Here is a 144179-nt window from a genome sequence, read left to right as displayed (position 1 = left end):
GGAAGTTAAAAACTTGCTTTTGTCCACATTGTTCTTGTGCAACAGAATCTGCTTAGCTGCTTGTCATTAACCACAAATTAAATTATAAAATATAAGTGAACTCCTATGGTATTTTTGGTTATTACAATTGTCATGGAAATTTTAATGGCAATAATTGTTTGGAGAAAATGTTGAGGCAAATAGGATTTTAAGTTTTTCTAGCTATCAGCCATGGCTGGAGAAATAATACACTAAATGGTTTAATACATCTTTGCCAGTCAGTGAATAAGCCATGACAAGGTAAGAGAACAAGTTATTTGAGTTGTTGGAAGGTCTTTCCTCTGATCAAACCCAGCTACATCTCTGTCAGAGGCAATATTTTTTCCAGCAGCTCCTGCACCTGTGCACATAATTTAATCTAGAGTCTCCCTTTCAAGGCAGTTCCTCTTCAATAACCTCCCGACAACTGTGGCTTCATCTCATGTTTGGTACGACCAGCAGAGAGCAAGCACCGGAGGTTCAGTGGGAACACCATCCCTGCAAAGACACAAGCTGCCGAAGAGCTTCCCCAGCCACCACAGCAGCGTGTTTTGCCTCCGGTCAGGGAGATGTGGCCCCAGGCATAAAGCCAGTGAACTGCGTGGAGCGGTGACTAATAGCAAGCTGAACTCAAGCTAGAAAATATTTCGCATGACTAAGTACTACTTCAATAGGAAAATAAACCTTTATCCAGAACCACCCGAAAATGTTTGTCTCTGGTATAATACGGCTCCCATTGCACAACACAAGAGCTCTGCAGTATGAAGTGGGAAAAGAATATTGTCCCCATTTTGGACCCAGTTGAGACATTACTTGACAAGGTCCCATTTGCCAATGAACCTGCATGCACTGCCTTCACCTGTCACACGTGGAAAATAATACAGACCTAAAGCCTGACTTTTTTAATTGAAGATGATACTTTGAACCTCTTGCAAGTGTGAAGTAAAAACATGCATGCACTTGACTTGACAGATGGTAACCTCAGGAAGCAGCAGTTCAGCTGGACATCTAAGCCAGCAGTCAGGGAGCCAAGCTGCACAGAGACAGATCACAGGTCACGTAGAAAATCCACAGGCAAGCAGAGAACCCAGCATAAATTTCTCACATCTTCAGTCATTATTCTAACTACGTGGTCTCACCTTCAAGTTTAAAGGCACCTTTTAAACAATTACGACGCCGACAGTTTTTATTTTGTTGTTTATTACTCCAAGGGGTTTGTGTTGCACATTTTACTGAATCAGTGTTTCCAATATTGTTCTTCTGGAGAGCAGCTTATGTTTTCATAGCCAACAATAGCTCTCAAGGTCTCTTAAAAGCCTAAGTATTTATTGATACATAAAGTTATAGTTGCCTAGTACTTTTTAAGTCATCTTTCATGATCTAAATATTCCATATGCTTTTTCTTATTTGTCAAAATACAGCATCATAATATAAACATCAGATATATTTGGAGAATTTTGGGAATGAAGACCATTTCATTACTTTTATGTCATTTAATTTCAGTGCATTTGTTTTAGATTTAATCCTACTGTAAGCATAAGTGGTATGTGTTTGTCCCCTGCTATAGGTTATGTTTAGGACTTGGAACAGTCTAGCGCTGCAACTTCTGACAAAACATTTGCCACTTTATCACAAGTTCCACTCAAACCTCCCTTCTTAAATTTTCAACACTTTGAGGCAAAGAAGTTCATAGACATGGGAAAAAATATCCTGGATGATTTCCTGCCCTGAAATATTGAAGTGAACTCAGATAGCACAGAAAGTGTTCAATGTTGCACAATAAACCACACAAAGTAGGGTCAGGAACCCAGATGCCGCATACTAAAACCATGGGCACTTGTGTATATGGACAGGAAGGACATATTGATAAGCAGTTTGAGATGGACCATCTATTACTGGCTATATAAAAACTTATAACCCATATACGTATAGGTAACAATTTTCCACTCAGCAAAACTACTTGGGCATTTTCACTGTTCCACCTCTTTCCCCTTTAAGCTTTAACCCATGCCCCTGAATATTCAGCCCAATGATCTACCATAGGAGAAATCCCAACTTGCACAAGGGCTAAACAGGCATTTAAGAGAGTACGTCAGGCATTTTCAGAAACGCTCACAGCCACCCTAGGTATCTTTTTGTTATTAAAGTCACTATGTAACCCCACACTGACAGTCTCCTCTCTGCTGTTTTTAGACCTGGAGCTCTTCAGGCGGGAACAGAGACTGCCTAAGGGCCAGCAAAAGGGGATTCCTGGCTCAGTTTAAATCGCAATGTAGATTTCTTTGCAAATGCCAAGATTAAATCTGACCTGTCACACTCTGCAGTTTCCCTGCTGTCATAATCCAGGCTGCAATTTCTGCAGGTAACAATACATCAGAGGAACAGTCAAAAGCAACATGCTGCTGTGTTCCAGACATGCACATTGTCCCAAGTCTTTGGATCATTGAACCAAAGAGCACAAGTTCGGTGAGAAGATGGCTAAAGGCAAGAAAGGGAAATTTGTGAATATTACAGCCCTCTTAAACACCTTTGAAGTATGTAAATTCCAGAATTAGGCACTGGTGCAATCCAAATACTAATGCATCTTCACGTTCTATTCTAATGAAAGACATTAAGCACACAGAGAAAACAGATGATTGGATTTAAGCCACAGCTTCAGCATGAGATGGGTTTATCTTACTGGCCTGGTCTTCAGGTGCATGCCTTTGCCACATCCTACCCATAAGTCAGGAGGAGAAATGTTGTGATCACCTCTTCTTGCAATTGCTGCAGTTCCTTCTGAGACGAGACTCAGGTGCATGGGGAGGGAAGGAGTTGCCTTACAGTCCAGCCTGGCCCTGGGGCTCAGGAAGGAGAGCAGTCCTGCCCACACACCAACCCATCACAATTGCAAACCCCATCTTGACTGATCAAACGCAAGGCAACCTGATCCACTGTGGCACTGAAACAAGTCCTGTTCAGAGTGACACTCCAGTCACTCATTAAAGAAGCAGTTGTTTTGCGGTGAGATTACACAGGGGTGTTCAACCCAAACAGGCTCCAGTTAAAGCTTGCTTTTAATTAGGCTACAAAGACTTTAGTAGCACAGTATTTATGACTGTTAATGTCTTGTTCCACAATCAGATCTCAACAAATTTGTGAAACAAAGTTCCCTGATAAAGAAAGAAAAAAAGATTAATAAGAAAGCTTTGAAGAATTCCATAAGGAAGACTCAAAAAAGATTCACACCTTGAAAAAATCCTGTGTCAGAGAACTAACTGCAAGGTGAATAATAACTATATTATGTTCAGAAACTAAAGGTTGGATGTGACTCCAGGGCTGTATTTAAGAAGTTCAGACAGAAAGCAAGTGCTGAAAGTAAGGAGGTATAACTCAGATGAGATGGTTTCAAATGGGCCATCTGGACAGCAGAGGAACAGACGTGGCAATTGGAAAACCTGAAGACACTTCATTATAGCACATCACAACTGAGACTGTGACTGTTTCCAGCTCTCCTTGAGCAAGCCTGCCCATACACACAGAGCCCAGGCAACAGCTACTCTGATTCAGTGCCGACCCAAGAAGGCTCAGGTTTTGGCTGCCTGCACCATCTCTCAGCAGTGTGGGAACTTGCAAAATAAAGGCAGCAGCTGTCTTTGTGAGGGAGACCTATCGGGGCTCTGCATGCTGCCACCACGGTGACCCCATGCAGTTTTGAGCTGAAGCAGGGCTCCAGGCACCAGCACTGCACTGCTGGAGAAAATATCTGCCGCAGGTGCTAGGAGGAAGATAGGCATTTCTATAGGCAGAAGCTGTTTAATCCTTCCTAGCTGAACTCAGTGCTTACAGATAGCTATCAATGCTTTGGTTCACAGCTAACATTATTATTCTCTTGCTTCTTCCCCCTCTACATCCCTTTTCATGCTACAGAGATACCAACAAGGAGGTTAGAAGGAAAACATTCAGTGACCTCAAGGCCATCTTGTACAGAATTTACTCTATTATTTACACTGGAAAGGCATTAAAACATAGTTACCTAAAGTCTTAAAGCACACATGGTCTGCTACACTGAAAGATTCCTTAACATCAGACACATTCATGGTCTTCAATAATATAATATGGATTTTTTTTTTCTGTTTCTTTCCAGCTCTAATGCCTGACAATCAAACTTAAATCTCTATTGTAAGCACTGCAAATAAGTTAAAGTTAACAAACTTTTGCAAGGCAAAAGTTTCTTCTAAAACCTGTGAAGCACTATGTATAGCATGTACTTAGGTTTTATCTGTTTGTTGGGGATGCTGTTTTGTTTAACTGCAAGAGAAAAGGTTGTTTCATTCCTTTTCTTGGCAGGGGGGGAAATGAGGAGGAGGGAGGAAAGAGGGGAAGGAATGAAGAAATTAGAGCCCAAGGTTTTCTGTTGTGGAGTCACACAATAAACCACAAAGCACTACACACACTCATACAACATTTAAAGGAGCCTAGAGAAGTGAAATTACACTGTTCCTGATACTAAATCTCAAAGAAGAGGTAGAGAAAGTCCTTTTTGTTCAGCACTAAGAACCAGTTTGTACCAACAGCAAGAGGTTGTTTCTAACACCATTTGTTTCCCATGTTTAATGAATACATCAGATCTCTGCTCCAGCCCTCATTGTAGTATAAATAAGCTTTTTAAGAAGGCAGGTCAGCATGCATTTTAATAGCTGCTCCTCCTACATCCTCTCACATTGGGAACAGGGAAGATGGGAAAGCTGTCTCCGCTGGGATGCAGGGCAGACTGTAGCTTGTACTTCCAGAAGCGCAGCCTCCTCCACAGCAGGCGATCCTGTGCAGAGGATATTAGCATTCACACTCCACTTCAGGAGCCATGTTATATACCTTGCTGTTTATCAATAACAACATGGACTGGAATTACCAAGCTACTGACTCTGTTTCTGGCTTCCTGCAAGTCAATGATTTACCTTTCACCTTGCAGATTAACTTTAACTAGTGGGAAAAGTGCATCCTAAATATCCTTGAGTAATCTTGTGATGAAATTCCTAGATGTTCTTTTTTGTAAAGTTTCCTTTGTTTTTACTGTTCTTTCTTTACACAATTCTATCTCCTTGGATGCTTTTCATATTTTATTTTTAAAATCCAAGCATTTCTACTCCTCTATCAATTTTTATTATATGTAGGATTTACACTTTTTTTTTGTCCAATTCAGATGCATAATGCATTAGCTTGGTTGAAGACTTCTGCAAGTTCTCCAACACCGCACAACGTTTAAAATAAACTGATTTCCCACACTAGTCAGCCCAGCAAATTTAATGCCTCAAGCACTGTAATAACATGGTTTTAAATAGACTGCTGAAATATTAATCTTAGCGTTCATTATTCTTTCACTCTGCCTCTATTGTTTGATGTTTCTTCTCATACCATCCGACGTTCTCCCTGTCTATGTTTCAATATCCTCTGGACATCATTGCAACCACACAATGACTCAGATGTTGGGGCAGCTGTGTGTTTTAATCCTTGCTGTATTCCAAACAAACACATTCCTTATTCTTCACATGGAGCCAGTTTTCTTTGAAATATCTGACCTGTCTTTCAAAAATCTCTTCTTCATGTTTAAAGATCTATTTATAAAATTTGTAATACCTTAGGTGATCAGACCGTAGTGTTATCTTTTCTCCTTGGGCTTAGTATTCTTCTAGTCGTTCTGCCAAGTCACAAAAAAGTAAATGAGCCCCTCAGCAATTCCCTTGTTGCAGGCAAGGCATCAAACCAAAGGACATTGTGAAATGGGATAGCAAGCATAAGCAGTAATACTGGACAATGGTTTTGGAAATTGAGAAAGATACTGTTTAAATAAGGACTCTGTTCAGGCAATCTTTTACAGAAGTTTTACATTATATCCCAAGAGTGGATTGACATTCAGACTGATCTTTAATTTGGTTATTTATTTATGATATACAATTATTAAATGTATAGAATTTTGTTACATATGTGGTATAAAAACATTTTTCTAACTAGCTTTTTTTGTCATCTACCTGATTTAGTCAAAGGGTCATAAACCACCCATGAATATAAGGCTAGAAATGAGAAGCCTTCAAAACACCCAAGGAGACAGGTTCTGGAACAAGTTCACAGTTGAGGAAGTGGGAGGAAAAATTTTCAGTACCTAAATTCAAAGCAAGAGGAATGGCAGTTGCCTCCAGCAACAGGACCCCAGCTTTGGTGAGGAGAAAAGCCCTCCTGCTCCTGGTAGCCCTGTTCCTACCTTCAGCAAGAATGTACTTAGTACAGCAGAGCCAGCAGATGCAACACTGCGTCCCTTTGGATGCACTACATACCTATCACCCTGTGTACCTATTACAGACTTCAGGAGTTTCCTTCCTCAAGAAGAATGTTCCTTGGCTTAGCAATTCTTTCAGGAAACTCATCTTTTGCTCCTTAAATCTTCAACTAGACCACACATACACACACAAAAATAAAATCACAAACAACCCAAACTGTGCTTTGGAGAAAGCAGCTTGTAGGCCTAGGGGAGTTTTAGGCTTCACCCTGCTGTTAGCAAAGGTCAAGACTTAACTCCTGTGTGCTGCTGGCAAGTGCCCTTTGGCTCACACGTTGAGCCTCCCACAATTCATCCAGCACAAGCTCTATGCCCTGCTGCAGGCATCATTTCCTGAGTATAAGCACACAGTGGTCATCCTGGTCTTCTCTGAAAGACTGGATTTCATCCAAGCTTAGTGTGCAAGACCTGACCTTGACCTGCGAATTTGATCCCCAGAACAAATAAGAGATTCAGTGTTCACTGCTTAGCCAGATGTTTCTCCCTTGTAAGAACAGTCTGTTTGATGATTGCTAGTTGAAAAAACATTTTTAGCTACTGAAAGTGATCCTTAAGATTCCACCATGCCTTGGTGAGATGCATGAAAATATTTCCTTTTTTCCTTGAGAGGAGGGAGGGAGAAGATGAACACAGAGATTAATAGAGTAGAACTTCACTTTTTCCTCAATTACTTACACTCCACACTGCAGTCAGATGCCTGGGAACAGAAAATAAAGATACCAACCTAGAACAAAAGTATCTTCTTCTGAATTCAGCCACCCACCTTCTGGCATGTCCAGACCATGCAGGGACAATGAAGCCAACTCAGCCAAAGATATTCTCTTTGACATTTTCTAAAGAAAATGGAATAAAGTGACTGCACTGAATTATTTCGGTCAAAGTGATTGACATTCATATCTTCCTCAAAGTAATTTTATTACCTCTGCATACAGGTTGCATAATAACCAGCAGAGAATAAGTGAAAGGGACCAGAAAAGTTCCAGCTCTACAGAATTCGATTCACAACTGGTAGCCTGATGGAAAGCAATAAGGGTTCTTTATATCATTTATAGGGTAGGCTAATGGGTGGAAGGAAAAAAGTATACAGACCTTAAAAAAAAAAAAAAAAAAAGAGAGAAGATAAAAAGTTGCACTTGACATTTCCAGCCACAAGCAGTCCAGTTCAGTTTTACTTTCAGTCTTCAATTATCTAAGACCTTATCTCATTTATATGGTAATAACTCGTCTCATGTCAACTCAACAAGCAGAGATAGCAGCTAGGAAGTGCTGGCTCCTTGAACGCTCTGGCTGGCTGAAGCCTCCCAGCGTGGGCAGAGGGACCTCGCTGGGCTCAGATCGCCAATTAGACTTGCCAATGAGCCAGGCCTAGCAATGCTGCGAGTAGCGTAACAAAGGCAGGGAATTTCTTGTCGCTATAGATTTAACTTAACTCTTTGTAGTTTTGTGCACACTTTGCATGAAAACATTTTGAGAGATATCTATTTTCCCAGGCAAGAAGAGACTGCAGCAGTTTGGAAAGAACTGCTGCTCGATAAGGAGCAGCAAAATCTCATGGCAAGGTTCAGAAATTATTCCAGGACGATTACTATAGCTGCAAAGCTGTATTTTCTCTAAAATTCTAGTTAAATACAGATAAAGTGAGAAAAGAGGCCAAAACAGATCTGGCCATTAATGACAGATAAAGACTTTGGTCTTTTGCAATTTCAGAGGTAATTACTAAGGGATGTCTTATCCCCTTACCGAAGCAGATGAGGTGCACAGACACCTCTGGGTTCCATCCAACCCTACGGCTCTCAGATGCATTTAAAAAAGAAATTAAAAAAATTAAAGTTAGCCAGGTAGCAAATATCAAGACAGAGCAAGGATCTGGGATACAAGTACCCCATACAGATAAGAAACCTCATATCACTGTCCTTATTGAAAGGTCTGCTACTCTAATGAGCTCCTTCTCAAAAAAATTAACTGTGATTTTGCCCCTAACCCATTATCCATCTGGAGGCATAAGAGAACATTTCATTTCAACAAGTAATTTCCCACCACAACCTAGATAGTGAGGTGCAGTGATTGTACCAGAACTCCAATTGCTGTGGAGTAGGTTGTGGTTTAATGACTGTAATCATCAAGTACACATTTCCAGCCCATCCAGAATGGAAAAGTTTAAGTGAAAGGGGGAGTGGGGGGGTCAAAGTGGATCTTTAATGAAAACCAGGCAGGATATGGTGTACAGTCTATGCTTTCTAAAAGAGTTCTGTGCCTCCTGCTAGAGGGAAATGTGTTTTGTAGGTAATTCAGGAACAATCAGACAACTGATGTTATTTGGGGGGGTGGGGAGGGGAAGAAGCAGAAGGGAAGACCAGGGTTTGGCTTATGCCCCTGTAATGCTAGTACACATTGTGCTGCTTTTTTCTCTTCCAGAAGAGACAGGCAGATTTGAGAAGGATCAGGTCTGTGCTCACTCCCTTGTCCCTTTGCAGGGTATAGGAAGGGGAAGCTTGTTCAGATCATGCTGCTGATGCAGCACTGGGAGTCGGGTGTTTTAGGAACACCGATTTAAAATGCTTTAAATTCAGAAGATTGAGTTTTGTATGGGATTTGCTCATTGTATTTAAATACAACACAGCAATTTGTATTGAAATATTATCATATATATAGGATAGCTAATGGTAAAATAAAAGATTTAAAGTCAATATGTTTGAGGACTGCATTATTCTTTAACACAGAGGATGTTACACATGAATGCCTTAATCCCTACCACATCACAGTAAGCCCTGAGCCACACAGTCCAGAGAAAGAGTCCTTCAGGTGCCACTTAGAGTTTCTAACCATCAGCAAGGGTTGAGTTTGCATCACTTCATCTCTAAAGCCATCCCTGTAGCTGCACGTGCTTCAGGTGCTTGTTAAGAACGTGAAATTAAGGTTAGCAGTTCAGAAGAGCTCTGAAAGGGATCTAGAAGTTTTCCTGTAAGTACCACTCTGCCCACCACCCCAGCAATAACAAAAACCATCTATTTCCACCCCAGCATAACCATAATACCCCAATCTCAGTCATATCACAGACTCATGGAAGTGCTGGATCATGGACTGTTGTACCAGGACAGAGCGAAGTCAATGTCAGGGCAGAAGGGATGGAAACACTTTTGTGAAGTGTTGGTAAAATGATGTTTGCCACCAAAAGATAAGTCAGCTTTGGACAATCTGAAGTAGCCTTGGGACAAATGTGTGAAGAGCAGACAACATAAACAAGAAACTGTTTTGCCTTAGTTGATAGGAGCAGAGCTCAGTTTATAGGCACAGGTCAAGGGGTTCAGCTTTTAAGCCTGAACACAAAAGGTTCAGTCTCCTGCCAGCCCAGAAGCCAGGGAAGGATTTTTAATAGTGAGCGGCTGCAATCTATACCATCTTGGAAAAAAAGTAAAAATAAAACATGAGCAGGCATAAAACTGCTTATCAGTTGAGAACAACAGCATCAATAATGAATTTTCACTATTAATAAATCCTGCCTCCAGAGTTTTCCCAGAAAGCTTAATAAATATTTCATTGTCTTTCATTCTGAGAAGTAATCTAAAAGAAGACTCTGAAAATCTTGAGGAAAGGCAAAGGAACTGTTTAAATTGTAAGTTTTTGAAATGCTGACAGCTATGGGGAAGCATTAGTACAGTTTAGCTTGGATTGCATCAGGAGTGGAATAGCTACAACAGAGATTTAATGAGCAAGACATCCAGTGTGGTGCTACTAAGTGCTTCTCAAGCATAATAGGCTAATATTCCAAAAACGCTTCAACCACCACACTGTTGTCTTCAGCAGAAAGAGCACTGCCTCAGTGGGATTTCCCTTCCCCTCCCCCTCCTCAGCATGGGTAAATTAGAACTCAAAATACCACACGCACACCATGTTCATGTAAGGCAACCTTGTACCATGGAAAAAGTCTCACTTATGATTCCTTGAGCACAAAACAAAAGGCCACACACCCCAGGCAGAACAAAAAGCCAAGAAAAGCATCTTACAGTCTACAAAGTTTAAAAAGTGAGGGTCAACCTCATTTGAAGTTGTAATGAAAAGCACAGTCTCTAAAGGCTTTAAATGAATAAGCTAACACACACTAGTAAACATTTTAAATATGTATTCAAAGTCCTGTTAGATTCTAATGCTCCTCTGATGATTAAAACCAATTCTCCTCCTCAGTAAATAATTCAGTAGCAAAGAATTGCTTGGCCTGGAAAAGAGCTGAACAATGGGCCAAGACTTTAGATGGTTGCTCTTTTCGGAGAGATTTTGTCCTAAATTTTGACTTTGTGAGGAGAGGTTTCTGCAAAAGAGGAAGTCCTGCAAAAAAGCTGAAGTGTTTGTATTCACAACTGCAATTTAGGATCAGCGTTTTCTGACCTTTATTCTGTTAGTGGAAGAAGAAATAGCTGATGGCATGAAAAGAGAACCCAGCAACATAATTTATATAAGCTACTGCCACAGGAGAGCTATTTTCTTATTCAAGGGCAAAGTACTGTTTTGTTCTAATTGTGGTCAGAGAGGTTAATCCTCTAATGCGGCACACTGCTATTACATACTTGGGAGTGCAAATACCTAGGAACCTTGTCTAGAGTAGACTCCAGAAAGCAAAATGCAGCTCGGGGTGGGGTGGGGGGTGGTTTTTTTTTATTTAATGTTAGCACAAAGATGCATCTCTCTAAGCACCAAAAAGCAATCTGCTAACACTACTCCTGAAAAAACAGGCAACTCAAGTTTCCTCCCCCCTAGAAGCAAACATTTTTAAACCAGAAACTTTAAAGCTGTGTAAAACCTTTGCCAAGTTAATTCCATTAAGCCTGATGGGTCAGAACATGGTTTGGCCTAACACGCCACTAGGCCTGATCCAAACCCCATAGGAACCTTTTAAATCAGACCCCAATAAGGGACATACTGGACAAACAAATACACACAAAAGATACTGGTTCTTTACATTACAAAAAAAAAATGCAGAAACTTGAGCCACGCGTGTTTTCAATATTGCTTTTGTCAGATGAGTATATAGATCAAGGAAAGACACCACTGAGCCTGAAACAAAAGTCACAAAGCAGAAACCTCTTAGAATGCACCTGAGCCGTGCTTTCCAGACAGCAAAACCCCAACCCAGCTTCTCTGAAGAAAGGAGCTATTCCCAGGCATTTGCAAACTATTAGCACACGATACTGCAAAATACTCAGCCACCCTGAGAGACATACACGCACAGACCAAAAGAAAATTGCTCTAACAGAACTGGGATGCGCAGAGGCACGTTGAAACAGACATAACCACGAGTAGCCACTTTGGAACTACACTTTAAATCTTCCCCAAAAAAGAAAGCTTTGGGTACCTCTAAAGTTAGGAGGAAAACAGAGACAAGATATCCCAGAGTCTCACCTCATTCATGTTTGTCGTGGTTTAGCCCCAGCCAGCAACTCAGCACCACGCAGCCGCTCGCTCACTCCCCCTACCCCGATGGGATGGGGGAGAGAATTGGAGGAGTAAGAGTGAGAAACACTCCTGGGCTGAGATAAGAACAGTTTAATAATTGAAATAAAGTAAAATAGTAATGCTAATAGTAACAGTATAATAATGATAATAATAATAATGATACACGAAGCAAGTGATGCACAATGCAATTGCTCACCACCCGCCGACCGATACCCAGACAGTTCCCGAGCAGCGATCGATGCTCCCCGGCCAACCCCCCCCAGTTTATATACTGAGCATGACGTGACATGGTATGGAATAGCCCTTTGGTCAGTTTGGATCAACTATTCTGGCTGTGCCCCCTCCCAGTTTCTTGTGCGCCTGGCAGAGCATGGGAAGCTGAAAAAGTCCTTGACTAGCATAAGCAGTACTCAGCAACAACTACAAACATCAGCCTGTTATCAACATTCTTCTCCTACTAAATCCAAAACACAGCACTATGCCTGCTGTTAGGAAGAAAATTAACTCTATCCCAGCCGAAACCAGGACAATGTTCTATTTTTTTCAAGCTTAAGAGTATTTGGATCCAGCTTGTTCTTAGCCAACTTTAGGAAAAAAACTAATTTCTAGACAGCATTTTCCACAAATAACTCTTAAAAAGACAAACAAAAAAATTAACTTTGTATTATTTCACAAAGAATTTACCTCCTACTCAGGAAAGCAAAACTACATATGTATATAACTGGCCTGTTTCATTTAGAGCTTTCTCCACAATTGGTTTGCTTAGCTACACAGACAAATCTTCATTGCTGACTCCCTTTTGACTGTGATCTTGGCACTAGAAACAAGGATTGACACAACAAAATACTTCAATCTGGAGGCATAATACTCAAGAATTAAAGTCTAAAACAGATCAGTTCAAGAACTTTGAGTGCAAAAAAGAATAAATGAAAAGCAGGGGTTGCTACAGAGTACTTTCTAATGAAAAATTTTTGCACAAGGGAAGACTGCACACAGTTACTCACAGCTGTTGCATTTTGTAAATAGAAGCCATCATCAGATAAATCCCAGAAATATCAGCCATATCTAAACCCCCCATTTGACAACTTTTGTCCCTAACATTTTCCCTTTATCCCAGCTCCACATCACATCAAGAACAAGTTGGGCCATACTTGTCTCCCAGGAACTAGAGAAAATCTTGCTTGTTCCAGACCAGAACTTCTATAGGCTGCCCCATCAGTTGCATTTAAATGTGTCACCTGTGGTTTCCTGGATGACATAGCACCATCACTCAGCAGAAATAACTCAGTACAGCCACCTTGAGCCCTGCAGAAGGGCAGCACACCACCTGAAGCTCCATGCTGGCTCCTCTTTGGCAGCAGCAACCTCCTTTCATGTTTTTGCCCTTGTGACTGCCAGGATGCCATGAAGGGGTGCTCCCACCAGCCTCAGGGCCCCAGGCTGGGCTAATTTTGCCTCTACCAGGTGCTCTTCTCGCAGCCAGCAGCTGTGAGAGTGCAGAGCATGGGCAGGTGGACAGGGGCAGAGGGGCTGGAGATCCAGGGGAGAGTAACACTGTCAGGGTGCCCCATGCCCAACCCACAAAGTGGTCTCAAGCATTTTGTTGCTTAACATTCTTATTAAAACATAGCTATACAGCAACTCTTTTTTTTTTGTTGTTTTTTTTGCATTGCCATATTGTTTGATTTTGGATTTTACTCAGACAGGTTTTCCTGCAGGAAATGCTGACTTTTCAGCTGGACCTTCCTTGTATGTTAGGGGTTGGAGGACAGAGTGACAGACATGGTCTTGGGATGCCACAAGTATACGTCTCTTTGTCTGGTGCATTTTTATGAATGAATGGGCTCCGAAAGATTCCTTTATTTTTGAGGGGACAAGCATTTCTACAAAATTTCTTGCTGGAACTTTGTATACAAAACACTAGAGAAATCCAATCTGGATACTGCATGCAAGAACTCACATCAAAACAGATGCATGGACGGGCTTATGGAGGTGATCAGAGGAGCATTTTTTTCATGGCAGAAGGCTAGAAAACTTGTCTTGCACAGTAAAACACAGACCGAGAGAGGAGAGAGTTGCAGTCTGTAAGGTATCCAAGAACTAAGTGCCAGGAGATAAAAAGAACTATTTAATTTAATAGAGATATCGACATAAAGATATTGGATGCAAACTTACCACAAACACATCCATCCTGGAAACTAGAAGAAGGATTCCAGTTATTAGAAGGATGAAGTTTGGGAACTCCCTTCCCAAAAGTCATCTTGTACAAAGAGGTAAATAAGGCACAAAGAATTAAGCCCTCTATTCAAGATCATATGTAAAGTTTGTGTCAGAGATGGGAATTTGATACCAGAGACTTAAATGCCAGGCCAGGGCCTTTAAAACAAAATCAATATTCTTATCAGTGAGGGTCAAATGTGTTGAAAAGATGTTTTGCTGAGCCAAATTTTGCAATCCAATACAGGTGAAGTGAGAAAAAGAAACTAATATGAGAAAACAGATTAGATTTTTATAATATTAATGAACTGTTAATAATTAATAAATAAATTGTTAGTGGTAAATCAGTACCACTAATCTTTGGAGTGATTAAAAAGAGATTTTCATTTAAAGAAAAGATTTGCATTTCTGACACAGGGCTTTACCTCAGGATGCTACAGAATTAATCAAGATGCTTATGGGCAGTCTTTTCCTTCTTTTGCATGGCAGAGCAAATAATTTATTGATACCTCAGTGTAACCTGTTCTTCTTGGTTGGTTTTTTTTTAATTTTAAATTTTATTGTTGGAATTATCAATACAGTTGTGGTGTCCTCAGGGAATAACATCCATGCTTGTAAAGTTCAGTTACAAACAAACAAGCTTAGACACTTCTCTTTCTTCTGAACTCCTTTTCATTTGTGATTATTGCCTGACTGCAATTTACTTTTTTCCCCTCACACAGTGCTTGTCAATCTCTTGACCTGGCTTTTTCTTTCTCAGTGTCAGAAGAAATCAATGAGGATTTCCACTCGGGGATTCCCAAGGGTGTCTTCCTTAGTATCAATTTCATTCTCATGCCTATTTTATCTCAAGCCCTATACACAACATGCTTCATCAGATTTCTCTAAATCCTAATTCCAGTACCAAAATCACACATTTGTTATTTCTTAGTTAATCCTCAGATGCTCACATGCTCACTTTATGCACAGAGAGAGATGCGTTTGCTGTTCAGGAGTGAAGATTTTTAAAAGTGGTGTTTGTTTGGTTCCTCAGGTCCCTGTTGCCTCTCCCCGCCCCAGGAACAGGGACCGTGTTCCAGCTATAAACATGTTGTCACCATCTCCAGGAGGGAAATGTTGACACAAGGTCACGCACTCTCCCCAGTGCTCCTCATGCTCACAAGGATGTACATCGCCTGTCTTGGGGCCCTGGATTCCCAAACAATATTAAAAATGCAGTCCCAACCTTCTTTTCCCCTCAGTCTTACATGAGGCAGAATTTTTCACATTTTTGAGTAGCCCTAACTTTGTGAAATGCTGCCATTCTTCTTAGCTTCTGATTCACACTTCAGTTAGAAAGTTACCTTCGGTAAGAGCAAGCGACTCTGCACTCTCAGTCTGACCTCCCAAAACTGGAACCAGAGGGTGTACTTGCTTCATCCAGTCATCAGCGCACTGGACAATATTTGAAAGAGAAGTGAGAGGACGTGTAGGCAGCTTTTACAGGAAAGGCTGGTCATCGATGGCCACAACACCGCCATTTACATTCCTACCTTCTCTGCAGCCATTTCTGTCCTCTGGCAGCTCCCACCAGCAACGTTTCCAGCCTCCCACGAGAGTGTGGCCAGAATGATTCAGTCTTACTGATTTTTCTCTGTTTTTTCATACAGCACCAAGACCCTTCATTTTCCCCTTTTCCAGCAAAATTGAAAGATCAGCTTCTTACATTCAGTCACTGGGATTGGCGTGGCAATTCCTCAACATAACACAGTCTTAAGGCAAGTTGTGCAAGGATGCAGAGGTGGCAGTTATTCCTTTCTTCAGACAGTTGCAGAGTTGGTGAGCTCCCCTATCTCCTTAGAAATATGTTTACAGCTTCTTTCTCTCCCTGCTTGTCTATCAAAGTGCTGCTGTTGACACTCAAATGCCCTGCCTCGGCACCTCATGAACTCCAATGAATTAATAACTGCGGCAGCTTTGCAGAGAAAAATACTTGAGTAGAAATACGTCAGTAAAACTTAAAGGCTCAGGCTTTCAAGAGGTGTTTAAGTGGCCTGAGCCATGGAAAGATGCCAGCCTGACTTTCACATCACCCACCTGCATCACTATAAACCTACATAGCTTGCATATGTTTCTGCCTAAATATCTTTACAAAGCTGGAGCAGAGAGGATTTAGGTGTGCCTTGCGTTAAGTTGGGGCCTTTCTCCAGTACAGCAATGCTGAACTTGGAGTTTCCAAGTTAACACATGGAACTGTCAGAGCATCCTTGCGTGCTGCGCAGCTTTGTCCCAGTGCAGGGCACAAGGTCCCGGGGACTGCTTAGGACCTCCAGCGCAGGAGCTGCCAGCATCTTCCAGAGAGGCAGACTGCACTGGGAGGTACAGGACTCGTGTGTACGTGATGACAGGAGGGACAAGAGGAGCAGCTTGCCCTAGGCATGGAGGTGAGGCGGCGGTCCCACATCTGGTCCCTGGTCCCTGCAAGCTGTGAAGGCACCAGCACGTTGTTCTCACAAGTGTGTTGTGCAAGTGTGGAGGCAAATTTTGCATCGCTGCCTGAAAAACCTGGCGTCACGTTAGTGCAGTACCACAGAGGTAGAGCTCCGCTGCTCAGCTTGCACTGAGAATTAAACACCGTGCTGGGAGCTGCCACTGGGCATACTGAGCTGTCGCTCTTCAAAGGGCTTCGGTTGTGTAAGCGGACCAAGGGAATCGCTAAACCACAGACAATGAAAACAGCTTTAAATGAGAGACTAAATGAAAGGAAAAAAGTTGTCAAAATGTCAAGGTTAATGTTTTCATAAAACTAACCAGGGAATGGCTAGACGGTATGAGTGTAAACTTTAAACTTAATTAAAACTTTTAAAGTGTGAATGCAAAACTAACTTCAGTCTAGACAGTCAATAAATCTATCCTCCTTAATGAAATACTGGTCCTTTTGGTATTTCTGGTCAATTTTTTTCCTCATCCTTGCAGCTATGTGTAACTTTGAAACTCGCATTCCTGTCTGTCAAAACCAGAGGAGCCGTGCAGAGCGGCACCACAGCCTCCTGCAGCTCCTGCTCCGTGTCCTCCTGCACCCCTGGCTGGACCAGTGGCTCTGCCCCCAGCCCAGCTACAGCTCTGGGATGGGCAGCAGCTTCTGAAAGCACACACCAAGCCAGGGCGTGACAAATCTCTGCCCCCACCCCCAAGCTGGACCATGATGGTTTCTGCAGAGGATCTCAGAGGTGGTTTCCTCCATCTGCAAAGTGCCACAGCTCTGCTCAGGCTCTAGAGGCAGCCCAAAGGAAAGGGACCTCCTTGCCTTAACAGCCTGGCAGTGGCTCTGCTATTTGGACAGCCAGAGACAGCAGAAATGGAGTCTACAGTGCCTCTGAGAAAGCCTGGCCCCAACAGGTCTCCGGCAGGTTTTAAGAGATCAGTTTAAAGAGCTCTGGGATCTTGTTTTCTAGCATTTTGTTGTTAGTCTGCATCACCATCCAGAGTTAAAGTTATCTATAAATTATCTATTTAGGCATTTTCCTGATCTTTCAGGCAATTTTGTTCTTGAAATAAAACTTCTTTTTGATTGATTTTAAGAAAGAAAAGGACAATGGTAGGAACCCCCCATGATCTCAAATTGTTTGCTTATTACTGGCTCAGTGCATACCATACTTTTATATACTACCCCTCCTGGTGAATGCTAGAAGGAATGTATGTGTGCTCTGAAAACACACAGGGCAGTTGTTCTTCCTTCCTTCTTTCTTTCCAAATGTTGCTCATACTTACTTGTGTGCACAAGCAGAGTTTGGTTAAATTGTCAAGAATTTAGTGGCATCACCACACTTTTTTGCTTAGACAGTCAAATTCCCTAGACAGCCCCTTTTTCTTCACCTTTCTAACCTTTGGCATGTCTATTGTTTTCCTTAAACAAAAATTCCAGTTTTGTGACCAACGGGTACTCTTTTTTTCCCCTCTTTTTTAAAATATGCCTTTTTCAGGCACGCTGCTTGCAGCCTGTGCTGCCAGCACAGTGCAGCTTTCCCCAGGGCAGGATCTGGGCTTGCACTGTGCTTAAAAACAATGGAGTGTGAAAGGTCCCACAAAGGTGTGGGGATGATCAACATGTTCATAATCAAGATTGAAACCACTGGCTCTGCCATCTGCTCCAACTTATAGTCTTAAACTTGGATTGATATTTGCCTTCATCTGTCTGATTCTACCTCAGCATGAACTCCACACCTGTACTCCTAATAAGTCCATCAATATCAGCTGAGGGTTGTGAATAACAGAACGCTAAACTAGTCTTATGGCTCCGTAACAAAATAAGGATATTGGAATCTTACATCAAAGCCATTTCATTAGGGAGACAGAACATTAATTTAGCATTCTGTTGTTCATGGTGCTGAAACAATGCCATTTCATGTGGTTTGATCCACAGAGAGCAAACAGACACAACCAGCACTTCAGCTGCACATGAGCAAATATAATTCCAGATATTCAGTAAGAAAAATTATAACCAGGAAGAGTACAGCACTGAAAGTTTTCTTCAGAAAGGTCACTAACCAAACAGATTAGGTTGGAAGCTCGTGTTTTTTCTATACAGAAGAGACAAACTGAAGTTTAATTTCATTTTCATAAAACAAAACAAAAAAGTTAACACAGCATATAAAGCCAGGAGCATATTGCAAATATTCCAAAGGAAGAAAAGCACAAGTTAAGAGTCAGGATACTTCAGATGAATGTCAAGATGTTTTGACTTACATATAGTTTTTAAGTTACCAAAGTTACGTTAAAACAATGTTAAGATCTTTCTTTCTTCCTGAAGAGACTTCAACACAAGCCATTAATTTTTTCCTCCAGTACATAAAATAATGGACTTATGCGAGTAAATCCTATCCACTTTTTCTCAGTTACTGGTGAGGAATCTCAGACATGCCACAATGTGTGACAGAGCAGTAAAGAAAAATAATAATCTAACTCTACAGGAGATACATCCTGGCATAGCAAATCAGCACTGGATGTTCCCAGGTCTACTGCCTGCATTCATAGTTTTCTTTTATTTTACAGAGTTTTGTTAAATTGAAACCTGATGATATTTTATAATTAAGATCTTTGCTGAAAAAGATCTTTTTTTTTTCCTTTTTTTATAAAAAGATAAAGATATGCTTTTCCTAGCTCTGATGGCAATTCTGCATCATATAACCTGCCTGGATCTGTAGGGTTGAAAATTTTACCCCTGCCACTGAGACATATTTCTGAAGAAAGGGGTGCAGAGGTGGCTGTGAAGGTGACCTCCTCCAGCCCAAGCACATTGGTTAAAAGGAGAGCACAGTCTCAGAACTAAGGAATTAGCAATAGCTCCTAGAAATTAAGGAAACAGGATGGGGAATAGAATAGAATAGGAATAGAATTGTTTAGGTTGGAAAAGACCTTTAAGATCATCCAGTCCAACCATTAACCTACACTACCAAGTCCACTCTAAACCAATCAAGGGTAGACTAGACTAAACCATGTCCCGAAGTGCCACATCTACCCGTTTTTTTAACACTTCCAGGGATGAGGACTCCACCACTTCTCTGGGCAGCCTGTTCCAATTCTTGACTACTCTTTCCGTGAAGAAATCTTTCCTAATTTCCAACCTAAACCTCCCCTGGTGCAGCTTAAGCCCATTTCCTCTCATCCTATCACTAACTACTTGGGAGAAGAGACCAACACCCACCTCACTACAACCTCCTGTACTCCAGTGAGGGATACCCAGCAAAACTCTTAGGCACATGCAGAGCTTTGGCAGGAGGCACCCTGAGGGGACACGGTCACTGTTTTGGTGCCTTTGGCATGGGGTTGGAACTCATCCTGGAGAGGAGATTAGAGCACTGATACAGATGATCATGGCCCCAAGCCTCCACACCGCAGGAGATCCCCAGTGCCTGACAGTGCTATCACAGCGGGTCTACCGCCATGTGCAGCAGGACAGGTTTGAGAGCCCTGCCCTCTGACCCCAGCATCCCCATCCCCTAGGCTGACTGTCAGCTTAACAACGGAGTTGAACCATTAAAAGCAACTGCAGCTTCTGCAGGAACTGCTGCTGCAGTAAGAAAATATCAGAAAGCAGCACTTTGGACCCAACTTAGTGTGAGCTCAGCTTCTTTACCAGAAAAGCCAGCAGCACAGCAGTAAAAGAGCATGCACATCTGAGAGACTGGAAGCTCTTGACTCCCCATTGTCGGCCCCAGCAGGACCTGGCCACAGAGGTGGCTGTCAGCTCAGCTTCTGGGGCTCACACATACACAAAGCCATCTCCAGACCAGCCTGGGCTGTAGGCAAGACTCACTGTTACCCTCCTGATGGAGAAGGACCAGGCAGAGAAAGGGAGGTGGTGGCAAGCCAGCAAGAGAGGCAGAGCCCTGGAGACCTGCCCCTGGTGCAGCTGGAGGCAAGGGAGAAAATGCCTGCAAGACATGCCCCAGCCCGTCTCTGCCTCCTGGCAGAGGGGAGGCAAATCAGGGCTGTTTCACCACCTTCAGCATCCTGCCATCCAAAAATTGCCTGTGCTGAGAGCTGACCTGGGATACATGATCACTTTGCTGGACCGAGTTTTGCATTTTGTTTTACTAAGAATTGCTCGACTTGGGAGAATTTATACTTGGATATTAGAGAGACATAAACAGCCATAAAAATTCCAGCTCTGCTTCTACAAATGATCCGCTGATGTGTGTTAAATGCACTCTATTGCTGCACTAAAGTCAATTTGCAATTGATCATATTGCATTTCTAGTGTCAGCAGATATGAAAACATGTCACTTACCAATGCTTAATGAACCTCTATGCTGACAAGACATAAATATCAATAAGCAGCTCTCCAGTTAAGGAGGTTAACCAGCAAAGTACTCAGTGAAAACATTAAAGAGGTAATCATCTGGCAATTGCTGTATAGATGGAGCAGCTGCCCTCAAGGATGACTAAACCTATGCAAAGGACCATTACAGGAAAAAAGGAGAAAAAAAAGAGGCAATTAAGTCCATGTTATAAGCTGAAAAATTCTATGTGAATGAAAAAAGTAATTGCCTTTCTGGATTGCACTTGTGCTTTTTTCCATGAGTACTTGAGGTAATCTACTTAGCAGGGCTCTTTGACCATGCTGGATATTTGGAAAAGAAAAAGCAAAGCAGCAAGTTGCTCCAGTGTTGTTCCTCTTAATTCTTCCTGGAAATGCTGATCCTTCCTTCTCTCTTTTTTGAATCTTTGCATTGCTTTCATGGGTATTTTAATCCTAAAGTCTTCCCTTTTTTTAGGACAAAGCTTTCAGTTTCCTGTAAAGTTAAAGGAATGCAACAAAGGGAACATTACTAGTTGTTGTGGTTTAACCTCAGCCAGTAACTAAGCACCGCGCAGCCACTCGCTCGCTCCCCCTACCCCGATGGGATGGGGGAGAGAATCGGAAGAGTAAGAGTGAGAAAAACTCCTGGGTTGGGATAAGAACAGTTTAATAATTGAAATAAAGTAAAATAGTAGTAGTAGTAGTAACAGTAGTAATAGTAATAATAGTAGTAATAGTAACAACAATATAATGATAATAATAATAATAATATACAAAGCAAGTGATGCACAATGCAATTGCTCACCACCCACCAACTGATACCCAGACAGATCCTGAGCAGCGATCGCTGCTCCCCAGCCACCGCCCCCCCCCCCCCCCCAGTTTCTATACTGAGCATGACGTCACATGGTATGGAATAGCCCTTTGGGCAGTTTGGATCAACTCTTCTGGCTGTGCCCCCTCCCAGTTTCTTGTGCACCTGGCAGAGCATGGGAAGCTGAAAAGTCCTTGACTAGCATAAATAGTACTTAGCAACAACTAAAAAATCAGTGTGTTATCAGCATTCTTCTCCTACTAAGTCCCAAACACAGCACTATGCCAGCTACCAGGAAGAAAATTAATTCTATCCCAGCCAAAACCAGGACACTAGTGCTTAGAAGCACTTCATGAAAGTAAAACACAGCAGATTAAAATTTGCTTTATAGTTAATGGAACAATTTAAGAGCAGCTACATTCACCACTGGACCGAACATAAATTTCAAGTTCAATTCCGATTTTAAGCAGATGTAAATGGTGTTTATATTTAATATATGAAGCCAAGGCAGCGAGAGTTTTCTGAGCAACCACAGGAGTCCAAAAGAGTTTAACCTCTCACAGCTCAGATATACCTGCTACTCGCAGGACAGAGTATGCGCGATGCCCCTTTTGCAGTCAGCTCTGACCATGAAATGGGCCTGTTCTGTGCGATCAAGGAAAAGGACAGTACAATTGAGGGTGATGCTACAGAGTGCTGTTGGCAGAAGTCACATCTCCTGCGTGAGATCCACTGACCCGGGCATCCCTTCCCCATTTTACAAGCATTTCCCACCCCAGGCAGATACCAACTATGCTCTGCCTGCAGCAACCACTGACCTGTAGCCCAGCCACTCCGGGGACAGGGGTCCCCCTCCTTGCAAGCCGCTTTCCCTTGCCCAGATGACCCCAGCAGCCACCTCGCCACAGCCTTGCGTGCTCTGCCCCCCCTCCACTCTGCCCAAGTAGCATCTCACCTCCCAGATCAGGCTCTGAGCTGATATCCCAGCCATGAAACCTCTTTCTGTAAAAGTCAGAGGGCCACATCAAGCCCACAAATGGCCAGACTGACCCTCCTTCTGTAGGGAGGAAAGGCTGACACCTCTCAGAGGCCAAAAGCTTCTGGTTTTGCCAGTGCCCAATGCCTGATGTATGTGAATTAAGCATCTTAAAAAAAAGAAAAGAAAAAAACAAACAGAAAAAAGCGGTTATATATATTGCCATTAAATAGTAGCAGGCCAGAGGGCTTCAGCAGCGTGTCATCCTGAATCAGCACCTCACAACCTGCAGCTGCTTTGGAAAAGCATTGAGTGGTCACATTATAAACAGTGAGGATAACTGTATTAAAGCTGGAGGAAAATAGGGAATCTTCCCTTTCTGCAGAAGAAACATAGAAATGTTCAGAGACAGCAGGCATTTAAGGAAGTTGCTGCCTTTTGTATATTCAGTAACAGCTGACTATTGTAGTGACAAAAACTCATTGATATTTTAATGTATTGCAATACTAGCTGTGCAAAATCACCACATGTATGAGACAGGAAAAGAGATTTGTACGTCAGAAGAAAGGCAATTAGCAGGAAATTGTCTATGCTGTGGTATAGCCTTTGCCATACACTCTGGCAGGGTACCACATAAATCCTTCTCATTTCAGGCATGCTCTCCAGCAAAAAACTCATCACGCAGACCCAATCCTCCTTTCTCCTGTATACATCCTATCCTATTTCAGTGCAAATATATTGCCCCTTGATAATAACAATCACCCACAGCTATCATATCACATTTTTCATCAGTAGATGTAAAAGCAAATATCAGACCAACAGAGGTCAGTTCATTAACCCAATTTTGCAGCTTCAGAAAGTGAGGAATGGGAGACGTCCCTCCTTGCAGGATGAAACAGAAGCAGGGTTTCAGTTCCCAGGGATGCTTCTCTGGGATCCTCAGCCTCTGTGCTTGCAGCCCGGGCTGGACACAAGGTCAAATTCAAGTGGCATAGCTGTATTGCGCATGTTCTGGGGGATGCGCCTCAAGGCGCTCAGCATGGTTTCCCCGTTTAGGCACTAGTATTCCCAAGTGCTCTCGGAGGAGTTTGTCTGGTTTTCCCTCTGTTTACTGTCAGTGTCCACACAAAGTTGCACTGATTTGCCTTTACTTGCACTCCTCAACATGCAAATGCCAGTTTTCCATACACAATTAAAGTGAAAATCTTCAAAAATGGAGTAAAACTGCAAATAATTTGCATGGATACTTTTAAACTATGATTTATATTTTTTTAAGTATTCTGATAACTTTGCGATGGCCAAGCTCCAAACCTCAAGTACCAAACATAAGATGTAAGGGAAATGAGATAGAGGTTTCCAACACCCCTATTACTGTACGCATTAACTGTTGGTGATGAAATTCAGTAGGTATAATCGTAGAAACACTTCACAAAGGGTTTCAAAATGTGCTGAAGAATGCAGTATACAATAAAACAAGACATCACAGAAGCCTTGATTTCCATTGCTAACAGATAATTGGATCTCAGCTAATGTTTGGTCAACTACAATTTGAACCAAACATGAAGAACGACAGAATTGCAATCAGTAGCACAATCTTAATATTGAATTAAATACATCTTCCACATCAACCATGGTTATGCACAGATAACTCGGGAGCATTCCATGTCACACAGCAGTACTCTAAAAATACATTTGCTTTCAGATAGGATTATAGATGGCTGAGCAGTTTCTTCTTAACTCACACCTGAACTTCAGGGTCTTTGCCCACTACAGCAAGCTTTAAGCACATTAAAAATTTGCTCCCAGGTATGATTATATCTCAACCTTATAGAGATATCTTCTTATTATTGCTGCTTTGTGTAGAGGAAAAAAAAAAGGCTTTATGTAACTCCGTGCTTGATTTTTCATAAATGAAATAAAGAGGAGGTTTCGTTTGCACTGAAGGATGAGATTTCCCTCTGGATTTGCTGCCCTCTAGATATCTTTCAGTATAAAACTGCTGTGCTTTTTAAATGGATTTGCAATAATCTGCTTTAGCTGAGGATGCAATGGGGAGGGGATAAATGAGTACAAAGGCAGGGAAGAGACAGTGTTTGAATAGTTTGTTGAGATGTTTTTTACAAAGATAAGGTGTCTTCAGACGGTGCCAGTTGTCCAAAGGAAGGGGGGCGGTTATATGTGTCTATGGGGGAGACAAATCAGTGCTAAAGAAGTGCTGGGTGGTTGCTGTTATGGGACAGCATGCTCCATTTGCTCTACAAAAGGAGCAGTGAGATTATCAGCGCATCATTCCCACATAGTGCTCTGCCAATGGGCATTAGTGCTAATGTGAGAAAACTGATGTGAAGAGGCGTATTTCTCCCCCAAAACTCCCTCGCTATGTGTCTCTTGGATAATACAGCTCTGCAAAGCTTTTCTCAGTGATGCCAAGCTCTGGGTTGGTAGTGCCACTCCAGACATTCCAGATTTGTTTGGTTTTCTCTGCAGCAGAGAATGAAAATGTTTCAGAGACTTTAACAGAACCCTATTTGCTAAATTCTCCATTTCCAGCCCCATGGTGGTTCTGATCTTTCTAGTAGGGATTTCAACAGAAAATTTTTGAGTAGAGGGATGTGCACGAGTGTACAGGTACATAGTGCAATGGGAGCTTAAGAGAAAAATGTCATACAAAACAAGAGCAGTACTGGTGATTCATTATAAGATAAAAGTAATAAGATAAGGATTAGGTAAGCAGGGCAGCCTATAAGTAAAAGGTAACCATAACTGAATTCTTCTGTTTGTTCAGAGCCAATCAGGAAAAAGATCTTGTTCAGACTACCTAGTGCAAAAAGACCTCTAAAGGTCCCTCCAAATGAGGTGAGACAAATAAATTGTTTCAATTATCTCTCTATTTTGTGTCTTAACCAGGTTGTTTACTTCAGGAAAGACTTGGGGGAAAAAAAGAACCACTTTATTATTAGATGGAGAAAATAAATAAGGCCCAGCTTTTGGAGCCCCAAATCTTTACAGATTTATCCTGCCCAGGATAGGGTTTCAAGTAATTTGACTCATACACAAACATTTGTGTAGACTTCCCCCCAGACCAAATCCTGTAAAAAAAGTACTTTTTTCCTGAGCCTAGACATACATAGTCCTATTGATCCCAAAGAAACAGCCATTGCAGCAAGTATTGTTTGCATTTCAGTGTCTGCAGGATCAGTCCCTGAGATTTGACAGCTTGACAAAATTACAAGTTGGCATGTAGAAAACACCGTTCGTCAAGGGAAACTAAGGGAAAAACCAGTTATTAACTCTCAAGGTCAATGTAGGGTGATCAATATTATTAATTACTTGTGGATAAGTTGAGACAGTGGTTCAGAACTTTAGCAATTATCTGAGATTCAATACAAGTATTAAATACTAACAGTATTCAATCAAGGGTGGTTAAGAAAAGAAGCTCCTAATTCTGCTCACCTTTTGCAGGTGAAAGAAGAGTTCCTTCAGACTAAAGTATTGCTGGATACCCTCAGCCCTGTGCTCAGACCAAGTGTGTACGGGAGTCAGAAAGGTAACCTTTTGTCTGTCTTGTCTTTTTGGACACTGGAAACAGAAAACTCCAACTAGCACAAAATGTCCTGCCTTGGTGACATTTCCAGCCTTACCAGAAGCTGAAAATTCCCAAATCTACCCAGACAACCTGTTGCCAAGAGATTACAGCATGTCTTTATCTGTGTTGGAACAGGAATTGGCAAATACACAAGAAAACATGCACGCAGGGAAGAGCAGACTGAAAGGACATTCTTGCTTACACGGTACATGGTACTGCAGGCACTTCTAAACAGGGTCCTACCAGTTAGTCAGAAAAAAATTCCCTCTGAGGTTCCTAACTTTATCATGTATCCAGTCCCACATCCATCCTTTCTTTTGTCTGTTCAATGTCAGTTCTAAATCCTACAAAGTTTTTCTACTCAGGTGGTAAGAAAACATAAATTCCTAGTTTTTAAATGCATGAGCCTTTTCTCACAATTTTATCACACCTGAAGTGTTATTCCTGTCCTACTGTCATGCCTTCAGCTGTTTTCAGATTCTAATTTATCTGATTTAATCACTCCATTCCTGGGCACCAGCTTCTATGGCTAAACACTTTGTTATGGACTCTCCCTCACTCCGCTGCTTTGGGGAATAGAAAGGATGCTGAACCCACGCCCCATATTTGGTTAACTGGGACCAGCCAAGAGCAGGCAAATTCCCAAACCAAGATAATTTGTACTAAATTTTGAAAGTGTCCTCACAAATATCAAACACCTTTTTAAGTCCTTAGCCTGAATGGCCAGATCTTGGCTGTTCTCAACAAAACTGCTGGGAAGAAAGAATAAGCACTACATGGTGGTTAGTCATGCCACTTGTTGCTTGCCTGAAAAGCTCTCATTTGCTATGGTGATAAGCAGAGATGAGGAACGTGAACAGAATAAAAGTCTTGCTCTTGCTTTGGACCAGAATCTCAGGTGGATATTAGTATTTATAAATTCAAAGACTGCCACTGGTTCAGAGCTAAATTTCAGGCACTCATCCAAATTGAACCCAAAGCTTAAACCTTTAGACAGGAGCCTCCGTCTCCACCAAGCATTTGTGTAATTAATACATTTTTTCTAAACCCTAAAAAAAAAAAACAAACCCACCACACAAAACTGTATCAAATGAGCTGGAAAAGTACAGAGAAAAGGAGGTGTTCTGTGAGAGTCCAGAAACCTCTGACTTACATAAGTGAAGGACAAGCAATGTCTTCTATATAGGAGAGTTTATTTTCCTGTCATGATCCAAACTAATAGTGCAGGGGGGTTCACTTGTCAGATGTATTATTCCAAAAGAGGGATGATGTCTTCTAGTGACAGTTAGCCACCCCCAATGTGCATGGGGCCACGATTTTCCTCCGTTTCCACTGCCAACGTCAACTGTTCTTCCCACCAGCCTAACCTGAGTGAAATCTCTCCATCCAGCAAACAATGCCTGCAAAGGCACCTGCTGCCCTGGGGCAGGAGGACGGATTGATGAGGTTGCCTAAGCTTTGTGCTGACCTATGAAAGCTGTGACAGCATCTGGAGGAGTGAAGGGCTTGTAAAATCAACTCAAAGAATTACAAGTGGTAAAAGGGGTTGTGAAGGCAGAGGTGCTTTATTTCTGGTCTATTTTAATCCAATTCTGCTTGTGGAAATTTGCAAGTAATAGATTTTAGTGCTGGCTTAAAGAAGGTTGTATGGAGGGCTGAGCTGAGGGAGGCACAGATGTGGAGGGAGAAGGGAAAGACTGGTACAGATTCATTAGAAGTATCACACTTTCATCTACACTGCACAACACGGTTATGTTATCTCCCACTTCAGGATGCTAAAAGTATCCCTGTCGCCTTATCCCTGTGCACTTACCTTCCACGGCTTCCGTAGGGCAGGACATCCTCCATGGGGACACTGGGAGCTATTCAGCCAGCACAAAATCCTCTGCCCTATTCCAACCTCCAGCCCATGACAATAAGTTAGAGCCAGGGAACACAGCTGAGCCCATCACCGCATGTGGCTGACCACTGGGTGACAGGGTACCTCCCAACAGCATATGGCATCCGACAGGAGAATACTCCTCAGCTGGACACGAGCTCAGTAGCTCGGTGGCGCCAGATGAGAGGAGTTCAGTTATGGGCTCATGCTGCAATCATACCCTGTTAACCTAGCAGATCTCCAGACCATCAAGTAGTGATGGCATCACAGTTTATTTGCACAAAGCAAACCTTGATAATAGCTTTAGTAGACAGCACTCTTGACTACAACGACTGGCACGTGAAGAGGGAAACCTGGACTGCCTAGGTGACTGCTACAGAAAGCCTTGTCTTTGCGGTGTAGAGCTGAGACCCAGGAATCTCAACTCTGTTCTTGCTTTTGCCAGAGAGCTCTTGCGCAAATCCCCTGCCAGTGCTGGACTTCAGCAGCCTGGCACTGTTCCTGGCATTGCATTTGTTTTGACCCTCTTTTCATTACACCTTGTAAGATCATTCAGGTTTTTTATAAACAAGGCACCACAGGAATACAGATTGTCAGTGTCATGTTGTTGCTTGGTTTACTTAGAAGTCCATACAAATACATATGCCCCTCTGCATGGATCTAAGCACAGAATAGTGACCATGAGGAAACTGCTGGCTGCCAGGATCTGCTTGGCTCTTTCAGCCCAATAGCTCTGTGCACTCTACTTGATAAATGAATGTATATTTTCTTATGTATATGTAAATCAAGAATAAGTACGTGGCATCCATTTAGAGTGCCAGTCACTCTCACTATCTATATACAGATAAAAAGATAAACTAATCAAAGCACCTGCAGAAAGTTACATTCTGGACAATTATGGAGGCAAAATAATACTTTTTAATGATATATCAAGCCGACACTATCACCTTCTCACCCGAGCCATCAGCTGACACTGGTGAGAGTTGGATTCTTGTTGGTATAAGTGAAATTAATCCCACTGGAGTTAACTCAGTTTGCACCCATTGAAGATTTACCTTTTACTTTGCTGCAATGACTTCCACTTCCCCATGTCCCCAGGGTGATCAGTGAATTGTGGATTTATACAGCCCCTATGGCACTTCCCAGACATTCATTGTTGCTGCATTTTTTCAGTTGTCCCAGTTTTTCCCTTCCCACCTCCTTTTAAAACTTTGACCATATAATTCACTTAAGCCTCTAAATGAGATATGTCTATAAAGAGGATCTGGGTCACACAGCCTTAATTTGAAAATGTCATTACTCCCACACTAAATTTCCCCCATCAATCCCACCGCAGCTATCACAGTTTGTATGTCTCCCAGACCAACCTGAGTGCAGTTGTGGTCTTTTCATCTTTCAAAAAGGAGGAAAATAGGAGGAGAAGATAAGAAACCACCACCCGGAGCAGTGAAAGCTGGAATTTTCCAGGAAAATAGAGCAAAGAAGTATTCTCATTTCTACAGATTTTTTGGGTTACAAAGGTGTAAAGCTTTATCTGGAGAAGGGAAAACAGTAAGCTTTTAGCTTATGTTTAGCTCAATTCCAACTACCTTTAAGTCAATTTCATTTTGCAAAGTTCAGAAATACTCAAGATGCTGCTGAGGTTCAGAATATCATTACCAGGTCTCCCACACGGCCTTTCCTGTGGGTAACTGAAGAAAAATATTTCTGGGTCAGTGGAGTTAAAAGGATTACATCTGAACTAAAGGTGGGGTGCTTTCCACTTTCTTAACCTGAAAGTTAAACAGCTAATATGCTTATTCCCTCTCTCTAGTCAGTTTGATGAAAGGGACTTTCAGAGGGCAATTCATTTTGTCTTATAATAGGTTGTCGTGGTTTAGCCCCAGCCAGCAACTCAGCACCACGCAGCCGCTCGCTCACTCCCCCTGCCCCACTGGGATGGGGGAGAGAATCGGAGGAGTAAGAGTGAGAAACACTCCTGGGTTGAGATAAGAACGGTTTAATAATTGAAATAAAATAAAGTAAAATAGTAATAATAATAATAACAAAATAATAATAATAATAATAATAATAATAATAATAATAATAATAATAATATACAAAGCAAGTGATGCACAATGCAATTGCTCACCACCCACCAACTGATACCCAGACAGTCCCTGAGCAGCGATCGCTGCTCCCCGGCCAACCCCCCCCAGTTTCTATACTGAGCATGACGTCATATGGTATGGAATAGCCCTTTGGTCAGTTTGGATCAACTCTTCTGGCTGTGCCCCCTCCCAGTTTCTTGTGCACCTGGCAGAGCATGGGAAGCTGAAAGTCCTTGACTAGCATAAGCAGTACTTAGCAACAACTAAAACATCAGCGTGTTATCAGCATTCTTCTCCTACTAAGTCCCAAACAAAGCACTATGCCTGCTACTAGGAAGAAAATTAACTCTATCCCAGCCGAAACCAGGACATAGGTATTAAAAATAGGCTGCATATATTGCCCCCTGGAGCTGCTTACATGATATTTAAATGTCTCCAGGAGCTGGATCTGTATCTTTAGCCATAAGGGACTGGATTCAATTGGAGTTGAAGATGCCTCCATCCAGGTGTCTACATGCAAGTGATGTGTCCAGGTTGCCATCACTGGGAGATTTTGCCAACACAGTAAGCAGACCCTTGAGAGCAATTCAGCTCACCCTGAAGCAGACAGATATGTTTGGTTGTGTAAATTGACAGCTGGAAGCGTCCCGTGTGGCCTACAGCTGCCATTCCAGAACAGCAAAAGTCCTGTGCCAAATTTTCAGATCTCTGTGGATGTCCCGCTTGCACCAGGGCATCTCAAATGGCACCAGACACCTAGGTTTAAGCAATTGCACTGAGCCCCTAGTGTTTGCACACCTCTCTGGATGCTTCTGGCAGTACTGACTGACCATCACTGGCAATGATTAGGGCACAGACAGCCACTTCACATGTAGACACCTCCATGCAGGTGCCAATGTTTGCCTAACTCTTATGTTAAAACCTACCCAGGTTTTACACACCAGTTGTGACACAGCAGCACCACAGCAATGTGCTGTTTAGCCTGCGTATCCCACCACATACAGTCCATTTTCCCAGGGAAGACACAGAGACAGCACAAACCAACCTAGCTTCACTGGTGACTTGTCTCTGGCACTGCAGAAATAGGCTCAAGGACAAACCCTACTCAGTGGGTCAATCAATGTTAGTTCATTTGTTAAAAAAATTAGGTTAAGTCATTGATGTAATGGGAAACAGAACCTGAGCCCTAGAGGAAGTGTCTCCAGCAGAGTCAGTAACGAAGCCTAAAGAGTCTCACATTCCTGCTCTGGCATCATGACCACAGCCCCCACACAAACTGCTGGAAGAGGTCAGGGTATTCTCCTGAACTATTTTCTCTGGCCTATACAAGCAGAAGAGAACGCAAGTGCCTCTTTGAATTTCATCACAAAGTGTATAGGCTTGTATTACCATGATAATAAAAGTAATACATATGTTGAGCTCCAGTGGGGCATATCAACAAAAGCAGCAGTATGTTTTGAAAAACAGTAAATCACTTTCTAAACAGCTACACCAAACTTTGGATGCTTTCAGCTACACTTCAATGTGGTAAAGAAAATAGGTACTTTGGGTTCAAACTTATTATCATTCAACTGCCTGTTTATAAAGGAATGGTAGGAGATGTTTAAAATATGAGTGCAAGCAAGGGCTCTTCAATCTCACGAGCCAATCTGAAGTTAAGTGAGTGAATCACTCATCTGCTGTGAACTAATAGAAGGAGAAAATCAACTCTGAGAAACCAATTACAGTTCTATACCTCCATCCTCCAGGATGTGATCTCAAAGTCAAGTAAGTCACCAGAAACCAGGAATGTTCTGCATGCCAGAATAGGGTAAACTTGTTTTCAGAAGATCTAAATGGAGTTATCCAGACTGAAAAAGCAAGATGGCAACAGCGTGGTCAACTGCAAGCAGAATTGTAAAAACCAGAAGGTAAAACTACAGGTATCAGATTGGCTTTAGCATTTGAAATTCCAAACAAAGCAGGACAGTGAACAGAATGAAGTATTAACCCAACTGCTGATACAATTAAACAAGCATTTGCCTACCTGATAACATTCAAACTGATAGGTTCCTGTTATCCTCTCAGGATACCAGCTCCCAGTACTCTTTAGGGGAGATGTTGTAGAGCTCCATCATGCACTTTTTATGATCTCCACAAGAAAAATGAAGTGTCAAATAATAGCCTAGAGGGGGCTTAGATGCAGTGTCCTGTTTGGAGCTCCACCATTTTGTGCTGAACTTGAGCATTGCACTTCCTTGTGGAATTCAGCTTATCTCAAATTGGAAAGGACTTTAAACAGCAAGGTTTCAGTACTTATAATCCCTAAATTCCTTGAAGTAGGAGGGTCCCTCTGAAAAGGGGAGCCTCTATTACATCCTCAGTGCCAGAATTACTACATAAACCATCATGGCCCTTTGCTTGGATTTTGAAAGCCTGGGCATGATTTTCAAAGTGACCAAGCACCTAAAGTTCCAGCTGAACTCAGCAGTTCTGGAAAACAAATTCACAATAACTGACCAGACAAAATAATCCTTTTCTTCTGAGAAAAAATTTGCTTTAATTTTCCTTTAACTTTGGCTTCTCCAAGTAGAAAACTAGACAGCAATCTCTCCTAGACACAAGATCTGAAGTTTCACTCTCCCACTCCATTTTTTTGGGAGACAAAAAAATGAAAAACAACTTGTCCACCAACTCAAACACCCTATCTTAAATCATGAAGCTGGGGGAAGGGGAGGGGGGGAGGAAAAATAAATCACAAACTGTGTAGTTACTATTTGCCTTGTTCTGGCAGGATGATCAGAAAACTTATCTATGTTTTTCTGCTAGCTGGAGCCAAACCAAACATTCTCAACTTGAACATCTTAGAAGAGTTCACAAGATGTTATTGATAATTAACACAAAGCTTTTCCCCAATACTGTGCTATAATCTCTATTTCTCACTCCATAGTTCTGCTACTGAGGAGGAACATTTTCTTTGTCTTAATGATGAATAAAGTGGTTTTGAGAATTGCCCTAGGCAACCATTACCAACATCTTATTGTGTTATCTAGCCCAAAGTAGTTTTGGGTATTGGAAGAGATGTCAGAGCTGCCTGCTATTCTGCTGGTGTACAAGTAACAAGATCACTGCATGTTGGTCTGAGACTCAGACATGGCCAGCTCTAAAGAAACATTTGACGATGGCATTGATGTAAAAGTGGTTTAAGTTTTTTGTAGGGTCTTATTTCTCTTGAGCTTTTACAGTTCTGGGTGTTGTCATAAATGGAAAGAAGGACCCAAACCTACTGACCCTGAAGTGTTAGCGATTCAACTCTACTGTGGATCTTGCATCTGGAAAAACCCACAAGCCTGCATATCATCAAACTGTCACATCAAGCAGCTGAATTACTGTGTGACGACATGAGCCACAGCGTCCCATGGCATTAGAGAGGGGAGACTTTTCTCGTAGAAGAGCACTGAAAAAGCTGAGCAGCAGGACCCTTGGGACTGTTGGGGAGCTGGGCGATTCAACTATGCTGCTCTGCTCTATGCTGCCATGGCTAAACTGATTTTTGCATTTAAATTAGCTAATTTAAAGGTGTCCTGGGCACCTCTGCACTATCCTTTCCTCCCTTTTGTGACTGCATACAAAATTTAAAGGAAAAGGTGAAACACAGTCTTTCTAAAATCTACAGGCTAGTTTATCACCCATAAATACAGAGCTTCTCCAGGCATCTTGTGGCTGACACTGCTGCAAATACCCAGTGAAACACTAGAAATGCTGTATACTGGAGCTTACTGATATGGAAATAATTGCACAGAACAGAGAAGAGAGAAAACCAGCAGGGTTATTCCAGAAGCCTGTAAATCTTTTTTTTTTTTTTTTTTTTTTTTTTTACATTTGCATCATTTAATATTACTATAAATCAGTATTTTCTAATCAGCAGAGCACACTGCGATGTTCAGATGTACAGATCTCAAGAATGAGGCATAGCATCCTATGACTTCTAATTAGCTGTGCTGGCATAATAGACTCTGGCTGGGCACCAGACTCAGTACAGCTGTGAGCTGACAATGCTATGAGGAGGCAGCAGCAGGTATAAAAGAAGATGAGCAACAGCAGCATCACACACCTGGGAAAGGGAGGCAAGGGAGGGGAGATCCTAGGAATGAGGGAAGAATACATGGAAGCAGAGATCAGAGGAAATGGAGGAGGACTGGCAGGCAAAACCAAAGGACAAATAAGTGGAAACAAGGATGTAGTAGTTCTGATGTCTGTCTAAAAGAGTGAAGAACCACTGGTTGAAGTTAACAAAAACTGCTGATTTCTACTAACAAAGGGTCTGGGCATGAAATATTTGTTAATGCTTTTTTTCTTAAAACTATTCCACAGAATCCTACTGAGATTTTTTTTTTTTTTCCAGGTAACATGGGCAGTTTGTCAGCCTTTGCTGGCAGCATGGAAGCAGGTGAGTACCTTTGCAGCAGCACATGGGAACAAAGAACACAATGAGGTGGCCACAAATCATCCCAATTTGCATAAAATTAAGATAGAAAAAAGACACATTTTTAAGGGTAAAGGTACGGATACCGATGACATTTTCCTCTCAGCTCATCTAGAGTATTCACTATAAACATACAAGGATATTGTTAAATTATGTTGACGTTGAAACTGATCTAATTAATTCATGCATGGCATTTGTGGAGGGAATTAATACATTCCTTCTTCTTTCTTCTTCCAGAATTAGATTCTTTACCATGCTCATTTTCTCTTTCCCTTGTACCAAACTCCTCCTGCTACATAGCTAATTCAAGATATCTTTTTTTTAAAAAATAGCACTATACATACCTCTAGTAAGTGACACTGACAGTCGTAAAAAGGATTCAGCTAGCCAGCCTCTGGCTTTACGTAAAAAGTTGGAGGGTCTTAACCTTTTTGTTAATATTTTTCTTTCCCCATGTATGCATCCACCACAAAGCTGCTATCTTGGTGCTACCTGCAGGCAGGTCTGCCCACCACAGCTGCCACTGATGCTTCTCAACTCCAGTTTCTGCCTTCCTGCTGTTCCCCGGAACAGCCTTTACATCCTCCATAGGACTTAAAATTTAAAACCAGCATGTTGGCTTTCTCAACAATATTCACCTATCTGTAAACCTAACAGACATACAGGAACAACCTGAAGCTGCCCTCTCTCAGAAGCTGGAAACAGATCACTCATCCCCTTGGTTTCTCACCTCCCAGGGCAGCTGAAAGCGGGGCTGGGTGTCACTTGGGAAGGACGACACCGTCACAAAGTGGGAACAAGTCTTGGGACTGATGCAGCATGGAGATGCCAAGGATGGTCAGGGCTTTTTGGACATGCAGACTGTCACGGTCACATCAGCCAAGAAATATGCCATAAGCTCCCCTCTCTTTGATTAACAGTATCCTACATAGGCCAAAGGTTCTCTGAGGTTTGTCTAAGTTACAGGGGTTTCTTCTTCTTTCTCCATGACAAGACTGGCCCAGCTGGAGTTATAATGGGTTAATGATGAGGCATGGTTTTTCTTTGCAGGAACGTTGCTCTTTAGAGCCTATCATGACACCACCTTCCCTTTTTTTGTTTGTTTTCCTACTTTACATTCTGTTTTCAGCCAGTTTATAAAACAGAAATATATGTCTGGGTAAATAGAGTGTGTGCTTCCTCAAATTATCTCAATCCCGCTTTTAACTTTGGGTATAATTGTTACCCTCCACTTCTCCAACGAAATAGTTGGTTTTAATTAGGAAAAGCATGTTTTTGCTGTAGATCAGCTATTTCAAACTAAGCTCCTTCAGAACTTTTCAATGTACCATCTGGAGCTGATGATTTGCTGCTTTTTAAATCATTGATTTGTTCCAGCTTTTCTTCTGACACATCTTGATTACCAGAAAAGAGCAAGTCCCAGTAGGTATTGTTCTGATATTCTCTGTGCCGAAGAGTGATGCAAAGAAATAATTTAGATTCTCAGCAATGTCTTTATCTTCTTTAATTTCTACCTGTAATCTTCAGTGATCCTGTTTCTGAACTACCAATTAATTATTCCTATTCTTCTGACTCATAAACCTGAAGCTTTCTCATTCTATACCTTTAGCTGTTTACAGTCCACTGTATTTCCTTTTAATTTCCCTTTCATGTAGTCTTTATGCAAATTAATAAGCCAATGTATTGGTAAGCCAAAGTTAGATTTTTCAAATCTGGAAAGATTCCCATTTGACTCAAAAAAAAAAAAAAAAAAAAAAAAAAAAAAAAAGCTCGCCAGCCCTGACATTCAGTTGTACCGGTTTACTCGTTGCCTGCCTAGTATTATTTTTGTTAGCAGCATACATGCCCTCTGGACACTATTATTGTTCTTAAGTGGAATTCACAGCACCTTTAAGGATTTTTCTTCCTGTACACCTCCCTCAGAAGCTTTCTTGACTAACCCTTTTAACATGAGCAAAACCCAGATGTTCTGAAGTTCAAATTTCAGTCACTTTTACAGAAAAGTATTTTATTTTATTAGAAAATACTTTATTTCCCACTAAGCTACTGGACCGTATTGCATTAATATGTCTGTCAGCAGCTTCAGATGCAATCTTGTCTTGAATTCTTTCCTGCATGTTGTTTAAGATTAGGAACCAAAAATCAGGATATCAGGATTTAGGCACCTAAAAAAGGGGAATTTTGATCTGAAATTCCATACCTACTTATGTCTCTGGCCCAGGCTGAAAAAAAGGGACCTGTTTTAGACCTGCCAAATGCAGAAACCAGGCAGTAGCTGGCAAACCTGGAGTGTGTAATCCATACCAGCAACAACCTCGTGGTGGAAGCTGCCTTTCTGCAACAGCATGGTGATTATAGTACGTGCTTTTGGACACGGAAAGGCTGCACGTGAAGGAGGTCAAGCCAGCATCGCCCATCTCAAACGAAGCAGCTGACCACCAGGCAGAGCACCAGACGCTGGGAGAGAAAGGAGTGCATGCTCTCCCATTTGTGGGGCAGAGTTCCTGGTTCAGAAAGAATGGCAAAGTTTCTGGGGTGAAAGGAAGCCTGATGCTATAGCTTGGCAGTTTGGGGTCTCAAAAGAGAGAGGTCTCCTAGGTTTCAGTCATTGTGCTGATCCTTAGCACTTTATTTTATCCAAGAGTTCAGTGAAGAATGGTCCCTAAAACAAAATAGAATCATAGAATCGTTTAGGTTGGAAAAGACCTTTAAGATCATCCAGTCCAACCATTAACCTACACTACCAAGTCCACTCTAAACCAATCAAGGGTAGACTAGACTAAACCATGTCCCAAAGTGCCACATCTACCCGTTTTTTTAACACCTCCAGGGATGGTGACTCTGCCACTTCTCTGGGCAGCATGTTCCAATTCTTGACCACCCTTTCCGTAAAGAAATTTTTCCTAATTTCCAACCTAAACCTCCCCTGGTGCAGCTTAAGCCCATTCCCTCTCGTCCTATCACTTGTTACTTGGGAGAAGAGACCAACACCCACCTCACTACACCCTCCTTTCAGGTAGTTGTACAGAGTGATAAGGTCTCCCCTGAGCCTCCTCTTCTCCAGGCTAAACAACCCCAGTTCCCTCAGCTGCTCCTCATAAGGCCTGTGCTCCAGACCCTTCATATGTAACTTACTGTCTGTTGCCTGCTGAGACTCCCCTTTAATACATAGGAAGAGGTTATCTTTCCAAGATGGAGATGTGCAGGACCACCTTGATGGAATTGAAGTCATGGCCTGAGCCCTAAACCATCTCCTGCTCACAGCGCTCACTCCCAAGGCCTGGGCTTGAGCAACATCCAGTCCCAGCCCTAAAACTTGACAGTTCTTCAGCAGAGCAAGCTGAATCGTACCTGAAGCCCACATGAAAAGCAAGGTATTTGAACAGGCTTGCTTTGGGCTATTTTATTTCTGTTATGCTCCTTCCTAAATTGTTAGAAGCTTCTTCGGTATTTTCTTCTGGTTTTCTGCTGCTGACACACCTAATTATCACTGGACAACAGAGTTCCTCAACCCCTTCCCTACCCAGCTCCCTCCTCATGCACTGCCAAATGATTTGTCAGGGAGTAAAAGCCCCCACAATGTGTCAGCTACTTGTTAGCAAGTAGCTGGGGAAAAAAAAAAACCAAACAAAAACACACAAGTAAAAAAAGCCTACCTCTGGCCATGGAAAAGATGAGAATTAGTACTGCTCTGCCTGCCACAACCCCTGGCAAGGCTAAACACTGAAGTGCTGTTAACGGTTTAGGAAGAGAGGAGACGAAATGTAGCACAACAGACATAATCCTCAAATCCTTTACTGGCCTCCCTGGTGGGTCCACGCCACGTGTGGTTTGGCCATCCTCCCCGTGGATGGTTCTCCCCTCACCAAACGCTTCGCCACCGCCAGCCATGCTCACTTCGACCACAGAGTCCTGGGTGCAACAATCTCAAAATCACTTCATAGCAGAATGGTGGCTGCACTTAGCGAGGCCTTGTAAACCATCCAAATACCTGCGGTAGGCTTGCTGTCTACCTCTGTGCCTGAATGTAAAAAGACCTAATTTTGGCAATACCTGTTCAGACAGATGACAGCTCAGGTATAAGACTTGGTGAATTAGAGCCGCTGATAAATATCACGTACAAAACCCTGGTCACTGTCTGGTTAAGCATGCAGAAACAACTCGGAGACATAAGCCACCCTGCAACTGGGGAAAAGGCCTTTACTGAACTTTTCCATTAAATATTCTGCAAAAACCCAGTCTGGTGACTTCGTGCTGCTACAGCCGCTGCCAGGGCATCCGCTGACCTGATCCGGCTCCTGCTGTTCTCCGGCCAAATTTGAAGCCTCTGAACCCAACGAGAGGACACTGATAAAACAGCAAATCATCAGAAAGCTTCACCACAACCATCTGACCTCCTGCCGCTCTCTGCTGAGACAGCTTGGGCTGACAGAAACCCAAATTCCCCATTGCCACCTCAAATTTTCCCATCCTGAACCAGCCGCAGACCCACGTGCCTGCTGTGGCCCACCAGTGCAGGAGGGAGGTGGGCACGTCGTGCCCCGAAACATGGGGCGAGGGTGCCCCGGAGCTCCGCACCCCAGCGGGTGCTTGCGGCACCTCTGCTCCGCGTATCCCGCACCCGCCGCGCACCGGGGGCAAGATGGTCTCGCACCCTGTGCTCAGCCCCGCTCGAGTCCTCGTCGCAGAGCAACGGAGTCGCCTTTGCGCTTACCTTTCCCAGGCACGTGTATCTGGGGACAGGCCACCTCCGAGGACGGCGGAGGGAAGCTGGCAGGCGGCGGGTCCCCAAGGAGCCCCCACAAGCAGGCGCGCTGCTCCCCACCCCTCACAGCGACGCAGTGGGCACCCGGCAAACGCTTGGTTTTGGCACTGCGCTTCTCAGGCGGTTGCTCCGATGAGGGCAATGAGCTGTGAAGCTGCTCCCCGCCTCGGCATTACCATCTCGCCAGCTACGCAGTCCAAGTGAAAAACATCGCCTTCAAGCTCTAGCGTCATCTCCATCGAAGGCGTAGGGTTGTCTGTCTGGGAACAGCATTACGTACCAGACCGGCACACGCTCCGGGTTCAACACTGACACCTTCTTCTCCCAAAAGAAAACACGGACCCCCAAGAATAACATGCAACACAGAGGGAAAACAGGGAGGACCGCATTGAAAGATGCTTCTGGGTCGAGGCTGCGCCGCTTGCCCGGTTCAACAGCACCATCTCCTGGGGGCCTCGGCAGCTCAGCCCCCGAGAGCAGCTCCCCAGGGACACCCTCCGCAACCTTCCTCTGGAGCCACCTGAAATTTTTAGTTTATCTGCTTTTATTTGCTTTCCTTTCAGGCAGCATCAGCCTTCTTGCACCTGTTTCCTTTCACATATTACTGCTTCTGTCTCATGGAGCATCACAGACAGATGAGTGAATACATTAAATACTGAAGGAATGTATGTCCCAGATTCTGCATATTTTTAAAATCAGCAGTACAAGACACTTGAATACCAGCCCTAAAACTGATCTCTTCCAAGCTGTGAAGGTTTGAATATGTACCTAGCCTTCATGGACCACATCCTCTTTGAAGTAATCAGAAGACACCACTTTTCAGAGAATACCTGAATTTTCTTTAAGAAAAAAAAAAATCTCCCCCCCCCAAAAAAAAAAAACCAAACCCAAAGAAAAAAAAATCTAAATCTGCTGGGAGAGCTGTTTAGATTTGTTTTAGACAAGTGAAATTGTGGATAAGAACAGAAACGTTAGGTTTCATAGTATTACCATTCAACAGAGAAACCTTCCCTGACAAGCAGTATTTCAAAGATACTCATTGTAGTGTATATTTGAAAGCTCTAAAACACTTGTTGAGATAATCCTGTAAAACCATGTGTTTTTCACTCACTAGACCATAGGTTTAAGACTAAAGGCTCCAAAACTTTATTCGCTCTACAGCTGTACTTGTATAGTACAAGTAGCCAATCACTTCTCTATTTCAGTTTATTTTAGTCTGCAAAATGAAGATTTGAGTGCCCTACCTCACTGTTTTGAGGCTAAATTGTACATAAAATGCTTCAGACTTTGAAGAACATGCTTATATAACAAGCAAAAAAGCGTAATTCAATGATTTTTTTTTCCTAATTCAACACTCCTCCAAAGCCCCTTATGACTAAATTTAACTGTTAAATGCCAGGTAAAATTTTACAGAAGCTCATCTTTAAAAGATGCTAAGTAAGCACCCTGTGCAAGCGTTATGTTAGAAGGGACAACATATAACTACAAAAACATAGGCATACGTGCCAGCAACTCAGTGTGTGTGTGTGAGTAGGAGCAGTCTCATGAATTTTTATGTAGAACAGCTGCAACAATTTAAAAAAAAAAAAATCATTATCTCTCCACTGCTGGTTAGAATTAACTTCTTTAATTAGCAGAACTGTTTCAAAATTAATATTGAACTTGGTCCTTGGACTCTTCTTAGGTCCTTACAAACCATCACCACCTGCACATATTTAAGGTAAACAAGGTACTTTGGAAATTACAGCATGTAATCAACAGCTAGAGAAAAGTTTCTAGTGACTCCCTCCATCTTTAAGGAAGTGTAGTTGTTTATTTACTCTGATTCAAAAGGTCTTAAAACATTAAAATCATTTGGGAATAAAAGTCACCCTTGAAAGGTTTCCTTTCTTCTTGACAGGGGAGCACAAGCCAGCAGCCTGCTGTTCTGCAAGTATTTATGGCATCTGATTAACAAGAAGTTATCTTCAAAACTGTGAAGATATGAATGCTTGCTGATTATAGACAGTACTGCATGTTCTTCTCAGCCACACCCTACAACTACTATGAACTTTTATACAGTACGATGGTCTTTCTAACTAAAACTGCCTTTGCTCCTGGCCGACTCCCTTACTTCCAGGGAAGCAAGGCATGTGCAAGAAGCTGGATGATAAGGGAAACTTTGTAAATCAGAATCTTAGCTACTTCAGTCCTATTTTCCATGTAGCTAAAACTTGCTTTTCCTAAAAGATATGTTGGGATAGGCCTCAAGTAGTTAAATCAGTCAGGAGTTTCTATAGCCATGACCAGGCCACGTAAGAAGAGCAGTGCTGTAAGACAGAAGTATTCAAAGAAACAAGCAGCAGCCCAACAAGGAAGTTGTGGTGGTTTGACGCTGGCTGGATGCCAGGTGCCCACCAAAGCCGCTCGATCACTCCCCTTCTCAACTGGACAGGGGAGAGAAAATACAACGAAAAAGCTCGTGGGTTGAGATAAGGATGGGAGATCACTCTGCAATCACTGTCACAGGCAAAACAGACTTGACTTCGGGAAAATCAGTTTAATTTATTACCAGTCAAATCAGAGTAGAAGAGAGGAGTGAGAACATGTGTAGGGTAATGAGAAATAAAAACAGATCTTAAAACACCTTCCCCCCACCACTCCCTTCTTCCCAGGCTCAACTTCACTCCCGATTTTCTCTACCTCCTCCCCCCGAGCAGCGCATGGTGACGGGGAATGGGGGTTGCGGTCAGTTCATCACACGTTGTCTCTGCCGCTCCTTCCTCCTCAGGGGAGGGCTGCTCACACTCTTCCCCTGCTCCAGTGTGGGGTACCTCCCACGGGAGACAGTCCTCCATGAACTTCTCCAACATGGGTCCTTCCCATGGGCCACAGTTCTTCACAAACTGCTCCAGCGTGGGTCCCCCACGGGGTGCAGTCCTTCAGGAGCAGACTGCTCCAGCGTGGGTCCCCCATGGGGTCACAAGTGCTGCCACCAAACCTGCTCCAGTGTGGGCTCCTCTCTCTCCATGGGGCCACAGGTCCTGCCAGGAGCCTGCTCCAGCGTGGGCTTCCCATGGGTTCACAGCCTCCTTTGGGCACACCCACCTGCTCCGGTGTGGGGTCCTCCCTGGGCTGCAGGTGGATATCTGCTCCACCATGGACCTCCATGGGCTGCAGGGGCACAGCTGCCTCACCATGGTCTTCACCAGGGGCTACAGGGGAATCTCTGCTCTGGTGCCTGGAGCACCTCCTCCCCCTCCTTCTCCACTGACCTTGGTGTCTGCAGAGTCGTTCCTCCCACATATTCTCACTCCTCACTCCAGCTGCAGTTTGTGTCCTGGTGTTTTTGGGATCTTCCCCCCCCGCTTCTTAAATATGTTATCACAGAGATGCTGTTGCTGATGGGCTCGGCCTTGGCCAACAGTGGGTCCATCTTGGAGCCGGCTGGCATTGGTTCTATTGGACACCGGGGAAGCTTCTAAGCAGCTTCTCACAGAAGCCACCCCTGCAGCCCCCCCGCTACCAAAACCTTGCCATGCAAACCCAATACAAAAGTCAAAACCAAATAATGAACAACAGCTTCTTCCAGAGCAGTGTTTTCATCTCAAGCCTTTGAGGCAAAAAGCAAGCCTGACCCACCACCCAGCACAATAAACAATCGAAAACCTTCAAAGTCTCTTTACCTTTCTTTATTGTCTTTCCACCTTTGCTCATAAAGACACTTTAACAGGTAATGCATATCTCGTAACTAATAAGTGGTTTTTTTTCTTACACAATCCTGTAATACAGATGTTGAAAAACCCCATGTAAGAAGATCTGGTTTCTGCAGAAGGGACATGCAAACAGGATTAGACAGGGATTTATTGCAGAGGCTGCCAGCTCTGCTTTTTAACATTGCCCTTCTTAGATGCAGGCACTGACAGGGCCTTGATGGCATTCGTGGTGCCACCTCAGGAGAGATTTTCCTTGGTACGATTCTTCGATTTCACATTCCCACACTTGATTGTTTTCTATGCACTTTGTAAGCAGTGACAGACTCCTGGAAAAATCCTGCCAAAGATTTCTAGACAAGCAATGGAGAATACATCCAAACATTTGCTAGCAAAATTAAGGCAAAGAAAAGGTCATTGGGGCTGAGAAACACAGTTACCATGTAACCCACTACAAAGTCCTGAGCTGTTAACAGCTTGTTTTCTCAGGGAAACAACTTTTGGTTTAACAGATTTGATTTCTTCCAAATCAAAACTAGCAGCACAATAACAAGTGCTTGTAACCTGCTTCCTTCTGCTCCCTGCTAGGACCAGTTCAAGAAGAGCAAAGAAGCCCTACCTCCTCTTTGGTGAAGGCTTAGGACACCAGATCTGTTTTAGAATACAAACAATTTCATTTGCTTAATCAAATGACCTTTATATGTAACAGGCGAGAAGTGTTAGAAGATGCAGAGGACGAGCTTAATTTATGATCCGGTGAATAGGTTGGTCCACTGCCTTTTACCACAGCAGCAGCACCAAGGGCACCCTCTGAATAAAACGTAATTAATTATGATAATGGTTTCCAGTTTGGCAAGCATTCATACTACAATCCTACAGTAGTAGAATAACAATCATAGATAGTAGTTTACATGCATTCATCTCACTGTAAGCCCTCAGCAGCGCAATACAGCCAAAATGAGTCCAGAAGCATCTCACTGGAGGAGCAGCCAGCCAGAATGCCTACACTAAAACACAAATAGCAGGAATGGGACTATGCGGTATTTTGGAGCTGGCAGCTCCATACCACCAACCTTGATCTGTAGAAGCCCTGCAGGTGACAATGCTCGTGCACAGCCCTGACACCTGTCTTGTTCTTATCCCAGCAGACCAAACTCAAGACCAGGCAGCTTTGCTTCTGTCCTCATTTCAGCTGGGATAGAGTTAATTTCCTTACTGGTAGCTGGCATAGTGCTGTGTTTTGGATTTAGTGTGAGAGTAATGTTGATAACATGCTGATATTTTAGTTGTTGCTAAGTACTGCTTATGCTAGTCAAGGACTTTTCCAGCTTCCCATGCTCTGCCAGGTGCACAAGAAACTGGGAGGCGGCACAGCCAGGACAGCTGACCCAAACTGGCCAAACGGCTATTCCATACCATATGATATCATGCTCAGTATATAAACTGGGGGAGTTGGCCGGGGGGGCAGTAATCACTGCTCAGGATCTGGCTGGGTATCAGTCAGCAAGTAGTGAGCAATTGCATTGCGCATCACTTGCTTTGTATATTCTTTTATCATTATTACTTTCTCTTCCTCTGCTGTCCTATTAAACTGCCTTTATCTCAACCCATGGGTTGTGAAAAGTATACGTCATGCACTCTCACACAATCTTTTTTCTTCTCTGTTGTTTGGACTACTTTTCTCCTGTATCATACATGATTACAGAAGTTTTACAGGCTCTCAGGAAGTCTTATCAGCAGGAGTTACACAGAAAAACTGATGTACTATTACTTAACACTTTTTCAAGAGGAGCAAGGGAATGCAAACACTGTTTGCATAGGTTCGTGTATCAAAGAACAGAGACACACACACTCAAAACCCATGAAAATATTATTAGTTCTTTTGTTTACTCCCGCCTCAATCAAGAAGTGAATGCTTTTAGAAGTGAACTTATTTTTTTAAAACACAATTTCCACAAATGTATGCTTTACAGTGCAGTAGTTATACTCAAATTCTCACAATATCCATAAATCAAAATACCAAGATCACTACATTTACCATGAGCTAACAGACATTCACAAGTAAACCTTAGTGTCAGTTCAAAAAGATGCCTTCTTTGAGCTAAGGTACATAAGGCTTTACTGGTAACAAGTTCTTATCGAAAATTTGCTTTATTCCTGTCACAGCATCCTTTTTTGCTTGTTTTACTTTTTGTCTTGGTCTTTTTCTGCATCCAGAAGCGCTGAACGGATTCCTAGCTTCTTCAGCTCTTCTACAAGATCTCCATTCTGATGCATCTGGAGAAGTATATCACAGCCACCAACGAATTCACCATTGAGGTATACTTGTGGGATGGTAGGCCAGTTAGAGTAGTTCTTTACTCCTGCATAAGAAAAAAAAAAGTATTAAAGGCTTTCCCGCCTCTCCAAATAGAATGGGTTTTTAAACAGAATACATTGCTTCAGGCTGACAGAACTACTGATACTTTAATTTCTTCCCCATTGAGGCAAAAATGTATCTATATAACAGAAGCCCTATCAGAAAAACGATGTTGAAGTTAGGCTTGTTTCTCATTCCAACTCAAAGATGTGGGTTGAAAGATACGGAGTCAGTTCCTATACTGACTTCAAACAGGAGCTGGAAAAATGTAGCGTCTCTTTTCCCCTCCCAGGAAACAAGGAAATGTTACTTTTTAATCAATTAAATAAATGAGAAGTCTTGGAAAACATTGAAAACTGTTTACAATCAGTTATCCTTTACACTTCCCAAAGGGACTTTAAAATATTTTATGATTTTACTGAATTGACACAGTTATACTTACTACTGCAATTTCAATTGCAAGATACATTTGTCCCTCTAGCAGCCTTATGAATTTTAAATTGCTTTATCTTTCATTGCCAGACCTCACAGCCCATGGGAGGGGCACAAAGGCTTTAGTCTCTTAAAAGTACTCACTTAACAAAACAGAGCTCGAGTCACAATTATGAAGTACAGAATTAAAGTTTAAAACTATACTTCATAGAAGACAAATGTAAGACCATCCAAAAATATTAACTGATCAGCTGGTATAAACCGAAACCCAACTTGCACTTGGAGACATCACACAAAAAATTATACAGAAGAATCATTATTCCTCTTAGTCCAATACAAATGTGTTTAAAAAAAAATCCACTAAAATAGTAGTAATCTAGAAAAAAAATTGTTGTGACAAAGTGTTCCTAACCATGACGTACAACATCAGCTAGGAGATTTTGACTTATGATTTTGACAACCAATGCTTCAAAAGTCCAAAATAGCAAGTTTACCATATAAATCAAGGCCAAAGGGAACCCATAACCATCTAACCTGATCTCCAGCACCACCACTTGTAACTTCTTCCTTAGCATTTCATTAAAACCTTTCAATTTTTTAGATGCAGTTTGCAGAAGTTAGCAGTTTTGATGTGAACTTGTGTTTAGCAGTACTTTTCTTAATCACTTCTTGGCCTTTGAGCACTCAAAAGAGGTCAGTCCTAAAAATCTTTTAACCCACAGTAGTTGCAATGAAAAAAACGAGTCCCAGTGCTAAGGCACATTTAAGGATAACCCTACTCAAAGGAGCCACTGCAGATACAAAACAGGGTTTGTTTCTGTTAAGATATTGTAATGCTAAACGTGAATTGAGAACCAAGGGCTCTACATAATAAACCTACTGCCAATAAGCATTCCACGGTAATATTTACACCAATTATTCTCTCACAGAAATATTTCCTTCAAGGACCCAACTGCACATCCATACAAGCACTGATAGTACATTCAAGGATCTATCCAACTTCAGATAAAAATATCAACATAATCCAGCTTAGCTGCTCTGTATGCTGCATTTCATATATTGGACAAGCTGCTTTAAATGCCTGCATGCACGAGGTTCAACCAGATTACAAACTTAACACCTCCTGAAGCGGGTAACCAACTCCTAGCTTAGTAGAGCAGTTACTGACACTATTTCAGTAGTGTTAAAGCAAGCTAGCCTGGTCTGCGCTTGCTGCACTCGGGATGCGCTTTTGTGATGAATCCTCCAGCAGTACGGACACCCCAAGGGATCTCCTTCCCCCTCCCTGCAGGTTAACACTTCCTGCTGCGCTTCAGAAGCTGCAGTTTCTTCTTTACACCACTGTTTGCTTTGTAAAAGCACACTCCACAGATCAGGTTTACAGTTTGACAGCTGAGCTAGCACACTTCAAGGTGACTGCGAAACCAGAATCAGTGCAAAGTGCTACTGAAAGGGGTACCTAGGACACTCCCACCCCACTTCCCCCACTCCATTTACCAATTCTCAGCCTCTCTCTCGACAGCATTAGCACTAACGAATGATAGGCCACATCAAATAACTGACTCAAGCAACCACTCTCACTTCTACCACACTTCCTCCAGAAAAGCAAAACATTTTCATAGAGCTCATTAGTACTGGTGCAAGTACAAGTGATGGCAGGCTAGCCCATGGGTGGAAGGAAGGATCAAGACCACCCTCTTGGTAGCATCCCATGCTTAGATAATGTAAAGCAACAATGAAAACAATCTGAGGGTGAACAACAGTTCAAACCAGTTCAAACCACCACTTTTCCAGTATGTAATCCCAAGCTTCTCTGCTGCCTTAGTGACCTGAACCAGCCTAATGCTGTCCATCAGCTGAGAGCAGGATCACTTCTGGAAGAGCCAACTTCGAGAAACTTGAATTGCCATGGAGTCCAAGAGAGTGCCAAGGTCTCTTAAACCAGCTTTAATAAGGATTTGTGTCAGGGAAGCATATCCTCAGCTCAAGTTCAGCTAAATCACATGAAGTACCAATGACTATTTAGTTTCACAGATCTGAGTGTGCTTTTAGGTGAAGAGGCAACTAGGGGAGTTGTTTGGCTTTTACAGCTTGCCATACTTAAGCACAAGGCAAGTTTCAGCACTTGAACTATAACAACCTGAAAATCAGGTGTTTTAATAGGTACAGGAAAGAAACCAACCAGCACTTCAAACAGGCCTGAACCACCATCTTGGCAACAGCCTGCTCTTACTACAAATGGTATAAGCATACATCTATGCAAACATTTATGTTCAGCTGAATAGAAAGCTGGTGACAAGCTCACATACAGTAATCTTGCAGATCAATCTGTTCACTTTGAACAGATGCATTAGATATTTTCACAACTAAAGGCTCAGCTACCCCTCGCTAACCCCACATACATGCAGTGCAGATTATGTTCAGAGAGGGCTTAGGAAAGTGTCACATGCTGCATATCTAACTTTTCAGCACCTGAGGCCAGCTCCAGGAGGAGACTAAGAGGGCCTTCAGGCAGCCACTGCTGAATCACACTTGGCAACTTAACAGAGCTACAGCTTCCAGCAGCCCTGCCCTCTCCTCTGTCAGAGACTGCCATCCACAGAAGCAGGCACATACTGGCTTTTTAGGCTGCAGTAGGTAATAGAGTTGAAGCAGTATGACAGCCTGCTGGCCTTGAAAGCAGCCGTGTCGTTCCCCAACTCTTCACTTCAAGGCTCCGGCCCTGGTGCTGGCTCTGGCACTCACCTCACAGTAGAAGCTAGTTCAACTTGCACACCCAGTGATCCGGTTAATAAATCGAGCTGGCTCTCCATGCAGTCGGACAAGTGCCAAAGCTTGCGCATGGAAGGGAACAGAACAACTTCTTTAAGCACTTGAGAACCAGCAGGATATTGTGCAAGTGTACACTCTGTTACTGCATTCAGTGTAGCTTAGCCAAACAGTCCAGATCAAACCACTAATTTCAATTTAAAGCTCAAGTAGCCAGGACGGCAATAACCTCTCAGACCACCTAGCATAAGCCAGACTTCACATGGAAGAAACATTTGCTGTGCTCAGAAGGGAGATGTTCCTGTTACACAGGAAGAAAATACTATATATTCACATGGTCAAGGCCCAGAGATTGTAACTGACAAATGCATTACCTGTTCAAGGGCTCATAAAAGCCCTCTCAACCAAAAGTGAAATGCTGATGGTTTGATTTCAAGGTTTTGTTTCCTCCTTCTTAGTTTACAAGTTTGTTCTAGTAAACCATAAGTTTAATAAATTTAGATATGTAAATAAGTTTAGCAAATTACCATGATTTGCTCACCTGCCAAAGGCAGTAGAAGATTTACTTGAACAAAACCAACATTCATTAACAAAAAATGTCATTGCACCCAAATTCCAGTATTTAGGTTTTTATACCATACCAACTATTATAGCTGTGAACCGAAGAGCAAGCAAGGATTGGAAAAATCAGCCTTTCAGCTAAAAGCTAATGAAAAACTGAATTAATCAGATGATACCAAAAACACAGGAGGAGCAAGTCACCCAATACACGCCAGCATATGGATTTAAAGCACATTTTAGTGTATTCTGGACAATAACTGTTAATGCCATGCACCTGCAAGACTAATTACTATGCACTTTTATCTTTTTTTTTGTTTTAAAACTTTCTCAAATAACCACATAAAACCTTAAGTCAGCTATGCACACTGAAGATGGAAGGAAGGAAGAAAAGCATTATGAGAACAGAGTACTATCCTTCTACAATTAGCAAAAACCTTTATATAGAATAGTTCCTACCACTGGAGCATTAATGGTGAAACTATTACTAAATACTTCTTGTGCAAATGATTTGCATGATTTCGTACTTATCAAAACAACCCTGTCAGGCAGTCCCAGCAGAGAATACAGTGGTATAAATCCAAGCCAGTCACGAACTTTCACCGTGCTGCTCACAGGGAACAATCTGACTAGATAATTAAGTATTTTAGGGGTCTTCTAATGGAGCTTTGTATTTCTTAACTAGGCAAGGCAGCGTGGCACGAAGAGCCCGATCTCCAGGAGCTACCCCGTAAGCATATCTGCAGTCTGCAGATAACTCGGACGCGCTTGCACACAGCGAGGGTTACAGAAACCAAACGGGGACGTCCAGGCAAAGCGACCTCAACAACGCACCTCTGCGATACGCTTCAAATTCCACAAACGCCGAGCCCCGGGCCGCAGGCCTGCTTACAAACCCCCACCAAAACCGCCAAGCAAGCGAGCGAAAGCAGCTACACCCGCGGCAGGCAGGCAGGGGCGCTCCCGCAAGCCCCGGGCCGCAGGCGTTCACGCAACCCGGGCCGCGGCCTCCCGAGGGCCCTCCCCACGGGGACACCGGTACTGCGGGGTTCTGGCTCTGCCCCGTTAACCGCGGCGTTTCGCAAGGAGAAGCCCGGGACGGGCTCAGGCTATGTGCAAGCCCCGGCAGCGGGGGGGGCGGTGCCCAAAGGTGACCGCCGGCAGACGCCGCGCCGGGCCCCGGCCCCAGGCCTGGCCCCGGCCCCAGGCCCGGCCCCGGCCTGGCCGCCTGCCCCGGCCTGGCCGCTGACCTTGGCGGAGGTTGGGGTCCTGCAGGACGTCGTGGGCGCGGTAGTCCTCCACGCCGTGCAGCCGCAGGATCTGCACGACGGCGTTGCTGAAGCCGCAGAGGGGCTGCGCCGGGCTGCCCTTCATGAACACCACCACCGGGTGCGCCCGCACCAGCCGCTCCACCGCCTCCCGCGACCCCGAGTCGTCGCCGCCGCCGCCGCTGTCCCCGCCGGCCGCCTGGCTCAGCGCGCGCCCGGCCCGGCCCCGCGCGGCGGCGGCACCCAACCGCCAGGCCGCGCGCACGACGCCGCTCATGCTGCCCCAGCCGCCCACCCGCGCCCGCCGCCGGCCCCCAGCCAGCGCCGACCACCGGTTGGCGGAGAGCAGGAAAGATCGCGGGCGAGCTTCTCCTTCTCATAGGCGGAGACACCCGCCAATCAGCACCGACAGCCAGTAGCGTGAAGATACAACGAGCCTTGTCCCACCCAGCAACCCGAGGGTGCCTTGCTGCCCTATTTGTAGAGGGAACTGCGCCACTGCAGTTGCATTGGGAGAAGTGCCTGTCAATCTAACGTGATTTGGTTAATCCCCGCCCACCCCGCCGACGCGATTGGTCAGGCTGCCCCGCTGCGGTGTTTTGCTCGGGAAGCCCCGGTGGCGCGTGATTAGCGTTAGCTCCTTCCGCTTCCGGGTAGCGGTTGTGCTCATGGCGGTGGGCCCGGCGCGTATCAGCTGCCTTCTGCCCGGCCGGCGGCGAGGCGATGGGCGCGTTGCTCTTCCCCGGCGCCGAGCCGACCGGTTCTTTCTGTCCCTGCCGCCGGCTCCACGGGGCGGCCGGGGCGCGGGCCGAGCGGTGCGGCGGGGAAGAGGCCCGTCGGGCAGCCGCCGCCGCCGTTCTCAGCCGCTCCCTTCGGGCCTGGCGTGCGGGCAGGGCCCGGGGGCTTCACGGGCTGAGCGGAGCCGTGAGGGTGGTGCGCTGGGGGTCTGTGGTGGAGCCGGGGGATGTGCCGACGCCGCGTGTCCCCGGGGTGGGGTTTGGGCTTTACGCCGCCGGCCCTTTGGTGGTGCAGGCTGTGGTGGAGCTCCCTGGGGCTGGGGGGCGAGCCCGGAGTCAAAACGGCGTTACCGGCTAAGGGAAATCCGGGGAGAACAGGGCTGCAGCGGAGGGGCGGGCTGCTCTGGAGTATCGGCTGCCTGCGCTGAGTGAAACTCCTGGGCGGCGAAGCGTGTGCAAGCATGCGGGAGTTGCAGCGGTAGAAGCGTGTCCTGAGGGCAGCGCCCGTGAGCCGGCACCTCTTGTCACCGGAGGCCGGCGGAGGAGGCAGCGGAGCCTTGGTGCGGGCAGCTGACAGAGCCATGGGTCTGTCTCCTTGGTAGCTTTGGCTGTGTCTAGTGGCCTGTTTGACTGCATTCACCTGTTCGGTTTTGTTTGGGTTTTTAACGGGATGAAGCTGGCGGTTTGCATCACTGAGAAACTAGCGCTTCTTTGCATGCTTTGCTTTAGTACTAGGAGAGGAGACCTGAGTAACTGCTAGCTTTGTGCAGCTTGGACTCACTGGAACAGCTGGTGGGGGTGGCAGCAAGATGGAGAGATGGGGGCAAGATTGGGCTCGTTGGCTGCGTGTGCAGAAGGGTTGGTTCAGCCAGTGCTGGAAGATGCACAGAACTGCCCTGCAGCAGCCAGAGAAGCGCTGAATTTGGAACATGTCCGGGAGATGGCCATGTGTGCGGCCAACTTCATTTGAGCTCCTGGGCAGATGCCGGATTCTTTCCAAGAACTTGGAGCAGACAATGGAGGTCCCCCAACAGCAGCCAGGTCCATCCTGTAAGTAGAAGAAAGTGTTGGAAAATTTTTCTCTGTACTAAACCAGTCTCTCGCAAATAACAAATCAAAGTGTATTTCTGAGTATTATTTTACATTGCAGCTCTGGCATCTGGCCTTCTGGTATATTAATGGCCATTTGTATTACTTGCATTTATAAGGAAAAGACTTCTTTTCCACCCAGCTCTGCTTATGTGAGAGCTTTACAAATAAGACCAGCTTGTCTTCAGCATTCAGATGACTGTTTGCTAGTTCTTGATTTTTGTGGAATCCAATTGGTGCTCAAATAACGACTCCTTTTTCATTTGCTATGAAACCATGTTCAGGTATCACGTCCTGTTGCCTTTTATTTAAATTTAATTAACATGTTCCAAAGGGAATTGTGGCAAACATGCAGTTTGTCATCCCATGTGAACAGCTTATGAATAAAAAGTGTTCCTGCAGTACTTGAAAGTATATGTATTTGTGAAGAAATACTTTCTATTATGAATCTAAAGGCAAAGTTTACATATTGTATTGTTGATGAACATTGTGCATTTTGTGTGTCAGTATGTTTTCTTTTCAACAGAACATCAGAAGCCAGGTACAGTCATGCTGATCAAGACACAGAAAAGTTACTGCTTTCTGTGGTTTACATATTGTGATTACGATGGTGCAAGGTTGTGCAATATGAAAAAAAAAAACCCACCAGTATCCAGTTCATGCTAGATAAAATTTCAATAAATTCTGCAAAGCAAAAATATGTTTTTCTATTTGTTGACCTGATACTATATGCAGAGACAGAGACTGAGCAAGTGGTAAGTGTAATAGCCCAAGTGCTCTAGTTTTTCATTTTAATCTAGCTGAAAGACTCCTGCCACTGTAAGATCCTGATGAGTCAGAGAGGAATTAAATGAAAACTGAGTAAAAAGAAAGAGATCTTTCTATTCTTAAAGGCAACTAAATGTCTTCTTTCAAAAAAAAGTTGGGCTGTGAACGGAACTTTGTAGTATTTGCCTTCCTGAATTTCACTCTAGCTATTTCTACAGGGAGGTGGTTCATTAGAAATTATAGGTGAAATAACAACATCAAACTGAAGTGTAATAAACCCTTGTGAGGATATGCTTCTTCTGGGATAACGCAACCACAGTTGTAGTTTAATCCTCTGTAGTCCAAGAGATGCCCTTGGTTGTTAGTACTCTGGGCATACCAGGCTTGCAGAGAGAGCACCTGTGTGAGGAAGCCGAGGCATGCCTGTAAGAGTCGCAGCAGCAACATGCGCAATATTCCTCTAACAGTTATGATTCTGTTGCCACGGAGATAATGACTTATCCCATGTCATTATCGATCTATCAACAGTAAGAGCAATTTTGCAGTCTGATATTGTTCAGCAAATAGAGTAACGTGCTGAACACTGAAAAACTGCTATAAATATTAGAAAGCTTCTCTGAAGTCTGTGTACTGGGTTAAATAAAAGTACCTGAATTTATAGTTACTCACTGTAGTTTTGTGAGATTGGCCTGTGAGATAATATTAAGCTCAACAGAATGCTTTTTAATAAAATATTTTGTATGGTCAAATGCTTTTGGATTATGCAATATGCAGCGCTCCATTAGCAATAAACACTTTTCCCTACTGGTAAGACGTAGAACAATTAGCCCGTGTACACTCTAGAAACAAAGAGATAATTATCTGTTGCATGGTCCAGTCTTCTATCAGTCTAAGTGAAACTTCTTGTATTTTCCAGATAAAGATTTATATCATCTGTTCAGAAGAAATATTAATGGGACTCCCTTAAGACTCCTGACATTTTGCTGATATTCCCGTTAGAAGACCTATCACCTCATTTTGAAAGCAGTAATAAAAGCGCCAGTATTCAAACTGCAGGGATTAAATGCTCACACTTAGTCACAAATTAGGTTACTTCCAGGCATTCTGCTGCTGAACAGAATTACTAGTTATGAATTGGTGGTTTGAGGTTCTTATACAGTGCACAAGAAGATAGACATCTAAGAATGATTCCGTCAGCAGAAAGTTTTTTGTTTGGTTGGTTTTTAAAAAGGGAACAGCTAAATTAACTGGTGAGAAAGGTCAGAAGAGAAGCCTCGCTTCAGCTTATCGGAACAGGACACCTCTTCGTGTCCAAGTCAGATATCTGTGTGTCTTTCTGACTTGTGATAGCACCTGGAAATGAAGTCCCTTATTGTTCCTTAACAGTTGAGCTCTACTTAGGTGGTTTTATTGTCTCTTGAAGCTTTTTAGTGGGATGGCTTGAGCTCCAGTTGTTCTGCATGCTAGGTAAATAATTTCAGCGTACCATCAAGGCAACATCTCGCGACACCAACATATCCTCAGTTTTGAAAGCATTAAGAATGCTTAAAATGTACCTACAGTTCTGGACTGCACAGTTAAAATTTGTGTGGGATGCCTAAATTGTGAACACTGAAGAAACGTCTGTGAAAAGTTCTTGGTTATTTTGAAGATGTGCTAGTTTGAAAAACTTGTGCAACAAGCAGCAGAAATGTAGAAGTGCTATGGGGGTTTTACCGGCATAAAAACTTGGGTCCCATAGGAAATTGACATTTTGGAATCTGAACTGTATCTAACTTCCTGTTTTGGATCTAACCTGGAGACCTATAAGCAAGTTTGTTTCTTAACTAGATGGGTAATTAAATAGTATTTATGGATTTATAGCGTATTTCCAAGAGGGTGTTTGCATTGGATTTAAAATACCATAGTCCATGTCATAAATGACAGAGGCAAAGAATATGTATGAAATGACGTGAGTCGGTTTAACTGATGGGTGATCTACGTGATCTAAGGAAGTTTTTTGGCTTAGATCGTGTAAGGATGCCTTTGGCAGAGAGAGGTCATGCTAATAATCAAAGGAAAAATGTCTGAGCCCCATGTTTAACAAACGGAATGGAAGATCGTGTTCAAGCTTGAATGTGGACCTTTAAATGAGACACTTTAGACTTCAAGCTTGCTTCTTGATGACACTGATCTCAATATATGCCTCTTCATATTAACACTGTGCTTTGTGAATAGTGAAGCTATCCTGGAGCAAGGACATGTAGTATGATCTTTGTAATAAGAGGAGTAGAATTATTCTTTGAGATAAGCGGGGCTTCTTGCAGCTATTCTGCCTGACGAGAGTCTGTTAGACCCTTGTTACTTATTTGCAGATAGCAGTGGTGCTTGAGGCTTTCAATATTACAGAGGAAGCATACTTTTATATACCTCTGACTCGTATGTAGAGCTGAGAAATGTTACCTCTGAGAACACCTCTTGCCTCTTCTCACCCAGGAGTTATGAATGCCAAAATCTTTCGTGGGCCTGAAAAAAGACTGGGCAAACTCAAGAAAGTAAAATTGATCTGCTAAATACAAAGATAGCGTTATGGGATCAAGTCTTGAGGCATGGAAAGCTAGGCACTGGGATTATAACTGTGTGCATGTCCTGTTCTTCGTTTCCTGTGCATTCACTTTTGACCAGTGTTGCAGAAACAGGGTCCTGAGTTTCTGATTTAATTTGGTATGGTAATTTGTACAAACTGTAATTTACTTAAAATGCTGGAAATGTCTTCTGGTCTTTCATAATAATAATATGATTAAATAAAAATAAAATATAAATATATATTAAAAAAAAAAAAACCAAAACCCCAGGGCACTCTCTGCCTGTAAGAAAGATTCTTGTGACCCAGTTAAGTTCTGCTGGCATATTCAGTATAGCTACAATGACAGGAGTGCTTTTGTTAGCTGAGCTTAGCATGTTTTAGGAACGTGCAGTTGCAGTGGGGCAAGAAAAGCTCGGATGAGCATGTGTTGCGTGTCCACGAGGGGGCTTGGACGGCTCCAGTCTGGCGGTGGGTGAGCCCCGAGTTACGCGCTTCACGGAAATGGCAGGCTGTAGTAGCTGCATGCTTGTTGCCTCTGAGAGTGATTACATCTGGTTTTGTTCAGCACTTTTGAATTCCCTTATCTCTTCTATATAAAGTTTACAAAAAAAAATTACGGTAAGGTAATTCTGTCTCATTTTGAGAAATGCATCTCCTGTTACAAAAACTTGCCTCAGCTTTAATAAACAGCACTGGCAGTTTGATCTCCTCTGTGGCAGAAGACAGACAGTGCCAAGCATGTGTCATCACACATGAGTTTCAACTGTATGGGATGTTTCTCCAAGTAAAAATTCAAGAGTTTTGTACACGTCAATGTATTTGCAAAGTAGATGGAATTGTTACGGAGAATCTTAATTGTAATTTTTAAAAAATCTTAGTATTTTTGAACTTGGTACTACAATATTTCAATAAAGACTTTATTTTTTTATCACGCACCCTTTAGTCTTTCAGTTTGTTCTAGGAATGCATGTGCACATTTTAACACATTTTTTTAAGTTCTCATAACATTCCTTTGAAAAGGAACTAGAGTCTAGCCAACGCTGTGACCCTAAATCACATGAATTGTTGTTGCTTAATATTTGCTTGACAAGTCTGTATTAAAGTAATTCTGGGGAACCTGGAAGCTTTTTGTTAAAATATTAGTCTTCAGTTGCTAGTGTTATCAATGTAATTGTATATTAGATGCGGTGTAAACAAGTTCTAATTACTGTAAAAATGTTGAGGGTAATTCTCAGCTATATACCACATGCTCGTGGAAGTGCAGAAGTGATGTGTTAAAGCATGGATGAAGAAAAGCTTAAGCGAGTAACTAAACTAAAATTAATCATTGCAATCAATGATACTGGTTGTGGGGGGAAAAAAAAAAGTTCATAGTCCCACTATTTAATATAAAGTTTTGTGCAGAATAAAATGACCCTCATCTCACTTGCTCACATCTTTTCATACGGATTGAAGCTTTCAAGTTGTTATGCCAATTGGAGTTGTTTTGACTAAAATTTCCCACAGGAGTTATGCAATGGTTTATGCTCTGCTAAAGAGAACTTGAATTGGCATGAGGCAGATGTAAAGTGTTATGCCCCTCAGAAGATAGCTGTGTTGTGGAATTTCAGGACTTGAAACTTTACTGAGCACTGATCTTTGACAGGAATGTGCGTGGAGATCTGCCCATGTTTGGCTGTGGTATAGGTTCTGCAAACTTATTTGTATTTGTAAAAACTAAATTGAGCTAAAAGTATGTTCAGTTTTTTCTACAATGTATGTGATACTGTCCCTGTCTTTCTGAATTTTTGTGGGCTGGCCTAGAGTCTGTTTCCAATAATGAAAGTAAGGAGAGGGTGTACAAAGGTGTGGGAAACAGACACACACCCCTCCTTTTTTTTTTTTTTTACCCAGAACTCTTCTATTCTTAATTTTATTCTGCACCACCCTAACAATTTCTGCTGTCTTTGCTATCAGACCTAGTTGCTACAGTCTTACCCATGTTCCTAGTCAGTCTGATTCTCTCTCCTGCCCATACTCCTGGTGTCCCTTGTTAGGTTACATGTCTGCTCTGAGAATCTCCCCACTCTGAAGGGAGAGAGCACTGCCAAGTGCCCCATAGAGATACTGTGATTGTCTTGATTCTGACTGTTCACACGCAGTGTTTTTAATGCTCATAACTCCGTGACACAAACATACAGGTTGGTTTGGTGGTGGTTATTAACCATAAACTTTTAGAGGGCAAGCAGTTCTTTCACAGAATAGGCAGCTTCTGCACAAATACAAGTGTATGCACCTTTCCTAAATTTGCTTTAAAATGCATGGCAGCTTTCTTTAATTTTAATGCTTACCTTTAAGTTAATTTCTTGGATTTCAGTGATTGAAGTTTCAATGCTGCAGTGCTCTGAGCTATTCCTCTGAAGCCTGTAGTAGCCTTATTCCATCGCTGATGTCCATGGCGGCTGAGATTGCTCAGCAGCATCCTTGGACATAGCTAGCAACTCGCAGGATAAAGAACTGGTACTGCAAAGTTGTTTGCTATTTAATTGTAGCACTTGTTGGGCTTGTACAAAGGCCTGTTTTATAATCGGCTTGACTTCATTTAAAAAACTGCATTTGCACCCTGTGAACAAAAGTGTAGGAAAAAGCTCTGAGTTTTAGAACAATCACTTTTCTTGTGACGCTGGGGCCTAGATCACTCTGAATCATCTTTGGACTCCCTTCCCCATCAGTAGCCCTTTTGTTCTTTGTCCAGGGATTTGTTCGCATACTAGTTTTCAATTGCTGCTAGTCCTGGGAGGCAGGAGGAGACAAAGGTACATCCTAGCAGCTGCTTTCTGTCACTGTACTTCAGTTTGAGACACTCGATCAGAGGAAGCCGATCTGTGGTCTTGTAGTTTCTTGCTAGGCTGCTGTGGCTAATGATTTAAGGTCCATGTGCCATGGAAGGAGAAAAGTAAAACTAAAGGCTTCTCCTAGAACTATAGTCTTTTAAACACTGGCATACAAGAGTTGTTTTGTTCAGCATGTGTTTCCCACCCCTTAGAAGACTAGATGCAAACAAATGAATTGTTTCACAAAGCTGGCATATCTAGAAGCAGGGAGACTAGTACAGATGAAAGTGTAGCTCCAGCCAACTGAGTCTCAGGGAAATCAAAATAGCAAAGCTGCATTTGTGGTGTGAAGGGAAGCAAGGAGAGCCACCTGTAGTCACGTGATTAATTTTAGTAGTAGTTTATAGAATGTTATACTTCAACAGTTGTCTTTCCTATTTTTCCAGAGGACTCCAGAGAATACTTTTTAAACCAGCTTCTGGCATCTCCTTCTGTGACTTAAAAAAAAAAAAAAAACAAACCCAAGTGTGTGGAGAGGAACAAGGCAAAAACCCAATCCACACTTTAAAAGCAGAAGTCAACATACCCCTTCCCCCATACATTTTCTGGTGTGGTTAGATTGTTGCTGCTCCAGAACATCTAGGCTTTTTTCCTAGGCACATTCAGACTCCCTAGCAAACTGTGTCTGCTTGCAGTTGGAGGTCTCTGCGTGCTACTGTAATACAGCCATTGAACTTTTTTTGGTCCACAGAGAGTTCATGGCATAAATCAATAATTGCATAAAATCTGAGACTTCTAAAGCTGCTGTCTTAAAAAAGATATGAAAATGCTGCTTATATATAGGATTATTCATAAACCTAATTCATTTTCATATTTTTTTAAAAAAGTGGATGAGTATTGATGATTTTTTTTCTGTTTAAATATAGAACATACAAAATAGAGAATATCTTTCATTTCAAAATGTGGGAAGGTGTTTGGACTTATCTTTATTCCTACACCAGTTTACCATGGATGTCAAGTCTGTGTTCTTTAATTCACTTTAGTATTAATTAATCAAATTCTCATAGATGAAGAACATGAAGATTTACAGGTCAGAAATGGTTTCTGGGTGTAATATACCAGCTATAATTCTTTTAATTCTTTTGATTTTTAGACTATCTTTCTCATCGTTTGTAGGCTTGCACGGGATTTAGAAGTGGTGTGTGCTCCGTAAGCACAATGCTCCAAACAGCACAAGCCTCAGCAATCCCCCTGTTTTATCTCATCTGGAGGGAGACTCATTCTATGATCAAGCTTCTCTATTTCTATTTCCAAGTGGAGAAACAATTATCTCGCCCCCCTCCCCTTTTCTCAAAGATACTTTTACACTCTCCTCCAGTTCGCAGCCTCCTCCTATTTCCATGTTAACTTATCTTCCTAACTTGAATAGGTCACTGAGGACTGTAAAGACACTTGGGAAAAGACAGCTATGCAGAACAGTGCACTTTAAAATATATTGTAAAAAAAGGAAGCTGAAAGTGGGAGAAATTTCTCAAAGAATAAAAGTAAAATCAATCTTTTGTTCTAGTTGCAAAATGTAGACAAGTTAGAAACTGTATTTTCTGCATAGCTGCTAACCTTGCTGATGCCTAAATGCTACAGACAACTTGCAGGAAAAAAAAAAAAAAAACCCAAACACAAGTCACCCCTGGGGATGGGGGGCACAGAGACCAAACAGTGTGGGACTTCCTAGGCTGCTAGTGAAGATGCTCCCTGGGGCAAGGAGAGTCGTGTCTTGGGCTTCTGCTCCTACTCCATCTGTGCCTCTGATGTGGTCTATGTTCAGTTGTTCTCTGGTTGACACTTTTGCTTGAAGAATGTATTTTTAAACCAAAATAATTATATTGGTGCTCAGATACATAGTCAGATTTATTTCCATACAGAAGCAGTATAAAAAAAGCTTCCTTTTAATAAATCTCATATAAGGACTTTCACTACTGCAGATGCATCAGGAAAACTGCAACAGTGTAGTTAAATGTACAACAACCTTTTTCTGTTGTTTTTCTGTTCACTAACTGTGAAGCGATATTGACTCCAAAGTACGAGTCTGCTCCCTTTATCAGCTTTTAACACCCCTAGTGTATTCTTTTGGGCATTGAGTGTTTCTTCTCATATTTAGGGAGAAAAGTTTTCTGAGTGCTTTCAGGCTGTTAAAGATGCGTAGACACCAGAGTGGGGAAAAAAACAAGAGCAGAGCCTGTGAGAACCTACAAAGAAAATAGGTAGAAGAAATAATGATGCTTGGGAAAGGGAGAGTTGCTGCTTTGCTCTCGAGACAGAAATCAATTCATTAGGAATCTGTCTTGTAGAATCTGTGCTTAAATTTCAAGTGTCCCTGGAGTATTAAAATACCCAAGTCTGCCCGTAAGTTGGAACTCAGGTGAATAGCAAATGCTTAGCTATGGGGGAGTATTTGGGCCAGGGGTGTCAGAACTGATACTGTAGCACAAGGTCCCACTCCCTGCAGAGGTAGTCAGTCTGTGCCCAGGAGCCTAATTAGACAAAAGGTAAATTTCAAAATATGCAGCAGGGAGAATGTGAAATGCCAGGTTAAGTCCAGATGATATCCGCATGAATACAGGGCAGGAAGTTAGCCTTAGTCATCGGTGTGATCCTTGCCCTGGTGCTCCTAAAGATACGCTGTTTTGACATTAGCATTTAGAGTTTACAGCTCTTCATTCCTCACTGACTGAGGAGAGAGTTCTTCTGTAGCAACTCCTACCACCACCCACAGAAGCTTTCTATCACGCAATGTGCAACTTCTCGTAGCTATAAAACACCACCAAAAAAAAAGCCCCAACAGCCCCAATGTTGAAAACTGTCATGCCAAAGACATATGTCACTGGTATGCTGCACACAAATGTTACTCTGCCAACAAATGCTGTTCCTCCCACCCAAGACTGCCATGTGACTCATTATTTGAATAACAATTTTACATTGCTGTACCCAAGCAAACATAAAGGGAAACATTTTAATATCTTGTAATACTTGTCATCAGCTACGAGCATGAATAAATGGGTGTGTTATGCTAATAAGAGAGAGCAGCTACCCTGCAGCATTATAAGTGCTTCTCTGTTGCCCTAAAGATGTCATGCAGGTCCTCCTGTGGAGTAAACCATGTCAACACCATCGTTAGTTTTGCAGTATCTGGTGCTTTCCACCCAGTCTCTTGGGTATTCTGCTCATCACCGGAAATGTCTGAAAATGCTGTATATTCACTGACAAATACTCGTGGTTTGGTTTAGAGGCTGAGCCAACTGCTTCTAAAAATGTATTCCTTTCTTCCAAGGAAAGAGAGCTAGAGCTGCTGCTCTTGCCTTTTGAGAAGCTCCTCTGCCCTTCCACGCTGCCTGCAGCCTTTCTAACCTCTCCTTTGTTGTTTAGGTGTGGTGTGTGGGCAGCTTTATATTGTTTGGGTAATGCACTGAATGCTCATTTACTTAATGCCTGCTGTTTGCCTGTGTATATTGGTTTTTCTAACTCGGCATGTACAAAGCTGTTTGAGGTAGTAAAATCAGAGCCATGAAAGCCTCTGCAAAGGGAAGTGCAGAAGAGGAACTTAATGCAAGCAATTTTTAGATACAGTGATGCTTTGTCCAACACCAGGGAGCTTTCTGAATACAGGGGGCTGCTTTTATCTTGGACTTAAAAGGTCTAGGTATACAAAGTAATTTCCTAGGAGGTGGTTTCATAAGGAATTAATCACTGCCAGTGGGGGTTGCTCAGTACTCACTGTGATGACTGAGCTGGTTTTGGCAATGCAAATTCACAGATAAGATTTTCTGTTCTCTATGATCTACCTATTCTAGTCTCATTCCTTTGGAGTCCAACCCTTTTGGGTTGTATCCCATTCCTCACACAATTCCAAACATCATTAAAAGATAATAAACCCAAAGTACTATGGGGCAAGAACAGTTGCACAGGCATAGATTCAATTTCACACACTGGTGATATAAACTTTACTCTAAGTAAATAGTCTGTCAAAACCATGCTAGTGAATAAATTAGATTTTCCAAGTTAGATGATAGGCTTGTCCACAAACAGAGGGAGATTACAGCATTCAGTTTCCCTCTCAGTGACAACTTAAAAGGCCATAGTCACCCCAACCTGTGCCACTACAGGACTTGCCGTGGGCATTCAGAACTTCAAGGTCAGAACCAGCTATAAAAGTATACTCCTCACCATTAAGCTCTGACAAAATTTCCATTTACCTTTTTCACTGCTGGTGAGGGCTGGTGATTCCTGATGGTTTGGGTGCAATTTAAATACAGAGCTATTCCAAGTCAAGCTGTGTTGGCACATGGACGGCAGATGGTCTTGAATACCTGGCTGTGGGCAGAAGTGAGCCCCGTGAAGCTGATGGAGCCAGCCAACACTGTTGCTGTGGGCCAGCCCACCCCACCCCGCTTTAGAAGGTGGGGACGGCCGCTTCCCACAGACTCCAGGAGCTCACCCTCTCTTCACTTCTCAACTACCTATCTCGGGGCTCTTGGCCACAGTACTGTTACGTGTGGTCAGAGACTTTTATCGCAAATGGCCTGTTTTTCTGCTCGTTAGGCAGACGAACCGCACCAAGTTCCCAGCAGCAGAGGGCACCAATATAACCTCTGCCGCAGAGTACGTTTTGTGCCTTACGAAATGCTGACAAACTTCTTCACGCGCGCGTTCAGTTTGTTTACATTATTGTTCAACTATGAAGAAGCTGTTCGTTCTTTCCTCCTTCCCTCCCTGTGGCTCAACGCATTGGCTTCCATGTGATTATAACTTTCTGATGCTGCAGGTGGAGCACAAGATGTTGACGACTACGCTGGCTTCTCTTGCTGGGCTACAGAACCGACGCTGTGGCTAACAACACACCACCGCGGCTTGTTTCTAACCGATTCTTCCAGAATAACCTGAGCATACAGTAGACTTTTTGCTTGGATAGTTCACAGAGGAGAGAATCGCCTGAATCAGACTACAGTGGAAACAGGTTTTGTTTGCTAAGTTCTTGGGTTTGGTTTGGTTTGGGGTTTTTTTTGCCCCCCCCCCCCAAATGTCAGTTACAACACTCCACGCATCCAAATTAATTCCTGTTTGTACTAACTGCGATGACCTGGAGCTGTTTCATTGACATATGTAACTGCTGAAATACAGGCCGCTGCCTTGCTTTCTGGGCATTCAAAAGAAATGAAAGGTAAAGAAAGGTAACGAAAGGTAACGAAAGGTAACGAAAGGTAACGAAAGGTAACGAAAGGTAACGAAAGGTAAAGAAACTTGCGCTGGGGCTGCCGGCACATGTAACGATGGTCCGTGCTTTGTCGCGCATCTGGTGTTTGTGGACTCTCACAGCTCCAAGTCCCCCAAAGCGTGACACTGTGAGAAATTCAGCTTTTTCTCTTCCCGTGCGTTTCACTCTGCTAGAAACAGCGGAGTGCCGGTGCTCGCCTGGTGCCTGCGGCCACCCGCCTGGTGCCTGCGGCCACCCGCCTGCCGCCGCGCAAGGACAAGCCGCAGCCCGTCGGGCGTGCCGGCCGTGACAGCCGGGCCCCGGGCCCCGGCCCCCGGGCAGGGACGGGGCCTCCCGGGGCGGCCGCCCCGCCGCCGCCGCCGCCCTCAGCGGGGCTCCCCTCACGGCGGCTCCCGGCAGGGCGGGACGGCGGCGCCGGGAGCGGGTTACATAACGCCGCCCGCCGGGCCGGGCCGCGGCGGCGGGGGCGGGCCCGGGCCCTCCGCGCCCTCCCCGGAGCGGCGGGGCCGGAGCTGGAGCCGGTGCCGGGCGGCCCCGCCGAGGGTGGGTGAACGCCCGAGCGAGCGAGCGAGCGGCGAAGAGGCACGGCGGCCCCTTGGGCTGCCCGCGGGGGGAAACGGCGGCGGCGGGTGCCGCGGCGGTGAGTGGGCGCCGGCCTCACGGGAAACGGCCTGCGGCGCTGCCGGGGCCGCGGCTCGGGGCCCGCTGCCCCTGCGCGGGGGGCGGGGGGGGAATAACGGTGAGGCGGCGCCCCGGGACTGCGCCGTCCCGTCCCGTCCCGTCCCGTCCCGCTGGGGAAGGAGGGCGGCGCAGCGCAGGGCAGGCTCGGCTGGGCTCGGCTCGCCTCCCCGACAGCCCGCCCGGCGCCCAGACCCGCCTCCCGAGGCTCGGCGCTGCCCCCGGCCCGCGCCGCTCCGGCTCCGGGATCGGCGAGGCGGGGGGAAGCCCCGCCAAGGCAGCGGGCGCCCGGCCCCCGCTCGGCCCCGCTGCCGCTGCCCGCCGCCGCGCCGCGGCTCGGCCCCGCCGGGCCGCCCTGGTGCCCTCCCAGCCGCGCAGGTTGGCGGGGCCGCCCGGGGCAGCGGCTGCAGCCGGAGCGGAGCCGGGGCTTAGCCGGCCTGGGTAGGACGGGGGCTCCCCGTGTGCTGCTAATGTATATAAAAAATAACGTAGCTGCAGTAGTTGCGACATACCTCCCTAAATAATGTAAGCCAAACGGGTAAAACCTTTTATGTAACTTCTTCTTAAAAAATCGCGTCTGTGAATGAGAACCAGCCTTGTGGAAGCGTTCGACTGCATTCTGCAACTTTTTCCCTTCCCAGATGTCAGGCTCTTGCCAAAGCCGGTTGCTCAGCGTTCTGTCACATTTCTTCATCTCTCGGTCCCTACTGCCAGGGCTCTGCTGCAGTTTGCAAGCTCCTTGTTTCTGTTCTCCTTCCCCAGCCTCTCTCCTCTTCAAATCAAATAGATCCTCGCTTGGCTCTGATTCCCCTTAAGCAGGTCTGACTTCGTCTCCCTTTTTCTTCCTAAACAGTTAGAAAGGTTCCCAGTTTTTCTATGATAAGAGTCGCTACCCTCGTTTTTAGATACTGTATGACTTCCATATGTACACACCTTCACCCCAGCATGTAGGAAGGCTTTGGTTTCTCATACGCTTGGTTCTGCCATCTCTTTTATTCCCAAATCCTTACTGGTTTGACATGCGTGAATTTAGGTCTTTGTCCAGGAAAGCTTTATTCCTAGAAATAGCTCTACTTAAATCGGTTAACAGACTGAAATCTGCAGGAATTACGGATGTATATGATGATTAATTGTGAAAGTAATGGCTGCTTTCTTTTGCAAGTTCATCAGAGCAGGATGCCTGCCTTCTCCTTTGCCTCAAATCTAAGCCTGGCTATCTTAAATCATCAATGAAAAATAATATCACTATGATACTCTTACCAGCTCCTTGCTGCTACTCTTGGATGTTACTTTTAAGCCCTTGGCATGCTGCGTGCCATTTGAAAATCTTTGTACGCAGTGGTTGTTTTCTCAGGAAAAAATTTGAAAAATGCAACAAAACTTTACAAGCGGATTGGCTGCCTTCAAGTGTTTTCCTTCCTTTTCTAAAAGTGTCTCAAATCTGTGGTTTGTTGAAATGCACATCAGCTTGGCACAGTCTCAGTGGTTGCCAAGTGTGTGAGCCAGTTGGATCTCAAGGAAATATAACTCGCTGCAATCAGTCCCGTGGCGACTTTTATTTCAACAAGAAGCAAACATCTTTTGGTGAGTCACGGGAACATTGTTGCCTATAAACTAGCTGTCAGGAAGTGGAGTCTGACAAAGCTGATGGGCTCTCTATAAAAACAGCTTTCCCCTATACCCAGTGCTGTTTTCACATTCTTCGTGAATCATCAGATCCGGAGTCCTCTCAAATTCCCAACGAAGGCAGAATTAGCTACCATTCAGTTTGTGGTACTGTGGTGCTTGCCTCTCTTCTTGTATTCATTCTCCTGATAGTTCCAGTTCTTTCCTTCAGCCATGTATTTCACTGCTCCTCCTTTCCCTCCCATCCTGGTCAAGGCTTTTATTGTACTTCCAAGTCTGTTCCTGGTGCCCGTGTCCTCTCTGTGGCCTTCATGCACTGACCTCCTTGGAAAGAGTGTTTAGCTTTTCCTCGTGTGTAAGCCATTTTTCTGTGCCCCTCCAGTTATCTGTGGCTCCCAAATCATCCTGAAAGCTTCTGTGTATGCTTGTGGATGCTCAGCCCGAGGATGTGGCTGTACCTGCACCCACATGTCTTTGAAGAGAATGCTACTGCCTGAGGGGATGCTCCAAACTTAGCACCTGCATCGCAGCTTCAAAAAGATAACTAGCCTTCATCTTTCAGCATAGCTTCTGTTGGAAACAAGGTTTATGCTGTCCTTTAATATGTGTATGCATGTGCATCTTGGTATTTGTCCTTCAAATAGTACTTCATTACCATTTTCCAGTTTCAACCAAGTACGACATAAGAAGAACAGCTCCAAGGTAATTAAGTTCTTGCAAATTTTGTAGAAACAGACCAACAGGGAAAATCAAGTCTAGTCAGACACTTGCCAGTTGTCTCCAGTTTTTAGCTTAGTGACTGAGTGATACGTTCATAAGTGACCGCCTCCATTTGGAAATAAGATATTCCGTGTAAATTACGTTGTAAAGAGAAAAGGAGAAGGATTTTTCTAGGTGAATGCCCCCGGACTGGCAACTCCCTCAAAACTTCAAAGAAGATAAATAACTCTGATTGGATGCATCACATTTTGAACATGGAAACAGAAAATCTTAGCACAGTTCAGTGTCAACATTTAATCAACCAAGGACACAGTTCTGTAGGAGATTGGATTTCCTGAGTTGCACTGGTCACAAAGCGCTTTGTTTTTACTTTGCTGCGTCTCCAGGGCACAGCTTCTGTCTTTGTTCTGCCTGGCACACATTTGCGCAAGTACGTCAAGTACAGAAAGGCTATGATCTCAACTAGCATCTTTAGATCTGTTTTATTTTGACAAAATTGACCAACAGTTTCAAGAATTACTGAATGTTATCATATAAGCATAATTCCCTTGAAACCAAGCAAAAGTGATGATCACTCATCATGACACAGAATAATGTATTCCTTGATGTGGCTGGTAGGGCAAATCCCAGGTCATTTGTAGTAATGACAAGATAGAGGATTTTTGGTTTGGTTTGGTTTTCTTCATCTGTTAGTCCTTGTCAGCTGTAGATGGGCTTTCGTGGCACAGCTATGACCTGTCCTGGCAGATTTGTTCTGGGATAGCTACCGTCTATACAGTTGCAGGGATGTCCTTAGAAAGGGTCCCTTCACAACTGCATTATACATGTCCCCTTAAGGATTGTGGGCTAAGTGTGAATCCTGGCAATTCAGGCATGTGAAAGGAAGAAGCCACATAACTGGAAAAATTCTTGAGCTCCAGGAATGTTAACAGACAGTAACTGGCAAGGGAATTTTTTTATTTGGCACAGTTATATGAAAAAAAAGGTATTCAGGCACCTGAAGTCAACAGGAATAAATACCAGATTCCTAAACACCTCTTTGAGTATGGCTAAAAACTTCCCTGCTGTCTTTGGAGTGTAGGCAGTGGAATACTTTTATTCTTCAAGGAAAATATCTCTATAGGTAATGCTTACTGATGGTCAGTAATGTCTCAGCTTTCTCAGGCTTCATTTGACAGCAATTCTGTGAATTTAAAAATGCAAGTATTCAGGGTCTTTTTTGATCATGCAGATCTGGTCTGCAAACAACTGAATGGTAAGATTTGTGTCTTTAATATTGATTAAATAAAAACACACTGAAATGACACAAGAAGAATTGGAAAGTATTTAAAACTCGGTGTTTAAACTTTAAAACTCAGCCTGATACTGATGAGTGATAGACCCCAAACTGTACATCCTTGAATTTTGCTAAAGATTCCATCTGAAATCTAATTCCATTGCCTGTAGCTGATACTGGCATATGCATTTAGGAAGGCAGATTTTTTCTATAACAATTCTTCCATGACCAGCTGCAGTATTGTCAGCAACAACTTAAATACAATTTTGTTCTTTTGTTCGAAAATTTACTTTTCTTGTTTGTTCTCTAGCATTTGACTATTTAGGGCATAACAGTCAGAGTTTTAAAGAAGTATAGTCTTTTTAAACGAAAGTGGAGATCCTTACATAAGGACCTCTCCTTACAGACTCTTCTCTAGAGCTGGAGCTTCAAGTCGGTCCTTGCTTTCTACAAGAATTGATGACTCTGCAACATCCTGACTTGTGACTCGATGAACCCAGGGCAAGCTGTAAACATGCTGTCTGTTAGACATTGCTGTTGGGTTCACTGCTTCATAGACTTAAAGTAGCATGAACTGTTGCTTATCATGGTATGTCCTTGTATTACTAATAAATTGTATGACGAGATGGTACTGCCTGTATTACAACAAAATGACTCACGGCATTGTGAGCCCTAGGGTATTTAACTTCAGCTATCTGAAGTGACCCCACCTCAATGTTGGGATAAAGATGGTAGAGGTTCTCATTGACACCACATGTCAGGTTAATAAGTAATCTTTGATGTCTCTGTCTGTGCACACAGCTTAACTGTATTCCAAGGAAAAATGCATTGATTTTAAAGATGATGTGGGCTCATTTGTTTCCCTTTGGCAGAAATGACTTTCCATATCTCTGTTGTTACAAGCATCTTTTCTATGTTACACTTAAACAGAAGATATGGGCTTGATATGAAGTCGTTCATATCAAGGGATTTCAAGAGAATTTCTGCTTTGACTGTAATAGACTGAGGATCAAGTGGCAATCTCAGCCTTGGGATCTCACTGAACAGATCCATGAAATAATGTACTGGAAGAAATTGAAGGAGATAAAGAAACAAGGAGAACCATGAGATTGTAATTTGCTTTGGAATTCAGATAGCAAGCTGTGGCTTGCTCATTTTGTTCTTGACTAGTGTTTGTTTAGTGGTATTAAAAGGTGAAATAACTGTTGTCACAGTTGTGCTATGCAGAAAGCATTTTCAGAAAAGTGACAGTAATACTTGGGAGCATAAGATGAATGAGAGGCCCATGTGGGTTAGCTTGTGCTGGGGGGCTTACTGTTATACTTAGTAGATATGGTGCCTGTCACCAGGGAATCCTAGAAATGCTTTACATAGGGCTACATGCTGCTCCCCTTGCAGTTGATGATGATGATAATAATAATAAAACCCTACTGGCTTTAGTAGAAGAACAGTCAGACCCACAAAAACCTTTGGGTTTGTCGTGGTTTAGCCCCAGCCAGCAACTCAGCACCACGCAGCCGCTCGCTCACTGCCCCTGCCCCGATGGGATGGGGGAGAGAATCGGAGGAGTAAGAGTGAGAAACACTCCTGGGTTGAGATAAGAACAGTTTCATAATTGAAATAAAATAAAGCAAAATGATAATAATAACAATATAATAATAATAGTAATAATAATATACAAAGCAAGTGATGCACAATGCAATTGCTCACCACCCGCCGACCGATACCCAGACAGTTCCCGAGCAGCGATCGCTCCTCCCCAGCCAACCCCCCCCAGTTTCTATACTGAGCATGACATCATATGGTATGGAATAGCCCTTTGGGCAGTTTGGATCAACTATTCTGGCTGTGCCCCCTCCCAGTTTCTTGTGTACCTGGCAGAGCATGGGAAGCTGAAAAGTCCTTGACTAGCATGAGCAGTACTTAGCAACAACTAAAAACATCGGCGTGTTATCAACATTCTTCTCCTACTAAATCCAAAACACAGCACTGTGCCTGCTACTAGGAAGAAAATTAACTCTATCCCAGCTGAAACCAGGACAGGGTTCCTTTGAGGCACGTTGATATTACTGTAGCTGTGGGATAGCTGAGCAAAGTGAGGCATGTGGTTCTGTGGTGTTTGCCCATGTGATGCAGGAATTCATTGGCAGAGTTGGGAACAGCGACAGAAGCCTGACCGGTAGCCCAATTTGCAGGCTTCCTCTCCCAGGCACGTCCCTCCCACTGTTGAACAGTAACAGCACCCTGTAACCCTTTTCAATATCGTGCCTTGTGGGACCAAATAACAGATATTCAGGAAGTTGCTATCTTTGATGGAGCGAGAGATGATCTTATATATATTCAAGGCCCCTTGAAAATACTTGATTTTCAAGAATGAGTGTACTCCTAAGTATTGTTTTGATCCAGGCTGGCGTATACAACCAGAGTTCTCATGAATTCTCCTTAAACTGTTTGCACAGTTCTGCTGAGTAAACAGCATAGTCGTCAAGGCCTTAATCTATGACTCCCAAACAACATACAAGTTGAGCGTGTATTGTTGAGCACACGGTCATCCTTCTCTTCATGTGTTGGACTGATTCAGAAGAGCTGTGTTCTCTGCCACAGGTTTGCTCTATGATGTTGAAGGAGTACAATCAGAGGTTTAAAATAGGACCAGTGATGTCGTGTGCTTCATGTGTTGTTGAGTCTCGCACCGTCAGTCAGAGCCTACATTTGAAAGATGCTGCTGAGGGCATCGGTGTGTCCATCTGTGAAACGGGGACGCTAACGATCTCATCTCATAGGGTACACTCCATGAATGTGGCAACTGTGTTGTAGGTACTAGGTTGGAGGGTGTCACAGGTGAGACAGAGTAGACCACCCATTAGTGGATCTGGATACTTGGGTTTATTTAAAAACCAACAGGATTGGAGCTTTTACTCTACAAGATTATCTCACACGCTGGCTCACCTACTCATTCAGCTGGACTGACAAAACAGCAATAAAAAAATTAAGCTGTGAAAAAAGTGCAGGGTTACTTTTCGCTGTGTTTTCTCTCCACCTTACATAGAAGTGATATGTGATTTAAAGCATTGCACGCTTGTCTTCTTTTCCTGCCATTATAACAAGGCAAGCCTAGCAGAAAAACACATGTTGCCTCTGAGGAGTAGTTTAAGAGATGTAACAGCTGGTCTTTGTCCAGGCTTGTACCCCGTTGTTGGTACAGCTTGAAGAAGTTCAGGAAAGCTGAAGGTGGTAAGCATAGAGGCACTGACGTACCTGCTGCTTTTTCAGGTCAGTTAGATAGGAAGGCAGTGTCATGTGAGGAGATACGCCCGCACCTTAAGGGTTCTGTAAGTAAATAAGAGAAGCCAATCTTTGGAGCTGTCAGTTCTTCCCCAGGCTGGGCATTTCCTTTAATCTAGATGACTGATTTTTCTTAATGCAAAAGGCTCTTTGCATGAGCGCTCTTGAGTGTCCGTGGGAACGTGGTAGTGGTTATATGAATGGCAGATGATGGTGGTTGACAAATGTAGGTGATGTTTCTTATGTAAGTCAGCAGAAATGGTCTATAGCTGCAGTGGGTTAAGCCCAGGCTTTATGTGAAGTACATAGCTAATAATGCTGGCTTAGTAAACACGAGAGAAGTGTTTGGGTCAATTTAGATCTCCAGATAAAGAGAGCACCCAAGGAAAAAATTTCTTGTTACCTTGTCTTTTAAGTCCATAGGAGTCAGGGTAGAAATCTTGGCTTTGTGACAGTATTGCCCTTGGCTTCACCAAAGCCTGGGATTTTTCCCTTGTATTCTCAGATTAGAGACCTGCCGACTCCATTAGTTGTTTTGTCAGTGGGTGCATACTGCTGGTATGAGAGAACAATCTCCAGAAAATGTCTTCAAGCTAAAGAAGGGAAAAAATTTCAAGCCTCTCTGTTATTTTTTATTTTTTTTCTACCATACAAGTGTAAAATCCCTGTGTTGTAGAACTTTTCCGCCCTCTCCTCATGTCCTTGTTCTCTAGTTACTACTTAATTTTTTAAGGCACTTTCAGTGTAGAATTAATTTCTTTAGCCAGATTTTCTCAAATCCAACCCCAGGTATGACTGCTTCTCCTCTGAAGCACTTCAGTTGGAAGACAGTGCCATTGGCACTGAGCTCTTGGCCCAGAACTAAAGGTCCTTGTCTGAAAAATGGACCCATTATGGACATCCCCCAAATGATTGTTCCTTGCCCTGAGAGAAGCTCATGTGTAAGTGTGGAATCAATAAAGTAATAATTAGGGTGACAAAGAAGAAGGAAGAAAGAGGGGAGGTAAGCAGTGAGAGGAGTTACTGCAAGGAGGTGAGGGAGCAGGAGCATGTCCCTGGCACTGCCTGGCAGCTGCCTGCACCCTAGGTTGTGTGAAGCAATGATAGCTGTGCCACCTCCAGCTGTCCGCAGTAGGGCTAGCTTTCATCACTGCCTATCAGCCTAGACCTGACTGCCCACAGCCCTGTTTTGCCTTGCAACACTATGTACCTTCTCCACTGCTGTGGAAGATGAGTAGGAACATCTGTCCATTTGCAAAACACCCCTTCTTCAGACACTCCCTTGGAGGCATCCCTTGTAAACCTTGACCACCTGATTGCATTTACCTAGGGGTGCTTAGGATGGGGCTATCAGCAAGCCTAAAGATATTTTTGCCTTCAGCATTACTTTATTTCTCACCTCAGCTATTTGATTGTCCAGCTGTTTTGTATTGTGAGAATATGTAATGATGGAGGAAGGCTGGTACTGTTATTCTGGTCTGCAGACCCAATTAGCATTTGCTGTCTGATCAAAGAGCTGAAGGTATTTACACGAAACACTTTTGTAAGTAATTACGTGAACACATTTAATCCCAATACTTCATATGTCATGTCTTTTTTGTTTTTAAAGCCCTGCTAGTGTTGAATTATTGTAGTTAGTCAGTACTGAGGAATTTACCTGGATGTTAACAGGCTGTTTTAGTGCCCCACGTGTAATTGTTTTCCATAGTGCGCCCTTCCTGTGTCATCTATCACTCTGGTATTTGTGAGGCGCTTTTAAGTTACTCCTACTAGCAGGTTACACCTTAGTTTAGGGATTTGCAAATAGATGGGTTTTTTCAGTTAAGTAAATATACCCGCAGCTAACCCACATCTTGGTTCTTTTAGTCTTGCTCAAATCAGATTTGACAGTTTTCAGGGTTTGGTTTTGTGTGTGGGTTGGGGCTTTTTTGTTTTTTGGGTTTTTTTTATGCTAACTGATAAAGTCAAAATAATTTTTTTTCTTGTTGAATGGGACAGAACATAATGACTGGCTTAGCTGGATCTTTCAGGTGCTCAGCTTGCAGGTGGGACACCTGAATCATTAGGCTCTGCCTAATGATTAGGTTCTGCATAATGATTCATTATTTACACAGAGTGAAATTGTACCAGAAAGGGAGACCAAGAACTTGACGCCCGTCTGTGCCGCCCCCGCCAGTACTTCCAAGCCCATTACTTAGGGCAACTTGAATGCTTGGTGTGGGTGTTCTGTTTCTGAAAAGTCCTTTCACAGCATTTCCAAACCAGATTCTTTGGGGAGTAGCAGTTGCATGGAGAGACCTTTTATACCAACGTTATTCTAATTCAGAGTTCAAGTAGAGTTAGAAACGTGATCTTTCCCAGAAGATGGAAATCTTGACTCCCATACATCCATCCCTGTGCTGCATTTCATGTTACTGAGAGAGCAGCTTCCACCTCTGGCCAGCCTGTGATACCAATCTCCACTAATGCTTGGTAGACTTTCACCTGAGCACTTTCATGCTTTTTCTCCCAGTCTTGTCCTCACACGTAATCCTTCCCAAATCCACGTCATGACCATCCCTCACATTCCACCATAAAACTCTTTTGCTGCAATGTCTATGGAAATTTGACCGTGGTTAGGCAGCTGCTGCTCCGCCTGTGGCTTTTCACGCTGACTAATACTGCGTTATAGCTCGTGTGTGTTCCCCGTCTCTCTGTATCCATATTCTGCTGCTTCTCTTCTGCCTCAGCAGTAACCTCAGTGAATTGGGGATGCCACCGCTGCTCTACACGTGCTACCTGCAGCGTGGTGGAGTGCTGGTTCACAGCTAGGACCTGAGCCTCCACAGAGTAGTAAGAATATATAACACAGTCATAGTAGTCTTTTTGGAAGAAAATTTTTTATACTGCTGCTCTGTTTTCTACCTGAGGGGTTTCATAGCTCTTTGTCAGAGCTCAGACAATGCTGTAGAATTTATAACCCTTGTAACCCTACTGGGGTGACAATTTCTGTCTCCTAAACAGTTGGCAGTCTGATACATCACTGGCCGTTCAAAGATTGTTGTGGTTTAACCCAGCAGGCAGCTAAACACCACACAGCCATTCACTCACTCCCCCCTCCCCAGTGGGATGGGGGACAGAACTGGAAAAAAAAAAAAAAGTAAAGTCATGGGTTGAGATAAAGACAGTTTAACAGGACAGAAAAGGAAGGGAAGATATTAATAATATACAAAATAATTGATGCACAATGCAATTGCTCACCACCCACCGATGGATACCCAGCCAGTTCCCGAGCAGCAGTCGCAGCCTGCTGGCCAACTCCCCCCAGCTTATATACTGAGCATGACGTCATATGATATGGAATAGCCCTTTGGGCAGTTTGGATCAACTATCCTGGCTGAGCCCACTCCCAGTTTCTTGTGCACCTGGCAGAGCGTGGGAAGCTGAAAAGTCCTTGACTAGAGTAAGCACTAGCTAGCAGCAACTAAACCATCAGTGTGTTACCAACATCATTCTCATCCTAAATCCAAAACACAGCACTATGCCAGCTACCAGGAAGAAAATTGACTCTATCCCAGCTGAAGCCAGGACAAGATACAGACGGTTAGTGGGCAATGAGGCCAGTCTGTCCAGAGTATCACTGAAGTACAGTAAGTTAATTGGTGGGACAATGTAGTCATTTACCTCCATGGGCTGCCCTGAGTTTGCAGGAATATGTTTCCTTTGCAGTGCCTACAGACTGTCAGGTAAGCTAAGATTATCCAAGTGTTTTCTTACAGATGTAACTGGATCTGTATTTGAACATAGAAATGTCAGGCTAAAGAAGGTGCCATTCACATGCTTTCCACTACCACAACAGAGATGATAGTTGGCCTGAAGAGTGGCAAAAACGCTGTTCCATCCCTGACTGAAACTGAAAATAGTGTTCTTTGTATGGGAAGGAAGGGAATGGCAGGTTAGATGTTGTGGGAGCATTTGGAATATTTTGCTGAAACTGCAGTTACCTTTCAAAATATGGAAAACTGAAATCAAATTTGGTCTAAAGGGAATTATGCTCAAGTGGCAATCTAGGATTTATATATTTAAAATACGGTTTGATACTAACTTACTGAAAGTTTTATGGGGAATGCTGCATTTCTGACTTAGTTTGATCCTTTTATTGCTGCCTCCAGGTTGTGGCTATCTGTACTCACCAGGGTAGCTGCTGGGCTCCTTTGCTTTCTAGGTTAGTCATCCAAAGAGACCGCTTCTTACTGTGTTTTAGAAATTGCTGCATATAGCTGATGTTAGCCATGTATGCTCTGCTTCCTCAGTACTAGTAGTTTCAGTCCTTTTTTAACAGGACTATGGCAAATTTACAGTGACTTTAGGATTTACCACAGGAGAGGGAGAACAGGGGAAAAGTGTGTGAAGGGGTTCATTTATAGGCATTTTAAACTCTGCCGTTCAAACAGCAACACAATCCTAAAACAACCCTGATTTGACTTTCAGATAAATGGACTGCTCTCCAGTTTGCATTCCCCCAGGCATCGTATATTTTAGTCTGTAGGCTGACATGTTTTGAGATGTTCTTATCATTTCTAAGGATTATTCATGTTAGCAAAAGGATAACAAGACAGTTGGAAAATAGCTGGTATATCAGTTCCCTCTCTAGAGGCACTGACAGCGTTGCTAGCTCGTCAGATGTTCCTCCTCTTCTGTCCCTTGTTTCTTTTCATCATTGGTGGCAAAATTCTGTGTTCGGTTGGCTGCATTGGGGTCACCGTTGCACATGGGGGTCACACCCTAGCTAAGGCTACTGGTCTTCAGTTAATCCTCTGTATTAGCAATTTCACAGGGTTAGCTTGATCGACAGTTTCTATCCCACTGTTGTTCTTCCACCTAGATTTTCATCCCATCTCTTTTCCTCTCTTCAGGTTTTCTCCATGCCGTTCACTTGTGTTGCCTGATTCTGCCCCTGCAATGGGTGGAGAGGTTCACAGTTTTATCCCTGTTTGTATCTGTAACTTCTAATTTGAAAGTAGAATTTGAACCAACTTTTTTCCCCATGTTTTGTTTTCACTGATTTCTCCATCTTTCCTTCTTACTTTTATTGTAATCCTGGACATGCTGCTTAGTGTAGTGTAAATTATGATACACAGCAACTGTAAAACTAGAAAGATTTGTTGGCCATGTGGACTTGCTTTGGATTTACAGTAGCTTGAGCGTAAGTGGGATCTGGGTTGGTCCTAGAGTGTATTAACTAGATTTACACCATTAGGATGATGCAAGTGGCAGTGGGTGGGTAGACCAAACCAGTGGGTTTCACTTCACTGAATGTCTAACAGCAGGCGTACCCAGAGGGGCCATAATTAATGGAGGGAAAACGCTGCTTTATATTTTCCAATAGTTTTGGTGAATCAAGAATGGAGACTTCATTATTCATATTTCATGGCCATAATTAATGGAGGGAAAACGCTGCTTTATATTTTCCAATAGTTTCGGGGAATCAGGAATGGAGACTTCATCGTGTGCTCCATCGTGAGAGAGAGCGCTAACGCCTACAAAGTGTGGTCCATTCAGCCAAAATTGTGCAACAGCGGTATTGCCTGCAAATACCGGCTAACCTCTTCTTCACATTGCTCAGTTGGAACTGAGAGCAGAATCTAGATTAGTGTGTCAGTCTGTGAAGGGAATCTCCTGCTAGGGAGCTAAGAGTACAAAAGAAGCAGAAGATAAAGTGGGTAGAAAGGAAAATTATAATATGTTAGAGGTTAAGCTAATGCTTTCTAAAACTCTCAGCTCTGACATGTACCTGTCTGCACTTTTGCTTCTTGCTGGTTTTCATGCTGCATGTTCTGGACTAATTCCTGTTCAGCAAACATCTGTCAGGCATAATAATTTCAAGCATTAATCCTTACAGGAATTAACCAGCTTGTTAGTTGATGACCTGAACTAGATAGTTTCTGGGGATTATTGCTATTTAAAACTTATCTACCTTTCAAACAGTGGCAGCATGTCGTGCTGGTTTTTTCTTTCTTTTCTTTTTTTTTTTTCCCCCTGGTCTGATGTGTCTTTAGATTGTCATCCCCTCTTATACTCCTACCATGCGGTAGGAGGCAGAGAGGAAATCCTGTGCTGCCTCCGACGTGAGTAAGGAGGAAGCCGTGGGTTTCTCTTCGCGCCAGACTTGCTCGTGCCGCCAGCTGTGCCGAACCGCTGTCGTAACGCCCGGCGGAGGCCAGGCTGGATTGCACTGGCTGTGCTGGAAACACATCGGGGATCTTTGATGAAATCACCACAGACTTTTACGTGCCCTTTTTTCCAGAATTCCCACGATTTTGGTAAGGTTTTTGCAACGTTCGTTACTTTTATTTCATAAGGAAGTGAGATGGTTGTGACCCTGTGGCATCTGTGTCTTTTGGCTCCTAATAACTTTTTGAACTCATTTGCCACTTTCCGTCAAATTTGCCAGAGAGTTAGAAGCATCAAAGATGCTAAGATCGTTGAAATTTCAGGGATTTGAATCGTAATGAAAAGGAGATAAGAAATGAATGGCTGCTTGGGCAGCTGGAGAAGGCTGACGCCTCGCCTCCCGCTCGGCGCGAGTGCCGCGGGGCGCTGCGGAGAGGGCAGGAGGATCCGAGGGCGAGGGCCCTGTGCGACCGAGTAAGGCCTGATAAACTGTCTTGTGAGCAGCAGGCCAGGATGGGGAACTCCTTCCTGTAAGGCAGGAAAAAAAGAAGTGAAAATATCCCTGTCACGGTGGTCACCGCAAGGGCTGGAGATAAGGGGCAGCCAGTGAAGTTGACAGAGTATCTGTTGGGAGCGTTGCTGGTACTCAAGACGTGATATCAGCTTTTACAGCCCCAAAACGTTCACCAAATAGGGACGGCTGAGATCCCTTCCATGAAGTTTGTTAAATAGTGTGGGTTTAAGGTCCTGTATGCAACTGCTGAAACATGACCTGAGTGTGTATGCAATAAGTTAAAAAGAGATTAAAGAAATTAATTTTTTTTTTTTTAATTAGGGAGTGCAATTTGCATCTAGCATTGTCGCTCATTGAGCCCTTCGCCCAAAACGTCTGATTATTGAAGGCTGTGGTTTAGCAGTAGTCCCCTATCAGAGAGTCAAATGCATTTTCCTCCAGGAAGGTGATAATCTGCTTATTCTGTTTGCTGAGTCAAGCTTTAGCAAGGTGCCTGCTGAGCCCTGATCTATGAATTAAAAGGAAATATTGCGGGAAAATTCCAGTGACATGAAGTGCCTTTAAAATATAACAAGTGGTATACGCATTTTGGGGGTGGTATCTTTAAAAGATGGCCTTGGAGACTACTTAGGAAAGTATTTTTCTTTCTTTATAGAAGAAAGATATAGTAAAAATATATTTTTATTATATTATTATGTTATATATTATATATTATAGATACAATATATTATATATTATATATTATATATTACTATATTATATATAGTAAAATATATTTTACTATATAGTAAAAATACTCTCTTTATTATTTCTTTTAGATCAAAGTTAAGTTTGTACCATGATGTATGTTACTCCTTGTAGAAGAATTACATATTACTTGGGTTATAAAAATCTATGTCTTTAAGCCTTTTCCTTATTTCACGTGTTTGAGAATCGTTAGTGCTATGACACGTTTGTCAGGAAATGTTTGTCAAATATGCCAGCCTGTGTGTGCAAATCCTCAGCCGAACGTATCTCTGCATTAGCTCTCTGGCAACCGGCAGCCCCAGAGATATGTCCCATCATATTTAGGATGGGATTTTCAAAGTTGCTGAGAAGGAGTAGGCCCTGAGGTCCCAGTGGGGTCTAAATAGAGCTGAGCTGCCTCATCTTTTTGGATGTCCACAGAAAAAAAAAAAAAAAGAGCTTTGGTTTGTTGTAGTGTTCTATTTCTAAAAGGTAGTTAAGAGTGGATGATGTAAGTCAGAAGAGGAAGCATCGGCTTTACTCTCGACGCTCAGCACGGTAATTATCTGTGATCACAGCCTTAAATAACTCTCTGGTCCTCCTCACTGGAGGTGGACTGCTGACAAATGCAGCTCACTGCTGGGTCCTGCTGCCGCTTTACTCTTGCTTTTGGTTTTGATTAATCTCAGTAGGAGGAGGTTCAAATCCCCTTTAGGTTTAAAAACCATAGGACTTCAACCCTCAGGCTAAAAAAGACTACTAAAAAGGCCATGCTGCTTCATTTCGGAGGCATTCTTCATCCCTGTTGTGAAATGCTGGGCTACGCAGAGCACTGGAGTTGTGGCGATGCTGGTCCCTTTGCAGAACCGAAAGCGTGCTCCTGCTCTGGCGGCTGCTGGGAGGGGTCTTTGCAATTGAAAGCAGAGATGCGATCTTGCTCCGTAACCCACAGTGCCTGGCGAGCACGCACAGTGGGAGGGTGACAAAGACATGGAAACTGCAATAGTTCAGGCAAAAATGAGTCACGAGAAAGCGGCCTGTTTTATTAAATTCCAGAAATGTTCTCAACCACTCAAAATTAATTTAGATCCACTGTTTTGCAGTGGTCTACTTTGTTTCTAAGCTTGGGGATGAGGTTGCTGGCAGTTCCAGTAGCGTATTTCGTTTGGGACACAGGCAGGCCTTGTTTGCCCATGGGTTTGTCTGAACACAAACCAGTGCCATTTTACAATATAAAGCCTGGCATTATCAGCTTACTGCAAATACTACTTTGAATTATGTCCAGAGTGCTGGCTGTTTAGCTTTACTTACCCTGCTGTATGTTTTTGACAACATTTCAAGGGTTTAACTCCCGCAGTGGTCATTTTTCTTTATATAAACAAACCTTCCTGTTCCATACAAATTAAAATCTGCTAATTTTTCCATAATCATGTGCTTTGATCCCGTGAAAATCACTCATTTATTTTAATCAACAACTTCAGTATTTAAAATTAGTATTGTCCTACTTGCAACCTACCTTTTTTTTTTTTTTTTAAATTCCAGTGAGTTTCACTTTTTCCATATAAATATCTCATTAGCCTCATTCTAGTGATAAAGTTTTGAAAGATATATCTGAGAAATCTTATGTTTTGGGGAATTAGTCTTTCAGCTGTTCTTCTAAAGGGAACAAAAGATATTGTGCCCTTAGAGTATACTTGTTAAGCACTTGCAAGTGACAATTTCTAGCAAATATTTCTAGTAAATACTTGACTTACAAGGTTTATTAGTTTAAAAGCTGTGTGCTTAGTGCTCTCAGGTTGCACACAATTGCTCACTCAGAGGCAGAGGCATTTGACTGATGGTCAAATAAAATTTAACACTGGTTTTGTAAGAGGAAAAAAAATTGTATGTGCAAAAAACCCTGGATCCAAATGTGGAACAGTTACGTGGAAGAGAAAAGGATGTAGAAGAGGAAGGGATGCAGGCTTGTAGACAGATTGACATCCCATAGCCCTGAGCACCCACCTTATGATTGTCAGCCTCTTCAGGCCATGGGATTCCTGCAGAAGGCAAGTTGTCCCGCCTCTGGCATGGATCCTTGCTTGGAAGGGCCCCTCTCTCACACTGACTCCCTGGGGAATCGCAGGGCTGCTAGCTCAAGGTGTCCCGCTGACAGCCTGCGGTTCGGTGCAGTGAATGCTCTGTCCTGGTGTGAGACACACTTCTGAGTCCCGGCATGTTTGCAGGCCCCACGCTGCGGCCACGTGCTTGAGCAGGGCTTGAGGATCTCCTGAGCATCTCTGGCTTCAAGGGGTGGGCGGACGGCGTGGGTGGTGGAACCACCACAGCTTGCACAGAGCACTGGAAATGCAGCTGCAGTCTCAGCCCTTTTTTCCATCCGGCACTCCGTGTCCCTAAGTACACGCTGATGCCCTGTTTTCGTTGCTGAACCCCTTCTGACGTGTGGTCTGTAATCTCTTTGGGACAGAGGTATCATCCTTTTAACTGTAGGGCACTCCTGCTCACCGCAGGGTGCTGTGAAAGCCTGCTCGTTGTGCGTGGCCGAACACGCGGGCGTCCTGATTATGAAAATGGCCCTCGGGAGTTACCGTGTGACAAACTGCACACAAATGAGCGGAGCTGCTGCCAGCTAGCCAGGGAAGATGGACAATTGCTTACCAGAGTTGTGATGCCAAACCAAGATTAAGCAGCACAGCTGGGGTATTAAGAATCACGAGGAAGAATTACTTGGGAATAGTCTACAGAGCAAAACTAATTTGCAGAACATATTTGGCAAATAGTTAGGAATAACCATACCTTTGAGAAAATGAGATATTCCATACACAATATATGACCAGCAAAAGAGGAATGGTTTATCAGATACATTATTCACTCTGAATTTTTCACTGATCTCTAGCCAAGAGGCAGATACCACAGAGGTTGATTAGTCAGTATATCAGTGCTGTGACTGGCACCCAGTACTGAGGGATCATACAGTCTGTGGAGGACAAGTGGGAGATAATTAAATACATAAATTCTAGCCTCCAGAGACTGTGAGACTAATGCTGTTGGCTTGCAGTGCTTTTTTGTTGGCTGACTGATGGTAGAACTCGTAGGAAGCTGAGCAAAGCTGAAACCTAGCCTACTTCAGCAGCTGGGGACTAAGTTCACAAGATGTAGATTGCTGGTAAGCCCACAGGTACCCTCCAGGGGCAATTTCCAAAGCAGACACCCTGGATCTGAAGAATCTCTGGTGAATTTTTGGACCAGAAGTGTTTAAGCTGTGATTACTCAGACTCACTAAAGAGTCTGTGAAGAGTAACTAAGAAAAGCAGGCCTCTTGTAATTAAGTTTAAAGTCACTAAACAGAGATCTGCATCTCTGTAGAGACACTTGAAGGTATACCTATTAGAAAAGGTTGAAAATCACTGTTTGCAGTGTTTATTACTTGAATTGCCAATTTTGTTCTTGTCCTTTCAAGTATTTCCTTATTGCCGAGAGGCAAGAAACAAAGCGCCTTTGAACCTGAGGGGATAGAGGTAGCCTTGCTCCCCGGGGTGGCTGACTGAATAAATGCTCTGAAGATTGTTTGATACCTCAATAATATGGGAAGAGAAGATAAAAATCTAAACCAGACAGATACCCAATACAAATAAGCTGTCTTCCTGGTGGTAAAAAGGAATTCTAGACCTGTACTAAACCCTGCATTTTACTTACCTAGTTGAATCACGGTAGACCAACCCATCTCCTAGAGTGACCTGGGAATGCAGAAGTGTGTGTGTGTGTGGAGTGTCCTCACCTATACTTTTTACTTCCTTATGACTTGGATATTAAAATATCAAAACTAAAATTGTTGTGGTCAGATATACTGATTGTCATTCCCGATACTCAAAGGGAAGATAGCCCCAGGACGCAGCTGTGCCTTTCTTGCACATGATGATTCTACTCAGAAATAGAACTATTTTTAAATTTTTATTTCTTTTTTGGGAAAAATTTTTTTTGGACCTGGGAATTATGTATTTTCCACAGCATTCTTACAAAGCAAAAAGATACCCATTTGCACTGGCTCTCACCAAAGCCTGAAATTAATCTTTAAATAAATGGTTGAAAAAATTAGCCTTTTTCAGAGTTAGCCTGCACAAAGCATGTCTGACAAACAATTTTTTCTCTCTGCTTTTCAAGTTTTTATATAAAATAGATAGAAGGTTGTCAGGTGTGATCATGTTGTGGCAGAATGTCTTTCATTAGCCACAGGCTTCCTATGGATTGTTTTGTAAGAGAAAGGAAATGGTTATGATATGCCTAAGTGCTGTACGTTCTTACAAGGTTAGGATTCCTTGGTTGGAGGGGATGCTTGTAACTAGGATATGGATGTGTGTATTCCAAAAACCTATTTATTCTCTAGCTCATTAATTAGGGCAAACAATTGCTGACTGTCATAAACATTCACTGCAAATAACACAGGAAAAGACAGTGTTGGATGATGGCCAAGGTGATAGGATTAATGTTTTGAACCTCTAGAAGATTATGCTGGAAATAATTACACGTTTTATCTGCAACCTTGAGGGCTTCTGCACCTACTCAGGCAGTTTAACTCTTCTCTGCGTGGGTGTGGCTCCTCGGAGGCTTTCAGTCCCTCAGCTGGCAAAGCATCAGCTACTGGTAACGTGATTGAAAATAGCTCCTCCTGGAGCGGGCCAAGGATGTTCAGCTTTGGAAAGACGGTGGTCACTGCTTTGCTTCTCTGTGATCTGTGCCGCTGACTGACCCTCCGCTCCAGCCTGAAGCAGACCGGGTCAGAGCTCCCCAGCTCTGCTCCTTCTCAGAGCTTTCTTTACAGTATCCAGGGAAGCTGAAAAGTTATTAAATTATCCCAGTTACAATTCCCAGAACCAAAATTGCTTCCACACTCATGCACTTGTATAAAATTTGACACAGTCCAGTGTTTTTTTTTTAAATCTCTTTTTTTCACATTCAATCCCAGAACCAAATGGAAAGGGTTATGAAAAGTTTGAAGGATTTCAATAATTGGAAAACGGTCTCCCTAATGGTGAGTGATTTGAATTTCCTGGAGCATTTTTGCACTTTTATTTTTGTAAGAACTGGGTTCTGGAAACTAGTCAAGTAGTACATGAATATAGGAATCCAAGACATATTGAAACCATTTTAAAGTCTGTGTTTTATAAATGTACGGTTTAAAAGAATGTTTAAAATGGGAGTGGTTGTGAGAGATGTTTTAAGAAGGTTTGTTGGTTTTTTTTTTTTTAAAAAAGCAGCATGACTTGGCAGAGAGAAAATAGTACATTAGGAAACATTGCAAAATAATAGGATAATCCTAACAAAAAGACACTGCACTTGCAGAATAACTTTAAAAGCTCTCAGTAGTGCATTACAAATATTAAATAAGTAAATCTCACAATACCCTAGTGAGAGTTATTAGATGCGCTAGAAAGATTGCTGAAGTAGCTGTACTTAAGGAAGAAGTGCTCAGAGAAATTTGGCCCCGCGAGTGCTGGGTGGATCCCGTGGAGGATGACCTGTGCCTTTCACTGTGTCAGGGTCTGCTCTGGAGACCCAGGCATCTCCACGCCCCTCAGCGGCGCTGCTACCAGGTAGTGGCTCCAAGCACTATAATGCAAAACCCCGCTTGCTGTTGCTTTGGATCTCATTAATCCCTGTCAGGGTATTGAGCCTGTGGCCCGTGGGCAAGCTAGGGGGACAGCGTGTGTGCCCCCAGCGCCCTGCCAGCTGCCCCTTCTACTCGGGGAGTTTGGGAGCAAGCGGTGGGTCACAGTCCTCTGAATTCCCTCCTCGCTAAATGGTTTTGTGCCTGGATGAGAGAGGGGGAGAGGAGTGATGCTGACTTGGGACAGGTGTGTGTTGCCACAGGAGCTCTTCCAAAGGTGCAGGTGTCCCCTGCATGCTAACCGAGCCGCAGGCAGCCCAGTACAAGCCGGGCTTTGCTGCGGGTGTGCAGTGGGTCTGGCAGAGCGGCTGGGCGAGGGCTGAGGCATCGTGCCCGCTGTGGCACTGCAACACACGTGCCTACCCAGGCACAGCCAGCTGGTGTTTTGGGGGCCATGGAGGGTGATTCAGAGAAGGTAGGAAGACTAGTCTTGTGGGGGAGGTTCAGCTAAAGGATTCTGGAGCTAATCTGTGTCTTACATTTTCCTGTTCCTGAAACATGCTTTTTATAACCTCTGGACGTGCTGCAGGAGCTGTCCTGGGTCAGTTATGCTCAGCACCCTGAAATATGCTTCTTCCTTACCTCTACTAAGTAACTGTGTTATTGCATTTGGACAAATAAAACTTGGTTTTGCTCAGCATCTCGTTATCTATGCCAGAATTCCTTAGGCATAGTTACTAGCCTCATTTAGTAACATGTATAGAGATGCTAAACGCTTCCTGCAGTATAAATACGCCTTCCATGGTATGTATTAATACACCAACTCAAGTGGCATTAAAATGAAAAGCAGTTTTGAACAGCTAGATGCGTTTGGAAATGACTATGATAAAAATAATTTTGTACAAATTTCTCAGAGGATCGCACCTGTGACTAAGGGGAGGCTTTCCCTGGCACAGTGCGTCCCAGTGACTGAGCCTGCGGCCTGGGACAGGGGCTGTTGTGCCATGGTACAGGTGGCCCTAATGGTCTGCTGCTGTTGCAAGTTGGTCTGGGAATGCTGGCTTTGCACGGCTGAACAGCTCAGGTCTGCTCCAGGAGCTGCTATGTCTCCTTTGTATTTCTTACGCTGATCAGAGCCCTGTATTTCATGTCCAGAAGATTGGCTCAATCATTTAGTCCCAGTGATGCAGCAGTAATGGGGTACGTGCTGTTGATTCATTAACACTTACCCAGTAATCATTTATCCCAGCTTTAGGAACATTTGCAAAGAAATTACAGATATTGCCAGATTTCAGATAGAGGAGATACAGATAAGAGAACAGCTGTTATTCCTCCCAAGCAGAAAATAAATCAGAAAACATACTTCTTCCTTGCAGATATCAACCCATGCCTTTAGTGCCTGGGAAGGGTGAGCAGGCTCCAGAACAGAAGACTCTGGGACACTGTAGCTGATCGCTTCAGCCAGGGTCTGGCTGCCTGGCGTGGAGGAAAGAGGGAGGGCAGGACATAGTTGGTCTCAGCAGGCGCCCCAAACCCATGTCAGGTATTGCAGGTCATAAGGTTACCATGAAATCTACCTGGGCATTGAGGCAGAGTCTGTGCTAAATATAATTGTCTTTATGGTGCTAGGTGTACAAATTATTTGGTCAAAATCAGTCAATGATATTATGCAGGCTGTTGGAGTAAGACAGTGTTTCTCTTCCTTTGCAAATATTAAGATCACCTGGATGGTGACCTTAATATTAAAATAACATTTTTCATGGCTTCCTGCGTTGGCTGCTTACGTGGAATGCCTGTGTGTGGGATGGGGATCTGTGGATCTGTGGTTTTTGGACAGAAAATCCTTGTGCTCAGAGGAGAGCAGCATGAGGGCAGAGTGTGAGTGGGGTTTTCTTCATGTTCGATGACAGTAGGTTTTCCACTGCTTCTTAGCCGTGTTTGATTGCCCTCTACTTTTTGTAAGAAGTAGGACTAGGATAACGTAATGTTCTGTATTGGCTACTCCATGACTGGAGTCCTGAAGCCAGTTTTAAATATGATATGGATGTTGCCAGGAATAGAAACCTCTCCTAGGAAATGAATGCCACTCGTCATCAGAGTCTATCCAGCAAATGTACTATGAGTCTTTGTTTCACAATGGCATAACTGGAATCACCACAGCTTACACTCGCACATTCAGAAACTATTTGCCCAGAAATGTGTGTATGTAACAGGGAAAGTTGTAGGGGATAGCCCCTCTACAGCTGCCGGATGTAATGAGAAATGTTAATGTGAAAAGGAGTTGATCAGTCAGCTGCAAAGAGATGTGTGCTCTTTTTGCTATATAGCAATCCACTGAAAATAACATTACTCCTTTAGCTGGCTTCATCCTTAGGACTCTTGTATTGTAAGTCAATGATTTTAGCTTTAATTATATATCCTGTCATATTTTTTATATTTGAGAGAGGGAGTAGCTGCCCTGTGCCACACCATCCTCACTAAATCCAGTACATCCGGTTCTATTCTTTAATCTTTTTAAGGTGAGGTCACACTTTTTGAAACTACCCTCTAGTTCTCACAGTTACAGCTTTGGATTCTGCCCCATCTGACATCTCCCACTTAGGAATTCCCTCTTCCATGCAAATGCAGCTCCACTTGTCTGCGCATGGAGGTCTGACCTGTCCTCTGCTCCAGTAATCCCTGTGGGTAGGGCAGTAGCCGCTCTGTAGGTGCAGTTCTCTTGCTCTGTTCTGGGACCTGTTGAGCATAAAGCCTGCTGAAGGCTGGGAAGCAACAATTTAGGCTGTTTCTGTTGCCAGACATCAGTGTTGCAAACACTAACGTCTTGTTTCTTCTGGTCTAATGTGGAAGAAGATGCACTGGGAGCTATGTGGGAGGACATCTAATATTGTGTGAATCCTTTTACCTCGTGCAGGAACATCAGCAGGATGGTGGCAAGCTTTCTGCTGGTGGGCAGCTTTCTGCTGGTGGGCAAAAGCAGGATGGCTCTCCCCTGTAAAGACTTAAGCTGCTGAGAGTTAGAATAGTTACAAAACACCGTTGGTCCAGCTTCGCTAAGAGCCATGCTCTGCCTCTCACATGAGCACGTTCTTCCACATGAATTATCTCATGGAAACTGAGGGGGCTGCTGTGGAACTGAATTCTGCACAACAGAGTTCAGTAATTAACCCTCAAATTTTGCACTGCAAAAATATTTCAGTGATCAATAATAAAAAGGAAGAATATTTTAATTGACAAGAGACAATGACTGCTTAGCTGGCAGTAGCTGTAGGATGTGATCCAAAACCATTTAATGTCAATGGCTGTCTCTCTGTTCACTTCAGCAGAGCTGACCTACAGAGGGTTTTGTTATGATTCATCCTTATTAATCAAGTTTGGTATGGCAGTGCCTAAGGGTGAGCGTAGGATGGCTCTCCTCTATTGTGCAGGCACAAAGGAGGCCATCTGGGCAGCAGAGAGCTTACACTCTGAACAGAGAAGACACAAGAGCACACCAACAGAGCAAGCAACCATCACGCCTGCCCGCTGATTGGGAAGGGGCAACGAGAGAGGGAGGGGAAAATTAAAAGCTCAGAGCCTGGTCTGGAATAAAAGAGGTGGCAAAAGAAGAAATCCATAAGTGTTGATACTCCCATGTGATGGCTTGTGAGTTATTTGTCGTGGCAGTTGCTGGCCAATTCCCATTGTGTCTATATATCCCAGACTCACTCACATGCATTTGGATAACTTCTCCATGGTCTCAGCAGAACAAGTTAACTGAGGGCCTAAGCATCTGATCCTGAGCTCACCACCTTTAAAGGGCTTATATACCTCTAAGTTAAGCATGTGCTGAAGAGCTCTGGAAAGCCGTAGGGAGAGTTTTGTACTGTCTAGCTCTGGGAAGAGACAGAAAGTGTTTGTGATTCGTGTAGCCAATCTGGAATACACCACAAACACCAGATTAATCTAATTTGAAAGCTTTGAATTAAATCTGTTTAGTGTAGTGGAGCTTCCCACAGTTCCCCACCTTCTTTTTGTTTCCTGGTATATTTTCATTTGGGAAAGCTGCAGTGTGAATGTGTTCTCTGTGCTCGACTGAATCATGATACTGCTACATTTTTTGGTGTTATCATTAAAAAGGAAAGCCACAATAACATTAGGTTTTCTCCCTTGCTCCTTCAGATTGCCTTGAATGCATTCCTGTTTAGGTCTTAACCAAAACCTACCTACTTCTCTGTTTCTTTTCCTTTCAGCTTCTTTGAATGCAATGACTCAGCAGCTACAGGATGAATTTGACAGTAGCGTGGAGAATGCAGAAGCTTGGATGAAGGCCATCCAAGAGAGACTGAGGATCAATGACAACACCAGGGGACCTCGATCTGCCCTAGAAGCCAGACTGAGAGAGACGGAGGTAAGGGAAGAGTGATGTACCAGTTCAGAGGTGGCTGTCACTGCAGCCATTGTTACAGCAGTTATTGCTGTGAGCTCTGGAGTTTTCCATTAGGACACTACCAGCTGCCCCTGCTTGCTGGAATATTGGTCCTGTGTGGATGGGTTTACATCAGTACTCCTTCTAATTTTTCCATCTGCAAAATGTTTACAGACATTGTAGAAAAAGAGGATGGCAATTTGATATCACAGGCTTCCAAGCTTTTCAGATTGATTTGGAAGACTAGTAGCAGGTTTGGCAGGTTAAAATGTTTACACTCTCCCATGAGCATGCTCAAACCTGAAACAATTGAGCTGCTGCTTGAAATAACCAGGTAGTGATTTGCAGAAGTCCAGCATGTAGCACGTTGGTCCATCTGCTCCAGGACTCTGGCACTGGTAGAGAAAGATTGCAGTGTCCTAGTAATGGGCTGTTCTAGAGTAATCCCCTTGACCTTTTCCATAAACCCTGATGATAAGAGGGTTTACAGGTCCCCTTTATAATCTGTCTAATGAAGAGGTAAATGTTTTCATTTTTTTCTGTTCTTAATCTCTTGTATAACTCTTCTCACAGAGATGCCATTGCAGGTTGTGCCTGCTCTCTTACTGAGATTTCACATTCATTAACTTCAGTTTCATTAGATGTTATCTTGTTCTTGTAATCTCAGAGAATGAAACACTGTTTGTCCTATCTCTACCATTCATGATTAGAGGGAGTGGTGGTATTTCTATGATTAACACTGAAGCTATTTTTATACTTGTATTGCCTTTAATTCCAACTAGTCTGTTCTTCAAATTAAATGGCCAAATGCTTCCCATCATTATTTACCCAAAAGTCTTTCTTTTTGTGTGTCTACTCATGTTTGGACTGCTTCTTCTGAAGTTTAACAACTCAAAAAAAACCCCAAAAAAACAACCACATTGCAGGCTTAAATGGAGGATGAGGTAGTTTACATGATGGTACAGCAATGCCTTCAGCCTTTTTCCTTAACTGTGGCCCACTGGAGACTGGGTCTTGCCTCTGGCATAATATAGAGACTGTTTGTGGAGTGATGGATGATGGCTAGACGTGCATATCAGTCATGAAAATCTCAACTATTTCCTCTTGGCCTATAGATTTATTTCTGCCCTTAAATTATTTTCACCCTTTCCTTTTGTCTGGGAAGCTATGATACATACAGTCTCAAAAAACCTGCAAGAAACACAGGAACTTGAGTAGGGAGAGTGGTAGTTTGGCAAAGGGGGTGCATTCATGGTAGAGATAACCTGATACAAGGTTTAGAGGTTTGTGGTGATTTAATATGGCCTGAACTGAAGGCTGTTGTCTTCTGTGGGCTTTGGAGGAGGTCTATAACATGCACAAAATCATGTTAGAAATTTTTTTCAATTCATATTTTGGAAATTCATCATTCTAAAGAATAACAAGTGTCTGTTCTCTCTTCCTGTTTCTACCTTATCCACCTCCCTCATCCTGCCTCCTTTCTGGGCCTGGCTTCCCTGTCTAGCTCATGTCTTCTTGTGATGTGCTCACTGCTTCACCTATTGGCTGTTTTCAAATCCAGTGATCGTTTTTCAGCTCCTTTTTTGCATCTGGCTTGCATTTTTTTTCATGCTTCCTTCCTGTGGTTTATTTTCTGTTAATTTGTTAATAAAAATGCTAGCCAAAGGTAGCAATAATTTAAAAAACAGATCTGAAGAAGAAAAATGCCTGTACGTCCACTGCTTTCTCTCTGGCTGTTGTTTGCTTTCACTTGTTGGAAAAATGTCAGGCTTAGAATACAGCTTTACTTTTAGATTTTTCTTGTCGGGTGATAGCTATGGCTTTTATTTTCTTTCTCTGCCCTACTCTTTGCCCTGCTTTCCTGGATTCTTTTAATCACGCTTTTCATAGTAGGTAGTTCATCCAAACAGCTGTTTGTACGTCACGTGCAGATGTGCTGTGTACTTGCCAAAAGAACAGTCTTTTCCCAGAATGTGAGACTGGAAATCCAAAGGCCTGCGATTTGGTCTCACCTTTGCAATAACTGATGTGATATTTTTGAACAAATCCCATGGGCCTAGTCTTTCCAAAAGTAGTTGCTGATTTTGAACCTCTCAGCATTTTCATTGCAGAAGCATTTTCCTTCAAACTTGAGAGCCTGCAGTTTGCCAGGAGTTTGTGGAGGAGCAGCAAGAAAGCTAATCTGACGGTGTCAGAAATTTGGATAAAGTGATGCTGATATCTGACATCCAAATCAGGACATAATTAATCTGTTACATTTTACAGAAGTTGTGCTGATTTTCCATCTCTGGGTAGAGGAAGAGAATCTACTTAAAATTAGATGGCTTAACTTTCAGTTCCTGGCATTCCAACTTGTGTAAGATACACATTTTCACCAATTCATAGCTTAGCAATTTAGGGTCAAAGCATAAGTTGGTAGCAGGCAGAAAATTCCACGAGTTAATTTCTCTTGGCTTGTGTTCTGAGCCAACTTTTATTTGCAATAGGAAGCCTTTTTAATATGCTTCATGATTTCTTATAGTAGAGCTTAAAATTGAGATGTTGCAGTGTACCCCATGGAGATTGCTTCTACACGCTTTGGCAAGCGGGGGAGAAAAACTGGCATGTGGCAACATAGTGCTATAACTTTATAACCGCAATGGAAACACAGCCACACAGCCGCAGGTATTTGATAGAAGATGATCTGGTTTTTGTAGCTAACTTGTTTTTCAATTGCGGTGTGGTTTTCAATTCAATTCAGTCCTTTAGGATGTTTAAGAATAAACATATCTGAAGAGAAGTTTATATTTTCTGTTCAGGAGAAGGTTTGCAGCAGGGACTTTGTGATTCCTGAGTAAAAGTAAAGTTTAAATGGCAACAGTTACGCTTGCTTTCTTGTCATGCTTTCAGTCTCATTTGTTTTTCATAGAAAATACGTGCGCTGGAACCAGAAGGCAGCTTGAAAATGGACTTGATTCTTGCAAAGGCAGATGCTGCTCTTCGCAGCATTGGTGAGGATAAGAAGCGCAAGGTACTCTCTAAACTGAAAGACATTAAAGCCTTGTGGGAAGAGACAGCCATATACATTACTCACTGTCACAGGTAAGACAAACGTACTCTTTGCACAAGACTGCTATTTGGTGTGTTGAGGCAGTTGTCTCAGTGCTTTCATAAAGTGCTTCCTGCCTTTCTCTGTCTGGATTGTAGATGGCAATCACTGCTAATCCCAGTCCCGTGAGCGTGTGGGGGACTGTGTGGGGAGAGAAGGTCAGTGGGACCTCAGTGCTCTCTCCCTTCACAGCCAGCCCATCTCATGGTCTTGAATGATGAGTTCTGCCAGGCACAGGGACCTTGTGCAGAATAATTCCTCCCAGAGCAGGGAGGACCTGGGAAGTGAATCCTGACCTTCTGAAGTCAGAGCAGCTTAAAATTGCTGAGAACCTTGTCCTTTGCTTTGAAGGCCTTTTGAGCTTGCCAGTTTCCACTGATCCCGTCATAATTTCATCTAACTCATCTCTCTTGCTTTCCCCAACAGCCGTATTGAGTGGGTCTGGCTGCACTGGAGTGAGTACCTGAAAGCCCAAGATGAGTTTTACACATGGATTCACAACATGAGGGTGACCTTGGAGCCTGACATTGAGTTGCAGCTTGGCTTAAAGGAGAAGCAGTGGCAGCTGAGCCATGCTCAGGTTCTGTTGAATGATGTCTTAAATCAGTCAGTCCTGCTGGAAAGGCTGCTAGAGGAAGCTGCTTCCTTGTTCAACAGGATAGGTGACCCCAGCGTTGATGAGGATGTTCAGAAGAAAATGAGGGTGGAATATGAAGGAATCAGGGAAGAAGCTCAGGTACACCTATAAAGAATGGGAGGTGACCAATATACAGTATTGTTTGCTATCTGCTTCTTGAGTGATTACCTGGTAGGGCTGCAAAAAGAAACAGAGATGAGGACCCCGGTTCTTTCAATCAGTGGACTGTTTACAACAGTCATCATGTCCCAAGATAAGCTGTTAATTGGGATGCTCTCACACTGTACTTTATAGTATGTTGTTGTCAAGTAACTGAAGGCTGCTTGCTATGATCTAGTGAATATTGGTTTAAGTCATCTCTGTATAAAGTTTGAATTGTTCCTCATCTTTCAGTGCATTAGTGATCCTTGTATAACCAGATGCAAAGTGCCCATTCCCAGACCCAGAGAATTTTACATGCATGCACCCTGTTGGAGGCTGTAGCGTTGGTCCAGATCCAGAGCTCCACTCCCTGCCTCCAGAACTGGGAAACACGGAGGTGGGAGTCAGCTGTGGCCCAACACTGAACTCAACTAGCCAGTTCCAGTATCTAAAAGATTTTCATGGCACACAGATGCTAATCCTTGCCTGATGGTAATCTTACAGCTTGAACAGTTGTTAGATAGGCTGGTGTAAGACATCCTAGTTCGTATTTCAGTGCTGGTGATTTCCTTTGACCCTATTCCTAAAGATTAAAGATTAAGGTAAAGATTAAAGGTAAAGATTTCAGATAAGGCTTATACTTTTCACTTCTAAAACTTAGATGAAGACAGGATTGGACCATGTGGCACGGCTGAAGGGCAGACATCTGCAGATGGGTGGAAGAATTCAGTTTCTTACTAGCCTATATCAATAGAAATGCTCAAAGGGATATTTGAAATATATATAGACACATCTATCACAAGCATATAGAGATTAAAATCTAGTCGTTGTCTCACAGTGGCTTCCAGGAATTCCATAAGCTGGAATTACCTGATGCAAATACAAATCATTTTCATTGCATTGGCTCTGCTATCTGCCTCTGTCATAATGTTGCCTTCTATTTCTTCCCACAAACTGTGTCCCAGCCCAGAACTGGAGCCTGACAGTGATGTATGCTCGCCTGCCCTGGGTGCTGTCATACAAAGTTAACTTCAGACCACACTGGAAGAACAACAACATTGGGATGCTCATGCCATTGCTCTGCTTGCTCCACGGATACTTTTTCTGTTTTAAAAAAACCCACCTGAACCCCAAAACAACAACAACCCCCCCCCCCCCCCCCCGAGCTGGCACCTTTCATGAGCATGAAATTCAGATAATTTTTAGGTATAAAGATAAAACTGCTGCTAATGAGTCTCTCCAAAAACCAGAGCACATTTGGAAATTCTGTAACTGCAGCTACCACAGAGAGGCTGTAAAGCCACCAACAGACTTGCGCCTCAATGTTGGTTACTTATTTTTAAAGATAGATCTCTTTGTTACAAGGCAACTGGATTTACGAATAAGAAGGTTCCTGGGAATTCAGGTGTTGTCTATTTAGATTGCCATTTAAAATTCTCATTCACTCCCTTCTAACTAAGATTTGTCTTTGGTTTTGAAGCAGGAGACAGTCATTAGCTATTTTAATAAGGCAGTTCTTTCAAACAAGTCATTTGAATACTGAAAGCCAGAATGTGACCTCTCTGAGACTGGTTTTACATAATGTAATTTTTCTAACTGACTTGGATACATGCTGGTGTAAATGAGATCAGGAAGTGGCTTATAGAACTTAGACAAAATATGTCTTTATGTCTCTAGCCAACTGAAATGCTAGAAAAAGCTTTTCTTTGGCATTGGTTACGAATACCACATTTCATAGAAGGATGGAGTGAGAGAATCCAGCTAAGAAATCCCTCTTCCAGGAGGTATGGAACAAAGAAGGGAGTTGGGAAGCCTTGGATTTTGCAGCTGAAGTAAATGCAGAGTTCATTAGCTAATGCCAAGGTTACAGGCACCTTGGGAATCATGTTGGAAAGTATAACACTAGTTAGAGAAACCCTACCACCTCTTCCAACAGGAGGAAGGAATGAATGAAAGAGACGCAGGAGTTGTAGGAGGATTGCTCCAGCCCCTCATGGGATGAGAGGCCAGGCTAAATGTGACTTGCCAGCTGAATGCCAGCTGAATGCCTGAGCTGCCTCTCGGAGGAGGCTCACTGGTGTTTGTAGATTACACTTGAGTTTGAAGAGCATTTTTAGATCCCGTGCAGTTGTCCAACTCCGTCAGAAGGCAAGCTCTTAGACAGTGTTTCTTAAATGGTTTGCCTGTGACATTGCTTCTCTGGTATGAGCAAATGGTGGGCTTTTTTTCTTCCTTAGTGCTAACATGTGCCCTTATCATTCCCAAATTTTAAAAGCACATAACTTGCTTTTAATTACATTGAAAGGGATATTTTTAGATGTGTTTTCCTTTGCCTAGTAAAACAACAATATACAGAGGTAGATGATTCTGAGTTTTAGCGTAAATAATGACTGAACATGTTAAGAAAAGTTATGATATACAGTATGTTCATATGGAGTCAAATGTATCAAATATGTCTGAGCACATCAAATGAATTTGTCCATGTGGTCTCTGTTAACTGAAAGCTAGATATTTATAATGCCAACCCTCATGTACCCTAGAGCTAAGACTAAAAGCACTGGGAAGGGCTACAGGAGCTTTTTGTACTCTACTTGAGATGCCACAGAGGGATTTAAGGCAGAAACTTCCTTTATGTGCTCTAGATTGCCTTCCAGAGGAGGCTCCTTTGCCTTTGCTGACTGTAAGGGGGAGCCTAGGGGAAAAGGGTTTCCTGTGCCTCTGTCCACCCTCCCTTGAGTACCCAGGGCTGGGCATATCCTGCCCAGACACATCTCTTCCTCTGCAGCCTGTGGCAAACACATTCTTTTCCTGTCAGTGCTCTCACTCTTTCCAGGGCTGTGTCCTTGCTTAATGTCTCCTCGTATTAACCAAGTGCATGTGGAGATGGGAGTTTAATACTGTCCCGCTCCCTGAACAGCTAACCTAACAGAAGCAAGTGATACCATATTTTCCATCCTTAGAAAGTTTCCCTACCTAACCTCTTGGGGGGCGGCGGGCTCAGCCAGCTCTTTGTAAGCCTTTTGTTTGACAGCTAGCACAGTCTGTCCAGATCCATGGCATCTCTTCCTTGACCTCACGAACCAGCAGGAGTACCCAAAGTGTGTGCTCCTTTGTTTTGGCTGAATAGCCTGGCCAGGGGTGGGTCATTTTGACTTCCTTTATAACCTTGTATATATTAGCATAAGACTTTTGAGTTTAATAGCAGCTCTGCTTTGTTATTCTGACTTGCTCCCTTTGGAGCTTCTGTCAGTTCAACAAATTAGGCTAATTCCCTGGAATCAGTAAGTTTGGGCTGACTTGTTTCACTTTGATGTTTGGCCCATATACACCTTATAAGATTGCATTCTTCAAGTCCCTAACTTGAGGTCAAGGTGAGAATCATGTAACCTGTATGCACCTCTGCAGATTTGAGAATGAAGGCAATGGGATTTAGCAAACAAGTGAGGTGTTCTGCTGGATACATCTTGGCCACAGAAGTCTGCAGTCATAATTCTACTTTTTGGTCTCATCCAAACCCCTGTTTGCATAGGTGGTGCTAAGTGGGCAGCATTTCATCCTCCATGGGAAATGGTTGCCCCTTAGCTGTCCCTCTTTTGTCCCAAAGCAAGTCAGCTAACTTTAGGGGTTTCACTCTTGATTTGCAGAAGTCAGCAGAGATTGCAGTGGCAGGGTAGAAAACACAGACTGGTGTGGTGCTGTCTGGAGAGTGGTGGCTTTGTACTGCACTAGGGGCATAACGTGTCTCAAAGGTGAAGGGCAGAGTCCTAGAGGGACCACCACCGCACAGCACATGGGAGATCCCATGGTGACTGATGCTTATGCCACCCTTCTGCTGGCCTGGCTGGCTGGAGAAAGGCTGACAGGACGGTAGTGGCTCACTGCCACCTCAGACAGATTGATGGGTGTGGGGACATGCCCAGAGCCTCACAGAGACAAGGGAAACACAGAGGGGACTTTGAAACTCTGCCCACCATTGCAGCTATCACCCTGCTCTCTGTGGAGGGCAGCTGGGATGAAGCTCTGCTCAGAGGCACGGGATGTGTCCCATATTACGCAAAATGAAACTCAGCCTGTTGTCTGTGACGGCAAAGCCTTTCAAGGGTGCTGCAAGCACTAAATGGATTGCACAAAGAACAATTTTTTTCTAATGTAACCATGCTGTACCTCAGTTGCTCTCCATGCCAACTGGTGAAGGGCAAGAAAAAAACAGTGTGATTTTGTAGGAAATAATATTAGGTTGAATATTATACTAGTGTAACAACAGAGCAGGATTCCTCGTGATTTGTGTAAAATTCCCTTCAGCAAGGCATAAACTTCAGCTGACAAACAAGGATAGTTGGAACAAATGTGACTCTGCCTTGTTTTGAGGGGTGCCAGACTGGATCAGTGGGGAGCAAGTCATGATGTGCAGGCCCCTGTAAGTTCAGGGATTGTCAGCTATAGGGTGCACACACAGTAACTCAGAAAATGAAGCCTGCTTCCCATAGGCCTAAATTTGCTTCCAGGGTCTGCAATACCACCAGAGGATAGTTTGTGATCTGCTAATTGAATAAGTATGAAAGTTCCTGGGCTACATGATTGAAGATGATGGTCACTTTCCATACAGCCTGCTTAAATAATGAACACTTTAAAACAATGTGCATGCCCCTAGCACAGTCTCTCTTATTCTCATTTTAACAGATAGGCAAAGTCAGTCTGTTGTGTGCTCATATTTATTTTTAACCAGCATGAGGTTAACCAGCATAACTGCTTGTCTCCCAGAGTCCAAACCAGAAACAGTCTTCTATGTCTTGTCTTTTTCTAATGAGAGGATAGGAAGTTTTGGAAAGGGGAGGCTAGAAATTCACCTGAGAGGACCTTGCAGTTTGTCTCCTTGGAGATTAGCCACTGAGAGCCTGCAGGGGAGGGGACAAGATGGGGCCAAGCCTTTATGTTCTTTTGTATCCTGTTTCTTGAGGTGAACTGTAAATTCCTGTGGAGGCCAATTGCTATCGGGGCTCATGGAAAGGGACTCTTTATAAGTTCCTGGTTAGCGTAAAGGAAAAAGAGCCAATTAAGTACTGTCCTCATGGCTTCTGATGTCTCTTGTTACAGAACAGAGTGAACCTGCTTGAAAAGATAACCAAGGAACATGAGCAGTACAGCGCTAACGTCAAACAGTTTCAGTCATGGCTGAATGGTGTGACAGAAAGATTAACCTACTGCATTGGAGAAGCAACCAAGTCTTCAGCGGAGGCCAAGTTAAAGGCACTGAAGGTCCTTAAACAGTATCATTCTGGCAAGGAGCCAGGATTGTGTGTTCTCCATGCCTATATATGTTTCTCAAACCACGCAAGGGTGTACTTGAGAAAAGAATTATGCAAACAAAATAAGGTGGTGGTTGTAACATGGGCTAGGGGTAGCATTGTATCAGGTCCTAAAACTGTTAGTACATATTGTTCTCCCAAATGTAGCATGAGTCACAGGATGGTCTGCTTCGTTTTTCTTAAAGCCTGATCTCCTGTGGTTATGTGATTCTTTGAGAATATTGCCCTTTAAACTTGTTTAAATGAATGGTATTTGGTAAACGTGATCCAGACAGAGCCTGAAGGCTCACAGGTTTTGGGAGTTTAGAGCTGGTGATAAAAATACCAGTTCTGAGAACAGTATCCAGTATTTTGGTGCCACTGCTTAAACTGTGCAGCTTTAAATCTCTGAGAGCTGATTACTGGTATTTCTTACTGCCTGCAGCTCCTGTTTTCTTTGTCAGGGACCTCAGGTGACAAGCATTTTTGAAAATCAAGCCAATATTTTCAGAATCGTGACAGTTAGTATTACTCAGAAGGCAGTCAAATGAGGCACTTGAAAAAAGATATACTTTGAAATAACAAATGAAGTAGAAAATATGTACAACCAGGAGAGATGGTCTTATTTTCCTGCTGCTTTCACCTTTTTCCCCCACTTCCCGTTCTCGCAGCTAATCTTTATTTGACTTCTTTCTGCAGGAAATTGCCAAAAACATTAGGAGCGGTGGAAAGAAATGGAAGCACCTTGAAAATCAGTGTGCAGAAGTGATTCAGAATACCTCCCCACTTGGAGCTGAGAGAATGAAGGATGAACTTGAAGAGCTAAGAAAAGCCTTGGAGAAGTTGAAACTGCTGAGTAGTGAGGAGGAGGAGAGATTGCTCAAGATCCAACAATCAGAAAGTGCCTACAAGTCCCAGGCCAGACAATTAGAAGCAGATGTCCAGGAGCTGAAAAAAGATCTACAGAGACTAGAAAATGACCTGGACCCTGGGGAAGGGGAGAAGACTGAAGATGAGTTTGTAACTCTGTGGAGAAAATGCAATGTGAGTTGTTACCCTTTCTTTGCCTAAAATCAGCAGTCATAGATTGAATATGTATAGTCACATCCAACAGGTGCCTGTCCTATTGGTTAAAGGTGGCAAGGAAAAAGAATGAGCACGTATAAAACAGACTGAGGAAAATGTGAATAGCAACAATGGAATCAACTATTCTAACCTTTATCTCACTCTGCACAGAGGGAGCAGGATTGGAGGATGTGTTGGAGTTTGTGTCTTGAGTTCAAAGGGACCATATGCAAAAAGAGCACAATACAGAGCACACAACACAATTTGCTCTCCTTAAAAAGAATCAGGAAAAATAATACCTCACTGTATATACATACAGACACACACACACACAAATACACATATTTCTGGGGTATTTGGTAAGACCATTTCTATAGTGTATCGTTCATCTGTGTAAGGTGTGTACCTGTATTCCTTTACTGTCAGACACACCTTCATTCCTCAGAAGTCCCAAGTTTGTAGCAATCCAGGATTTACACCAAAATCAGTCTGTTGCAACAATGAGTGCAAAAAGTTTGTAACATATAAAGTAGGTAAGAATCTTTACCACTCATTTCCTCTTGAGGGTTGGTTTTGCATTTATTATCTCTTCTCAGAATACCTTTTGTTGCTATTTGTATGTCTAGAACTCAGCAGGACTAGCTGGTCAAAGTATGTGCAGAAAGGATCTACAAAACACAGACTGGTTCAATCCAGCTACATTTGCGTGGTTTTTTGTTGGTTTTGTTTCCCTACATCACCCTAGAATTAACATTCTGTATATATGAGTGTTTGAGAAAGATCTATTCATGCAAACAGACATGGTTAAGAAGAAATACATCTCATGTTATATACTGCGATCAGTGAACTGAAACTGGGCATGTTTGTGATTCTCTGTTTGAACAGTGAACCCTGCAGATGAGATGCAGAGGCTAGGCAGTGTGAGGAGAGGAGAGAGAGCCTGCACGAACAAAACTGCTCCTGAGAATGTTTTCTGCCTTAGTAAAGTCCATATTCATTACAACAGGAAAAAAGGCAGCAGAAAGGGGACTTGTGAATACCTTGAGACACAGCCTTATCTCTTCATTTCATGTGCCGGACACTACATGAGGTGTGATCTGTTCATTATTTTTATGATTAAGGCAACGAGAGCAGCTCTGGCTGCAGAAGAGTCCAAGATTGAGAGGCTGAAGGCTCAGCTTAAGGAACTGCTACGGTTTTCCCAAGATGTGCAGCCGCATGCTGAGAGTGTTGTCTCTGCAATACAGCAGTATCAAAGGTAGTGGGAAGTCTGAGGGGGGGTGGGGGGGGGGATCTTCTCTCAGACATTGAAGGGATTGACAAGGGCCTAAGAAAAAAGTGATATGCCAGCTGATTGTAGGTGACGGGTAGAAAAGAAAGGCTTTTGCTAATTACATCCGCTTCCACATTTCAGTAAACCTGTAATTTTAGCCAATTGCTAGGAGCTGCAGGCTGCTGGCCATTTTCAAACAATGATCTTGCATCATTAATGTTGTGTATGGTTTGACGAAAATTAGATTGTTGGCAGCTAATTTGATCTTCTTAGCATTTAATAACAATAATTTATGTATTTTGCTTGCCTTTCATGACAGCAACTAGAAAATCAGGACAGGAGCTGTAGTAGTAAACGGTTCAGAAGAATTATGGCCCTCTCCTGTTGACTTTGTTGTGATGACTCATCAGCCTTAGCAATTATTTGGCAGACTTTATTCCTCTTCTCCTGACGGCGTAGATGCATGATTCCTGTTTCCAACTTGCCTTGGGTAGGAAACTCTGAAAGTTTAGCCTCTCCCCAGACTTCAGTGTTTCCGTTTCCAGGCTGGCTGGAATCAGGAAGTAAAGAAGCTGCAGAGAATTTTGCAAACTAGAAGAAAGGAGCATTTTTTTTTTAAGGAAAAAGAAAGGTCAGTTTTTTTACTGTATCCAAGCTTACTTTCCTCTGTCCAGTGCACAGTATGCTGTCCTGCTGGAAGGGTTATAGGTCATTATGGGAAAGAATTTCAGTTTAAAAACTAACAAGTAAACGATGTCGAAAGAGGAGCAGAGAAGGCAGGAGAATTTGCCTCTGAGTAGAAAATGGCAACTGCTCTTTTGCCAGCTTCTCTCCGAAGCTTCTTTGTGAAGTCTGGCAGCTTCACGCTGAGCCTGGCAGTGGCAGCAGTGCAAATGGCAAAGGACATGTAATGTCAGAACTTTCTATTTGTGGAGCTTTTGGCCTCTGCAAGCTTGCCTTTCTTTAGCTCCGTAACGTCCCAGTGACACAGGTAAGATTATTGTTTCTGTTTTTATAGAAAGACAGTATTAATCTTGAGTGGCATTGCTCTTGCCTGACTGTGTGGTGAATTTGCAGGACACTGTTCCCATATGAATATACAGTTTGGGCTGCATTCTGCCATATCAAATAGGATTCTGCAAACTGGGAGGTCAGGAAGGCTGAGAAAAACAGGAGGCAGCTGCGTGGGGTGTGTCACTGCTAGGCCTTGTTACTCAGCTGTATTTTGGAATAAGCCTTTAAAAGAGAAGCCTGGATATTTAATGAACATGTGCTGATTTTATTTTTTTTCCAATATATTTATACACACATATATAGCTGTGTGTGTATCTGTATACATATATACAAAAACACAAAGCTTTTATCAGAATCACCTATATCTAAACATAAATACAAGTGGTTCTGCAAAATTTTAAGAATTCATATCTGAAAAAAATGTATTTTCCTCTTTTCATAGGTAACATAGGGCAATCAAAGATTTCTTAATGTACTTTTTTAAAGGAAGAAAGACTTGGTAATATGTAAAACAATACAGGCAACTGCAGTTAAATTGTAGACACTCTTGGCTTGTTCTTCCCGTCAGCCAGTGAGACTGCTCTGATAACATGATTTGTTCAGTCACGCTGGTGATAGCAGCCAAGAAAGATCACATAGAAAAGACAACCACTGGCTGCTAGAAAGGCAAAGTAGTTCCTGATACACAGTTGCACAAGAGACAAATGTGTCTTACGGTGTCTAAATAAAGTTTTGTCAGATGTCTCTGACTGGCAGAGCAGCTGTCAGTACGCAACACCAGGCTCAGACAGTAAAAAAGACTGAGGCTTTTGTGTTGGATACAGTTTACACGAGTATTGTGTTGATTCATGTCTTGATGAATAGGATGTTTGGACTTGGATTTCTTCATAATCCTTCTCTCAGCTGTCACTTTATCCTTGCAGTGTTAGAGGCAAGATGTCTAAAATGAGCACTGATGCAGAAGCCCAACTGAGAAGACTCTTCCAAAATCCCCTGCAAGATTTTGAACAGTGGAAGCCATCGGTCCAGATGCTCCTGGAGACTCCGGAGCCAGTGCTGGCTCACATTGAGGTAGCAAACCTGTCACTAAGTTCAGAAACTGATACTCAGTTTGTATTTGCTCAAGCTGTGCCAGCAGCTGCCTGCATACAGCTGCCGGACAGCAGCAGCTGGAAGGGCCTTTCCAGTATGGGAGGAAACCCCACAGTACGGCGGTCAATACTTCGCTTTAGCTGTAGCAGAATGTCTTACTTTCTGCCCTCCATTTGGTTAACTGGAGTTGTCAACTGAGTAGGCTGAATTAAAGTGCTAGGTATCTTTAACAGTGATGATAATATTGTTTAGCGTTAGCCCAGATCTCCCTGGATGGGAAGTCTGTGGACTCTGTTAAGAAGTGTGTAGTAATATAGTCATGGATTATAATGCATGATTTCTGCATGTGCCCAGGAAGGTGTTTTTGTTACTTTGTCATCCCTGTGATCTCCAGAATAAATGTGTCTGTGAACAGGGATGGAGTTTATCCTCGGGATGAGCATTCAAGCTGTCCTTTCTGTTGGTTGTTTAGGCCTCTCCTCTGCACAGACAACTCTTTCCATAGTACAGCTTTCCTCTATTTCTGTTCACAAAATGGATGCAGCCCTGGTGCTTCTAACATTATCAGGAAGACTTTTCCTTTAACTGGGCACTGTCCAGGTACCTTCTGTTACCCCTTGTCGGCCCAGCATGCTGTTTGTACCTGACTTTGTCATACTGCTTTTGTTGTGTGACTTGTGTGAGAATAATATGGTTGTATGATTTTTATTTTTATGTCTTTGGTATGATTTCACTGGAAGAATTTTTCTCCTTTAGGCTGCTCTAGCTGAAAGCTCCCAATTCAAAGAGAAGTTGATGACATTACAGCTGAAGAAAGATTTACTAAGCAATGTCCTTGGTGAGGAAAAAGCAAAGTCTTTCCTGCAAGAAGTAGCTGAAGCTTCAAAGGAGAGAGAAATTCTACACAAAAGTCTGCTGCAAAGCAAGAGCAAACTCCAGGTGAGCTTGAAAGCCCATATAAAGTCTTTGCCTGTGGCAAAGACAATGATCAATCTTGTACTAAACCAGTTTTATAGATACAAATTTAGTAGTAACCAGCTGTGCCTAATCCCTTTTCCTAGGTTGATCAAATATTCAAATACATTTGTGGTCTATTGCATAACGTAGCTTGGTGTTTGTTCTGAGTATGAAGTGGACATTGGCAAAAGATAATGACAAGGGATAGATTTTGAATGCTGGATTTCTTCCTCTTTCTCCATCTAGAATCTGATATCACAGCATGAGGACTTTGACGCTGGTTTCACACCTTTGCAGAAGAAATTATCTGCCATCAAAGCCAAATTAGATCTAGAGAAGGAACCACAGCCTGACCTCTTGGGTAAAAAGACACAACTCCAGAGACTCCAGGTACATTACAGCAATGTTTGACCATGATATCCTCAGTTAACTGTGGTCCTGTTTGTTCATATTGTATTAGCATTAGGGATTCAGTATCTTGTCCCCTCAATTGATTGTGTTAGATAATTTCATTTGGTCCAGTTTATAAACATGGAGTAGGTGAAATTGAAGCAGTGCAGCTGAAGAACTGGCAAACTGGGCTTGAGGGAAGGAACAAGCAGCTGGAAGCTGTTGGTGCCACACCTTCTTGGGCTAGTTTTATTGCTAAAGAAAATGTATCCTGATACTTCCCGCTAAGCATGAACCTGCACAAGATAACCTGAACCAACCTAAGTCCCTCCAAAAGCAGGGAGTTCCCATTGTCCCACCTCCTTCTGCATCCCCTGCTTCCCACTCTTTACCTTGTCACAGCTTTGACACGTGCTGGATTTACTCCACAGGCTAATTCAGCTGGGCAAGATAAGAAAAAAATAATAAACAGAAAAAGATGATAGTTTTCCACTTGGTTAGCGTTTTGAACTGGTTCAGCAAAGGGTCCAACATACAGTAGAGCCTGCAGAAGGCATGCATTGGGACTACATAGCTGGGAAGGAGGAGAGAAGAGCAGGAGAGGAAGAGAGAGGGGATGTGGCTCTTCCTTATCACCATGGTGAGCTACGGAGATTCAGCTTTATGGTGTCACTTCACCCTTGGTGACCACAAGGGTGTTATCACCATAGTTCTTTGCAGTACTTAGCTAATTATACTGTGTCTCCTCTGGCAGCTTCTCAGCAACTTGTCATCTTTGTTATCAACTGGCAACATGTAAGAATGTCCAAGCATTTTGTTTGGAAATGTTTACTTCTAGACATCAAAAAAAATTAATTTTCTTAATGACAATGAATCTTCCTCCCCCCAGCCCCTGCTGTCAAATGAAACTACTTTTAGTGTATGTTTTGTGGAAGTTCATGCCACATCTAGCACATTACCCATATGGAATCTGTCTTTTCCTCTGCAGATGATCCAAGATGACTTGGCAGAGCTTGCGATTCAAATGGAGGAGGTAGAGAAGCTTGTTCAGTCAAATACCACACATAGGCATGAAATGAACCAACTTTTGTCTGACACTCAGGCCCTGAAGAGATCATTGGAGGTAACATAAGGAAGAGTTTTTAGTTCCCTAAGGAGTTGTCAGTTGCCACTATTTAAAACTATAAAAAAAAATCTTTGAGCATATGAGTTTATATGCGTTGAGTGACAGATATTTTCATTTCAGGGGAAGAAGGCACTGAATTCTTATGACTATGATAACTCTTCCAGGATTCTCTGATTGTCTGTAATGTGATTTTCCCTTTGGGATAGGATACCATCCACAAAGATTTTATATCTATATAAATTATTTATGGAGCGGGCCTGAGATTTCTGACGAAAAGACCTCATAGTTATGTTATCATGGAGGTGCTTGGACTTCTTCACAGATTCCTGGATAGTGTTTTTGTATCAAACTGTTTGGTTTTTTTATAGTTTTGTGACCTAGAAGTTAATGAGAGAAAAGTGTTGCAATTGCATAATTACTTGTTTTGACCTGATGCACTTTGTAGCTTGTAAACATAGCTATAAAAGGACCTTCCAAAGCAGTCTCAGAAGAAAAGCTTATAAAATTACCTTAGTTGTGCAGGTCACCATAAAAATATGTATGATAAAGTGTTACCCTAATACGCACTGTGGAATTCTAGTTTCAATCTCAGTAATCCTATTTATCGCTGAACTGGATTTTTTCCAAAAAAGTCTGTACAGTCATTTCTGATTCAGAGAGTATAAGATGTATTTAATATTGACTGGGGTATTAAAAAAACCCATATTCTTTATTCTGTTTCAGCTGAAAAGGAAGGGAGCTATTCTGGTGCTTAATGCCCTGCAATGTGGTTGACGTCAGGCCTGCAGGAGCTTGTATGTGTTTTCTATGCCGGATGCTAAAGGATAAAGTTTTTTGTGTCTCGTTAACAGCTGTGCTTTTCCTTTTTGCCCATGAGATTCTGTGCCAGTACTCAGTGTTAGATCCAGTAATGAAACTGCTTTTTGTCTGTGTTTAGTTGCTGACATATTGTTATCATTTGTAGATGATGATACAGCAGAGTGAAGAGCATGTTCAGAAACACTGGGCATATAATGACAAACTCTCTGACCTCCAGCAGTGGATCGCAGTAACTACAGAGAAGATTGCCTCCTACCAGAGTGCTGATGGAGAGCAGAACACCGAGGGCAGGGTGGCAGACCTTGAGGTGAGAAAAGCATCTTAGTGTAAGATGTTAATTATTCACTTTGCAACAGTCAGACATGAAGAGCGGGGGTTTTCTAGTGAGGGTTTCCTGGCTGGGGAGAGTAATGATGGTTATCCTCCTGCAATAACTGTTGGTTGCTGCTGCCTCCCTGCTTTGCCCTGTGCTGTGGGTTGTGGAGCTAGGTAAAAGACAAGAACAGTGAGAAATGGCGAAGAACTGTTGAGACGGATAAAGTATTATCAAACAGTAAGCAGTTTTAAAAAGAGCTCTTCCTCCCAGGGAAATCTCTCTGGACAATACCTACCTTTGCCTGTATGTACTCAGCAATACATGGAATATTATTACCCTGTTAGCTAACCTTATACTGTGTTGAAATGAGCTGTTCCACAGCTGCTAACTTTTCCCTATGTAGCAGTATTTTGCATGCTGATTCACTCTGGCAGGTTACTTCAGCTGGCAGCTTTTGCCTTCATACAGGAAACCAAGATGTGTCATGGGAAGGCTACAGAAGGGGTGCATTGACAGCTTGCGCCCTTTAAGTTTTGCCATCAGCTCTTTGACCTATGTTGGCTCTTTGTAAGAATCCACAGCATATTTTTTTTCCTGCTAGGTATGTTCTAGCTAGTGCCAACAGAACCAGCATAGTCCTGGACTGAACATGGCCTTCAGTCTAACATAGCCTCTGCTTTACCCAGGATACCTAGAAGTAATTGTAAGGGCTGTACATTTCAGAGATGGCTAGCTGAGTTTCAAGATAAGGAGATCCAGCTGCACCTTGTGGAAGCTCATGGCCAGCTGGTCATGGAGAATTCTTCCCCAGAGGAGACTGCCCATGTCCAGGCAGAGCTGGATCAGCTGAAGGAGTCGTGGAGATCACTGAAGGAGATGGCAGCTGGGTAAGTGTTCATGTCAGTCTTCCTGATGCCCCTTCAAGGGGATGCTCTTTACTGCTATACGACCAGACATACTTGATGCTTTATGCTCTGTGCTGTGAAAGTGAACAGCTATGTTACAATGCTAGGAGCAAAATGAGATTTTATTTAATCACTTGTAAACTGGAAATCATTACTTTCAAGAAAACCATTTTAGAGAATCCGCGATCAGCAGTCTATGAAACTGCCTTTACCTCACGCTTGGAGTAGGCAGTGTCTCCTTAGGACCTGGCTCACCCTTGTACTGCCAGTCTGTATCAGAGGAAATAGGCTGGGTGACTTGCAAACCTGCAAGAGTATAAACAGAGCTAAAATGCCCTCTTAGCTGGCAAACGTGGACTTAATTTATTTTGCCCTCACTGTGCAGTGTCAAACTGCTGCTCATAATTGCTAATCTGTTTTAATATCTAATACTGTGCTACATGTGTGAGTGTTTTCATACATAGTGTTAGAATAGGCATAAAAATGGAATGGCTAAATTGAGGAAGGCTTGATTGTACTGCCTGCTGTTACCAGTTGGTTTTGGTTTTGGGGTTTTTTTTTTTGTCCCTCACTCCCCTGAATAAAAGAAAACGAAACACTTGGAAATGTTAGAACTAGAGGACTGGTGCTGCTTTGAGACACCCCTGTCTTGATCTTATTGTGTTAAAAAGATGTTGGAAATAACTTTATTAGTAATAGTTATTAATAGTAATAATAGTATAATAATAATAGTGCTGTTTCACCAGAGGTGTCCCTATAGCCCCGGCCAAAATGTGGATGTCTCATCATTAGATGTTTCACTGCACTGATGTCTCTGGTTTTATGTTTTCAAGTCTTCTCAAAAAGTGGCAGTTAAATAGACCAGTGGCTGATAAGAAGAGGAAAACAGCATTTGTGGACAGCAGATGGATGTCTGGACCTGCCTTCTATCTTTTAGATGTAGATCCCAGCCATAAGCAGGTGAGAGGTGGACTCTGCATCTGCCTTCATATCAGCTTCACAAGAACAATTTTATTGGCTTCATCTGATATTATGGGTTACAAAGTTGGAGGTTAAGATCTTGCAATCAGGCCTTCAGAGGAAACATCTGACATAATAGTAAGGGCTTCTTTGTTCCTATTCTGTAACCTAGGAGAGGACAGGAGAAGGGCAAAATACGAGCAGCCACTTGAAGCTCCTGCACGACTTTGAAGAGTGGTTACAAGGAGAAAACACCAAACTGACCAAAATTCTTGCTGTGACTTCATCTTCCACAGAGGAGATTAAGGCACGCCAGAGCAAACTGGAGGTTAGTTTTCAGGGGATGAAGATGGAGACAAAGATTGTAGTAAGTGCAAATTCTTTCAGAATTAAAAAAACACCACAAAAACCCAAAACACCTCCCCCCAACCAACCAATCAAAAAAAAAACCCAACAAACCCCCCCCATGAAACAAACAAACAAACAAAAAAACCCAAACCAAAAAAAAAAAAACCCCTCAAACACTACACTCTGCTTTAGAAGACTCTAGAGTAGATGAAGCTCAGGAATTTAGGACAAGTATTTCACCCCTTCTACTAAGTAAGGTCTGCCAGAGCCATAGTGATAGAAAGAAAGGGAGCAGCCTGGCATCTAACTGTTGGACCAGACATTTCCAGTGTGGTATGGCAAAGGTGTTCGTTGAAAGAAGCTGATTTAAATCAGTGTCTGGTATTTGGCCTCACTCTTTCTCTTTCTGTTGAATATAGCCAGATGCAATGACAATAGGTGCTGTAAGAAATTAAACAAACAGAAATATCCAAGGCTACAGGAGTCCTGCAGATGAGTGGACCCTTTTACATCATTTCAGGCCAAAAAAGTGGTAACAAAAATAAAAGCGCTATTCCAGAGTACCCAGTAGTTTAATACCACTGTTCTTTTGAATCCTAGATCTAAAAAGCGGGGCCTTCTTGAATTCTGAGTTGCTGGCTGACCTTGTCTGTCCCTGCAGGAGCTGCAGTCTCATGTGCCTGATGGTCAGCGTCTCTTTGAGGACCTTCTTCATCTTCATCCTGTCATTGGAAACTCTGAAGATCTGGAGGACCTGCGTTACCGATGGATGCTCTACAAATCTAAACTGAAAGAGTCCATGAATTCACCGGTAGGTGACAGCACTCAATTCACAGTTGCTGATCTCTGCCATTGCTCTCTTAGGTTGCTTCACGTTGATAGTCATAATTCAACAGTACGTGCGTGTGTCTGCTTAATTAAAAGCTCCCTTAGTAAATGCCATCAAAGACAGAACAAACATAGCCATGTATTTCTAAACATAAGCACAAATATTCTTGTGTTAAAATAAGAGTTGTGCACTATCTTTTTCCCTTTGTAAGCAACGCTCAGAATATTTCTCAGAATGGAAGGTTCAAAACAGAACAACAATTGGCTGTTGTCAAAGATGCACGCAGTTAGGGACTGTGAGATGTTTGTGTGTGTGAATATTTTGTATATACACCTAGTTCTGGGCACATGGATTTCTAGCTTTTTGCCCTTTCTCCACACAACATTCTCCACTTAATTATTTTTTTAACAGTTCCTGCAGTAAGAATATATTTACTGTTCATTATTTGTGTCTTCTGCTGTGAGACAGTGATCAGAATAGCACTGACTGACCTGACTCAGAAAGTAACTTGTGCAGAGAAGGACCTAGTCCTTTTTGAAACTGTTTTTACAGGCTAAGGATTTGGAATGAAATAAAGAGGAGGTATTTTAATGCAAGAACCAAATGATTAAAGAATTTATCGAGTTTTTATATATAAGACATGCTAAGAATGGCAGAATTCATCCCCATATATAAGATATTCCAGGGCTTGCTAAAGATATTCCCATGTTCTTCATGTAAATGTACATAATTATTAATTAAGATTTTTCTAGATTAACTACTTACATTATGTGTTCAACCTCAAGATACCTTAATCGGAGGATTAGACTTTACAGGTATATATTTGGTACTTTCTGTATGCAAGTGCTTTGGAAGGTGTCTGAACTCGAACACTTAAAATTTGAGGCACCTGAAAATTTTCTGCTTTGGGAAACCTTGTCTTCAAATCCAAAGCTTACTTAGAATACAAATCCTTTAAAGTGCATGGAAGGTAAGCATGACCTCTATTAATAGAGAGCATATTTCTAAGAGTTGTTTGCCTTTGATTGTAATGAGTTATGCTTTGTTGACCAAAACCTTGTGTAAGCATAAATATAGTCAATAGGTGTCAGTATAGTCAAAGCTATTGCTGCGAGAATTGCTCATCTGATTCAAATGGTTAAGAACCTGAAAACATTTCAGCTTTCTGCCTAACGTGTGTTAAAAAGCTCATTTAAAAAAAAAAAATCTCCTGCTGGTTCACTCTATGCAGGTGATCATGAATTTGAAAGAAACATCCCCTGTGAGGTGAATACTTATTTATAAGCTCCACTGTGTTCTTAAGTTCATGCTTCTTTTTTCTTCTTCTTGTCTTTTTTTTTTTTTCTTATAAACAGAGTCCTGGATCTTTGGAAGAAACAGACAGATTCAGAAAGGTATGACAGTTTCGTATCATTAAGCAAAAAAATGCTTGATTAGACATTTTGCAGATAATTTTTTTAAATTAAACTTTCCTAAAGAGTCTTGAGATTAATTTGATTACTAAGAGCCTTTCATAAAAAAGAAGCTTATTTTCTCCAGATTTTAAAAGGAAAAATATTACAGAGTTTTTACTCTTGAGCTATGCTTACTGTATCTCTAGAAGCTAAATATCCACCTCCTGGGAGAGTAGGGAAACTGAGTTTTTATACATCTACATGCTATATGAACTTAATTCATTTTTCAGAAGAGACTAAGGAAGAGCCCAAATCTCTCTCTAAAGGTTTTAGGCACCAAGTCCCTAAAGTAGTTTTGAAAATGGGACTTCTGATTCTTTAGACTCTTCTAAAAAAATTGCGTTGGATCATTCAGTCCACCTTTTTTTGAATGCAGAAAAACAGAGAAAGTCAAGAGATTTGTCTAATGTTATTAGACTAAATCCTTATTCTAAGCAGAATTCCTCCTGTGAAGGATTTTCTTTTGGAAGTGATGACATAAGAAACAGAAGCAGTACAGGAGACGATAAGGAGAAGCTTAAAGAAAACAAAATGCTGCCAGCTTCTTATTAAACCCAAGAAGCATTTCTGATCCCATTTTCATGAAGTCAGCGAGTTTTTCTGTTGTCCTGAGCAGTGTTGAACTGAGTCTTTTCTCTCTGTCACAATTTGCTTTGTTTATAGGCACTGTTAGCTTCTACTTTATACTGTCATCTCACTTTCCCTTTGTTTTCAGAAGGAATAGAATAAGGCTTTATTTGCCAAACACAAAGTAGATTGGATGAATAGTGTGTTGCAGTAATATAATCACATAATCATCTTAAGCTAAATCAAACCCTTGATTTTTCCTGTTGCAAAATCTCTTTAGAAGAGACCAATATTTAAAAGGTACAGTACAGTGTACTCCTGCTATGGCCAGAAATCAAGACTTCCTCATTCAGATGAGATACTTCTCTGGTACTCAAATGTGGAGTAGCATCTCCAATATTTTTCCCCAGCGAAATACTGACCAATTTAAGGTAGTTTTCACACATCCCCTGAATAGTTTTGGCCACATTTCAGCCTTCCTGAAAACTCCCAAAGAGTTTCTCTTCTGCCTGTCTGGCTCAACATTAATTGTTTGGTACTGTTGGTCATACAGTAAGGACACCAGAATTTTTCAGGCTGGAAAAACAATGTGACATTATAATACTTGGTGTAGAGGCAGCCAAACATTTAGTAGTGCTGCTTTTCCTGAGGAGGGGCCTAAAGGGATAGTCCAGAAGACCGACTGAGGAATTCTTTTCTTTCGCATGATGAGGTTGGGTCAGGTAGTTTGTAGGGGGAAACAAAACAAAAGCTTTAGGCATAAGCACATCTCCACTGCACAGTTAGATATATTCTATATATAGATGATTCTATATAATTTTTTAATTCATCTGTCCCACCTGCCTCAGGGTAGGTGGTATTTATTCCTCCTTAACTTCTCTGAAGGAGACTAAAGTCTTCAGTTAATTTTCAAGGATACTGGAGTAACACAATGGCAGGCAGCAAATGTTTGTCTGTTAGGCCTTCAGCAAGATCACAAAAAAAGCAATCTATGAGTTTTTAATAGCTACTGAACACAAACAAAGAGAAACAGCTCAGGGTGGGAAGGAACAAGGAACTGAAATACCTCATAAGCATGAAGGAAATAGCTCCCGTTGCACCAAGTGATTTGCAGTTTCCCTCCAGCCAGTACAAATGTTGCAGTAACTTACACCTTGCTCACTTCAGTGTGATTTTGCTGACTTCAGGGCATTCATCCTGGATTTAAACAGTGTCACTACAATGAGAATCCAAGTGCTGTAAGCAGAGGTGTCTTTTTCATTCAGGCTAAGGCTTTTATCAGGATGTGAGCCTGTGTTGCCATAAGATCATTGAGCATCACTTAAGAGAATCAGAAAACAGTGTTGATCCCTGTTGGGTGCATCCTTTTCCTCAGGAGAGAAGAGGAAAAGCAAACCAACTGCAGAATTTGTGGCTTTGCAGTTTATTTTAAATTCAGATTTAACACCTAAAGTGTGTCTAGAAATGAAATGAAAGAAAGATTAGGCAAAATCTTTTTGTGTGTTTTTAATATCCTTTCAAAACCGTGGTGAAGGAACCCAACTACTCTGAGAGAATGGCTGATCTCAGGAGTTAGTATCTGCAGAAGGTACACGTATTTGGGCACTGCATCACTGTACTTGCAACATCCAGTGAGTTTGCGTGCAATAGGATCGGGTTATCTCTAATTTGTCAGCTCCCTCATGCTTTTGGGTCACACAAAATCAGCAGAGGTGGCAGAATTTCAGGTGGTTTTGGACTGGTCTCTGCTTTCTGCAACATGAGGTCCCCAGTGACTCTGCTTGTCTCTCCTGTTTGAACTGTGTATATTTTGCAGCAGCAGATCAACCTGGAGCAGGGGAAGACCCAGCTGCAGCCAGTCCCATTCTGTTGCCTTCTGGTTTTATTCCATTTCTAGCCTGCATGACCAAATGTTGGGCAGAATAGAGCCTGCTCAATGTATATTAATGTGCTTTTTTTCTCATCATTCATCCTTTGCTGAGGACATGCCCCTAGCCACTGGTGCCCTTAGGAACAGTACAGGCTAATGATTGCGATGTGAGCAACTTCTTGTTGATTAACAAAAAACAGTTGCAGGAAATTGCACTGGCTGCAGTGAATTTTTAGCAGGTGCCAGTGACAGGGCAATGTAGATGGATATTTCTGCAGGGCACCTAGCACACCCAGGGACATAATCAAGCAAGCGCTCAATAATAACTATGATAAATGTTACTTTCAAAGGTTGGCTCCCAGCTACCTGAAAATATTCCATGAGCATTCTTAGCATAAATAGGAAGTCAAAGGCTCATTATTTACAGGTCTAGGTAGCGCTGTTTGATTTATTTTCTCGAGTGCTCAGAGTAATTACACTTCCTTGCTAAACAAATGATTCTGGCTTTATTGTTTGTGCAAACAAAATAATTAGGATTCATTACATCAGTGATCAGCTAATTGCTTCCTTTGAGATTCTGCTGAGAGTAATCTCCTATAACACACAGACAGAAGGAACGTGTAATTTAATCTTATTTAGAGACACCATTGATCTGGAGTCAATCAAATTAACGCAGTCATTCAGGAAACTGTGCAAACCAAGAGCTACCGCAGCTTGCCAGGAAGAAAACAGTAATGTGCTCTGCTCTGCCCAAGTGCAGATAGGACAGGAATTCTTCATGGCAGAAAGTCACATCGCAGAAATGCACAGCATTGTGTGTACGTGCCGGTGTTAGTGGTGCCTTTCTATTGAAAGTATGTGGCCCATTTGTTTTCCTGAAGTCCTGCTGGGTGTTAGCCACTTGAAAACTTCTGCACAATTACATTCTTAGTAAAATGGAAAAGACTCATTAAAAGGTGTCTTGCCCTCAGTTTTCAATATCTCTTTTATAGATAGAGAGAATATCTATCCATATTTTTTCCATCGCTGTGCCTATAAGCCTGTGCCTACCTGCTTTAGGAAGTATACCGTGGCCCAAACACAGGAAGAAGGGCATCTTGCCATTAAAAATTAGCAGATAGACTTATTTTCCTTCAGCAGTGTTGTTTGCTCAGAAAGGAAACTTAGGTAAAAAAATAAAAAGCTGAAAAATCCTGACTGCCTTTTCCTAACTCCGACCCACTGTTAAGTATGCTGTGCCAGACAGCATCATCCCCTTCCTTCTCCAGCAGGCCCACGAGCTTCCCTTCATGTTACTGCACCTGTGAGACTGCCTGCCGGTCTGCTCTTATTTCTGTAGGTTTCATGTTGTTTACCAATCTACATTACAGCTTTCCCAACTGCTAGAAAACTGGGACTTTGTCTTTTATCTGGTTCTGCCACTTTTGTGCCTTGCTGATGCTCTCCCTCTAAAGAAGTGCTGGTGCAAGATGGAAAAGACATCTTGCTTCCCAGATGCCTGGTTCTTTCTGTTAACGTGATATGAGCTAGGTATGTGGTTGGTGGCCCCTGCTTTCTTTGTTGAAAAGATGCGTCCTTTTGTAGCCTGCCACGTTGTGAAGTATTTGCAGATTTTCACCAAGGAGATACCTTAGAATGATTTTCTCAGCAGATATGATTTTACCTCCTCACTGAGAGGTAATGAGAGATTTGTTGACCAACAGCAGAATGAAACCAATTTTCAGTATACACTTGAAAAATGTTTTTAATTCTACTGTAAAAAGCATGGTAGGAAAAATTCTTGTAATCAATACCTCAAAGTAAGCCATCACATTTCAAAATTATTTAAATAAAATGCAAATAATATTCAAATTACGTATGGTGACTGCTGAAGTTTAAGAAAAGTTTAATCTTGACTTGAGAGAAGTCACTGGTAAAGCAGCTGGAAACATACATTGTTGATGTGATAAACTAGCTTTTGATGTCAGTAACCTCTTCTACAGGTTCCGGAACATGTTGTCTTTATTTCAGTTTTTATTCTTTCTATGCCCACTTTAATTAGTTTATTTCAAATTGCAAGTCTGAGTGGAAGTTGGAAATTGGGATAACTTGTTCTACTTCTCTGCCTTCCTGAATAAATGTAGAACACTGATGTCTCCTACTAAATTTCAGATACACTGACTTTAGTGTATGACTTTGGGCTCCATATGTTGTCATGCTCATTCAGGACAGGAGAGACAGTGTGTTGTGTTGGTTTGTGGTACACTGAAGCCAGCTCAGGTTGCATCATTGCTGCACTTGCATGGTGCAAGGTATCTTCCTTACAACATTCATTCTTCCTTGGTTCAGGTAACTCCTGCTGTAATAACTTCAACATATTGCAGCCACAGCAGCAGCAACACAGAGCGTCATATAACAATGGCATCATACAGCAGCAACATCATTCAACTCAAATCATGGGTTATTTTTACCCAATTAAATCTCCTTGATGTACACATTGGAATTCCCCATCCTTTTGCATTACCCACCAAGTACACCCAGGTCCTTGAGCAAAAGCAATCCCACAGATGGGTTTGCCTTTGCCTGAGGAAGGAGTAACCCAGACTGTCTTTTCCAGCCAGTTCCTTATGTGTGCTATGGGGACTGTATCTCCTTCACAGTGCACAGGGGTTTCAGTTGGGCAGGGCAAGGTCAATTGGCAGGCTCTCTAGTGTTAACTGGCCAAGTGGCTTCTGCTAAATTTATATCCCAATGCCTGAATGTCCCAGCACCCAACATGGTATGGGCAAGGAAGAAGACATATTCTCTTTGGGTTGCTGTAACTGTTGGGACAGTCTCTCCACAGCTGAGACACAGGCCCATAGGGAGGAAGCAAGATTCTCTTCAAATTCCTCGAGCTGGCTGGCCAATTCATCCACAGTTGCTCCCTCTGTGTCTGTCCAGGATGTGCTAGCGCCAGTTGGTGCACTCCGCACAAACTTCCACCACATGGTCTGTGTGCACTGGACTTCATCCGGGTCTTTGGATGCCTGGTTGTTGTCCAGGTTGCTATAGATCACCTCCACCATGGCTAATTCCCTCACATACTGGATACCTCTCTCAATGGTGGTCCACTTGCCTTGGTTACTTGCAAGATCTTCCTTGAAGCGATACCTTTCCTTCATGCTCAACAGGAGCTGCCACCAGAGGCTGAGGACAGTTGCCCCTTTTCCAATCCCTTTGTTGATGGCCTTGTCCCTAGCAAGGGACAACAGCTGCCAGGCTTCCTTACCCCTAATTCCTGACTACTGGCCCCAGTATCCAAGCATCAGAGCAAACAGCTGATAACGCGCTTGCCTGCATGACGTTCAAAATCTTTTCGCATATTTTGCAACTCACTTAGGGACAGGGCTTGGGTGGTTTCTGGCTCGTTTATGATTTCAGTCTCTTCCCACTCCTTCTCTTGTGACTGCTATGCTGCAGAACAGGCTCGCTCTTCTGAGTCTTTCTCCTGCTCCCTCCTATGAGAACCTTCCTCCCTTACTAAATGAGGTGACTTCTGCTTCCCTTGTTTCTTCTTGACTATATGGGTGACTGCAAGTGAGGGTTGGGGCTCTGGTTTATCCCTAGTGTCTCTCTCTATGTCTTCAGATCCTTCTTCCCCTTGAGGATGCTGAGCAATGTTCAGTAGTGCTCTGTAGGCAGAGGCCAGGCCCCAGCACAGTGCCATACGCTGTGTCTCTTTGGCACTGCCAGGGGCAGAGCATCCTTTTTTCAAACATTCTGTCAGTTTGTCGGGATCCTGCACTTGTTCGGTGGTGAAGTCCCAGACCATTGGAGGTGACAACCGTTCTACATACCTGGCCATATTCTCCCGTGCACCTTGCTACCTATAACCGCACTGCCTTGGGGCATATATCTGTGTGATATTCCTAAACAGTCGTTTAACCTTAGGAAAAGCCAAAAACAGATTCCTGAGACGTACCAATAGGAGCATTCTGATTATCCAAGGATGTTCAAGATACTGACAGGATATTTTAAGGCAGAAAACATCTACTGCACAGGATAAGAAGGGGAAGGTGTCAGTCTTTGTTTCTTCTGCAAATTGGCTCTTGGAAGAGAAAAGGGAAAAAGCGTAGGTGTTAATTGTCTCCATGAGATGGTTCCCGAAGTACAGGGATGGCAGCAATGCAAGGCCCAAACACCAGATTAGGCTCAAGGCCAGTGCTTTTATCATGGTTCTCCCAGGCAAAACACCAAGTGCTGCACAGCACACTGCAAAAGCCAAAACCAGCCTTTAACAAGCTTTCAAATTTAATGTAGACACAAAAAAGGGAGCACGGCACAGATCAGATACAGGAGAATAAATAAGGCAACATCATGACCAGCAACTGTTAAACAGATATAATAATTGTAACTTCCCTCTAACACACTATGGTCAATTCTGTTGTAATTTCAAACCCTTTGTGCCCCATATTGGGGGCCAAAAAGGACTGTTGTGTCAGTCACTCCCCCACAGTGGGATAGGGGAGAGAACTGGAAGGGTAAAAGTGAGAAAACGTGTGGGTTGAGATAAAGACAGTTTAATAAGTAAAAGAAGGAAACAAAGAAAACAAAGCCAAAAAACCAAGTCATGCAAAAACTTAAGGGCTCACTCCCAGCTGACTGATGCCCACCCAGTCCCCGAGCAATGGCAGCCCTGGCAAAACTCTCTCCCCAGTTTTTATTGCTGAGCACAACGTCATACAGTAGGAAATATGCCTTTGGTCAGTTGGGGTCAGCTGTCCCAGCTGTGTCCCCTCCCACATTCTTGTGCACCCCCAGCCCACTCGCTGGTGGGGTGGTGTGAGAAGCAGAAAAGGCCTTGGCTCTGTAAGCACTGCTCAGCAGTAACTAAACCATCCCTGTGTTATCAACACTGTTCCCAGCACAAATCCAAAACATAGCCCCATACTAGCTACTGTGAAGAAAATTAACTCTATCCCAGCCAAAACTAGTACAGCTGGTTTAAATACCTCTTACCCTGTTCTGAGCCTTTTGCAAGTACTTCACTTGTGATACTTAAGAAACTAAGTGTAACTCACTGACTGCTGTTGGATATGAAAATGTGCTTCAAAATTACCTCACTGAAAGTTTGACCTTCCATATTCTTATAAGATGGTATTAAGATATTTTTAGCAACCCATCCTACCTACCACTTTACTAATCTTCCACAGTGCTTCCTAAACTTTTATCACATGTCAAACACTTTCCAGATAAAAAGAAAGTAGTTTCCACTGCCTATGTGCTGAAGATGGGACCAAACCAGGGACTTTTTCTGCTTGCTTAGGCCTGGAGAATTGTAGAAATCAGTCTTACTTTAACAGATCAGGCTGTAGCCCTTGTCCTTTGGCATGCTTCTTCTAAAAGCATGTCATGTTGTATATGCACACAGAAGCTAACCTTTATAAATCCATTTGTACCACAGTAGCATATGGCACAGTACTTAGTTCTAAGCGACTTTGCAGCAGAAATTCTGAAATATCTGCCATATGTGACTGCTGAAACCTCAGACACAAACTGCTGGCTTTTTCTTATTTTCTGTTTCTTTTAAATGAAGCCTTCATCAAAGGTTCTAGCTTATCATCCAGCCATGTTGAGGTACTCCAGAATCTCCCCTAAGGGAGAAAACAAAGCCTGTAATTTGCCTGTATACTTACTTATTTACGTACATACACTTATGTTCTTCAGAATTGAAAAGAATGTTAAGGTTGCAAAGTCAAGCAATCTGAAGATAGAAAATGTCAGAGCTAAAATTGCTTATGTGACCTCAGTTAACCTCCATTCAGCACATTCATTCTGGTAGCTCTTTATGAGATGGAGAATGATAAGCACAGGACTCAAAGGGGTCCCAGCCATCCTTACTCATTCCTCACTGCCGATTGCCTAACCTGGGCAGTGTTTGCATTTAGGAAAGTACAGTTCTGAACCCAGTGGCTCACTGTCTTTTTGCAGAGGCCAGATAACCTCTGATTGACAATATCCAACTCTTAGTTCCTGCATAGTGTATGGGAATGAGCCACAGCTTTGCATGTTGGACGCTCAGTTCTATGGCGACAGTAGTATCCAACTCTCCCAAATTATTTCCCTCTTGAAAAGACCAGTTGTGATTTTCAGTATGTTTCTTATCTTAGAGAGGGATGCTCATGGCTCTGAGTTAGGAACTGATGAGGACCCCAGCTCCAAACTGTCTCACATCAAGGTAAAAACCCAATTTGCTTTAGTTTGAGAGAGCAGCCTGTGCTCCCACGGATACTGATCTCTTCTTGTTGGCAATAACCTGCCTCTGTGAGCGGCACCTGAACTAGTGTTCAGTGGGATCTCAAGTGGCATGAACCCAGGGCCTCTCAGAGGCAAAATATCACTGATAAGGTAACTGCTTTACCAAAAAAAGTGATGATCCTTGATAATGGCATGCTCCTACTCAGAAAGAAAGGGATGTATGATAAGCTGCTGTTACGGCCCTCCTGGCAGCTCTGCTTATTCTTAGAGGAATAGTGAAGTGGTGTAATTCATACCTATGTAGGTGATCCTTTCTAAGGCCTATCTATTCTTCCTGTTCAGATGTACTTCCTCTGTACCTATTGCTATAGTTTAAGCCCATTATGTTGTGATCTGCCCACTGTGGAGGTAGGCCTGGATTCATCCTGTCTAAGCATTTAACTCATGGGTTTACAAAATCGTGCATGGTGCAGAGAGTGTAGATGGGGGTTGACTCTCCATCTTTTTGACAAGAAAGAACTAGGAGCGAGGCTGAAAGCTAACACAAGGGATTTGTTCTTCATGCCAGTTGGCTGACCTGTGGAACTCCTTGCTAAAGGATATTGAAGACTATTCAAGTTTGTATAGGCTCAAGGGGAAACTGGAAGTATCTGGAAGAAAGATTCACTGAGTGTTAACTAGATGGACAAGCTGCATCAGGCTCAGGAAACTGCCTGAGCTGAAAACAGTTGGAGGCTGAGAATATTAAGGAGAAATTATTTATGATTGCATTAGTACCTATGCATCTGCACTGACTGCTGTAGAATATAAGATACTTGAGCTGGGTACAGCACTGGCATGAAGCAGCATGGCCGTTGGTGTCTTTCTCCGTATAGTGTGTGTAGGACACTAGGACATTGGTCCCTTTATCCATGGGGACAGCAGTTTTCAGACAGCAGTGCATTTCCCAGGATAGTCTTTGAGTGAAATGCTCTAAGGTAGGAGGAATGAATCCAGACTAAATCTTTTTTTTTTTTCCTGCTGGATCACTGACTCAGTGGTGCAAGTATGATTTTTGTCAGGCATGCTGGTGACATACAAGCAGCAGCAAAAACCCACTAATGAGCATGGTGTAAGATGCTATATTCCTCTGCTCCCTCAAATAGCTAGATTAACTGTGTGTTTTCATATATGCTGGAATGTGGTCAATAGCAAACCAGGGAGTGCACTGATTTTTAGCAAAACACTTCAGCAACTTACACAGGAATATTATGTAGCAAGTTCTAAAGTGCTTTTCTGCTGTTTCCCATCCAAGTGATTTTTCACGGTGCATTTGGTAAGGAGTTATTAACTGCAAACAGATTTAAGTGCTGAGGACTCCCTAGATCTAAACCGATGCTTGTCATTCAAATGCCCCAACATGAATGAAGTACAAATGTGAATGTTCACAGCCAGTGCAGTTCATTTGGTAACAAGCATGCATTTAGCATTACACAAAACACAGCCGTCTACCGCTTGACAGTCCTTGCTTGTCCTGGTATTTTGAGGGAGAACGGGGAGGACATTTATCCTTGATGGTGAACTTTAAAAGTATATTTTCTTTTTAAATGTCAACCTATTCCTTTTCCATGTGTGTTTCAAAAATGTCTCTGACGCTTTGGCTCAATACCCAGGTATTCCAGCTGTTATTCTAAGATGGTGGAAATTAAAGTTCTGTTGACTTCACTGGAGCTTTGCCAGTTTTCCTCAGAGGAAGATTTGGTTTCAGAATATTTTATGGAACCTAGATCTGACACATGCACTGCAGGCACTGTGGGTGCTGGGTAGTATCTGTACTGATGCCAGTAGCTGGAGTGATTAGGGAAGGGGAATTCCACTGCATAGTAAGGGTTGTGGTTCCCACCTTTGATCTCATACGGAAATTAAACATTCAAACTGTCTTTTGCAAAGGTGGAACTGTGTCAGACTGTCCTTTTCTAACGCAGAATGATGTGCTAAAGGGTTGGGAGTGTGGTCCTGACTCCAAGTAGACTCGTACAGCACTGATCACTCTGAGTCCAGCAGAGCAGAGGTTTGAGCCTGGGCCTCCTGAATTCCCTGTTGGTGCCATAGTCTCAGGTGACCACAGCCTGAAAGCATCTCTCTCTCACAGCACAGACCTAAAAAAACCCCTTGACTTAGTCTTAGTAAAATTGAAGTGCTGCTTTCTTCACGCTCGGAGAGGGAGTCAGTGCCCAAAACCTCCTCTGCTTTTTCCAGCTGTATCATCTCTCCTATTAAAAGTTACTGTGCCTTCTTCAAAATTTTCTATCCTTTAACTATAGCACCTCTAGTAGTGCTACTACCCCCCCCAAAAAATTGTATCACCAATTGTTCCAGCAAGCACAAAGCAATAGAACTAATGTAGATTTCATGTGCGCAAGAACCTGGGTATGTAAGTAATGAATCCATTTGTAAGGTTATCTGCTGAACTCCATGAATAAGTAGTTCCCAATCCTGACTTTATTTAGTTGTCTCTGTGCATAATCCTGCTGCAGACACTGAAGTTAATGGTAAATCTCCCATGGATTTCAGTGTGTGCAGGTTGGGGCCCTCATATATTAAGGGTTTATTATTGCAAATTTGCTGAAAGCACCAAACCCTCACAGCTCCTGTGTGCCTCATCTTCGGTCCTGCAGAGACATCATAATACCATGTTTGTGATAGCAGAGTCATTCCCATGGCAACAAATGGAGTCAGAAATACAAGGTTCTGTCCTTGCTGTGTGATCAAACAAAACAGAGAAGCTGGGCAGAAAAGACAAAAGTTCATCAAACACAAATGCCTATAAACCCAGCAAGCAGGTGCGAGAGAAGCAGCAGATAAAGACAAAATATTTCTCCTTCTCTGAAGTTCTGCCTCCAGGCAAATGTCCCTCCACAGATTTTTCTAATGCTAGGATCTGCTATGGTTAGCCTGAGTATCTTACCCTGCAGAAAGCTCCATGGAGAGCAAACAATAGATTATTAATAAAGCCATTTCACATTAATTCTTTCTGGAGGATGAGCTTTGAAAAGCAATACTATTTTACAGCTCCTTCCAGTAGACCTAAAAACAAGGCACTTAATAAATAACATTTCAATCTCATCCCATTTCTTATAGCTACGTTAATACTCTTTGCTTCAGAGATCAGGGCAGAGTCAGTGACCTGCTCTAAATCAAATGCTGGATCAGTAAAAGAACTGGGGTAGGAACAAGAGGAGTGGCTAATTGGCAGTGTGGTCATCGTAGGAAGCCAACGACAAACCTGATCGACTGTAAGACACCTGCTTCCTGGGCTGCGGCAGGAACAGAGATGAGGCACAACTGGAAAAGCCCACTATTACCCACCAGCTCATAGGCAGGAGGAGATAACTGGGAAGACAGGTGTTGCAGCTGGTCTGGCAAGGAAAGAATAGTTTCAGACTGAAGTAGCTTTCAAAACCAATGCTAAAGGATTGACAGCTGTAACGCAAAAGTTTTAGGTGCTGCTAGGAAGACTGGCAGTCCTTCTCACAACTGTGTCAGTGAGAGGTGGACTTGTAATTCCCAGTTTGAGTTTGTGAGAACATTTTTGAGACTTCCAGCCGTAATGAACTATTGAACAGTCAGGCACAGGATCCTACCCTTTAACAACATCAGTATTGTGTCTTATTACATCTTAGTGGTAGAAGAGCGAGCATGGTTTGAATTATCCCAAGGCAGAGGTAACTCTAATCTGATCTTCCACCAACAGAACTACACCTGTTAATCCATACAAACAAACTTGTCCATGGCTTCTGGAACCTGGAAGGGGCCCTTTTCTGTATAGATGGGACACTATAATAAATGTATTTGTCATATTGCTGCATATTGTGGATGCAATGGAGAATTAAGAATGAGAAATGGTCAATGAAAATGGAAGTTGTCAGTGACAGTCCATTAGTTTATATTGATTACACCAAGGAGTGGCTGTTTCATGGCATTACAGAGACAAGCCCACAAAGTTCTGACCAAGAGTTGTGGCTGCTGCCCTTATGCATAACAGTTTTAGCATATGACTATAAACACAGGCGCCCTGCAGGTTTTGTTCAGCCCATATGCTGATGAAATCCAGGGGAGATGAAGGATTTCAGGTCTGGACTCCAGGACTAGAGAAGGGAAAGTCCTGTTAGTACAGCTACTTATGCCTGGTACTTTGGCTAGTCTTTGAGAACAGGTCACAGTAGGAGCAGATGACTCCTGTGATGCAGCCAGGTTGGTGAAGCTTTGGTTTTGTGGGTAAATGCTAGCTGTACCTAGGGAAGTATTCCAATGGTGCTTAAAGTCAGACTCCCACTTGCACCCTGACATGTACTCATTGCCCACTAACTACTGATAGTTCCAGTCCAGTCTCCAGGGACCTGAGTTTTCATTGGCTTCAGCGAGCAAGTTACAACTCAGATACTGCAGGCCAGAAATGATAGAGCAAGCAGCTGTTGCTCTGCTGCCTCTACATCTGCCTGACACAATAATTAAATCTCATCAGCCATTCAATATAATGGAAGCAAACCAACTACAACAGAAGAAGAATTTCACAGCACAACTGTCTCATGATCTGTAACTGCAGCTATGTGTTTCCCTTCATAATTAATTCTGTATGCATTTATGTAGAGCTACGAGAGATTGAGAAATTCAGAAAGCAGTGGAAGAGATCCTTAAAAAATAGCAAAGGGTGTAATTACTTTCCTCTACCATCATTCTGCTCCTTATCTTCTCTGCTCATGTTTCCCATGGACTATTCATGGCAGTGCTGCAGTGGGACAAAGGCATTGCATGTTAAATCAAGTATCCAGTAGAGGCTAGAAGCCCTAATTTTGCTGCAGCACTGGCATCACCTGTGGCTTGAACACTACAAAACTACACTACAAAACACTACAACACTACAAAACTACAGAACTTCCTCTTGTGGAAAATGTGGGTCCCCCTTCAGTGGATGTTCTGCGTTGATATTTGTGATGTAGGTTGGTACCTAATATAGCCACACTAAGCATTATTTCCATGTTTGATGAAATTAATGGATTATTGAGCCCTCTTTTTCAGGACTCCCTTACAGATAGTTGACTTGGCCTTTTTTTTTCTGTGAAACACACATAGTTCAGCTCATTGGCAGGAGATATCCAGCAATCTTGCCAATGGAAATCTCACTTCTTAATTAATCTTTTCTGAATTCTGTAGCCCCAAATATGTTCACTCCTGGTTGTGCTAATCCATATTAAATTCATGAGGTTAACTGAGCTACTCTGGATTTGCACCAGCATAAAGAAAAGTGTAATGGGACTTCGTTGTGTGTCCCTCCCGTGGCTGCTCAGCAATGAATGTGACTTTAATGACGACTTCACCGTCAGGGTTGTGTTTTCTCTCATTCTCTTGCATCACATAAAAGTTTAAGATGGGACTGGTAAGGCATAAGAGGTATTGAGGCAGGCTGCACTGCAGGGCCTTTTTTCTGACCTCCAGCCTCATGGATCCCCAAGTCAGGATCCAAAGAGCACGTTGCAGCTGGGGAGCTGACTGTGAGCTGGGTGAGCTGGAAACAAAGCTCCTTTCTGCTGACAGAGAGCAGAAGGCTGGCTCCTCTCTTCCAAGCATCAGTGCTGTCTTTACTGACAGGAGAGTTACTAATGCAGACCTTCTGCGCCATGCGCTGTGAGGAGACCAGTCAGCAGCTTTGGCGTGAGCATTTGTAACCACCACTTTGTAGTTGGCAAACGGACTCGGAGGCAATTGTTTTCTTTTGCTGGAACATCAGCAGTGTTTTCCTGCTAGAAGACAACAGTTTGCAGCAGGGAATTCTTTAAGAGAGTGAAATACTCTCCTAAAAGAAATAGTTTAAGCACCAGCTTCAGTCAGCTGCAGCATACCAAGCACCCAGGCTGGATCCCAGGGCACGTTGTGCTCTGGACAAGTTGGGTTGTTCTGCTCAAACCTGGCAGTTTGATGTATTTGAAATGCACCTCCCCAGGTCTTTATTTTTTGAGTTGCTCTTTGGTTTGTGTCTTTCAGAAGCGCTCTGGAGGCATTTGCTCATTCCTGCATCGAGTGTGCTGGGCAGCCCTACCGTTGCAACTACTCCTCTTGCTCCTCCTGCTCCTGGCCTTCCTCCTACCCCTGGCAGAGGAGACCCACAGCTGCACGCTGGCCAACAACTTTGCTCGGTCCTTCAACCTGATGCTGAGATATGAGGGCCCACCTCCAACCTAACTTCTTGGCATGGCACGAGGTGACTCTCAGAAATAGACTCTTGGTTTTTTTAACAATTGCAAGTATTGTAGATTTTAGGGCTTCTAACAAGGCCATCATATCAACTGGATAAGTCACATAAATGCAACATAAGATTAGTCCACTTTAATCAGGTATTTGAGCAAATTTAATATTTTTACAATATTTTGTTACAATATTTATAATGTGTATATAGAGATTGTGTATGTGTATGTATGTACATATATATATATAAAAAAATGCTTATCTGTGGTCAAACTAATATCTGCCATCCACTCATCCACTGTTTGGAGGTAATCCTGCAATGTTTCTGTTTCTACCATCTTTCAGAAAGAAATACTGAATGATGGTTTGGTTGTAGGGGTTTGGGGTGATTTTTAAAATCAGATTCTTGTTGTTTACAACCAAAGTCAAGGCAGGTATGTGGGCATGCAGCAGAGTGCAAATTGGAGAGCAGGTAGAGCAGTGTTTGAATACAGTGGTTGACATTCAGCCCAAGGAAAATTGGGACTATTCTATTTGAAATCTTGAGCTGTTTTTTTCAGTATCTGGATGCAGGGATTGCAGAAGCTAATGGAAATGTTTCCACTGACTTCAGTAGGAGTGGGGGTGGGCCTCCTCTTTGTTCTCATTTTTTACCAGATTTCTTGTCCAATTACTGTGTCCTCCAGCCCACCTGAATCAGGAGAGGTAGAATACAGTAGGAAGAAAGCTGGGAAAAGAGGATGTATTTTTTTAACATCTCTATAGCACGAGAACTTTTAAAATCAGGTCATAATTTTCTGAATGAATTTGTGAGCACTGAACAAAACTTTTTATCTGTGGTCTTGTCTTTAAAAAGCAGTGGGGTTTTTTTGTTTGTGTTTTTTTGTGGTTTTTTGTGGGTTTTTTTAGTTTTATTTTGTAAAGAGGCATTTAGTAATGGATCATAAAGCCTGAACAGTGGGAGGCAGCCTGGCTCAGCATCAGCAAAGCAAAAGTTGGAAGTACTTTAATAATACCACCCTGGAAACAAGATTCTTTCCTAGGATGTTTTTGTATTAATGGTTTGTTAAACTGATGTAAACTGATTGTATCAAAGACAGTCAAGCCTAGATTTCTGTATAGTCTAAACTCTAAGATGATGACAACTTGTCATTTATTTACCTAACCTTATGCCTGATTTATCAAATATTTGAATGTACGTTTTAACATTGCCTTTTAATGTAAAAACAATTCTCACTTCACTGTGATGAAACCATTCTTAGTGGTGTTCTACCTAATTGACTCCTGAGAGAAAAGGTAATTTCTAAAATTTTGTGCCATTTCTGAGAGCTATCTCTTAATTGTCTCATCTTTTTAGCCACAGTAGTAATAATGTAAAAAAAATCTAACCAAAGAAATAGTTACTTTTCCCATCCTGGCTATGTTGTGGGAGGAGCTTGTCTTCTGGGTACCAGTATACTGTATTCAGTGTTGTTTTCCAAATAAGTTCCAAAATAATATTAAATCTGTTGTGCAGGTAAATTATTTAGTAGCTGAGGGACTGAAGGAGGAAGTCATACTTCTTTAACAAAACCATGAAAGTTTTGCTAAAGACGCAAGCTTGGGTAGAATAGGGAGGCATAGCAGCAAAGAGCTCATTAAAGGCACAGAATGAGGGAGAACAGGCAGACTAGCTAAAGATAGAGAAGGGAGGTGTCCAACAATTTATACAGCCTAAGACAAGGAGTCACGATGAACACAGAGGACAAGAATACAGGCTCTATGGAGGAAAAATCTCTGAATCTTTTTGGTTCCCTCTCCCTGCTATAGTATTAGTACTATTGCATATTCAACAGCTTTTCTTCAGTAAGGTTTAAAATGGGGCAAGTAACATGGACTCTACCAGTGTTCTCTTCCACCACCAGGACTCTGTCACTGTGTTCCTAATAATGCTTCCAACTATGCTGGGTTTGCTAGAGTTGGATAAAAATGCCAAAATTCTACTAAAAGTGAAAAGGAGAGTGGAAATTAGAGGAAGGAGAGCAGGGATGGTGAAGGTATTCAGGTAGAGCGCAAGGGGTGTGTGAGGAGGATCTGAACCGATGTGAATTACAACCTGATTGTCAGGAGGTAGCAGAAGAGCTCCAGAGAGCAGGCAGAGCGGGACTGAAGGCAGAAAGGTGAGGAGAGAGGATGTATGCTGAGCAATAAGACATTCACATCTAAATGGGAAGCGAAGGAAGGTTAAGGCCTGTGATTTCTTTCATGAAGGAGCCAGATGGAGAGGAGCTATAGTTCATCAGAGAATGGGGCAAATTAATTCCTTCTTTGCAACAGCTGTTTCTGGTGGCAGAGGACATACCTCCTTCTCTCCTCTGATTAGCTGTGCAAGAGCCATGCACATTCCTGCAGTGCTCCTCTAAAAATTGCTGCCTGCCCTGAGGGAAGAAACCCTCGTGGCTGCACAGCAAGGAGCTAATCATCACACACATCTCCATTTCAAATTAAATGCTTCAGTAGAAAAGAAGTGTGGGGGAAGAGGGGCAGTAACAAAACCTGCTATGTGTGGTTGTGTATATGTGTACTTGTGCACGCACTTTTCAGTCGCGTAGCTACATTGCACTACTCTGAGTTTTGCTGACCCATTCCAGGTGATCAAAGTAAAATGCCAGCGAGAAAGTAAAAATAATGAGGAAAAATATAGCCACAAGAGAAAATCAGTAGGGAGATAGACAAGTTTTTTCTATGAAAGCACAAAATCTCACATCAGATTTCTTTCTGCCCAGCTTTTCTGATCTGGATGATTTTTATGGGTTCACAAATGCATTTGACACCACAGGAGTATGCAACTGGGGGAAAAAATTTCTGCACAGAAGACCATAACAGAACAACTGCATCATCACCTTGATTTTTCAGTGTTGTGGCAGGTTTAAAAAAACCACTAAATTAGAAACACACTTTTGCTGCTGGGTTTGCATTCAATTTATTCTATAAGTCCCCTGTCTGTAATCTTGGAATTTTTTGCTTTAAATCTCAGCAAATCCATTCTCATTAATTTAAGTAATCTAAATATCTCACATAAGTGATGAATCTTTCTACTTCTTTGCAGTGGAAACTATCCAAAGCACAGGACTTTGATGTTCATCTCACTCAGAACAATTTCAGTCTCCCATAATGTCATTGACCTCACCTGTCGAACACAGGTGTGAGTTTTTTCTGTGAAAGAAAGAATTTCTAAAAAAATCACAGAAGTAAGCTTGAAATGTAAATCCAAAATTTACTTTCTTTTTTATTCTCTTGTTTTTCTTCTGAAAAGTTTGTGATACAGATTCCTGGAAGTGTGTGTAAATATTAATCAAGTAACTGGAATAATGAAAACAAACTGCCCAGCTCAACTTCCAGGAAACTGAACAAAGCTCAGATTCCTCAAAACACAAACTAAATCATACTGTTTCCACATCAGTCCTTAAAATTTAGGCACCATTCTTCATGCCTGAATCTTTGCTCACATGTGATTTGGGGGTTACACCCTCACTTTTGTGCCTATGAAATCCCCAGCTCATAGATCTCTGACATCCATACATAACCAAGATGTGTTACAGCTCAGCTTTGGTTTGGGGCTGCTGCCTTAAGACATCCCTTACCAGAAACCTAGGAGGCACAAAACAGATAAGCATCCACAACTGAGGGCTTGCTCTGCTTTACTCTAATCCAGATCCAGCCACTGTCAGAGGGTGCTAAAACCCCCTAAAATAGATTGAATATGTTTGAGCTTGTGAATTGTCTGTCCATCTGGCTCAGGCCACGTAGCCTACACTGCATGCAGATACCCAGCCTGTTCACAGAGCAGAGCTCTTGTGTGTCTCTCCAAGCTCTTTTGCCTGCACTGTTGGACCCAATATTTGATTGACCACATTAATGACCCTTCAGTGTTGAAGGCAAAATCCTGCACTCCAGTGCCTGTGTGTTAAAGTAAGAACTCTGCACAGCCCCAAAGGCACACTTCAAACCCAGCCTTTGGAGTAAAAGCAAGCCTAATTTATAAATTGTAATTGATTTTGTAGCCAGATGCTTTCAACAGAATTTTCCATGACTGCAATACAGTGAGGTAGAAAATTGCTGTTGTGCCACATGTCTATTAATAGCCCATTCTCTGATTCCAGCTAGCAATTTAGATTGTATTAAATATTATTTTTATATGCCCTCTCCAGAAATCTCTGTATGAAAAACATGTTTGTTCTGTGCACACACATTAAAAATGTTGTATTCCCCTGTTAGCACAGAATCACCAGAGCAATCATGATTTCTACCAAGTACTAGCTTATTTGCCCTGACTGAGATACTTACTAAACTCAAACATTTGGGGCTGAAAAGCAAGCTACTAGTCTAACTAATAAAAACACCTGATGATCACTGAATAATTTGGAGAGCTTTTAAAATGGCTTTCCCCTTCTTAATCCTTTTCATTGAGGTAGTTGAAAACCTCAGAGAGAAGAAATGTCTCCAAAAAATGTCCATCACTAGATAGGCAGATGGTAATCTCTGCACATCAGAAGAAATTATACGTTCTCTGTAGATGCTCTCAGACCTCAGGAGTTTCCTCCATCTGACTTCTTCTTCAGTATTAAATAGGAAATGTTTTACTTTGATGTGTGATACACATCTCATTAGCACTAAAGAGATTTGAAGAGTGAGTTCTTATACAGGAATTCTTCTAAATTGTGTCGACAAGAGAGTACATTGGTTTTTTTCTCAAGAAAAAATAAAACTGCTGTATGGCAGAGATTCCCAGAGCAAACGAAACCTTTTGGAATAACTAAAGATTACAGACTGAAATTAAACTGGAGAAACATTTTTGCCTTTCAAGAGATGCTGGTATAAATTACCCAATCAAGATACCTTTGCCAGGCATCATAGGTGTCTTTCAGGTTATAGGTTATGTGCCCCACTGGCTGCAAGAACTGCTTTTGGAGACTTTGCTATCCGTTGGACAGTATCAGTTGCTAGTCTGCGGCTGAAAACATGTTTGCTGAATGAACTGTATCAGCTTCTTAGCGTCGCTGGGGGCTGTCAGGGATGTTCTTAGTAGTTCTCAGATCATTGACCTGCTCTGAGCCATTACAAGTTTATTGCATTTAATCTATCTGTCAGCGGTTGGCAACTCTCAGAAACCAGTTTATTAAAATACTGAAGATAATATTGTTAGTACAGACATCATGATTCATTCAGAAACCAATCTTACTATTTTTGCCGTATTTAAACATAATTATCTATTGGTTATACTGGGTTAGAAACAGATTAGTTGTAGGTGTTGCGTAACTGCGTGGAATGTTTTAGGGACAAGGCTTTTTGACTTGCACAGGTATGTTTAAGAATTGTGGGTTCTGTTTAAGAATTCTGCACTTGCTCAATGGTAAAACAAAACAAATATTCTTGAATGTAGCTTTTTCAAAAAAAAAAAAAGCAGGATGGAATAATCTGTCATACAGTTGATTTTTTTATTATCTCTTGTCTATCCAATTTAAAATATGAATATGTGTCTAGCAGAGAGATATCAATAGATCTGGAAAGAAAAGGAGTACCTATCAGGAATATACCAATTCAAGCAGTAGCCTAAATGGCACCTTTGTTACCTAACCTACTTCAGCAGTTGCCAGATTTAGCTCATTGTATCTGTGAGCTAACGACCCTCCTCCTAGTAAACCATGGGTGAGACGAAACGGCGCAGGTGAAGGTATAACATCCCAGTGGAAAGCAGGAGGAGACATTAGGTCTTCAAAAGGCAGCCTGATACCTGTATGCAAGAGAAGAACATGTAGATTTGGCATAATGAGAGCAACCCAGGACTGTAACACAGGAACAAGGGTTTGCCATCCTGTTCTGCCAGACAAAATTTTTGACAGTGGCCGTCAGCACTGTCCAGTTTCACATCCCTGACTGTGGAAAGAGGCTCCACTCAGGGTAATTCACTCTCGCTGAGATTTGAGTCTTGGGAGTGCTTTTTTCTTTTCATTAAACACAGAAGAAACTGCTAAGTCAAACCCCTCAGTGACAGATTAATGGCAGGTGGTAGGCGCTGATGCTCTAGGGAAAGATGCAGGAAATGCTATTGTAGATAGACAGACAGTCATGGAGGTCTCTGTTCAATGCTTAGAAATGAGAGATTCATTATAGAACTGAAGTAGGAGGCTTTCTGTTCCTTTGTAAGTAAATGCCAGCTGTTGCCTTTAGTCTTCTGGATTTTGGGGTGAGCCTGTTCAGTGCCTTACTGAATGCTAGTGGCTTTCTGCCTTCAGAGCCATTCATGGCAGTGAGCTCCACATCCTCCCTACAAGCTGTGTGAAAAAAGTATTCCCCGGAATTGGTTTTGAATCAGAAACCTTTTGGTTGGGGGGGGGGGGTTGTTTGATTTTCCTTCTTTGGCCCCTGTGTGTTGAATCCAAGGCAGCAGAAAGACCAGCACTACCCGCTCCAGACCATGCTTTGTCTTTCCTCCTTTATCAGAGCAGAGGAGATTCAGCTTTGTCTCCTTCCTAAAGTAAATTATCCCAGTCTTTTCTGCTTCTTTTCATGTTACAGTTCTTCCATGCCTTTGATCATTCCTGTCACCTTTCTCTTAACTGTTTCCAGTGCCAGTTCTTCCTCCATACATAGAGCAAAAATCTGGTCCTGTTTCAATAAATTGAAATTCAATAAATTTTTCCCCCGTTGCAGTTCCTCCTGCAGATGGTCTGCCTGTTTCTGCTGCCCCCTGTGTCAAAAGAGCCTTCATCACTGTCTGAGGGGACTCTGGTCCTTGCTAGCCATCTCTTCCAAGTCTCCTGGCCATGTCCTACCCTCATCTGCCTTGTGTTGGCTCAGGGAGCTGCCCTTAATATTCACATCTGCAGATGGCAGTGCGAGGGTGTCACTTAACAAACAATTATTAGTAATGAAAGCCTTGCCATTAGCAGTGTTCATAGCCTGCCCAGACCCTTTTCTCTTCTCTCTCTAAGCAGGTTTTGATCTGTTATCCAATTACCGCATGCAGAAAATTGCCCCTTAATCAGCGAGGAGGGCCGGTGTTTCAGTTTCAGCTCTATTATCCTCGCGTTGTCAGTGCCTGTGGAAGCGCTCCCGTGTGCTGCTGGGCCCGGGGCTGGGCGCTCCAGGGTGTGTGCCCTTGAGCTGCTGGGGGTGTTTGAATGTCGCTGTTATACACCCTAATAAGCCAGCACCCTTTTTGTTGAGCTGGAAAAAAAAAAGAAAGAAAAAGAAAATGGTCACTTTTAACAAACTGATTTCACAAGTCATTTATCAAGCCCTCTAGCAAACCATTTATTTTAGCTCCTTTTTGCTCCATCAAAAGCTGTATGTTAAAAGGGAGAGGTGAATTTTGAGAGGCTGGGAACTGAAGGCAGGCTGCAGTGCCACCCGCCCTCGCCAGCGCTTTGCTGGGAGGCCTCCAGCTAGAATTTGGGGGTAGGAGCTGTTATTTTTCCTGAAGTGACTCCCGCCTTCAAAATCAAATTATTTCTTTTGTCAAGTCCAATAAGCATTGAACACCACAGACTTGGTTTCACTACAGATATGAATGAATGCCTCTGTACAGTACTTTCCATTGCCATGAAATACATATATATACGTAATGGGGAGTGTAATTATTGTCCTACTTAAAAAAGGGAACATTCCACTTCAGTGTAACTTCCAAGTGCAGCTTTTAAGAGAAACCGTGTCTTAAAGGGAAGCTGGAAGAGTTTAGAGGTATGTGTTTTAATGAGCTTTAATGAGCTTTAATACGCTTTGTGTTAGGGCTTCAGTCTCTAAGGCATAAAGCACCCAAGATGATTTTCCCATCACCTTCCCAGATCACACCCTGTAAGAGTTTAACCTGGGAGTCACTGCTTGAGCCCTGGCTATTCCTGAAGGTATTTGGATGCTGCATGTACTACATGTCTGTCTGTTCTCAAACCCCGACCTCCATTTTGTATACGTGCTTGACTGGAAGGCAAAAGACACACCTTTGTCTTGCTCCGAGACCCTGACTGTCCTTTTTGTCTATTCCTTTTGACCAGTGGCACTCTTTCATTTTTATTTTCCTTTTAATTTGTACTTACTCAGTTTATCAGGTGATTCCTGGAGGGCATGCTCCACCTGCCTAGCCTCAGAGCTTCCCTTCCAGCAACATACCTTCTTCTCATTTGTTTACTTGGGTGTTCTGGACCACTGTGAAGCAATTACACAAGCAATAACGCGGGTGTTGCATTTTTCTGTCATTGCCTTTCGTAAGACGTAACGCTCCATTGACACGCAAAAGGGGTAGGAGGCCCAGAAGCTGCATTGTTGTTTACTAGCAATATAACCGAGGTACAGTGCTTCTGCAGGGGACCTGTCCTCACATCTCAAAGCAGCTGGCCGTCTTGGGCCCAATTTAATTAACAAGGCTGGATTATAAACAATCTTGGATCCCTTCACCAACAGTCCATCAATCTTGCTTCCATCAGCTTTTGTGCTTTTGTTTAGTTTCAAGCTAGAAGAAAGTTTAAAGAAATGTACTAAGACTCCCGTATAGGGTGAGTAAATATCCCATCTATTTCACAAAATTACAACAAAATGAAGGGATTTACTCTCACATTGAACAGAATTAATGAGAAGCTCTAACTGTGTATTGAAAAGTTATTAAGAACAGCCTGGAGTGAAGTTTCTGCAATCAAACCGTTCTCTGCTTTTAATTTAAAAATCGGCGAATATTGCGGTACATTTTGCCGCCGCCTTTTAGAAGTGACCTGGAACTAAAATGTGGATCCTCCCGAATGGGAGGTTTATTGATGCAGATCTAAATTTCGCCAGTATGTCCCACGTTAGATCACCCGCCTCTGGGCAGCGAGAAAACCTAAGGCTGTTCACAAGAGAAACTCGTATTGTGAATGGTTTTAAAATTCTTCAGAGCTCCTGTCCACTTCCAAATGTCGGTAATGGGGAGGATCAGAAACCTTCCCGTGAACCCTCTGCATTTTGCATGTTGAAATCCTGGCTGGAACTCAGGTCTCCACATCAGCTTCTTTTAAATGTTAATATTCAAGTAGAACAAAAACATTAGAGGCAATTACAGCACGAACATCTCTTCTTGTTTATGTATAGTAGCTGATAGCAGAGTCTGTAATAATAATCTGTGCTTATACATGTGCTGTTCAATGTAACAGTTGGGTACAAAATACCTTTTAACTGTCATAAGAAAATAACTGGATTGATGTCACTTTTTGCTTGTATGAATATAATTTGCCTTGCAGGGACCAGTTCCACTTTTTTCATGTTTTTTATGATTTTTAAATACATTTGTGATAAATTAGGCTCGTTTCTAAGGTAAACAATACTGGAGCCAAGCAGCTGTGTCTGTACATGTGCATGTTATCACAGCCGATATCAAGTCCAAGTCAGACTCCTTGTCTTGCTTGGACCTTTCCTTAACCTTTCTGGCTTATTCAGGGAAATGCGGACCAGTCTATTTTCTTATTAAAAATATGGCTTTTTGAAAAGCTGAACTTATTTTTTAAATCCTTTCTTTTTACAATTACTGATTCAGAAAGACTGTAACAATCATATTTTTCTACACTGCCAATCACTTGTGTTGGGAAATGGTATATAGATATATATTTTATTCTACAGATTTCCATGTAGTTTTGAAACTCTTTGTTTTCATATATATCCTCCTATTTGCTAGAATTATCTCAAAAAGCTGTAAGCGTCTGTACGCTGACTCTATGAAATTGTATAAAAATGCAGCTGCATAAAAAGACTGACTTTATTTTTTATTTAAATTGTTAGAGCTAAGTCATCCTTACTGTTATGCCATGCAAGATGTACGGAAAGAAATCAGGTCATTGTTTTGAAAGGCTGGAGAGCGTTACATGACACTTCCTAAAAAGTCTCGACTGAAAGTCAGGAGAATTTACCCTAGAAATGGTGCCATTTCGGGGTCTGATGCTATAGTTTATTCACACTGTTTAGGACCTTATTTCACAAGTAGTCCCATGAAATTTCATGGGAAATACTAAAAATAAGAGCCTATAATGTATGAATAGCAGTGACAGAATAAGGCCCTTTTCTAATGAAGAACGGGGCCTTTTAACTAGTTAAGAGGCTATATTTTGAGTATTTCAGGATGACTTTTTGTGGTCTTTTCTGCACTGTGGACTCCTCCTGTGTATTCTGGATTTATTCCATAGCTGAAATGCCAGATGAAATCGATTGAAGCCCCATGCACAGATGAACATAATAGAAAGCTGCAGTGAAATATTGCAGAAAATGGCCTGATTTCTTTCTTCAGAACAATAGTTAAAGTAACTCACAGCCGTGGCTTCTGTGCACCTGTGAAGCAGAGGTCCTTGCTTTGTACCTTGGCCATGGTGTAACATGGAAGGATTTCTCCTCTCTGCCTGGAAAATACTGTCTGTTCCTCAACCTTGTCAGAAGCATAGTGTTTTCTCAAGTAAAAAAAAAAAACAAACCTGATTCTGCAAGACTCATCGGGGAGTTAAGGGGCAGCTGGGACCTTCTGTGATCAGGCCACATTATTGCAAAAGTTTATCCCTTGATGACAAATAAAATATGATGTGGTTCTGCTGTTTGCAAGTAGCATAAAGAGACTGGAAATTCATGACCCCAAGCCCTAGCCCTGTGACTGTTCTGTGATGCTCCACTGTTACCAATGAACTATGGTTGAATCAGGTTATAAAATCAGAGTATTTTATTGCATGTGTCCTTTTTTGTAATGAAAATATAGTTCTATTTGATGTTGCAGTTATAATGCAGTAAATAAACACATGTATTTCTTTTTAAGGACTTTTAAATTATTCTGGGGAGTGGTTTCACATTTTTGCTGTGCTTATTTCTTACCATCAGAGTATTTGGGCTGACCTAGAAACACCAAGAACAAGTGAAGCAAGGATAAAATTTGCTGCTGCCTGCCTCTCTGCTCATGTACCACTGGAAGAAGGTTGTGCTGAATGTACCTACTTCACTCTAGCCCTGTACGATTTAATAGAAAATGTCAGCTTTTCTATAAGATTGTGCAGTTGTTTGAATAGAATTCTACCGGACCCAAAGAAAATGTGAATTTCTGAATCTCATTACGATTCAGTATGATTTCTTACAGCGCTGGCCTCTGACAGTCTCTGTGGGGTCAATCCCAAACCTGCTAAGACAAAGGGGAATTTTTTGAGAACCTCAGATTTGAAGTTAACGCAAATCACATGTAGTGAGCGAGGAGTGTATTAGTTTAACCACCGCTTATTTCTCTGAAGAGTAATCACTGCAGCATGTATGTGTGGATGCACAACTCTCATTAGCATCCAAGTAATTGCTGGTTTCTTTCCTGAATCTTTATGAGATTGAGTCTGCCAGGATCTCTGACATCAAAGGGCTCCACAGGCAGTTACTTCTGGAGGAGTGGAAAACCACTACAATTTTTTGGTGAACCTGTGGGCTAGGTTCCCTGTTGCTTGTATGAACACACTGAGCTTTATCCAGGTCTTTGACTTCTCTCAAGTATTTGGACCATGTGGTCCTATGCCTTCCTATGAGCTGTCTCCTGCTAAGCCCCCAAAAGTACAAATGCAAACACTTCAGCTGACCATAGCTGTGTCAAGATCAGAGCAGCAGTTAGAATCCAGGAGAGAACAAGGTAAAACAAGTCCAGGGCTGCAGGAAGAGCAGACTGTGATGGTGGGACAGTTACATTCCCGTACGGGCTACAATCAGTGCACAAAAGAAATTTCTGTTCTTACTTATTTTTTTCCCCCTTGCAATGCATTTTTTCATCTTGCAGTTTATCTTTTGTGGAGCCAGAAAGTAGACTTCTTCGCATATATCAGGCCTATTCTTCTGGAACCAGCAAAGAAACTTGGGACTTGATTTTGTCCCAGACACTGTACATAGACCAGGAAAGACTGTCGTCCAGCAGGGAGGAGAGAAAAGTGCCCAAGAATAGGTAAAACAGCTCACACTTGTATGGTGAATGAAAATTTTGTTGACCCGGTTCAGGCTGCAAACAACTCTACAGCTGATCGGTGGGAATTGAGACAGTCAACGAGAATTATTATAAACACTTTTAGAGGACAATGAAATACTCTAGGCAGTTATAAATCTCTTAAGTCATATATTAGTAGAGAAACACCTGTTCTAGTTAGCAACCCTGCTGCTAGAGGATGGAAATACCTGTTTAGGTTGTAGCAGCAAAAGGTGGCAAGTTCAATAAATAAAAATAATAGGGTAAGACCCTCCAGTGGAGTAAATCAGTGTAGCTTCATTGAAGCTGTTGGAACTAAGTCAATTTGCAGCAGTAAGAATCTGGCTTGTAGTCAACAGGGATTTTACAGAATGCTTAAAACCTCTCCATTTAGAGAATTCTCCTCTGCCTTACGCCTGTGCACTAAATCGTATCTGCACAAAAGTCCTTGCCAGTATAATGAGGTCATTTCGGATGTGAGCGTTCATTATATGCTTAGGTAAATTAAGGGAAAAAAACGCATCATTAGCAAAGTCTTAAATAAAAAAGGATGGAGCAAGGTTACCGAGTGAGAACTATTTAAATAAAATCAATCTCAGCCCTGGAGAGTTAATGGGGAGTGGCTTTCTATGGAAAAGGGCTGATGGTGTGTTGATGCTGCACGTAGAAGCTGAGCACTACGGCCATGAGAGATGAAAAGCAGGGACTGAGGTTTTTTCTAGGTTAATATTTCAAGCTTTCTAAATTTCATTCTGTGACATACCATGAATGCAGCCTTGGTTTCCAACTGCAGAAAAACGCTCTGATAAACACATATTGCTGGAGCAAATGAAACTGAAGGCTCATCCGGTTTTACCGTAGCACTCGTGGTATTAAGAGGGATTGTAATATAATCCTCTTCAATGAATAACCCTAACAGATGTTATCAGGGTTGCTCTGTACGAGCCGTGGACCTCTTGCTAGAACTCCCTCTGTGGAAGTCCAGTTCATAAATTGTCCTAATGGGCTGCCTGCCTCGTCCCGCTGCTGCAGCAGCATGAAAGGGAGGTGGTTACCAGCGGCCTTGAAAGCCGGCATTATTCCCATCTGGTTTGCATTACAATACTGCTAAATATTTCATGCTTTTTGTTTTACAAACAAATAAGAGCAGAACTAATCTTTTTGTTTAATGTTCCTTGATTGACGTTTGTGTGGGGAAAAAAAGTTTGGCGTTTGTTTTGATTTTTTTCTCTACTTCAGATCTTAACATGGCTCTGCAAAAGCTTTTAATGGAAGGTAGAGCAGATCGCCGTCGACTTTTCTGGTGGGCTTTTTATGGCACCACTGATACAGGAAAAGATACGAGGGAAATCCAGATGATGAATGTGCTGTTCAATCAGCTGGGATTTCTTTGCATGCGAGGAGATAACTCGATGAAGTGCAAACAGAGACAGGGAGCAGACGTTGACCGCTTGTCAGCTATATACAGAACTATCTCTGGCAGGGGCTGCTGGAAAACACAGCAGCTATTAGTACCCCCGTGCCCTTTCACAGCGCCCTGTCAGAGGGTCCCCAAGCACTGCAGCAAGAGCCATCCATTAAACCCGCAAAGCAAGGAGTCTGTTTAATCACCCTGGCTTTACAGGGAGGGGAACAGCAGCCCTGGGAGGATTCAGCCGGCATTTTCACCCCCCAGTTCCCTAAACTCCTGCAGAGGTGGATGAGCAAAGGTGTTCCCACGGGCGCTCAGCGTCTCCGGCAGCGGGTGCCGCCTCTGTCCCAATGGGACGTGGGCGACCCACCTCCGCACAGGGACCTTCATCCACAGGGCAGAGGTTGGGGGGGGGGTTCAGGAGCCCCCCTGGAATGCGCAGCCTCCCGTCAGGCACCCGCCTGTGAAAATGCCGAAGGTTTCGGACAGTTTCCTTCCAATCCAAAGCAAGTCCCGGCACAGAGTGGGGCCTCTCGGCTGATACTTCTCCACTCAAACAGCCACATCAGCTGGTTTATCTGGTGTTTGGACAAATATCTTCTTTAGGTGCCCATTGGGCTGTGTTAGCTGTGAGGCCGATTTGCAGGGTGGGAGGAAAGGTATGAAATGTCACCCAGAAAGGGCTAAATATTGAGAAAAGGTAAATATTCATTCTCTCAGCCTGTTGCAGCTTGGCCCTGCAATGGGGTGACGGTGTGTCATTGCGGATAGTTAAATCATCATACTACACTTGACCATATAGTAATATTTTTTATATCATTGCAAAACCAGAAATGAGTTTGTCTGATTCGCTCCTGAGATGAACTCCCTACAGTTACTGCGGGATGAATTTTTCCCCAATGGCTGATGCATCGGACATCCCATCCCTTCCTCCCGTAACCGCTGGCCTGAAGTCTGAGGCACAAGTGCGTCTTGGGGCCTGACCCTAATGCTTGCCTGCAAATAGGCTTTATGGCTTATGCTGAAAAAGACACCCAAGCAGTAAAATTGTACACTGCTTTCTATATTATGTTTCTTATTCTTCTAGCATTTTCCTCCCAAGGATCTCAAGGCCCGCTGCAAGGTTTAACTAATTCTCAACAGTCATCTGTGAATTAAGTTCTTTTTGCTAATTACAGCTGAAATACTACTGCCAGAGCAGAAGACTGCCGTTCTTGAGCATCTCTCTACAATAGCATACAATAGTTTCACTCGGGATTGTAAAAATAAATTGTAACTTGTAACTGCCGCAGTTCCTTGCATTCAATCATTTTCATTGTGGATTTTGACATTCCACTTAAAAAATTTCAAATCCAGGAATAGTAAATGCCGAGTCATAAAAGCTTAGGAAATGGGTCGAATCCAGAGTGCAAGGCAGCGTTACAGTGTCTGATCTGCTGTCTCTGATAATACCCTCACAAGACAAGGGTCTCTTTTTTTTTTCATTCCTGAACAAATGAATTGCAGCATGTATGAAATCTCCAGAGGCCATCTGTGACTGTAATTCATTTACCCACCGTATTATGGAACAGATTTTCCAGTGAGTTCAAAACTCAGGAAAGGGGGGAAGGGAATAGTATGATGAGAAAGATCTGTGATCCATATCTTAAAATAAAAATATTATTCAATTGTCATATTTGATGGATAAAGTGTCTGACGCACCAGGCGAAGCCATAGCAACTAGATAAATATGTTTAAAACATTTAATTTTGATACATTAAGAATGAGTTGGAGCAGGGGCTTATCGACACTGAAATTAAGCAGACATGCTAAGTTCCTAAAAGCCTCTGATTTTGTTTAGCTTGGAAGAAATTTTGCTGTAGATAACTTGGAAGTGTAAGGGGAAGTTGGGCCTGGTGCACAAAGGAGCAGCTCTGACAGGCCAGGACTAGCAATTACCTTTCTTCTTCATCTGTTATTTTCCAAGTGCCAGCAGCCCCTACCTGATTTGTGTTAGACCACACGAGGCCCCTCGGCAAAGTTACAGACCCTTGGCTTCTGCTTTTAAATTGAAAATAGTGCGTTCATTTATGACCTTAGCTGCTACAAAAATATTTTTATATATAGGGCCCTCGCAGTATTTCTGTAGTGCTCTTAACATTCAGTAATTGTAATTAGTAACACGTCCTCACGAACAGCCCATTGGTTATGTGGCTGTAAGCATCAGATTTCCTCCCTGAGTAATTCCAAGGATGTCACCAAAGTTAGAGCAGGAATGAATTCAGCCCACGGTGGCTGGCAGGGTTGCTGTTTACACTGTGTGTCATGTTGGTACCCACTGAAGGATTTTACGTTCTGCACCAGGTCCTGTGTTTCTTCATAAAGTGATACCATGCAGAAGAGGGAAACAGTGCAAACTTCTAAAAATTGTCTCTTCCACACAGTGATTAGGGGGCTGTATCTGAGCAGAGAGGGGTGGAAAGGAAGGCAAGAGAAGGAGCAACACCCAGGAGGAGCAATTTAGCTTGGTGTCAGTCTGAAATCAATGAACGGTGCTGCACAGAGCCTTTTGCCCGCAGCCCCTGGCACTTGCAGGTGCCAGCGTCAACTTTGTCCTCCCGACGCATCAGGCCCTGAAATATCTTTCTTCTCAGCCAGTGCACAAGTGAAGAAGACACACTCAACCGCTTTCCTTTCCCTCCTCTTCAAAGGACTGCAAACGCAGTCAATCTCACCTAACTCACGCCACTGCTGTGGGGCATAAACTGAGGAGGGCTGGGAAGAGCAGGGACGGCTGAGCGTTCACAGCCCAGCTTCCAGCCTCTGGAGAAGGATTCGCAGCTCTTCAGTCGTGCAAAGCAAGCCAAGTGTGCTTGCTTGGGGGCTGAATGTAGCCTAATACTGCTAATACTGCTACATTACTGCTTTCAACATGACCATCACAGCCCATTAAGGACAAAGTAGCTGCAGACTGTAGTTTTTTTTTTGCTTGTGCCTTCACATCTATAGCAGATAAAATGCTTCACAGAGTGCCCATAAAGCTGAGTGCAGCTTTTTGACTGGAATTATACAATACTGGCAAAACATTCCATGACAGGACATGGTTTACACCAGCAAAGCTGCATCTTTTTAACAACATTATTTATTTTTCCAGTGGAGAACTGAGACATATTGGCAGAAATATGTTTTTACTGGTACAACTGTATCTATGCAACAGGCTTTTTTTTACATGCCTATATATATATATACACATCATGATACTCATGTTCAGCAGCATTTGTAGTATAGGGCTTGACTTAGTGAACGCAGACACCAGGCAAAAGGTTAGTAAGTAAAAGCAGTTTAGGCTCCTCTCTGTCTCAGCTCTGCTCATTACTCTTCAAAAACTGGGGAAGACGATGAGAAACGTGACCGCTTTGGCATTATCACTTAATTTACACAGGGTGGCAATTTGGTCCCAGAAAACTAAAATCAAATTCAGAGAAAAAAAATCATTCAAAACCCGAACTGTCCAAGGCAAACCAGAGAAAATGGAAATAAAGGAAAGATGCAGCAGCAAGGTTAAAAAAAAAAAAAAAAAGAATAATAGCATTTATGTTCGGAAAATAAAAAGGGTAAATGACAAATGAAGTGACAGCTTTCTAACAAAGGGAAGAGGAAAGCAGGGCGAGCTGCAGATGGAAATGCTGTGCCGGGGCGGGGGAAAGGAGGGACCTGGCAGGGAGTGGGAGTGGGAGCAGGAGTGGGCAGGAAGGAGGGGGCTACAGACGACGCCGGGCGCGGGGCTGGCCCTGCGGGAGGGTGACACAGAGGTAACCGCTTAATGCCACGATGGGCATTTTGCGGAGGCAGCGGACGGGGCTGAGATCTCTGTTCTGCCTCCAGCTGGGTCATGGGTGTCCTCTGGTCACTGGGGGGACCGGGGTGAAATCCTGCCGTCCCCGGGAAATCACTGCCAAAACTCCCCTTGGTTTTCATTGATTTCACAGTGCAATGGTGATTTCACGCTTTGGGAATCTGGCTCGCAAAAAGTGGAAGGGAATTGGGGGAGGCTCGATGTTTTCCACGACCAGCTGTGGATAACTGACCTGCAGGACACCCACAAGATGCAGGGCTCGGGGTCGGAGCGACGGCACAGTCTCAGGCACAACCGTGTGCCCCGCTGGGCATGGGAGCCGCATCCTGCTGCTGCCAGGGGATGCCGGTGCCACCTCCCATCCACCCCGGACAGTGGAGGTGCGGTGAGACCTCCAGGAGCCAATCCAGAAAAAGGAGAAAAACAGGGCTCTGCAGTGCTTCCTATGGGTCTGACAAAATTTGGGCCCCAGACACCTGCCCTGAAGCAGCACTGGGTTTCCCAAAGGGAGAGGAGGCAGCAGGGCAGAATCCCGGGCAGTCAGGCTCCAGCCTGGGCTGGCGGGGCACGGCCACGCCGGGGATCCGCTGCCTGCGCTTCAGCCTGTTCCCCTGGAGCCGAGCAGAAAAGCAAAATGCCTTCTGCTAAAAATCATGTCTAGAGATACTTTTTAATAACATTTCCAATCAGGAGTCACGTTGTTCCTGATAAGACATTCCAAACTGTACTCGGCGCTGGTGAGGCCACACCTGGAATACTGTGTCCAGTTTTGGGCCCCTCAATACAAGAAAGACATTGAGGTGCTGGAGCGTGTCCAGAGAAGGGCAACGAAGCTGGTGAAGGGTCTGGAGCACAGGCCTTATGAGGAGCGGCTGAGGGAACTGGGGTTGTTTAGTCTGGAGAAGAGGAGGCTGAGGGGAGACCTTATCGCTCTCTACAACTCCCTGAAAGGAGGTTGTAGTGAGGTGGGTGTTGGTCTCTTCTCCCATGTAGTTAGCGATAGGACGAGAGGAAATGGGCTTAAGCTGCGCCAGGGGAGGTTTAGGTTGGAAATTAGGAAAAATTTCTTTACGGAAAGGGTGGTCAAGAATTGGAACAGGCTGCCCAGAGAGGTGGTGGCATCACCATCCCTGGAAGTGTTTAAAAAACGGGTAGACATGGCACTTTGGGACCTGGTTTAGTCTAGTCTACCCTTGATTGGCTTAGAGTAGACTTGGTAGTGTGGGTGAATGGTTGGACTGGATGATCTTAAAGGTCTTTTCCAACCTAAATGATTCTATGATTCTATGATTCTTCCACATGGTTGCTGTCTTGCTGTGTTGGGCTCTCCAGCTCTCTTTTGACAAACAGCCGGGAGGAAGAGTGCTCCTGGCGCAGGGGGATGCCCAGTCATCCCCAGAGGAGCTGGAGGCTGCATAGCAGCCGGCCCTGGCCTTGCTTGCCGCTGGCAGGCAGGCTGGCAGGGAACCAGCGAGGCTGGGCTCCATCAGATGTCTGGCGGAGCTAACCATACCTACAGGACCCTTATAACCAGCAGTTTTCTAATGGCTCCATTTTTCCTCCAAAGCCACCTTGACACTGTTGTACCGCAAGGCTGAGGACAACAGAAATTGGCTTCTGACCATGTTGTTTGCCACACGGCATCCACAAGCTGCATCCTTGCCTCCTGAGCTGTCTCCAGCTGCCTTGGATGGTCCCAGCCCTTCCTTCAGCCCCCGCCATGGGGTG

At 43.0% G+C, this 144179-nt stretch overlaps 2 protein-coding genes and 1 non-coding gene across 7 annotated transcripts; 2 read left to right on the top strand and 1 right to left on the bottom strand.

Annotated features, from left to right (window-relative positions):
* Nucleotides 1–44906: 44906 nt before the first annotated feature.
* Nucleotides 44907–50707, bottom strand: GLRX5 (glutaredoxin 5). The gene is made up of 2 exons (XM_075712177.1): nt 50413–50707; nt 44907–45407 (listed from the first exon to the last, which is right to left on the bottom strand). The coding sequence occupies exons 1-2, from the start codon at nt 50705–50707 to the stop codon at nt 45229–45231; spliced, it is 474 nt and encodes a 157-aa protein (XP_075568292.1). The 3' UTR covers nt 44907–45228.
* A 977-nt stretch (nt 50708–51684) lies between these two features.
* On the top strand, nt 51685–136013 carry SYNE3 (spectrin repeat containing nuclear envelope family member 3). Of its 5 annotated transcripts, none has more exons than XM_075712172.1 (18): nt 51685–52217; nt 88488–88645; nt 91572–91744; nt 92178–92487; nt 97624–97785; nt 98514–98858; nt 100001–100137; nt 102090–102237; nt 103015–103197; nt 103462–103605; nt 104594–104728; nt 105696–105857; nt 106590–106753; nt 107605–107731; nt 107904–108059; nt 108741–108890; nt 110264–110302; nt 125040–136013. In XM_075712172.1, the coding sequence occupies exons 1-18, from the start codon at nt 52097–52099 to the stop codon at nt 125235–125237; spliced, it is 3012 nt and encodes a 1003-aa protein (XP_075568287.1). In that variant the 5' UTR covers nt 51685–52096; the 3' UTR covers nt 125238–136013. The 5 variants fall into 5 exon arrangements, with proteins under 5 accessions (XP_075568287.1, XP_075568290.1, XP_075568288.1 ...); XM_075712175.1 differs by lacking the exon at nt 51685–52217 and adding an exon at nt 63347–63414; XM_075712173.1 differs by lacking the exon at nt 51685–52217 and adding an exon at nt 64296–64312.
* On the top strand, nt 53356–53626 carry LOC142593871 (small Cajal body-specific RNA 13). Its single transcript, XR_012831169.1, has one exon.
* Nucleotides 136014–144179: the final 8166 nt, after the last annotated feature.

This window comes from Pelecanus crispus, chromosome 6 (genome assembly GCF_030463565.1).
Source record: "Pelecanus crispus isolate bPelCri1 chromosome 6, bPelCri1.pri, whole genome shotgun sequence".
NCBI classification, from domain to species: domain Eukaryota; kingdom Metazoa; phylum Chordata; class Aves; order Pelecaniformes; family Pelecanidae; genus Pelecanus; species Pelecanus crispus.
Note: the sequence above shows the minus strand (reverse complement) of the source record. Positions and strands in the feature narration are given on the sequence as shown.

Coding starts and splice junctions, on each gene's coding strand:
- GLRX5 (XM_075712177.1), bottom strand. CDS start 50,707: ATGAGCGGCGTCGTGCGCGCGGCCTGGCGGTTGGGTGCCGCCGCCGCG. Junction 45,408..50,412: donor GGACCCCAACCTCCGCCAAG/GTCAGCGGCCAG, acceptor TTTCTTATGCAG/GAGTAAAGAACTACTCTAAC.
- SYNE3 (XM_075712172.1), top strand. CDS start 52,097: ATGTCCGGGAGATGGCCATGTGTGCGGCCAACTTCATTTGAGCTCCTG. Junction 88,646..91,571: donor CCAGACTGAGAGAGACGGAG/GTAAGGGAAGAG, acceptor TGTTTTTCATAG/AAAATACGTGCGCTGGAACC. Junction 108,060..108,740: donor CACGCCAGAGCAAACTGGAG/GTTAGTTTTCAG, acceptor CTGTCCCTGCAG/GAGCTGCAGTCTCATGTGCC.